The sequence below is a fragment of the Muscardinus avellanarius genome, assembly GCF_963383645.1.
Source record: "Muscardinus avellanarius genome assembly, chromosome: 1".
Taxonomy (NCBI): domain Eukaryota; kingdom Metazoa; phylum Chordata; class Mammalia; order Rodentia; family Gliridae; genus Muscardinus; species Muscardinus avellanarius.
In genome coordinates this window covers 180,409,813-180,553,991 of record NC_137786.1, presented here as the reverse complement: position 1 = coordinate 180,553,991, position 144,179 = coordinate 180,409,813, and the positions used below count along the sequence as shown (strand labels likewise).

The following is a 144,179-nucleotide window of genomic DNA, read 5'->3' as shown; positions in this document are numbered from 1 at the left end:
TTAATTGAAGGACATTGGGTTGAGTTTTAGAAATTATGGATACATTAAATATTGAGGCTATAAGTATATGAGTAAATATGTTTTTATTTTAGTTGGTTAAATATCTGTGAGTAAAATTTCACTGCCATACATAATATTTTGCATTCCTATCATAAATATATTGTGAAAATTGCTCCTATCTCTTCTTGAAGACTTGATTTTTAACATTAGAAGCCAAATAGAGATATACATGTATATCATGATGTTAATTTACATTAAATAATGGTAAATTGATGCCCTGGGTTCAATACCCAGCACTGCAAAAAATATTTTAAAATGAAAAAAAAAGAAAAAAAAGAAAATTTCTGAATTTACTCAACTGTAATCCATAAACATAATTTAAAGAGATGAGAAAGTAAAAATGTAATGCATTTTTCAATATGACTACCTTAAATTAAAAAACAACCACAAAAATAGCAAGGTATTCCTTCTCTTTTGATAATATACATTTGTCTGTGGCACTTTATATACATTAGTGGCTTCAATTTACAATGTCATTTCCACATGGATATCGAAAGCCTCAGCTTGTGAATAATCAATAAAGAGAGCTGTTCTAACAACATTCAGACTTACTTTGCATCAGAGAATAAATTGTTTCAAGGTGCTCCCACCCGAGGTTAACCAGACCGATGAGTAGCCAATAGGAAGCCTTTATTACTGACCGGGACTACACTGGGCATGAAACAGAGTGCGGTCCACAACGGCTGCTTTGGCTGCTTTTATACAAACTATAAGCTCAGTGTAAGAAGTTCACATTTTCTTTTTTTTTTTTTTTTAATTAATTTATTTTTTAAATTGGTGCATTGTAGTCATATATCAATCACATTGGAGTACAAGACTTGAGAGGATATACAAGCACACATCATCCAATTAGCCCTCCTCCAGCCCCCGTCCCATTCCCTCCCCCTCCCTCCATCCCACACTTCTTTGGTGATTTACTTTGATACATTTGTTTATGTACCTCCTGCGTTTTAAAGAGGCTCCGTCCTCCAGTATTACATACCCTCTGATTGGTCACATTAGTTGCTTCACTATAGGGCCCTTTCTATAGCTCAACCTCTTCCTGTTGCCCTTTTCCTCCTAGTTATTGATGATTAAGAGAAGCGTCTGATTTATATTTTCTGCGATATTTCTCTGTGCATGCTGCGTTGCAAGTACCAATCCCACTCTCGATGGTCCCAGTAGTGGCCTGGCTACTCAGTGGACTGATCCAGACCTCGCTGGCTCAAGCAGCGACCTTGCCTCATGGGAGGACCCAGTTCTGGTCTCGCTGGCCCCTGAACCGGTCAAACCCCTAAGCTGGCTTTGGTCCCGACCTTGGAGGCCCCAACACTGGTAATGTCTCACAGCAGGCTCCGATGACGGCCTCACTGGCCCCAGCACCGGCTTAACCCCTTGGCAGGCTCTTATCCTGGCCTCAGAGGCCCCAGTACCGGACTTGCCTCAAGGCAGGCTCCGATCCCGGCCTAGCTGGCCCCAGCACCGGCCTAATCCCTCGGCAGGCTCCGATTCCAGCCTCGGAGACCCCAGCACTGGTCATGCCTCAAGGCAGGCTCCGATGCCGGCCTCGCTGGCCCCAGCACCGGCCTAACCCCTAGGCAGGCTCATATCCTGGCCTCGGAGGCCCCAGTACCAGCCTTGCCTCACGGCAGGCTCCGATGCCGGCCTCGCTGGCCCGAGCACCGGCCTAACCCCTCGGCATGCTCCGATCCCGGCCTCGGAGGCCCCAGCACTGGTCATGCCTCACGGCAGGCTCCGCTGCCGGCCTCGCTGGCCCCAGCACCGGCCTAACCCCTCGGCAGGCTCTTATCCTGGCCTAGAGGCCCCAGTACCGGCCTTGCCTCAAGGCAGGCTCCGATGCCAGCCTCACTGGCCCCAGCACCGGCCTAACCCCTCAGCAGGCTCTTATCCTGGCCTCGGAGGCTCCAGTACCGGCCTTGCCTCACGGCAGGCTCCGATGCAGGCCTCGCTGGCCCCAGCACTGGCCTAACCCCTTGGCAGGCTCCGATCCCGGCCTCGGAGGCCCCAGCACTGGTCATGCCTCAAGGCAGGCTCCGATGCCGGCCTCGCTGGCCCCAGCACCGGCCTAACCCCTCGGCAGGCTCTTATCCTGGCCTAGAGGCCCCAGTACCGGCCTTGCCTCAAGGCAGGCTCCGATGCCGGCCTCACTGGCCCCAGCACTGGCCTAACCCCTCGGCAGGCTCTTATCCTGGCCTCGGAGGCCCCAGTACCGGCCTTGCCTCACGGCAGGCTCCGATGCCGGCCTCGCTGGCCCCAGCACCGGCCTAACCCCTTGACAGGCTCCGATCCCGGCCTCGGAGGCCCCAGCACTGGTCATGCCTCAAGGCAGGCTCCGATGCCGGCCTCGCTGGCCCCAGCACCGGCCTAACCCCTCAGCAGGCTTTTATCCTGGCCTCGGAGGCTCCAGTACCGGCCTTGCCTCACGGCAGGCTCCGATGCCGGCCTCGCTGGCCCCAGCACCTGCCTAACCCCTCGGCAAGCTCTTATCCTGGCCTTGGCGGCGCCAGTACCGGCCTTGCCTCACGGCAGGCTACGATGCCGGCCTCGCTGGCCCCAGCAGCGGCCTAACCCCTCGGGAGGCTCTTATCCTGGCCTCGAGGCCCCAGTACCGGCCTTGCCTCACGGCAGGCTCCGATGCCGGCCTCACTGGCCCCAGCAGCGGCCTAACCCCTCGGCAGGCTCCGATCCCGGCCTCTGAGGCCCCAGTACCGGCCTTGCCTCAAGGCAGGCTCCGATGCCGGCCTCGCTGGGCCCAGCACCGGCCTAACCCCTCGGCAGGCTCCGATCCCGGCCTCAGAGGCCCCAGCACTGGTCATGCCCCAAGGCAGGCTCCGATGCCGGCCTCGCTGGCCCCAGCACCGGCCTAACCCCTCAGCTGGCTCTTATCCTGGCCTCGGAGGCCCCAGTACCGGCCTTGCCTCACGGCAGGCTCCGATGCCGGCCTCGCTGGCCCCAGCACCGGCCTAACCCCTCGGCATGCTCCGATCCCGGCCTCGGAGGCCCCAGCACTGGTCATGCCTCACGGCAGGCTCCGCTGCCGGCCTCGTTGGCCCCAACACTGGCCTAACCCCTCGGCAAGCTCTTATCCTGGCCTTGGAGGCCCCAGTACTGGCCTTGCCTCACGGCAGGCTCCGATGCCGGCCTCGCTGGCCCCAGCACCGGCCTAACCCCTCGGCAGGCTCTTATCCTGGCCTCGAGGCCCCAGTACCGGCCTTGCCTCAAGGCAGGCTCCGATGCCGGCCTCGCTGGCCCCAGGACCGGCCTAACCCCTCGGCAGGCTCCGATCCCGACCTCGGAGTCCCCAGCACTGGTCATGCCTCAAGGCAGGCTCCGATGCCGGCCTCTCTGGCCCCAGCACCGGCCTAACCCCTCGGCAGGCTCTTATCCTGGCCTCGGAGGCCCCAGTACCGGCCTTGCCTCACGGCAGGCTCCGATGCCAGCCTCACTGGCCCCAGCAGCGGCCTAACCCCTCAGCAGGCTCTTATCCTGGCCTCGGAGGCCCCAGTACCAGCCTTGCCTCACGGCAGGCTCCGATGCCGGCCTAGCTGGCCTCAGCACCGGCCTAACCCCTCGTCATGCTCCGATCCCGGCCTCGGAGGCCCCAGCACTGGTCATGCCTCACGGCAGGCTCCGCTGCCGGCCTCGTTGGCCCCAGCACCGGCCTAACCCCTCGGCAAGCTCTTATCCTGGCCTTGGAGGCCCCAGTACCGGCCTTACCTCACGGCAGGCTCCGATGCCGACCTCGCTGGCCCCAGCACCGGCCTAACCCCTCGGCAGGCACTTATCCTGGCCTCGAGGCCCCAGTACCGGCCTTGCCTCAAGGCAGGCTCCGATGCCGGCCTCACTGGCCCCAGCTGCGGCCTAACCCCTCGGCAGGCTCCGATCCCGGCCTCTAAGCCCCAGTACCAGCCTTGCCTCAAGGCAGGCTCCGATGCCGGCCTCGCTGGCCCCAGCACCGGCCTAACCCCTCGGCAGGCTCCGATCCCGGCCTCGGAGGCCCCAGCACTGGTCATGCCTCAAGGCAGGCTCCGATGCCGGCCTCTCTGGCCCCAGCACCGGCCTAACCCCTCGGCAGGCTCTTATCCTGGCCTCGGAGGCCCCAGTACCGGCCTTGCCTCACGGCAGGCTCCGATGCCAGCCTCACTGGCCCCAAGAGCGGCCTAACCCCTCAGCAGGCTCTTATCCTGGCCTCGGAGGCCCCAGTACCAGCCTTGCCTCACGGCAGGCTCCGATGCCGGCCTAGCTGGCCCCAGCACCGGCCTAACCCCTCGGCATGCTCCGATCCCGGCCTCGGAGGCCCCAGCACTGGTCATGCCTCACGGCAGGCTCCGCTGCCGGCCTTGTTGGCCCCAGCACCGGCCTAACCCCTCTGCAAGCTCTTATCCTGGCCTTGGAGGCCCCAGTACCGGCCTTACCTCACGGCAGGCTTCGATGCCGACCTCGCTGGCCCCAGCACCGGCCTAACCCCTCGGTAGGCTCTTATCCTGGCCTAGAGGCCCCAGTACCGGCCTTGCCTCAAGGCAGGCTCCGATGCCGGCCTCACTGGCCCCAGCACTGGCCTAACCCCTCGGCAGGCTCTTATCCTGGCCTCGGAGGCCCCAGTACCGGCCTTGCCTCACGGCAGGCTCCGATGCCGGCCTCGCTGGCCCCAGAACCGGCCTAACCCCTTGACAGGCTCCGATCCCGGCCTAGGAGGCCCCAGCACTGGTCATGCCTCAAGGCAGGCTCCGATGCCGGCCTCGCTGACCCCAGCACCGGCCTAACCCCTCTGCAAGCTATTATCCTGGCCTTGGAGGCCCCAGTACCGGCCTTGCCTCACGGCAGGCTCCGATGCCGGCCTCGCTGGCCCCAGCACCGGCCTAACCCCTCGGCAAGCTCTTATCCTGGCCTTGGCGGCGCCAGTACCGGCCTTGCCTCACGGCAGGCTCCGATGCCGGCCTCGCTGGCCCCAGCACCGGCCTAACCCCTCGGCAGGCTCTTATCCTGGCCTCGAGGCCCCAGTACCGGCCTTGCCTCAAGTCAGGCTCCGATGCCGGCCTCGCTGGCCCCAGCACCGGCCTAACCCCTCGGCAAACTCTTATCCTGGCCTTGGAGGCCCCAGTACCGGCCTTGCCTCACGGCAGGCTCCGATGCCGGCCTCGCTGGCCCCAGCACCGGCCTAACCCCTCGGCAGGCTCTTATCCTGGCCTCGAGGCGCCAGGACCGGCCTTGCCTCAAGGCAGGCTCCGATGCCGGCCTCGCTGGCCCCAGCACCGGCCTAACCCCTCGGCAGGCTCCGATCCCGGCCTCGGAGGCCCCAGCACTGGTCATGCCTCAAGGAAGGCTCCGATGCCGGCCTCGCTGGCCCCTGCACCGGCCTAACCCCTCAGCAGGCTCTTATCCTGGCCTCGGAGGCTCCAGTACCGGCCTTGCCTCACGGCAGGCTCCGATGCCGGCCTCTCTGGCCCCAGCACCGGCCGAACCCCTCGGCAGGCTCTTATCCTGGCCTCGGAGGCCCCAGTACCGGCCTTGCCTCACGGCAGGCTCCGATGCAGGCCTCACTGGCCCCAGCAGCGGCCTAACCCCTCAGCAGGCTCTTATCCTGGACTCGGAGGCCCCAGTACCAGCCTTGCCTCACGGCAGGCTCCGATGCCGGCCTAGCTGGCCCCAGCACTGGCCTAACCCCTCGGCATGCTCCGATCCCGGCCTCGGAGGCCCCAGCACTGGTCATGCCTCACGGCAGGCTCCGCTGCCGGCCTCGTTGGCCCCAGCACCGGCCTAACCCCTCTGCAAGCTCTTATCCTGGCCTTGGAGGCCCCAGTACCGGCCTTACCTCACGGCAGGCTTCGATGCCGACCTCGCTGGCCCCAGCACCGGCCTAACCCCTCGGTAGGCTCTTATCCTGGCCTAGAGGCCCCAGTACCGGCCTTGCCTCAAGGCAGGCTCCGATGCCGGCCTCACTGGCCCCAGCACTGGCCTAACCCCTCGGCAGGCTCTTATCCTGGCCTCGGAGGCCCCAGTACCGGCCTTGCCTCACGGCAGGCTCCGATGCCAGCCTCACTGGCCCCAGCAGCGGCCTAACCCCTCATCAGGCTCTTATCCTGGCCTCGGAGGCCCCAGTACCAGCCTTGCCTCACGGCAGGCTCCGATGCCGGCCTAGCTGGCCTCAGCACCGGCCTAACCCCTCGTCATGCTCCGATCCCGGCCTCGGAGGCCCCAGCACTGGTCATGCCTCACGGCAGGCTCCGCTGCCGGCCTCGTTGGCCCCAGCACCGGCCTAACCCCTCGGCAAGCTCTTATCCTGGCCTTGGAGGCCCCAGTACCGGCCTTACCTCACTGCAGGCTCCGATGCCGACCTCGCTGGCCCCAGCACCGGCCTAACCCCTCGGCAGGCACTTATTCTGGCCTCGAGGCCCCAGTACAGGCCTTGCCTCAAGGCAGGCTCCGATGCCGGCCTCGCTGGCCCCAGCACCGGCCTAACCCCTCGGCAGGCTCCGATCCCGGCCTCGGAGGCCCCAGCACTGGTCATGCCTCAAGGCAGGCTCCGATGCCGGCCTCTCTGGCCCCAGCACCGGCCTAACCCCTCGGCAGGCTCTTATCCTGGCCTCGGAGGCCCCAGTACCGGCCTTGCCTCACGGCAGGCTCCGATGCCAGCCTCACTGGCCCCAGCAGCGGCCTAACCCCTCAGCAGGCTCTTATCCTGGCCTCGGAGGCCCCAGTACCAGCCTTGCCTCACGGCAGGCTCCGATGCCGGCCTAGCTGGCCCCAGCACCGGCCTAACCCCTCGGCATGCTCCGATCCCGGCCTCGGAGGCCCCAGCACTGGTCATGCCTCACGGCAGGCTCCGCTGCCGGCCTCGTTGGCCACAGCACCGGCCTAACCCCTCTGCAAGCTCTTATCCTGGCCTTGGAGGCCCCAGTACCGGCCTTACCTCACGGCAGGCTTCGATGCCGACCTCGCTGGCCCCAGCACCGGCCTAACCCCTCGGTAGGCTCTTATCCTGGCCTAGAGGCCCCAGTACCGGCCTTGCCTCAAGGCAGGCTCCGATGCCGGCCTCACTGGCCCCAGCACTGGCCTAACCCCTCGGCAGGCTCTTATCCTGGCCTCGGAGGCCCCAGTACCGGCCTTGCCTCACGGCAGGCTCCGATGCCGGCCTCGCTGGCCCCAGAACCGGCCTAACCCCTTGACAGGCTCCGATCCCGGCCTCAGAGGCCCCAGCACTGGTCATGCCTCAAGGCAGGCTCCGATGCCGGCCTCGCTGACCCCAGCACCGGCCTAACCCCTCTGCAAGCACTTATCCTGGCCTTGGAGGCCCCAGTACCGGCCTTGCCTCACGGCAGGCTCCGATGCCGGCCTCGCTGGCCCCAGCACCGGCCTAACCCCTCGGCAAGCTCTTATCCTGGCCTTGGCGGCGCCAGTACCGGCCTTGCCTCACGGCAGGCTCCGATGCCGGCCTAGCTGGCCCCAGCACCGGCCTAACCCCTCGGCAGGCTCTTATCCTGGCCTCGAGGCGCCAGTACCGGCCTTGCCTCAAGGCAGGCTCCGATGCCGGCCTCGCTGGCCCCAGCACCGGCCTAACCCCTCGGCAGGCTCCATTCCCGGCCTCGGAGGCCCCAGCACTGGTCATGCCTCAAGGCAGGCTCCGATGCCGGCCTCTCTGGCCCCAGCACCGGCCTAACCCCTCGGCAGGCTCTTATCCTGGCCTCGGAGGCCCCAGTACCGGCCTTGCCTCACGGCAGGCTCCGATGCCAGCCTCACTGGCCCCAGCAGCGGCCTAACCCCTCAGCAGGCTCTTATCCTGGCCTCGGAGGCCCCAGTACCAGCCTTGCCTCACGGCAGGCTCCGATGCCGGCCTAGCTGGCCCCAGCACTGGCCTAACCCCTCGGCATGCTCCGATCCCGGCCTCGGAGGCCCCAGCACTGGTCATGCCTCACGGCAGGCTCCGCTGCCGGCCTCGTTGGCCCCAGCACCGGCCTAACCCCTCTGCAAGCTCTTATCCTGGCCTTGGAGGCCCCAGTACCGGCCTTACCTCACGGCAGGCTCCGATGCCGACCTCGCTGGCCCCAGCACCGGCCTAACCCCTCGGTAGGCTCTTATCCTGGCCTAGAGGCCCCAGTACCGGCCTTGCCTCAAGGCAGTCTCCGATGCCGGCCTCACTGGCCCCAGCACTGGCCTAACCCCTCGGCAGGCTCTTATCCTGGCCTCGGAGGCCCCAGTACCGGCCTTGCCTCACGGCAGGCTCCGATGCTGGCCTCGCTGACCCCAGAACCGGCCTAACCCCTTGACAGGCTCCGATCCCGGCCTCGGAGGCCCCAGCACTGGTCATGCCTCAAGGCAGGCTCCGATGCCGGCCTCGTTGGCTCCAGCACCGGCCTAACCCCTCGGCAGGCTCTTATCCTGGCCTCGGAGGCTCCAGTACCGGCCTTGCCTCACGGCAGGCTCCGATGCCGGCCTCGCTGGCCCCAGCACCGGCCTAACCCCTCGGCAAGCTCTTATCCTGGCCTTGGCGGCGCCAGTACCGGCCTTGCCTCACGGCAGGCTACGATGCCGGCCTCGCTGGCCCCAGGAGCGGCCTAACCCCTCGGCAGGCTCTTATCCTGGCCTCGAGGCCCCAGTACCGGCCTTGCCTCAAGGCAGGCTCCGATGCCGGCCTCGCTGGCCCCAGCACCGGCCTAACCCCTCGGCAGGCTCTTATCCTGGCCTCGGAGGCCCCAGTACCGGCCTTGCCTCACGGCAGGCTCCGATGCCGGCCTCACTGGCCCCAGCAGCGGCCTAACCCCTCGGCAGGCTCCGATCCCGGCCTCTGAGGCCCCAGTACCGGCCTTGCCTCAAGGCAGGCTCCGATGCCGGCCTCGCTGGCCCCAGCACCGGCCTAACCCCTCGGCAGGCTCCGATCCTGGACTCAGAGGCCCCAACACTGGTCATGCCTCAAGGCAGGCTCCGATGCCGGCCTCGCTGGCCCCAGCACCGGCCTAAGCCCTCAGCAGGCTCTTATCCTGGCCTCGGAGGCCCCAGTACCGGCCTTGCCTCACGGCAGGCTCCGATGCCGGCCTCGCTGGCCCCAGCACCGGCCTAACTCCTCGGCATGCTCCGATCCCGGCCTCGGAGGCCCCAGCACTGGTCATGCCGCACGGCAGGCTCCGCTGCCGGCCTCGTTGGCCCCAGCACTGGCCTAACCCCTCGGCAAGCTCTTATCCTGGCCTTGGAGGCCCCAGTACTGGCTTTGCCTCACGGCAGGCTCCGATGCCGGCCTCGCTGGCCCCAGCACCGGCCTAACCCCTCGGCAGGCTCTTATCCTGGCCTCGAGGCCCCAGTACCGGCCTTGCCTCAAGTCAGGCTCCGATGCCGGCCTCGCTGGCCCCAGCACCGGCCTAACCCCTCGGCAAACTCTTATCCTGGCCTTGGAGGCCCCAGTACCGGCCTTGCCTCACGGCAGGCTCCGATGCCGGCCTCGCTGGCCCCAGCACCGGCCTAACCCCTCGGCAGGCTCTTATCCTAGCCTCGAGGCGCCAGTACCGGCCTTGCCTCAAGGCAGGCTCCGATGCCGGCCTCGCTGGCCCCAGCACCGGCCTAACCGCTCGGCAGGCTCCGATCCCGGCCTCGGAGGCCCCAGCACTGGTCATGCCTCAAGGCAGGCTCCGATGCCAGCCTCTCTGGCCCCAGCACCGGCCTAACCCCTCGGCAGGCTCTTATCCTGGCCTCGGAGGCCCCAGTACCGGCCTTGCCTCACGGCAGGCTCCGATGCCGGCCTCACTGGCCCCAGCAGCGGCCTAACCCCTCAGCAGGCTCTTATCCTGGACTCGGAGGCCCCAGTACCAGCCTTGCCTCACGGCAGGCTCCGATGCCAGCCTAGCTGGCCCCAGCACCGGCCTAACCCCTCGGCATGCTCCGATCCCGGCCTCGGAGGCCCCAGCACTGGTCATGCCTCACGGCAGGCTCCGCTGCCGGCCTCGTTGGCCCCAGCACCGGCCTAACCCCTCGGCAAGCTCTTATCCTGGCCTTGGAGGCCCCAGTACCGGCCTTGCCTCACGGCAGGCTCCGATGCCGGCCTCGCTGGCCCCAGCACTGGCCTAACCCCTCGGCAGGCTCTTATCCTGGCCTCGAGGCCCCAGTACCGGCCTTGCCTCAAGGCAGGCTCCGATGCCGGCCTCACTGGCCCCAGCTGCGGCCTAACCCCTCGGCAGGCTCCGATCCCGGCCTCTGAGGCCCCAGTACAGGCCTTGCCTCAAGGCAGGCTCCGATGCCGGCCTCACTGGCCCCAGCACCGGCCTAACCCCTCGGCAGGCTCCGATCCCGGCCTCGGAGGCCCCAGCACTGGTCATGCCTCAAGGCAGGCTCCGATGCCGGCCTCTGTGGCCCCAGCACCGGCCTAACCCCTCGGCAGGCTCTTATCTTGGCCTCGGAGGCCCCAGTACCGGCCTTGCCTCACGGCAGGCTCCGATGCCGGCCTCACTGGCCCCAGCAGCGGCCTAACCCCTCAGCAGGCTCTTATCCTGGCCTCGGAGGCCCCAGTACCAGCCTTGACTCACGGCAGGCTCCGATGCCGGCCTCGCTGGCCCGAGCACCGGCCTAACCCCTCGGCATGCTCCGATCCCGGCCTCGGAGGCCCCAGCACTGGTCATGCCTCACGGCAGGCTCCGCTGCCGGCCTCGTTGGCCCCAGCACCGGCCTAACCCCTCGGCAAGCTCTTATCCTGGCCTTGGAGGCCGCAGTACCGGCCTTGCCTCACGGCAGGCTCCGATGGCGGCCTCGCTGGCCCCAGCACCGGCCTAACCCCTCGGCAGGCTCTTATCCCGGCCTCTGAGGCCCCAGTACCAGCCTTTCCTCAAGGCAGGCTCCGATGCCGGCCTCGCTGGCCCCAGCACTGGCCTAACCCCTCGGCAGGCTCCGATCCCGGCCTCGGAGGCCCCAGCACTGGTAATGCCTCAAGGCAGGCTCCGATGCCGGCCTCACTGGCCCCATCACCGGCCTAACCCCTCAGCAGGCTCTTATCCTGGCCTCGGAGGCCCCAGTACCGGCCTTGCCTCACGGCAGGCTTCGATCCTGGCCTCGAAGGCCCCAGCACTGGTCATGCCTCACGGCAGGCTCCGCTGCCGGCCTCTTTGGCCCCAGCACCGGCCGAACCCCTCGGCAAGCTCTTATCCTGGCCTTGGAGGCCCCAGTACCGGCCTTGCCTCACGGCAGGCTCCGATGCCGGCCTCGCTGGACCCAGCAGCGGCCTAACCCCTCGGCAGGCTCTTATCCTGGCCTCGAGGCCCCAGTACCGGCCTTGCCTCAAGGCAGGCTCCGATGCCGGCCTCGCTGGCCCCAGCACCGGCCTAACCCCTCGGCAGGCTCCGATCCCGGCCTCGGAGGCCCTAGCACTGGTCATGCCTCACGGCAGGCTCCGCTGCCGGCCTCGTTGGCCACAGCACCGGCCTAACCCCTCTGCAAGCTCTTATCCTGGCCTTGGAGGCCCCAGTACCGGCCTTACCTCACGGCAGGCTTCGATGCCGACCTCGCTGGCCCCAGCACCGGCCTAACCCCTCGGTAGGCTCTTATCCTGGCCTAGAGGCCCCAGTACCGGCCTTGCCTCAAGGCAGGCTCCGATGCCGGCCTCACTGGCCCCAGCACTGGCCTAACCCCTCGGCAGGCTCTTATCCTGGCCTCGGAGGCCCCAGTACCGGCCTTGCCTCACGGCAGGCTCCGATGCCGGCCTCGCTGGCCCCAGAACCGGCCTAACCCCTTGACAGGCTCCGATCCCGGCCTCAGAGGCCCCAGCACTGGTCATGCCTCAAGGCAGGCTCCGATGCCGGCCTCGCTGACCCCAGCACCGGCCTAACCCCTCTGCAAGCACTTATCCTGGCCTTGGAGGCCCCAGTACCGGCCTTGCCTCAGGGCAGGCTCCGATGCCGGCCTCGCTGGCCCCAGCACCGGCCTAACCCCTCGGCAAGCTCTTATCCTGGCCTTGGCGGCGCCAGTACCGGCCTTGCCTCACGGCAGGCTCCGATGCCGGCCTAGCTGGCCCCAGCACCGGCCTAACCCCTCGGCAGGCTCTTATCCTGGCCTCGAGGCGCCAGTACCGGCCTTGCCTCAAGGCAGGCTCCGATGCCGGCCTCGCTGGCCCCAGCACCGGCCTAACCCCTCGGCAGGCTCCATTCCCGGCCTCGGAGGCCCCAGCACTGGTCATGCCTCAAGGCAGGCTCCGATGCCGGCCTCTCTGGCCCCAGCACCGGCCTAACCCCTCGGCAGGCTCTTATCCTGGCCTCGGAGGCCCCAGTACCGGCCTTGCCTCACGGCAGGCTCCGATGCCAGCCTCACTGGCCCCAGCAGCGGCCTAACCCCTCAGCAGGCTCTTATCCTGGCCTCGGAGGCCCCAGTACCAGCCTTGCCTCATGGCAGGCTCCGATGCCGGCCTAGCTGGCCCCAGCACTGGCCTAACCCCTCGGCATGCTCCGATCCCGGCCTCGGAGGCCCCAGCACTGGTCATGCCTCACGGCAGGCTCCGCTGCCGGCCTCGTTGGCCCCAGCACCGGCCTAACCCCTCGGCAAGCTCTTATCCTGGCCTTGGAGGCCCCAGTACCGGCCTTACCTCACGGCAGGCTCCGATGCCGACCTCGCTGGCCCCAGCACCGGCCTAACCCCTCGGTAGGCTCTTATCCTGGCCTAGAGGCCCCAGTACCGGCCTTGCCTCAAGGCAGTCTCCGATGCCGGCCTCACTGGCCCCAGCACTGGCCTAACCCCTCGGCAGGCTCTTATCCTGGCCTCGGAGGCCCCAGTACCGGCCTTGCCTCACGGCAGGCTCCGATGCTGGCCTCGCTGACCCCAGAACCGGCCTAACCCCTTGACAGGCTCCGATCCCGGCCTCGGAGGCCCCAGCACTGGTCATGCCTCAAGGCAGGCTCCGATGCCGGCCTCGTTGGCCCCAGCACCGGCCTAACCCCTCGGCAGGCTCTTATCCTGGCCTCGGAGGCTCCAGTACCGGCCTTGCCTCACGGCAGGCTCCGATGCCGGCCTCGCTGGCCCCAGCACCGGCCTAACCCCTCGGCAAGCTCTTATCCTGGCCTTGGCGGCGCCAGTACCGGCCTTGCCTCACGGCAGGCTACGATGCCGGCCTCGCTGGCCCCAGGAGCGGCCTAACCCCTCGGCAGGCTCTTATCCTGGCCTCGAGGCCCCAGTACCGGCCTTGCCTCAAGGCAGGCTCCGATGCCGGCCTCGCTGGCCCCAGCACCGGCCTAACCCCTCGGCAGGCTCTTATCCTGGCCTCGGAGGCCCCAGTACCGGCCTTGCCTCACGGCAGGCTCCGATGCCGGCCTCACTGGCCCCAGCAGCGGCCTAACCCCTCGGCAGGCTCCGATCCCGGCCTCTGAGGCCCCAGTACCGGCCTTGCCTCAAGGCAGGCTCCGATGCCGGCCTCGCTGGCCCCAGCACCGGCCTAACCCCTCGGCAGGCTCCGATCCTGGACTCAGAGGCCCCAACACTGGTCATGCCTCAAGGCAGGCTCCGATGCCGGCCTCGCTGGCCCCAGCACCGGCCTAAGCCCTCAGCAGGCTCTTATCCTGGCCTCGGAGGCCCCAGTACCGGCCTTGCCTCACGGCAGGCTCCGATGCCGGCCTCGCTGGCCCCAGCACCGGCCTAACTCCTCGGCATGCTCCGATCCCGGCCTCGGAGGCCCCAGCACTGGTCATGCCGCACGGCAGGCTCCGCTGCCGGCCTCGTTGGCCCCAGCACTGGCCTAACCCCTCGGCAAGCTCTTATCCTGGCCTTGGAGGCCCCAGTACTGGCTTTGCCTCACGGCAGGCTCCGATGCCGGCCTCGCTGGCCCCAGCACCGGCCTAACCCCTCGGCAGGCTCTTATCCTGGCCTCGAGGCCCCAGTACCGGCCTTGCCTCAAGTCAGGCTCCGATGCCGGCCTCGCTGGCCCCAGCACCGGCCTAACCCCTCGGCAAACTCTTATCCTGGCCTTGGAGGCCCCAGTACCGGCCTTGCCTCACGGCAGGCTCCGATGCCGGCCTCGCTGGCCCCAGCACCGGCCTAACCCCTCGGCAGGCTCTTATCCTAGCCTCGAGGCGCCAGTACCGGCCTTGCCTCAAGGCAGGCTCCGATGCCGGCCTCGCTGGCCCCAGCACCGGCCTAACCGCTCGGCAGGCTCCGATCCCGGCCTCGGAGGCCCCAGCACTGGTCATGCCTCAAGGCAGGCTCCGATGCCAGCCTCTCTGGCCCCAGCACCGGCCTAACCCCTCGGCAGGCTCTTATCCTGGCCTCGGAGGCCCCAGTACCGGCCTTGCCTCACGGCAGGCTCCGATGCCGGCCTCACTGGCCCCAGCAGCGGCCTAACCCCTCAGCAGGCTCTTATCCTGGACTCGGAGGCCCCAGTACCAGCCTTGCCTCACGGCAGGCTCCGATGCCAGCCTAGCTGGCCCCAGCACCGGCCTAACCCCTCGGCATGCTCCGATCCCGGCCTCGGAGGCCCCAGCACTGGTCATGCCTCACGGCAGGCTCCGCTGCCGGCCTCGTTGGCCCCAGCACCGGCCTAACCCCTCGGCAAGCTCTTATCCTGGCCTTGGAGGCCCCAGTACCGGCCTTGCCTCACGGCAGGCTCCGATGCCGGCCTCGCTGGCCCCAGCACTGGCCTAACCCCTCGGCAGGCTCTTATCCTGGCCTCGAGGCCCCAGTACCGGCCTTGCCTCAAGGCAGGCTCCGATGCCGGCCTCACTGGCCCCAGCTGCGGCCTAACCCCTCGGCAGGCTCCGATCCCGGCCTCTGAGGCCCCAGTACAGGCCTTGCCTCAAGGCAGGCTCCGATGCCGGCCTCGCTGGCTCCAGCACCGGCCTAACCCCTCGGCAGGCTCCGATCCCGGCCTCGGAGGCCCCAGCACTGGTCATGCCTCAAGGCAGGCTCCGATGCCGGCCTCTGTGGCCCCAGCACCGGCCTAACCCCTCGGCAGGCTCTTATCTTGGCCTCGGAGGCCCCAGTACCGGCCTTGCCTCACGGCAGGCTCCGATGCCGGCCTCACTGGCCCCAGCAGCGGCCTAACCCCTCAGCAGGCTCTTATCCTGGCCTCGGAGGCCCCAGTACCAGCCTTGACTCACGGCAGGCTCCGATGCCGGCCTCGCTGGCCCGAGCACCGGCCTAACCCCTCGGCATGCTCCGATCCCGGCCTCGGAGGCCCCAGCACTGGTCATGCCTCACGGCAGGCTCCGCTGCCGGCCTCGTTGGCCCCAGCACCGGCCTAACCCCTCGGCAAGCTCTTATCCTGGCCTTGGAGGCCGCAGTACCGGCCTTGCCTCACGGCAGGCTCCGATGGCGGCCTCCTTGGCCCCAGCACCGGCCTAACCCCTCGGCAGGCTCTTATCCCGGCCTCTGAGGCCCCAGTACCAGCCTTTCCTCAAGGCAGGCTCCGATGCCGGCCTCGCTGGCCCCAGCACTGGCCTAACCCCTCGGCAGGCTCCGATCCCGGCCTCGGAGGCCCCAGCACTGGTCATGCCTCAAGGCAGGCTCCGATGCCGGCCTCACTGGCCCCAGCACCGGCCTAACCCCTCAGCAGGCTCTTATCCTGGCCTCGGAGGCCCCAGTACCGGCCTTGCCTCACGGCAGGCTCCGATTCTGGCCTCGAAGGCCCCAGCACTGGTCATGCCTCACGGCAGGCTCCGCTGCCGGCCTCTTTGGCCCCAGCACCGGCCAACCCCTCGGCAGGTTCTTATCCTGGCCTCGAGGCCCCAGTACCGGCCTTGCCTCAAGTCAGGCTCCGATGCCGGCCTCGCTGGCCCCAGCACCGGCCTAACCCCTCGGCAAACTCTTATCCTGGCCTTGGAGGCCCCAGTACCGGCCTTGCCTCACGGCAGGCTCCGATGCCGGCCTCGCTGGCCCCAGCACCAGCCTAACCCCTCGGCAGGCTCTTATCCTGGCCTCGAGGCGCCAGTACCGGCCTTGCCTCAAGGCAGGCTCCGATGCCGGCCTCGCTGGCCCCAGCACCGGCCTAACCCCTCGGCAGGCTCCGATCCCGGCCTCGGAGGCCCCAGCACTGGTCATGCCTCAAGGCAGGCTCCGATGCCGGCCTCTCTGGCCCCAGCACCGGCCTAACCCCTCGGCAGGCTCTTATCCTGGCCTCGAGGCCCCAGTACCGGCCTTGCCTCACGGCAGGCTCCGATGCCGGCCTCACTGGCCCCAGCAGCGGCCTAACCCCTCAGCAGGCTCTTATCCTGGCCTCGGAGGCCCCAGTACCAGCCTTGCCTCACGGCAGGCTCCGATGCCAGCCTAGCTGGCCCCAGCACCGGCCTAACCCCTCGGCATGCTCCGATCCCGGCCTCGGAGGCCCCAGCACTGGTCATGCCTCACGGCAGGCTCCGCTGCCGGCCTCGTTGGCCCCAGCACCGGCCTAACCCCTCGGCAAGCTCTTATCCTGGCCTTGGAGGCCCCAGTACCGGCCTTGCCTCACGGCAGGCTCCGATGCCGGCCTCGCTGGCCCCAGCACCGGCCTAACCCCTCGGCAGGCTCTTATCGTGGCCTCGAGGCCCCAGTACCGGCCTTGCCTCAAGGCAGGCTCCGATGCCGGCCTCACTGGCCCCAGCTGCGGCCTAACCCCTCGGCAGGCTCCGATCCCGGCCTCTGAGGCCCCAGTACAGGCCTTGCCTCAAGGCAGGCTCCGATGCCGGCCTCGCTGGCCCCAGCACCGGCCTAACCCCTCGGCAGGCTCCGATCCCGGCCTCGGAGGCCCCAGCACTGGTCATGCCTCAAGGCAGGCTCCGATGCCGGCCTCTGTGGCCCCAGCACCGGCCTAACCCCTCGGCAGGCTCTTATCTTGGCCTCGGAGGCCCCAGTACCGGCCTTGCCTCACGGCAGGCTCCGATGCCGGCCTCACTGGCCCCAGCAGCGGCCTAACCCCTCAGCAGGCTCTTATCCTGGCCTCGGAGGCCCCAGTACCAGCCTTGACTCACGGCAGGCTCCGATGCCGGCCTCGCTGGCCCCAGCACCGGCCTAACCCCTCGGCATGCTCCGATCCCGGCCTCGGAGGCCCCAGCACTGGTCATGCCTCACGGCAGGCTCCGCTGCCGGCCTCGTTGGCCCCAGCACCGGCCTAACCCCTCGGCAAGCTCTTATCCTGGCCTTGGAGGCCGCAGTACCGGCCTTGCCTCACGGCAGGCTCCGATGGCGGCCTCGCTGGCCCCAGCACCGGCCTAACCCCTCGGCAGGTTCTTATCCCGGCCTCTGAGGCCCCAGTACCAGCCTTTCCTCAAGGCAGGCTCCGATGCCGGCCTCGCTGGCCCCAGCACCGGCCTAACCCCTCGGCAGGCTCCGATCCCGGCCTCGGAGGCCCCAGCACTGGTCATGCCTCAAGGCAGGCTCCGATGCCGGCCTCACTGGCCCCAGCACCGGCCTAACCCCTCAGCGGGCTCTTATCCTGGCCTCGGAGGCCCCAGTACCGGCCTTGCCTCACGGCAGGCTCCGATCCTGGCCTCGAAGGCCCCAGCACTGGTCATGCCTCACGGCAGGCTCCGCTGCCGGCCTCTTTGGCCCCAGCACCGGCCTAACCCCTCGGCAAGCTCTTATCCTGGCCTTGGAGGCCCCAGTACCGGCCTTGCCTCACGGCAGGCTCCGATGCCGGCCTCGCTGGCCCCAGCACCTGCCTAACCCCTCGGCAGGCTCTTATCCTGGCCTCGAGGCCCCAGTACCGGCCTTGCCTCAAGGCAGGCTCCGATGCCGGCCTCGCTGGCCCCAGCACCGGCCTAACCCCTCGGCAGGCTCTTATCCTGGCCTCGGAGGCCCCAGTACCGGCCTTGCCTCACGGCAGGCTCCGATGCCGGCCTCACTGGCCCCAGCAGCGGCCTAACCCCTCGGCAGGCTCCGATCCCGGCCTCTGAGGCCCCAGTACCGGCCTTGCCTCAAGGCAGGCTCCGATGCCGGCCTCGCTGGCCCCAGCACCGGCCTAACCCCTCGGCAGGCTCCGATCCCGGCCTCGGAGGCCTCAGCACTGTTCATGCCTCAAGGCAGGCTCCGATGCCGGCCTCGCTGGCCCCAGCACCGGCCTAACCCCTCAGCAGACTCTTATCCTGGCCTCGGAGGCCCCAGTACCGGCCTTGCCTCACGGCAGGCTCCGATGCCGGCCTCGCTGGCCCCAGCACCGGCCTAACCCCTCGGCATGCTCCGATCCCGGCCTCGGAGGCCCCAGCACTGGTCATGCCTCACGGCAGGCTCCATTGCCGGCCTCGTTGGCCCCAGCACTGGCCTAACCCCTCGGCAAGCTCTTATCCTGGCCTTGGAGGCCCCAGTACTGGCCTTGCCTCACGGCAGGCTCCGATGCCGGCCTCGCTGGCCCCAGCACCGGCCTAACCCCTCGGCAGGCTCTTATCCTGGCCTCGAGGCCCCAGTACCGGCCTTGCCTCAAGTCAGGCTCCGATGCCACCCTCGCTGGCCCCAGCACCGGCCTAACCCCTCGGCAAACTCTTATCCTGGCCTTGGAGGCCCCAGTACCGGCCTTGCCTCACGGCAGGCTCCGATGCCGGCCTCGCTGGCCCCAGCACCGGCCTAACCCCTCGGCAGGCTCTTATCCTGGCCTCGAGGCGCCAGTACCGGCCTTGCCTCAAGGCAGGCTCCGATGCCGGCCTCGCTGGCCCCAGCACCGGCCTAACCCCTCGGCAGGCTTCGATCCCGGCCTCGGAGGCCCCAGCACTGGTCATGCCTCAAGGCAGGCTCCGATGCCGGCCTCTCTGGCCCCAGCACCGGCCTAACCCCTCGGCAGGCTCTTATCCTGGCCTCGGAGGCCCCAGTACCGGCCTTGCCTCACGGCAGGCTCCGATGCCGGCCTCACTGGCCCCAGCAGCGGCCTAACCCCTCAGCAGGCTCTTATCCTGGCCTCGGAGGCCCCAGTACCAGCCTTGCCTCACGGCAGGCTCCGATGCCGGCCTAGCTGCCCCCAGCACCGGCCTAACCCCTCGGCATGCTCTGTTCCCGGCCTCGGAGGCCCCAGCACTGGTCATGCCTCACGGCAGGCTCCGCTGCCGGCCTCGTTGGCCCCAGCACCGGCCTAACCCCTCGGCAAGCTCTTATCCTGGCCTTGGAGGCCGCAGTACCGGCCTTGCCTCACGGCAGGCTCCGATGGCGGCCTCACTGGCCCCAGCAGCGGCCTAACCACTCGGCAGGCTCCGATCCCGGCCTCTGAGGCCCCAGTACCAGCCTTGCCTCAAGGCAGGCTCCGATGCCGGCCTCGCTGGCCCCAGCACCGGCCTAACCCCTCGGCAGGCTCCGATCCCGGCCTCGGAGGCCCCAGCACTGGTCATGCCTCAAGGCATGCTCCGATGCCGGCCTCACTGGCCCCAGCACCGGCCTAACCCCTCAGCAGGCTCTTATCCTGGCCTCCGAGGCCCCAGTACCAGCCTTGCCTCACGGCAGGCTCCGATCCTGGCCTCGAAGGCCCCAGCACTGGTCATGCCTCACGGCAGGCTCCGATGCCGGCCTCGTTGCCCCCAGCTCCGGCCTAACCCCTCGGCAAGCTCTTATCCTGGCCTTGGAGGCCCCAGTACCGGCCTTGCCTCACGGCAGGCTCCGATGCCGGCCTCGCTGGCCCCAGCAGCGGCCTAACCCCTCGGCAGGCTCTTATCCTGGCCTCGAGGCCCCAGTTCCGGCCTTGCCTCACGGCAGGCTCCGATGCCGGCCTCGCTGGCCCCAGCAGCGGCCTAACCCCTCGGCAGGCTCTTATCCTGGCCTCGAGGCCCCAGTACCGGCCTTGCCTCAAGGCAGGCTCCGATGCCGGCCTCACTGGCCCCAGCAGCGGCCTAACCCCTCGGCAGGCTCCGATCCCGGCCTCAGAGGCCCCAGTACGGCCTTGCCTCAAGGCAGGCTCCGATGCCGGCCTCGCTGGCCCCAGCACCGGCCTAACCCCTCAGCAGGCTCCGATCCCGGATTTGGAGGCCCCAGCACTGGCTTTGCATCAAGGCAGGCTCCGATCCCGGCCTCAGAGGCCCCAGTACGGCCTTGCCTCAAGGCAGGCTCCGATGCCGGCCTCGCTGGCCCCAGCACCGGCCTAACCCCTCAGCAGGCTCTTATCCTGGCCTCGGAGGCCCCAGTACCGGCCTTGCCTCACGGCAGACTCCGATGCCCGCCTCGCTGGCCCCAGCACCGGCCTAACCCCTCGGCAGGCTCCGATGCCGGCCTCGCTGGCCCCAGCACCGGCCTAACCCCTTGGCAGGCTCTTATCCCAGCCTCGGAGGTCCCAGTACCGGCCTTGCCTCATGGCAGGCTCCGATGCCGGCCTCGCTAGCCCCAGCAGCGGCCTAACCCCTCAGCAGGCTCTTATCCTGGCCTCGGAGGCCCCAGTACCAGCCTTGACTCACGGCAGGCTCCGATGCCGGCCTCGCTGGCCCCAGCACCGGCCTAACCCCTCGGCATGCTCCGATCCCGGCCTCGGAGGCCCCAGCACTGGTCATGCCTCACGGCAGGCTCCGCTGCCGGCCTCGTTGGCCCCAGCACCGGCCTAACCCCTCGGCAAGCTCTTATCCTGGCCTTGGAGGCCGCAGTACCGGCCTTGCCTCACGGCAGGCTCCGATGGCGGCCTCGCTGGCCCCAGCACCGGCCTAACCCCTCGGCAGGTTCTTATCCCGGCCTCTGAGGCCCCAGTACCAGCCTTTCCTCAAGGCAGGCTCCGATGCCGGCCTCGCTGGCCCCAGCACCGGCCTAACCCCTCGGCAGGCTCCGATCCCGGCCTCGGAGGCCCCAGCACTGGTCATGCCTCAAGGCAGGCTCCGATGCCGGCCTCACTGGCCCCAGCACCGGCCTAACCCCTCAGCGGGCTCTTATCCTGGCCTCGGAGGCCCCAGTACCGGCCTTGCCTCACGGCAGGCTCCGATCCTGGCCTCGAAGGCCCCAGCACTGGTCATGCCTCACGGCAGGCTCCGCTGCCGGCCTCTTTGGCCCCAGCACCGGCCTAACCCCTCGGCAAGCTCTTATCCTGGCCTTGGAGGCCCCAGTACCGGCCTTGCCTCACGGCAGGCTCCGATGCCGGCCTCGCTGGCCCCAGCACCTGCCTAACCCCTCGGCAGGCTCTTATCCTGGCCTCGAGGCCCCAGTACCGGCCTTGCCTCAAGGCAGGCTCCGATGCCGGCCTCGCTGGCCCCAGCACCGGCCTAACCCCTCGGCAGGCTCTTATCCTGGCCTCGGAGGCCCCAGTACCGGCCTTGCCTCACGGCAGGCTCCGATGCCGGCCTCACTGGCCCCAGCAGCGGCCTAACCCCTCGGCAGGCTCCGATCCCGGCCTCTGAGGCCCCAGTACCGGCCTTGCCTCAAGGCAGGCTCCGATGCCGGCCTCGCTGGCCCCAGCACCGGCCTAACCCCTCGGCAGGCTCCGATCCCGGCCTCGGAGGCCTCAGCACTGTTCATGCCTCAAGGCAGGCTCCGATGCCGGCCTCGCTGGCCCCAGCACCGGCCTAACCCCTCAGCAGACTCTTATCCTGGCCTCGGAGGCCCCAGTACCGGCCTTGCCTCACGGCAGGCTCCGATGCCGGCCTCGCTGGCCCCAGCACCGGCCTAACCCCTCGGCATGCTCCGATCCCGGCCTCGGAGGCCCCAGCACTGGTCATGCCTCACGGCAGGCTCCATTGCCGGCCTCGTTGGCCCCAGCACTGGCCTAACCCCTCGGCAAGCTCTTATCCTGGCCTTGGAGGCCCCAGTACTGGCCTTGCCTCACGGCAGGCTCCGATGCCGGCCTCGCTGGCCCCAGCACCGGCCTAACCCCTCGGCAGGCTCTTATCCTGGCCTCGAGGCCCCAGTACCGGCCTTGCCTCAAGTCAGGCTCCGATGCCACCCTCGCTGGCCCCAGCACCGGCCTAACCCCTCGGCAAACTCTTATCCTGGCCTTGGAGGCCCCAGTACCGGCCTTGCCTCACGGCAGGCTCCGATGCCGGCCTCGCTGGCCCCAGCACCGGCCTAACCCCTCGGCAGGCTCTTATCCTGGCCTCGAGGCGCCAGTACCGGCCTTGCCTCAAGGCAGGCTCCGATGCCGGCCTCGCTGGCCCCAGCACCGGCCTAACCCCTCGGCAGGCTTCGATCCCGGCCTCGGAGGCCCCAGCACTGGTCATGCCTCAAGGCAGGCTCCGATGCCGGCCTCTCTGGCCCCAGCACCGGCCTAACCCCTCGGCAGGCTCTTATCCTGGCCTCGGAGGCCCCAGTACCGGCCTTGCCTCACGGCAGGCTCCGATGCCGGCCTCACTGGCCCCAGCAGCGGCCTAACCCCTCAGCAGGCTCTTATCCTGGCCTCGGAGGCCCCAGTACCAGCCTTGCCTCACGGCAGGCTCCGATGCCGGCCTAGCTGCCCCCAGCACCGGCCTAACCCCTCGGCATGCTCTGTTCCCGGCCTCGGAGGCCCCAGCACTGGTCATGCCTCACGGCAGGCTCCGCTGCCGGCCTCGTTGGCCCCAGCACCGGCCTAACCCCTCGGCAAGCTCTTATCCTGGCCTTGGAGGCCGCAGTACCGGCCTTGCCTCACGGCAGGCTCCGATGGCGGCCTCACTGGCCCCAGCAGCGGCCTAACCACTCGGCAGGCTCCGATCCCGGCCTCTGAGGCCCCAGTACCAGCCTTGCCTCAAGGCAGGCTCCGATGCCGGCCTCGCTGGCCCCAGCACCGGCCTAACCCCTCGGCAGGCTCCGATCCCGGCCTCGGAGGCCCCAGCACTGGTCATGCCTCAAGGCATGCTCCGATGCCGGCCTCACTGGCCCCAGCACCGGCCTAACCCCTCAGCAGGCTCTTATCCTGGCCTCCGAGGCCCCAGTACCAGCCTTGCCTCACGGCAGGCTCCGATCCTGGCCTCGAAGGCCCCAGCACTGGTCATGCCTCAAGGCAGGCTCCGATGCCGGCCTCGCTGGCCCCAGCACCGGCCTAACCCCTCGGCAGGCTCCGATCCCGGCCTCGGAGGCCCCAGCACTGGTCATGCCTCAAGGCAGGCTCCGATGCCGGCCTCTGTGGCCCCAGCACCGGCCTAACCCCTCGGCAGGCTCTTATCTTGGCCTCGGAGGCCCCAGTACCGGCCTTGCCTCACGGCAGGCTCCGATGCCGGCCTCACTGGCCCCAGCAGCGGCCTAACCCCTCAGCAGGCTCTTATCCTGGCCTCGGAGGCCCCAGTACCAGCCTTGACTCACGGCAGGCTCCGATGCCGGCCTCGCTGGCCCCAGCACCGGCCTAACCCCTCGGCATGCTCCGATCCCGGCCTCGGAGGCCCCAGCACTGGTCATGCCTCACGGCAGGCTCCGCTGCCGGCCTCGTTGGCCCCAGCACCGGCCTAACCCCTCGGCAAGCTCTTATCCTGGCCTTGGAGGCCGCAGTACCGGCCTTGCCTCACGGCAGGCTCCGATGGCGGCCTCGCTGGCCCCAGCACCGGCCTAACCCCTCGGCAGGTTCTTATCCCGGCCTCTGAGGCCCCAGTACCAGCCTTTCCTCAAGGCAGGCTCCGATGCCGGCCTCGCTGGCCCCAGCACCGGCCTAACCCCTCGGCAGGCTCCGATCCCGGCCTCGGAGGCCCCAGCACTGGTCATGCCTCAAGGCAGGCTCCGATGCCGGCCTCACTGGCCCCAGCACCGGCCTAACCCCTCAGCGGGCTCTTATCCTGGCCTCGGAGGCCCCAGTACCGGCCTTGCCTCACGGCAGGCTCCGATCCTGGCCTCGAAGGCCCCAGCACTGGTCATGCCTCACGGCAGGCTCCGCTGCCGGCCTCTTTGGCCCCAGCACCGGCCTAACCCCTCGGCAAGCTCTTATCCTGGCCTTGGAGGCCCCAGTACCGGCCTTGCCTCACGGCAGGCTCCGATGCCGGCCTCGCTGGCCCCAGCACCTGCCTAACCCCTCGGCAGGCTCTTATCCTGGCCTCGAGGCCCCAGTACCGGCCTTGCCTCAAGGCAGGCTCCGATGCCGGCCTCGCTGGCCCCAGCACCGGCCTAACCCCTCGGCAGGCTCTTATCCTGGCCTCGGAGGCCCCAGTACCGGCCTTGCCTCACGGCAGGCTCCGATGCCGGCCTCACTGGCCCCAGCAGCGGCCTAACCCCTCGGCAGGCTCCGATCCCGGCCTCTGAGGCCCCAGTACCGGCCTTGCCTCAAGGCAGGCTCCGATGCCGGCCTCGCTGGCCCCAGCACCGGCCTAACCCCTCGGCAGGCTCCGATCCCGGCCTCGGAGGCCTCAGCACTGTTCATGCCTCAAGGCAGGCTCCGATGCCGGCCTCGCTGGCCCCAGCACCGGCCTAACCCCTCAGCAGACTCTTATCCTGGCCTCGGAGGCCCCAGTACCGGCCTTGCCTCACGGCAGGCTCCGATGCCGGCCTCGCTGGCCCCAGCACCGGCCTAACCCCTCGGCATGCTCCGATCCCGGCCTCGGAGGCCCCAGCACTGGTCATGCCTCACGGCAGGCTCCATTGCCGGCCTCGTTGGCCCCAGCACTGGCCTAACCCCTCGGCAAGCTCTTATCCTGGCCTTGGAGGCCCCAGTACTGGCCTTGCCTCACGGCAGGCTCCGATGCCGGCCTCGCTGGCCCCAGCACCGGCCTAACCCCTCGGCAGGCTCTTATCCTGGCCTCGAGGCCCCAGTACCGGCCTTGCCTCAAGTCAGGCTCCGATGCCACCCTCGCTGGCCCCAGCACCGGCCTAACCCCTCGGCAAACTCTTATCCTGGCCTTGGAGGCCCCAGTACCGGCCTTGCCTCACGGCAGGCTCCGATGCCGGCCTCGCTGGCCCCAGCACCGGCCTAACCCCTCGGCAGGCTCTTATCCTGGCCTCGAGGCGCCAGTACCGGCCTTGCCTCAAGGCAGGCTCCGATGCCGGCCTCGCTGGCCCCAGCACCGGCCTAACCCCTCGGCAGGCTTCGATCCCGGCCTCGGAGGCCCCAGCACTGGTCATGCCTCAAGGCAGGCTCCGATGCCGGCCTCTCTGGCCCCAGCACCGGCCTAACCCCTCGGCAGGCTCTTATCCTGGCCTCGGAGGCCCCAGTACCGGCCTTGCCTCACGGCAGGCTCCGATGCCGGCCTCACTGGCCCCAGCAGCGGCCTAACCCCTCAGCAGGCTCTTATCCTGGCCTCGGAGGCCCCAGTACCAGCCTTGCCTCACGGCAGGCTCCGATGCCGGCCTAGCTGCCCCCAGCACCGGCCTAACCCCTCGGCATGCTCTGTTCCCGGCCTCGGAGGCCCCAGCACTGGTCATGCCTCACGGCAGGCTCCGCTGCCGGCCTCGTTGGCCCCAGCACCGGCCTAACCCCTCGGCAAGCTCTTATCCTGGCCTTGGAGGCCGCAGTACCGGCCTTGCCTCACGGCAGGCTCCGATGGCGGCCTCACTGGCCCCAGCAGCGGCCTAACCACTCGGCAGGCTCCGATCCCGGCCTCTGAGGCCCCAGTACCAGCCTTGCCTCAAGGCAGGCTCCGATGCCGGCCTCGCTGGCCCCAGCACCGGCCTAACCCCTCGGCAGGCTCCGATCCCGGCCTCGGAGGCCCCAGCACTGGTCATGCCTCAAGGCATGCTCCGATGCCGGCCTCACTGGCCCCAGCACCGGCCTAACCCCTCAGCAGGCTCTTATCCTGGCCTCCGAGGCCCCAGTACCAGCCTTGCCTCACGGCAGGCTCCGATCCTGGCCTCGAAGGCCCCAGCACTGGTCATGCCTCACGGCAGGCTCCGATGCCGGCCTCGTTGCCCCCAGCTCCGGCCTAACCCCTCGGCAAGCTCTTATCCTGGCCTTGGAGGCCCCAGTACCGGCCTTGCCTCACGGCAGGCTCCGATGCCGGCCTCGCTGGCCCCAGCAGCGGCCTAACCCCTCGGCAGGCTCTTATCCTGGCCTCGAGGCCCCAGTTCCGGCCTTGCCTCACGGCAGGCTCCGATGCCGGCCTCGCTGGCCCCAGCAGCGGCCTAACCCCTCGGCAGGCTCTTATCCTGGCCTCGAGGCCCCAGTACCGGCCTTGCCTCAAGGCAGGCTCCGATGCCGGCCTCACTGGCCCCAGCAGCGGCCTAACCCCTCGGCAGGCTCCGATCCCGGCCTCAGAGGCCCCAGTACGGCCTTGCCTCAAGGCAGGCTCCGATGCCGGCCTCGCTGGCCCCAGCACCGGCCTAACCCCTCAGCAGGCTCCGATCCCGGATTTGGAGGCCCCAGCACTGGCTTTGCATCAAGGCAGGCTCCGATCCCGGCCTCAGAGGCCCCAGTACGGCCTTGCCTCAAGGCAGGCTCCGATGCCGGCCTCGCTGGCCCCAGCACCGGCCTAACCCCTCAGCAGGCTCTTATCCTGGCCTCGGAGGCCCCAGTACCGGCCTTGCCTCACGGCAGACTCCGATGCCCGCCTCGCTGGCCCCAGCACCGGCCTAACCCCTCGGCAGGCTCCGATGCCGGCCTCGCTGGCCCCAGCACCGGCCTAACCCCTTGGCAGGCTCTTATCCCAGCCTCGGAGGTCCCAGTACCGGCCTTGCCTCATGGCAGGCTCCGATGCCGGCCTCGCTAGCCCCAGCAGCGGCCTAACCCCTCAGCAGGCTCTTATCCTGGCCTCGGAGGCCCCAGTACCAGCCTTGACTCACGGCAGGCTCCGATGCCGGCCTCGCTGGCCCCAGCACCGGCCTAACCCCTCGGCATGCTCCGATCCCGGCCTCGGAGGCCCCAGCACTGGTCATGCCTCACGGCAGGCTCCGCTGCCGGCCTCGTTGGCCCCAGCACCGGCCTAACCCCTCGGCAAGCTCTTATCCTGGCCTTGGAGGCCGCAGTACCGGCCTTGCCTCACGGCAGGCTCCGATGGCGGCCTCGCTGGCCCCAGCACCGGCCTAACCCCTCGGCAGGTTCTTATCCCGGCCTCTGAGGCCCCAGTACCAGCCTTTCCTCAAGGCAGGCTCCGATGCCGGCCTCGCTGGCCCCAGCACCGGCCTAACCCCTCGGCAGGCTCCGATCCCGGCCTCGGAGGCCCCAGCACTGGTCATGCCTCAAGGCAGGCTCCGATGCCGGCCTCACTGGCCCCAGCACCGGCCTAACCCCTCAGCGGGCTCTTATCCTGGCCTCGGAGGCCCCAGTACCGGCCTTGCCTCACGGCAGGCTCCGATCCTGGCCTCGAAGGCCCCAGCACTGGTCATGCCTCACGGCAGGCTCCGCTGCCGGCCTCTTTGGCCCCAGCACCGGCCTAACCCCTCGGCAAGCTCTTATCCTGGCCTTGGAGGCCCCAGTACCGGCCTTGCCTCACGGCAGGCTCCGATGCCGGCCTCGCTGGCCCCAGCACCTGCCTAACCCCTCGGCAGGCTCTTATCCTGGCCTCGAGGCCCCAGTACCGGCCTTGCCTCAAGGCAGGCTCCGATGCCGGCCTCGCTGGCCCCAGCACCGGCCTAACCCCTCGGCAGGCTCTTATCCTGGCCTCGGAGGCCCCAGTACCGGCCTTGCCTCACGGCAGGCTCCGATGCCGGCCTCACTGGCCCCAGCAGCGGCCTAACCCCTCGGCAGGCTCCGATCCCGGCCTCTGAGGCCCCAGTACCGGCCTTGCCTCAAGGCAGGCTCCGATGCCGGCCTCGCTGGCCCCAGCACCGGCCTAACCCCTCGGCAGGCTCCGATCCCGGCCTCGGAGGCCTCAGCACTGTTCATGCCTCAAGGCAGGCTCCGATGCCGGCCTCGCTGGCCCCAGCACCGGCCTAACCCCTCAGCAGACTCTTATCCTGGCCTCGGAGGCCCCAGTACCGGCCTTGCCTCACGGCAGGCTCCGATGCCGGCCTCACTGGCCCCAGCACCGGCCTAACCCCTCGGCATGCTCCGATCCCGGCCTCGGAGGCCCCAGCACTGGTCATGCCTCACGGCAGGCTCCATTGCCGGCCTCGTTGGCCCCAGCACTGGCCTAACCCCTCGGCAAGCTCTTATCCTGGCCTTGGAGGCCCCAGTACTGGCCTTGCCTCACGGCAGGCTCCGATGCCGGCCTCGCTGGCCCCAGCACCGGCCTAACCCCTCGGCAGGCTCTTATCCTGGCCTCGAGGCCCCAGTACCGGCCTTGCCTCAAGTCAGGCTCCGATGCCACCCTCGCTGGCCCCAGCACCGGCCTAACCCCTCGGCAAACTCTTATCCTGGCCTTGGAGGCCCCAGTACCGGCCTTGCCTCACGGCAGGCTCCGATGCCGGCCTCGCTGGCCCCAGCACCGGCCTAACCCCTCGGCAGGCTCTTATCCTGGCCTCGAGGCGCCAGTACCGGCCTTGCCTCAAGGCAGGCTCCGATGCCGGCCTCGCTGGCCCCAGCACCGGCCTAACCCCTCGGCAGGCTTCGATCCCGGCCTCGGAGGCCCCAGCACTGGTCATGCCTCAAGGCAGGCTCCGATGCCGGCCTCTCTGGCCCCAGCACCGGCCTAACCCCTCGGCAGGCTCTTATCCTGGCCTCGGAGGCCCCAGTACCGGCCTTGCCTCACGGCAGGCTCCGATGCCGGCCTCACTGGCCCCAGCAGCGGCCTAACCCCTCAGCAGGCTCTTATCCTGGCCTCGGAGGCCCCAGTACCAGCCTTGCCTCACGGCAGGCTCCGATGCCGGCCTAGCTGCCCCCAGCACCGGCCTAACCCCTCGGCATGCTCTGTTCCCGGCCTCGGAGGCCCCAGCACTGGTCATGCCTCACGGCAGGCTCCGCTGCCGGCCTCGTTGGCCCCAGCACCGGCCTAACCCCTCGGCAAGCTCTTATCCTGGCCTTGGAGGCCGCAGTACCGGCCTTGCCTCACGGCAGGCTCCGATGGCGGCCTCACTGGCCCCAGCAGCGGCCTAACCACTCGGCAGGCTCCGATCCCGGCCTCTGAGGCCCCAGTACCAGCCTTGCCTCAAGGCAGGCTCCGATGCCGGCCTCGCTGGCCCCAGCACCGGCCTAACCCCTCGGCAGGCTCCGATCCCGGCCTCGGAGGCCCCAGCACTGGTCATGCCTCAAGGCATGCTCCGATGCCGGCCTCTCTGGCCCCAGCTCCGGCCTAACCCCTCGGCAAGCTCTTATCCTGGCCTTGGAGGCCCCAGTACCGGCCTTGCCTCACGGCAGGCTCCGATGCCGGCCTCGCTGGCCCCAGCAGCGGCCTAACCCCTCGGCAGGCTCTTATCCTGGCCTCGAGGCCCCAGTTCCGGCCTTGCCTCACGGCAGGCTCCGATGCCGGCCTCGCTGGCCCCAGCAGCAGCCTAACCCCTCGGCAGGCTCTTATCCTGGCCTCGAGGCCCCAGTACCGGCCTTGCCTCAAGGCAGGCTCCGATGCCGGCCTCACTGGCCCCAGCAGCGGCCTAACCCCTCGGCAGGCTCCGATCCCGGCCTCAGAGGCCCCAGTACGGCCTTGCCTCAAGGCAGGCTCCGATGCCGGCCTCGCTGGCCCCAGCACCGGCCTAACCCCTCAGCAGGCTCCGATCCCGGATTTGGAGGCCCCAGCACTGGCTTTGCATCAAGGCAGGCTCCGATCCCGGCCTCAGAGGCCCCAGTACGGCCTTGCCTCAAGGCAGGCTCCGATGCCGGCCTCGCTGGCCCCAGCACCGGCCTAACCCCTCAGCAGGCTCTTATCCTGGCCTCGGAGGCCCCAGTACCGGCCTTGCCTCACGGCAGACTCCGATGCCCGCCTCGCTGGCCCCAGCACCGGCCTAACCCCTCGGCAGGCTCCGATGCCGGCCTCGCTGGCCCCAGCACCGGCCTAACCCCTTGGCAGGCTCTTATCCCGGCCTCGGAGGTCCCAGTACCGGCCTTGCCTCATGGCAGGCTCCGATGCCGGCCTCGCTAGCCCCAGCACCAGCCTAACCCCTCGGCAGGCTCTTATCCTGGCCTCGGAGGCCCCAGTACCGGCCTTGCCTCAAGGCAGGCTCTGATGCCGGCCTTGGTGTCCCCAGTACCGGCCTAACCCCTCGGCAGGCTCTTATCCTGGCCTCGGAGGCCCAAGTACCGGCCTTGCCTCATGGCAGGCTCCGATGCCAGCCTCGCTGGCCCCAGCACCGGCCTAACCCCTCAGCAGGCTCCGGTCCCGTCCTCGGGGGCCCCAACACTGGCCTTGCCTCACGGCAGGCTCCGATGCCGGCCTCGCTGACCTCAGCACCGGCCTAACCCCTCAGCAAGTTCCGGACCCGACCTTGGAGGCCCTAGCACAAGCCTTGCATCATGGCAGGCTCCAATGCCGGCCTCGCTGGCCCCAGCATCGGTCTAACCCCTCTGCAGGTTCCAATCCCGGCCACGGAGGCCTCAGTAGTGGCCTTGCCTCACAGCAAGCTCTGATGTCGGCCACTGGCCCCGGCGCCCGCCTAACCCCTCAGCAGGTTCCGATCACTGTCTCTGTGGTTATTATTTCAAAGGTTCCAGTTGTAATGTATCAGATCTCTGCCTCCCCCGAATATTGGCCACTGGCATTGCCACTGCCTCCACCGTTTCAAATCCTTCTCAGGCTCTTTTTCCACTCTGAATGTTGTCCAGTGTTCCGAAGCATGCGTGATGGTAGCATTCGACATTTGGTGTAATTTCTCCAAAAAAATAAAGTTGGTAAGATCCGGTTTCTGCTTCTCCTGAATACAAGTCTCCACCACCATAGCGAAGAACTCTTTCAACACCGCATTTCTCCTTGGTCTCCGCTAAACTCTCTCCTTATATGTGATGTCTGAGATTCTTAACAATATAGAGAAATAGCAGTCCTCTTTCATGGCGAATTTTTCCATAAGTTCCAGTGCATTTAGATAAGTTTTTCTGCATCTCCAGTGTCCTAGCATCCATGACGGCTTTCTTACCACCTCTCCGATGTTTTTCTTTATCTTTTTCTGTTCTGGGCCCGGTTTCTCCAGGGGTCTGACGTGCTACTCGCAGTTCGGCCGGGACCCAGAGTCCCGCGATCTGGGCCCCAGCTGGCGTGCCCTGTGCTCGACCCCCCGCCCAGAACCCAGCATTTTACTGGGCCTGGTTTCTCCAGGGGTCTGGCGTGCTACTCGCATTTCTGCCTGGGGCCCAGAGTCCCGGGACCCGGGCCCCATCTGGCGTGCCCAGCCCGTGACCCCCGCCCAGAACCCAGCGTCTTACTGGGCCTGGTTTCTCCAGGGGTCTGGCGTGCTATGCGCAGTTCGGCCGGAGCCCAGAGTCCCGCGACCCGGGCCCCATCTGGCGTGCCCAGCCCGCGACCCCCGCCCAGAACCCAGCGTCTTACTGGGTCTGGTTTCTCCAGGGGTCTGGCGTGCTATGCGCATTTCGGCCTGGGGCCCAGAGTCCCGCGACCCGGGCCCCATCTGGCGTGCCCCGCCCGCGACCCCCGCCCAGGACCCAGCGTCTTACTGGGCCTGGTTTCTCCAGGGATCTGGCGTGCTATGCGCAGTTCGGCCTGGGGCCCAGAGTCCCGCGACCCGGGCCCCCTCACATTTTCATATGTGGCAGACAAAGGCTCAGGGCGAAAGATTTATTTTTCATGGGGAAGTTTTAATACATGTGGCAGAACATATTTTCTACAGGTATGCGAAGCAAAGCAGGGATAACAAAAACTACAATTAATGAGTTAACTTGTAGCATAAGCAAAACAAGAACAAAGGCTAAAATCAGTGGTTAATGTATAGTTCCTGACCTAAGCCATATCCTGGCTTTTATTCGGACTGGTTACCTTAGAGCGTAATTTAACCATAAGGCATAAAACATCGGCTTCCTGAAGCATTGTGAGTCCAACAATATATTTGTGCAATAACAGCCACACCACATAAATTAGAACTTTGATGCCATTTTATAATATATTTTGATAGAGAATATATTACTTTTCTCCAGAACAGACGCATAAGAGGTTCATTGTAGTAAGTGGATCACATGGTTATAAAGGTCAAGTTGTTGTCTGGGATTTGGAAAACCATGGGATTGATTTAGTTCCATTAGGAAAATCTGATACTTGTTGGATCAATTCGTAAGTATATCTGAGTATAAAAGCCTAAGGATGAGGAGCACCCATTAGAGAAAAGGTGATGGTGGCTGCCTCAGCAGAGAGAGCAAATTTATTCCTCTCCCACCCTTTCATTCCATTCTGGCCCTCAGTGGAATGAATGGCGCACCATGTGGAGAAAGCCCTCTCTAATTTACATATTTGACCCATTAAAATGCTAATATTTTCTGGTAATACCCTCAAGACACACTTGGTGCATTTTGGCACCTATCTGAGCATCCTTAGCTCAGAAAAATCAATGAAAAAAATTTAACCACCACAAAGGAGACTAAGCACTGGATCATGAACAATCTTTAAATCCTAAATTACCTATATATAATTGCTTAATCGGGGATCAATAAATTAATCTACCTAAATTTCTGTTTTTTTCATGAATGACAATATATATTAGGCTATTGTGAGAAAATGTGACATCAAATTGTGTATGAAAAGTAACCAATTAAAATTATTCAAAAGTGCTTCTTAAATTCCTAAGCATGATTTCTCATAAAGAAAATTCACCAATAAAATCAATATTGTTAGATGTCAATGGATTTGTGAATTTGACTAGGCTAAAAAGATCATGACCATTATTTTTATTTAAAACCACATAACAGAAAAGGTCTCTGTAAAGTGAGTACTGCATCTCAAGCCTGAAACATACAACGTGAATTGAAAAATAGTAGGCTTGAAAGAGATGTCTATGATACAACAAACTTTTAAAAAGACCCGAAATATATTGTCCATAATATAGACATTTCCAAAATGTAGGTGATCCATTTTTAAAATTTAATACAAAATTTTAAAAGATTGACCATAGAGTGAATTGAGATGACACCAAATTTAGTGAGTGATTTTTAAGTTACTTGATGCCAAGCAGTACCTAGTACTTGGGCCGCTCTTGACGTATTCCCAGAAGTCAATGAACTGTAGACTTCAAAGTCAAGAGAAATGGAGGCTTCCCAGGAGATCACTATCCTCAAGAGAGAGCTGCATGAATAAAGCTCAAGTCAGGTTATAAGCAGTCTTGATTTTGATCATGCAAGACAAAAGGTCATAATTTTGGAATTTAACAAATACTCTTTGAGATGACAGGTGAGAAAAAACATTGTTTATATTTGGAACAGGACTAAGATCAAGGAGGCTTTTAATAATTTCATTAGCTCTTTTATTTTTAAAATTTTATTTTATTTTTATTGGTGCATTATAAGTATGCATGATAGTGGGATTCATCAGAGATTTTTGAATAAATTAGTCAATAGAGAAATTTTAATACATAATTTAAGAAGTCACAGTATTTTAGAAAATAATTTTTTTCATGAAACTATTCTTAATTTGTTTTTCTCGAAGTCCTTAGATATTTGAACAAACGATATTAGGTCCAATAGAGATAATGAAGGTTAATGTACTACTTAACTGAAGAAATGCAGAACTATTCTTCCCTACAGAAACACAAACTATAGGCTTAATTTCATTCCTGAATATAAAATACCATTTGAGATGAAAAGGCATAGATTCTAAAACAGCTTAAAAACCCATAGGTGAGAAATGTAATTAAAAACATACCTAGTACCAGACCTGTAACATTGGAGGGCAGAATAGTTGTAGTAAACAGGATGTGCTCCTATGGAACACACTGCAAATGTCCTCAAATTCTCTGACTTTAGAGCAAAGCTGAAGATTAAAAACAAAATACTAACAAAGCTTCTGAAGCTAATACATATTTTTCTATTTTTAATAATAATTTATGAAATTAAGATTATTCTCTTCTCATTTCTCTTTGAATAAGGTTTGTCTTATCCAAACTGACATAGATCAAAGTTTTGAAAAGTAGAGTAATATGTCAAGTGAAAGTACAAACAAGCAGACGGGATCCATAGGATTCTAAATCAGGGCTATACGAGGGCTTTACAGCAATGTTTTCTCTGGTTGTTGCTGCTGCTGTCTTTCTCTAGGAAATTTCCTCTTACCAAAGATTAGAAAAAGTGGCATTTGAACATGAGTAGCTGGAAAATACTCAATCTACCACCCCTCGGGTCCGTGTGCCCTATGTAAGGAATAGTGTTTTCAATATCTCCACAAAGTCGTATTCACAATATGACTGATGGCTAATGGGTGAGGATAGGTAAACAGTTGGGTTGATTAACATATGCAAATATTTATACAACTTGTTCTTGTGAGGATGACTGCCTACAAATGAAGATTAAGAATGTAATGTGTACTTGGTTCATATGTACAGAATGTGAGGAGAGGGGCCATGTGTGGTGGTGCACACTTGTAATCCCAGAATTTTGGAGGCTGAGACCAGAGGATCGCCGTACACAGACAGCCTCAACTACTTAGTGAGGCCCTCCACACCTTAGTGAGACCCTGTTTCAACATAAAGAACAAAACAATAAGGCAGGGGGTGTAGCTCAGTGGTCAAATGCTCCTGGGTTTCATTCCAAGACCTGCAAAAAAAAAAGAAAAGAATTAGGAGGGGAGAGGAGCTCACCAAAAATATGTTCTTTGCCTTATGTGGGAAGGAGACTTAGAATATATGCAGATGACTTTATCTGGGTAACTAAGTTTGATAAATAGAACACAAAAGTGGTGTTATCTGTCATGTACTAGACATTGCAATTGAATACTGGGCAGGCATCTCACTTTTTCAATAAAAGTGGCTAATGGCACTAGCCTAAATGTTTGCTATATTAATAAACACAATTTAGATCCAGCAAGTAGAGACAATAATTAATGTTTATTGAATGTGAATAAATAAATAAGCATACCTTTATTAGATTTAATCAATAAAATTAATATTGTATTCTCTTTAAGTTACTTATTTTAAATTAAGAATTAATGTACTCACATATATGTATATTTATAGTATTAAATGTAACTTTGAAATGTATCTTAGATTTTACTGACATCAAAATATTTAGTTCTGAAGTAGGATCCATGCACATACTTTTAAATTAAGCTATTTATTCAACATTTAGTACTTTCTAATTATAAAAAATAATTTTACTCTTTGTGTTCAATTTTAAAAGACAGTGAATAAATCATGTGTTATAAACATTTCTATCACAAAATAAGTTTTAAAAATATAATAACGTGTTTTTGTAGAAAATACAAATGAAAAACATACCCAAATATTAAAACTGTATATTGTGCACTAGCATTATATCAAATTCAAAAAGTTTCCATTTCTATACAAGCAGAAAATATTATATATTAAAACATGTGTATACCGGGCGTGGTGGTACATGCTTGTAATCCCAGTACCTGGGAGGCTGAGACAGGAGGATTGCACAGGTTCGAAGCCAGCCTCAGCTACTTACTTAGTGAGGCCCTCTGCAACTTAGTGAGACCCTGTTCCCAAATAATATTAAAAAAAAGGTCTGGTAGTATAGCCCAGAGGTAGAAAATCCCCTAAGTTCCACCCCAGTACCACAAAAAATGTGTATAAATCATAGTTTGAATAGCAATGTTTAATTTGTATCATTATTAAAGGCGGAAAGAAACACCTTGGTCATGGCCTACTACTGTAAATACAAAGACAAAAAATGAATTTTAATGCATTTAAAAAAAACTTTGCAGTACTTCTCCTTTATCTGTGGGGAATACATTTCAGGACTCCCAGAGAGTACTGAATTCTATATATACTATGTTATTTCCTATCCAGAAATGATTCTGGTAAAATCAATGCCTTTTCAGTTTTAACTAATGACTTATCATGCACTATAGACATGACCTTTTCCAATTTTAATTGCTACAACAAAACTAAAAAAAATTCCTTTTCCCTGCTTCACAATTTCATAAATGGATTTGTTTTAATCACAAATCATAGCAACCTTTGTCTAGTTTTTTTTCTTTACTGACAAAGTAGAGAGCTTTCCATTTTCTACTTAGAGCGAGTTCCTACAGCTTTTCATTGACAAATCCATTGGGCTGCAACACTACTCTTGTACTTTGGGGCCATTATTAATTCAAAGGAGGATTCCTTGAACACAGTACTGCCATACCATGACAGATGACCTGATAACTCAGATAAACGCTAAGTGAGTAATGGGCCAGGCAGTTTATGCTGCATGAATATGCTGGACAAAGGGAGGATTAATGTTCAGGTGGGCAGAGGGGGGATGGTGCTGGAAGGCATCCATAATGCTACTCAGAATGAAAAGAATTTTAAAAATTAATGAAATGTTTATTTCTGCAAATTTCAATTTTACTGGTTCCATATTCTGGCAATGTTGAATTGAGCAGCTATGAACATAGCTTCGTAGTCTGGTTTCCATTCTTTTGGATAGATTCCCAGAAGTGGTATTGCTGGATCATGTGGTAAGTTCATTCCCATTCTTCTGAGGACCCACCATACTGTTTTCCAAAGTGGTTGCACTAATTTGCAATCTCACCAGCAATGTATTAGAGTTCCCATTTCTCTAAATCCTCATCAGCATTTGTTGTTATTTGTGATTTGAATAATTGCCATTCAAGTTGGAGTTAGGTAAAATCTCAGGGTAGTTTTGATTTGCATCTCTCTGATTGCTAATGATGTTGAACATTTTTTCATGCATTTATTGGCCATTCAAATTTATTTTTTGTAAAGTGTCTATTTAGTTCACTTGCCCATCAAGATGCCCATCAACAGATGAGTGGATTACAAAACTATGGGATATGTACACAATAGAATTTTACTCAGCCATAAAGAAAAACACAATTATGTCATTTACAGGGAAATGGATGGAACTGGAGGACATTATGCTAAGTAAGATTAGTCAGTCACAAAAAGTACAGTATTAGATGGGGAATAATATGTGAAAGCTAGGGAGGAAATGGGCCATAGGAGGAACTCTAGATGAAGAAGGAGATACTATAGATGAGCAAATAAGGTGACCTAATTGAGGAGATGGAGGGGGGAAGAGAGAAATTCTCTAATTCACATGATGTGCTTTAACACACATATCAATGTTAAGCACTAAGCCAAACATGAGAAGGAGGGAGGAGGAGGGAATGGGGTGGAATTGGGTAAGGGCGAATTGGGTGATGTGTGCATGTATGTCTCCACCATCTTGTACCCCATTGAGATGTATGACTATAATGCACCAATAAAATATTTTTAAAATTTTTCACTTAACAATTTTTGTACCACAGTTGGCCATAAATTACTAAATATGGGAGAAGCAAAACTATGGAGACTACAGTATTTAAAAAGCATTTATTTATTTTAGATATTTCATTTTTAAATGCTGTATCAATTAAGATTTGAGTAACTTAAATATTAAGGTCTCAAGTTTTCTTCCAACAAGCCACAAAATCTGAGGAAATTAATCAAGAGAATCTTGTTGCACAGTCTATAAATTTAGATAATATACAATGAAAAAACAGCATCTAAACCTAGACACCTAGCATTGTCAGCTTACAATGAGAAGCGAGATAAATAGTCAAATGAATGCTCAAATAAAGTTTTAATATCTGTTTCTGAGACAACACATTTTGTTATAGAAAAGATATGCAATCCTGCCCTGGTGCTTTCCTTTAACAGCACCAGCTCCATCTTCTCCACATTCCTGGTCACAGGCATCCCTGGGCTGGAGGCTGTGTACATCTGGATCTCCATACCGTTCTGTGCCATGTTCCTCATAACCTTGGTGGGCAACGTGACCATCATGACAGTTATTTGGAGGGAGCAGACCCTCCATGTGCCTATGTACCTCTTCCTGGCCATGCTCGCTGCTTCTGATCTGGGCCTGTCTCTGTTCACTTTCCCCACGATGCTGCGGATCTTCTGGCTGGGTGCTCGAGAGCTGACCTTCTCAGCTTGCTTCACCCAAATGTTCTTTATTCACACCTTCCAGGTCTCTGAGTCAGCCATCATTCTGGCAATGGCCTTTGACCGGTATGTAGCCATTTCTCGTCCACTGCACTATTCCTCTATCCTCACCAATACTGTGATTGGCAGTATCGGTTTGGCTGCCATTGTGCGAAACTTGACAGTACTAATGCCTCTCCCCATCCTCTTGAGGAAGCTGTGCTTCTGCCGCTCCAATGTACTTTCTCATTCCTACTGCCTGCATCCTGACATCATAAAGCTCTCCTGCTCCAACACTAGGATCAACAGCATCCTTGGGCTGTTTGTGGTACTTTCCACCATGGGACTTGACTTTCTTCTCATTCTCCTTTCTTATGTGTTGATTCTGAAAACTGTGCTGAGCATTGACTCTCATGGTGGCCGTCTCAAGGCTCTCAACACCTGCATCTCGCACCTGTGTGCTGTGACCCTCTTCTTCACACCCATGATCTGCCTGTCTATGATGCACCGTTTTGGCCCAAGGCTCCCGTCACACATTTATGTGATCCTGGCCAACATGCACTTCCTCATTCCCCCTGTTATGAATCCCATTGTGTATGTGGTAAAAACTAAGCAGATACGAGATAAAATTCTGAAACTCTTCATCAAAAAAGCACCAGAAAAACCTCAAGTCACGTTTATAACATAAATCTTGATATATAAATATAACACTAGATGGACAGTAGTCCAAATTCTGTCTGAAATGTTGCTTCATATTTTTCTTTATGTAGATATGCAGACAAAGAAATTTGTTTTTTTGAGACTTTCTTCTTAGGAGAAAATATCCAATATGCTTTTGTTCTAATAAAATAAAAAAGACTTGAATTTTAATGAAGGTAAATGTAGATCACAGATGAAAGAAAACCTTAGGCGAATCTCTTAGCACAGTTTAAATTTTCCCATCTAATTATCGTGGTTATCATCAACTTTACTATCTTTATGACTATCATCATCATTATTCACCGTTCTGGACAATATCACTACTATCAACAAGAGAACTAAAAGGGCCCATTATTCCTAATAGCATCACACCTAAATTATATATTTTCAAAGTTAAATGCTGTACAGACTATATGAAACAGTTGTCAAGACCATAATGAATAGTTAAGTTGTTCGAGATTTTCACAGAATTGGATTCATAATGAGAGATGTCCAAACAGAAGGAATGCAGAGATGGTATGCTTTGTAAAGCAAAGTATTGATTGGTCCTCAAGGTGCTCAAAAAAGCTTTGTTTGACCACAGATTATTTTGAAGTATATGGCATATTAGATTACATAAATGTTAAAACTATTTCTATTCTATGCTTTGAATAAACATATGTGGAACAATAAAATTCACCTGTAAATTAAAATTTTGAAATAATAAATATTTTTCATTGTTCTAAGGATTTATGTATTTTGGTCAGAAAAGTTTGGAGTCTTAATAGTTCATCTTAAAAAGGGTACTAAAAGTATTTTTGTATTCTATGTATATGTTTGATACAGTGATAGTTATTTAGTCATTATTTATTTTACATTCGTTTTTTTTAAGAATTTGTTGATATGTTATGAATTTAAAAGGTTCTTGTTTTCAGAGTAGTTCTGTTTTCATGATGTTGCTACTGAAGTAGGAGCAGCAAGTAAGAAACCAATAAATAAGCGAATGTTTAAAATATGACATTTAGAACTATAAAACTCTGAAGTTTACAGGATCAACAAACTTCATCTAAATGTGTTGTATCGACATCCCTATTGCCAGAACTATGTTATCATCATTCATAAATAGTATAATCTTCAAATCCAGCATGTTAGTCAGCACCATAAGTTTCTGTCTTTCAAAATTTTTCATTCTTTGATGTCATAGGACCTGGACTCTGACACTGAGACCTCTGGTCTCAGTCCTTCAAATCTGTTGTAAGTCTATAGCAACCATCATTAATTCTCTGTCTTCCATATGTATTATGGAGCATGCATACTCAACAGGAAAAAACCTGAACACCTACGCTTCCATATTTTTATAACTTTCAACTATAAAATTGTCCTTGGAATCAATTTAAATATATTTTCTACTTCTTATTCTTTTATGTTCTAATAAAAATAAACACTAGATTTTTAATATTGGGATGGGTAAAAATTATTGATATCTAATTCATTTTGGTATATAATGCCAACAATATTACTAAATATTGATAATACTCTTAATAACTCTATCTGCAATCCACAGCTGCAGTTTCAAACACTTGAAACTGTCCATGAGATGCTGGTACTTTACACCACTCCCCATCTCCAATCCCATATACAGAATGCTATTTATTCTGTAATTAAGTTTTTCTTTTCAATATTAAAAGGATAATTGTATCTCTTTTTTTTCAAGGAGGATCAAATTCTCTTCATCTTTGCATTCATCCATTTAAGCTCATATAAGACTTTTTCATTCTTGTCCCCAACCTCTGATCTATTTTTCTTTCATCTATATAATATTGCTGTTATCATTATAATGTGTCTCAAACACACATAACATGTAGAAAATAATAAATAGACATGATTTTTTTTACTTTTTCTGTTTGTATAATATTTTTCCACATTGGAATCAACATTTTAACAGTAAAACAGGTGTTAATAAGCTGGGCATGGTAGCACACACCTATAACTCTAGTACTTGGGAGGCTGAGACCGTAGAATCTCAGGTTCGAGGTCACACACAGCAATTTAGCATGACTCTGTTTACAAATAAAAAAATGAAATAGGGCGTAGGTGTAATTTGGAGTAGACTGACTTGGGTTCAATCACTAGTACTAATTAATTAATTAATTTTAAAAATTAAAACAGGTTATAATAAATACAAAGTTTTTATCTAACTTTATCATAGACCTCAAACTGAATTACCAAATATAATCACAAAATCTGAGTTTGTTATTCATTTTTCCCTTGCTTGTTTTATTCTATTTAAAGTATGTTTCTGTTAGTGTATATACTAAGTTTATTTTATGTCATCTGTATCAGAGTTTGTTTTTTGTTATGTTTTGTTGGTGGTGGTTTTGCGGTACTGGGGATGAAACCCAGGGGCATTCTACTTCCAAGCTACAATTCTAGTTCTATTTTTTATTCTTTATTCTGAAACAAGGTCTCATTGAGTTACAGAGGGCCTCACTAAATAGTTGAGGCTGTCTGCAAACCATCATCCTCTTGTTTCAGCCTCCCAAATGCTGAGATTACAAGTGTACGCCACCACACCCGGCTGTGTTAGTTTTAAGCCACAATGAAAGCTAGTGATTTTTCACACGTGCTGAATGAAACTATTACTAACACACATCCAGCTGGGTCATGGCATGTTCCTGAAAATGGCAGGAGAAGTCCATGGGAAAAAAAGCCTGTGCAACAGATCTGCTTTACTCGGTTCTTGTTTTTATTTGTAGCAATGTCAATATCCTTTGACTACACTTTGAGAACTAAGTCTTTGGAATATTAAAATAGCTAAGTGATGATGTTGTTATTTAAACCAAAGCAACATATGATCAGGATTAACCAGACTAGTAGCTTGCATAAACTGAACACAAAATTTATTTTGTGCACCTGTTGCCTAGTGTGGGGTCTGAATGTGCTAATGACCTAAAGGAAATGCCCCTATGTAATCTGAACTCCAGACTCAAAGCCCAGCAGGATGGAGAACACCTATAAAACAAGGACTTGGGAAGCCAAGACAGGATAATTATAGATCCAAGGATAGCCTGAGTAAAGTAGCTAGACTCTGAGTAATCTAGTGAGATGCTGCTTCAAAATAACAAAATTAAAAGGGTCGTAGCTTGAAAGTAGAATGCCACTGGGCTCAATCCCCAGTGCGATAAAAAGAATTCTGGGCTCCAAAAACAAAGCAGGCTTCCCCAGCCAGAGCTATCTATCTCTCATCTCCAAGGTTGGCAGCTCAGAGGACCCACATAGAGAAGACAAAATGGATGGAAGCTTGTACCTAGCTAAACTTTTCCTGTGTACACAGTTTTCTTTCTGACACTGCATAGAACCCTTTTCAGTATCAAATGTTATCCTTAAGTATGCTTTTACTCTGCATCTCATAGAGACTAGAGGACCACCAAACCAGTGTGTGTTCATGGCTGACTTGAGACGGCTCCTGCACCTCATTCCTAACTTTGTCTCACCCTCAGCTTGAGGACATTGCTTTCTAGCTCTGCAACAACTGCAATTAAAATAGACGCCTTATATCGCTCTCTCCTCAGCTTCAGAACAAAATCCATGCTGATCCCATGTGCTCCAAGTGAATCCTTTTTAATATCCCTTACCTCTTAACATCATTCCATGGAAAACGGAAAGAGCCCATTTTGAGGGTGATAGAGGAAAGAAAAGGAAAAATATCAGACAAAAGTATGCGGCATGTTACTGTAACAAAGACAAATACATGAGAAATACATTTAGTTTGGAGATTATTTATTAAAGTTATCAGTCACAGAAATAGTACTACCAATATTCCACATATTTACAAATTAAGAAAAAACACTACTACATTAGAAAAAAGGGAGTGCTTTGTTTGGAAGATCTAATCTGGAGTTCTAATCTACATCTGGAGTTCTAAGTGTGATACAAGATATTTCCTGGGCCATCATAGCAAAGGGGTGTGGAGTGACTTCTTTCTCTAAGGAGCTATGATGATCTTAACCCAGGAACAGAAGAAATGAAACTTGAAGCAAACTAGTTTGATATTCTGAGTTTATATTCTGTAGTATTTTAGAAAGCTAGCAAAGACTCACAGTGTTATCAATAACCAGCTCTATCTGGTACACATACACATTTGATGTTGTTCTAATAACCTGGTCCACAGGGATTTGGATGTTGGCCTCCAGGGAAATTCAGACCAGAGATTTATACCCTTGCTCACCTGGCATCACATTCAGTACAGGGAGCCTCAGGAGGCCCCACATGCACCCCATCCACAGAGCTTGTATCCCTGCCCTGGTTTCTGGTGAGTGATGGTGATACTTCAGCTAAGCTAGTTCAAATCATGTCATAGGTATAGCCGAAAGGAAAGTCAAAGGAAGCAATGATTGATCCCATTTCTGTTTTCAAACTTGGTATGAGGATATATGAGTTAGAAAGAATAAGTGTTGGAAGTATACATCACCTCTCTTCTTCTACAAGATAAAGTTTAGTTTTGAGAAAAGATCTCTGACCCTTCTCTTCTCTCACCCAACAATCACTCAAATACTGCCCTTGGAGTTTAAGATCAAATGCAAATCATATTACATGTATGCTAGCTATATATTGGAATTTGCTAAATAATCAATGTAAGAAGGAAAAGAAAAAGAAGTTAAAAAGAAAGAAGAAATGGAGGAGAGAATAAAGAAGGTAGTAGGGAAAACTAAACAGAAGATTCCTAATTCTCATGCATTTTAAAAGAAACACCACCAAAGAGCCACCAACAACTCTTCCTAGATGATGAGTGAGCTAGAGATCTTAACTCACAGGCAATAATTTAAGAGGCTGACATTTTCCTTGGGTTTTAAGATTCATTATGGAAAGCACTATAGGTCTGCATTTACTCTGATAACTACTTGTCTTTATATATACCCTAACCACTCTCTGGTGCCTATTAATGTATCTTAATGGAACAGGCATTTAATGATGTTGCAGAAACTAGTTTTCATTCATTAAACACAGTGGCTTCTCTTTTGTCTTTTCCTTCTCAGATAATTGTCTGCATCTCTAATACCTCTGTTTTTGCCCACTGATACTCATGTTTGAAGTACTCTCTTCCCACTGGGAAGATGAAAGCTTGCATCATTATAATTAAATTATTATGCCAGACGTGGTTGTTCACACTTGTAATCCCTGCGCTTAGGAGGCTGAAACAGGAGGATCGCACAGATTCAAAGCCAGCATCAGCTACTTAGTGAGGTTTTCAGCAACTTAGTGAGACCCTGTTTCCAAATAAAATATAAAACAGGTTTGGGAGTACAGCCCAGAGGTACAAAGACTCTGGATTCCACCCCCAGTACCATAAAAAAATATATTATTTGGTACTAGGGATTGAGCTCAGGGACATTTTGTCTCTGAGCTACACTCCTTGGTCCCATTTATTTCTTATTTTGAAACAGTATTTTGCTAAGTTGTTGAGAATCTCACAAAGTTTGAACCTGTGATCCTCCTGTCTCAGACTCCCGAGTATCGAGATTATAGAAATACACCACAATGCCAATCTCAAAGCTTGCATTTTATGATGTGACTAGGTCTTTATACAGCTCAAGACCTGTCCCTGTACAGACTCACATGTGTGAGGAGAACCTAAACACTGTGTCTAAGCTTGTGTATATGAGCACAGAACATCCTTTTTTTTTTTTAAATATCCTTTAGAAAGTGAAGTCAAATCAGAAACTTAAAAGTTGACTCCTGGGCTTTCCCGTTCATGACTTACACACCAGCTTGTCACATATCTTTAGTCATGCTTTTGGGACTTTGTCTTCTAATGAATTGTCTTCTTTACTCTTATCAGCTTCAGGAAAGGATTTGCTATGTAAGTAGTTTTTTTTTTTAATTCTCCCAGAACTACTAAATCTAAAAAGCTTAAGTTTGAAAAAATATAAATGCAATACTAAGTTTTCTATGGTTTTGGAATTTTCTGTTTATTGGCAAACCAAGGGAAAGGGAAGTTCTTTTCTATGCTTTGGAAAACACACTGTGACCACCAGCCTACTGGTAAACCTTGTCAAAAGCAAGTTTTGAATTAAAATTTCGTGCATTGCCTATCTCTTCTTTTGTAACTACTATTTAAGAGTTCTCCTCGGAGCAGCATAGCAAACTCCAAATAGCCAACTCCCTCTCACTCTCTCAGTAGTCACTAAAACTGAACCCACTTATTTCTATAACTGATCCTTTCTCAAATATGATGGACCTGCCTCGGCTTTTTGTCTTCTTTATGGGTGATTATGTTTCTTCTTAATATACTATTTCTCATATTACTATTATTACCAATATCTGTTTATTATTAAATTTTCATACTTGTTTTAATCTTGATAGCTTCCCTAACCTTCACATTATTCCTACTTGGGGTTTTCCTTAGATCAACAGCTAAAGTATAAAATGCAAAATATCAGGAAGCAATAGAATTGATTGGTGGAAAATAATTAGAACTTAATGAAGATTTTTCTACTGGTCATAGATCCTATGTAATAAATTTTCAAAGAAGATGTTAAAGTCTACATTATTAAAGACATTTTCCTAAGAAGTCGAGGAATCACTAGTACAGAATTTTGATATGTGACCAAGGTTTCCTTTGAACTTTGTATAATCAAATTTCACATTATTTCTTTCTTTAATATGTATCTTTCACAGCACTCAGGTAATGTTCAAAAAAGGTGGATTTTGGAGTGCAGCATGTATATTTGTGGTTGAAACCTTTTCACTGCCTTACAGCTGATGCCCTCTTGAACTAGTTTAAGTATATGTTTGATGTTCACTGGTGGATTTTCAGACCTTTAAAGACATCTTTGTTACTAGCATTTAGTACACAGAAGAAGTTTAGTAAATGTGTGGTGCCATTAATATCTTTTGTGTCCAATCACAAACCTTGTTTAGTCTTTGCCTTCTACCCTTCATAAAACTATACTCGGTATCCCAACATTTTTAGAGAGTATCAAACAGAAAAATTGAGAAAAATGTACTCAAGTAATCAAACACATCAGACTCAAAATGTTCAAAACTCAGATCTTCCCACCACAGGTTTGTACTTTTGATTTTCTGGGACTCTTTCAGAACAAAATATATATTTGGTAAAGTCAAAGTTTCACAGTCAGTATTAATACCTTTTCTCTAATTCCCAAGCAGCCATAAAATGCAATTCTCCTTATTTTTGTTTCTTTTGAAACCTACCTATATTCTGGTACTAAAAATAATCATGCATGTATCCTATTTTCTCAATATGCATTTTTTCTTCTTAATTTTCAAACTTTGAAATATTTTTAGATGTGGAAGAAATTCTATTATTGCTGCTTATTTCTTATTTTAAACTTGTGTTATTTATTATTATATTTATTAGTTATTGTAAATGGTGAAAACTAGGCAAAGCTCTAAGAAGAGAGTCATCATTGTTTCATAGTAAACACCCTTAAGGAAATGAAATTGAATACTGTGGGAAGACAAAGGGTAGGGGTCCTCTGTAGACGAGAGCAATAGGTGCTCCATGGAATAAAATGATGGAGAAACGCTGAGAACAAATAGCTGTTTGCTTTCTTTACAATTTTCCAGTGCAATTCCTTCCCAGAATTATGACAGTTCCTGCAAGTAGTAATGACAGCAGTGCCTTCTTCATACTGATGGATCTGCCTGGACTGGAAAATGCCCACTGCTGGACAGCTCTTCCTGTCTGTTCTATCTACATTCTTTCTGTGCTGGGCAACATCACTATAATGTACATTGTCAAGTCTGTGCCCAGCCTACACACACCCATGTACCTCTTCCTCTCCATGCTGTCCATGGCTGACCTGGGCCTCTCAGCATCTACATTGCCTTCCATGGCATCTGTCTTTCTCCTGGGTCAGAGGAGAATAGAAGCTGCAGCATGCTTTCTGCAACTCTTCTTCATCCACACTTTTTCAGTCATTGAATCCGCTGTTCTATTAGCCATGGCTTTTGACCGCTGCGTGGCCATCAGAGAGCCTCTGCGCTATGCCACGATTCTCACCACCAAGCGCATAGGGGCCATCGGGCTGGCTGTCGTGACCCGCAGTGCTGCCCTCCACCTGCCATTGCCTTTGCTCCTGGGGAGACTGAAGTTCCAGCCAGCGAGTGCTTTGTCTCATTCCTACTGCGTGCACCCTGATGTTCTCAGGCTGTCCCGTTCCAGCACCCGCATCAATAGTGGCTTTGGGCTCTTTGTCATGCTCTCCACCCTAGGGATGGATGCTGTGCTCATTCTCCTCTCCTATGTGCTGATCCTGAAGACAGTACTGAGCATCGCTTCCAATGCAGAGCGGCTCAAAGCTTTCAACACCTGCATTTCCCACATCTGTGCTGTTCTGCTATTTTATAGCCCACTTGTTAGCCTGTCCATGATCCATCGCTTTGGAAAAAGAAAGCTGCCAGCTCAGGTTTACATGCTTCTCTCTTACCTGCACTTTCTTATGCCTCCAGTGCTCAACCCAATTGTGTACAGTGTCAAAACCAAAGAGATTCGGGTCCGCATTCTAAAACTGCTACACCCCAGAAAGAACTGAGTCACAGATTATATATACATACATGCATACATGGATGTTTGTGTATCTGTGTATGTGTGTGTGTGTGTGTGCGTGTGCGTGCGCTCGTGCATCTGTGTGTACAAAGGAGTGAATCCAGGGGAATTCTTCCTCCTAGGAAAAAAAAATCCCTTTTTATTTATATATTTTTATTTTGAAATAAGGTCTCATTAGGTTGCTGACTTCAATTGCAAATCCTCTTGTCTCAATCTCAATCCAGTGGAATACATTTTTTAAATTATTCAATCTTAGATGAGGGTTTACTAAATATAAGCATTCCAAGGAAGAACAGATAGAACTTCTATTTAATCCATTAATTAATTAATTATTCAAAACTTAATTATCCAATTAATTTTTGAGTTAATTATTCAAAATTAATTATTAAAAACACTGACTTAAGTAAAATGTGGTATTTTCCTAACCAGCAGGACCATACTGTTCAACAGAAAGAAAACTGTTTTCTCATTCTGAAAATGGCAATCTCATCCTGAAAGACACAGTTTTAAAAATTTGTCATTTGTAGGATTTAATTAAATCTCAGAACTTTTCCAAACCTCTAAAATCCTACAAAATAAAGCTCAAGAGGGCTTCATTTGTACTTTCAGAAAATTTGGTTCCTCCATATAATCAAATTGACTTTTCTTCCTGTTGGCATAGTAACTATACATGTAGATTACACTGGGAAATACAAACTGAATAAAATATTTCAAGATCATAAATTCATTTAAAGAAATAAAGATGTAAGTTACTGCAATCAGGTATGGTGGCATATATCTGTAATTCTGTAATCTTATACTAGTGAGGCTGAAATGGGGAGGTTGCAGAGTCAAGGTCAGCAGCAGTAACTTAGCAAGACCCTATCTAAAAATAAAAAGTGCTGAGGTGTAGATCAGCGGTAGGACTTCTTCCATAGCCTCTTCCTATCCATTAAATGTTCGATCTTAGTCTAGCTGATAAAAGATATACTTTCAGTATGCAACAGCTTCCCTGTCTCAGCTTGTAAAGGATTGTGAGACAGAAAGACTAGATACATTTTGAATTGACCCATTACAAGGAAAACTACGCACTATTTTTCAACATATGATATACTGCATATATGTTTCCCCATGTTAGAGTTGTTAAGATATGTTCAGTATTTATGAATTATTTATGATACATATCCTTGAGGTAGAAAACTTTTGAGCCCTATTTTCTTGCATTCATAGTTAAGGGGCTGCTCATAAGTTAAACTGAGCCTTTTCATTTTGTTTTATATTTATACTGTGAGCTAGAGAATTTTACAAAACATTTTTTGTGGGGAGGAGTATGGGTTATATGCCTTTGTATCCAGTGCTGTGTCTGTTTTTCATTTGTATTTAACTAGAGATATATATCCTCAAAAATTAAAAAATGCTTCATTTTATCAAACTCTTACTATTTATATCATCACAATACAAAGTTTCTGTTACATTTGCATGGAATTAAGGACAATAATTTATTAAATATTTATTGTGTGCCTTTTTAGTAACTATAATGATTTGCATCTAAAGCTGTAATATATATTCAAATTATTATTATGAGATATTAAAATGATAGCTGTTGACTACTGGAAAACATTGTTATGCCATTTTGACATGAAAATTATATATATATATATATATATATATATATTTTTTTTTTTTTTTTTTTTTTTTTTTGCGGGTCTGAGGATGGAACCCAGGGGCATTTGACCTCCAAGCTACACCCCTGCCCTATTTTTTTTTTAAATAGGGTCTTACTGAGTTGCAGAGGGCCTAAGTAGCTGAGGCTGTCTACGAACCATGATCCTCCAGGTCTCAGCCTCCTGAATGCTGGGATAAAAGCACAAAAATTGTACACATGAATGGGGTACCGTGTTATGTTTCTATACAGGTATGTGTTGCATAAGTAGCAGGTTAAGCATAATTATCTTATCAAAAACTTATTTTAATATGGTGAAATTTTTCAAAATCCTTTCCTCCAGCTTTTTGAAATATACAGTAGATAATTTTTCTCTAGTTACACTAATGTGAAAAGCATGCCAGAACTTGTTCTCCTAACTAACTCAGAATCCATCAACCACCGTTTTTGCAACCCTCACTCCCTACTATTCTCCTGAGCCACTAGTACCACTATTCTATTCTCCACTTCTATGAGATCAAGGTTTTTGGATGACACATATGGGTGAGATCATATGGTACTTGTATCTCTGTGCCTGGTCTAGTTCACTTAACATCTCCATTTTTATCTATGTGGTTGCAAATGATAAGGATTCATTCTTTTTATGACTGAATAGTACCCCATTGCGTATGCATCCTCAAAACAAATGCATTCCTTTCTTTTCTTCCTTTCTTTTTTTTTTTTTTACTTTTCTAGTTTTAAAGATGAAGAAACAGAATCATTCAGAGGCTAAAAAACATTCCTAAATACTCAAGAGATTACATGGCAATATCTGAATTACAAGATTTGATATCCAGACCCATGCAATTTACCCTCGGGGCTATTGTTAACAATATGCCCATTATGTCCCAGTAGTTGCACTATATTTTACAGACATAAGGAAAGAGGATCAAATAGGTTGTGCAGTTTACATAATTACATGTGCTGCAGACTGTTTTCATCTCCTATTTTTCAGGATGTTAAAGCTTGTACTCTAAAACAGACCAATTATTATTTAACTCCACTATTTCAGGAATCCATAATTGACTGAAAAGAGACTTGAACAGGTGAAACAATTTTCATCACAGAGTCTCTTTTGTCATTGTACAGTGTGTTCAGCAGTGACATGGTTAAAGTTAGTTGCTGCCACAGAGCCCATGGTGCCTGTGTGCTCATCAGGGAATGGTGTCTGGGCATTGGCTAATTTGCTGTAAAATTATACTTCATTGAGGACTCCCTGCCATTGGATTCCTGAGCAGGAGAAGAAATGTTCTCAACTCTCATCTTCTTGTGTGTGAGTAAATACTAGGGGCATAGAGAAGAAGAGAGTAAAGCCATCTCTCAAAGTTGTTGTTAGTGATCATTTAGGTATGATGTTAAGTATTTTGAGTTATAACCATGAAAAAGACAGCACTGAAACTTCAGAGGAAGAAAAGAGGTTTTACATCTTCAAGAACCATCTAGGAACTGTTATATAAGTTTTCTGAAAAATCCACCAAATGGTCTGTGATAAGAAATTAAACTAATTAAATATGCACTTAAGAGATAAGTTAGTGATTCACCAGCAAAATTTCCTTTGTCTTAAGTCAATTTTGATCTGTGTGAACCTGAATCTCTAGCAATAGTGATTCTAACTCTCCAAAGGAAAAAAAGTAAAATTAGGAGAAGACTGAGAAATAGAATTGCATTGTAAATTGCCTTTTTTATTAGTTTCACTTATTTTTCTTCCCATAAGATGGAACGTGAAAAAAAGATTATCTGAGTCAGCAACTGCATCTCTTCCTAAATTAGTAATCATCTTTGAAAAATCTCCTTGCATTTTGCCTGGTAAGTAGATTTGGAAAAAAAACTAAAAGGCAAATATGAACAGTTATTAATTAATTTCCAAATATTTTATGGGCTCCTAGAAACTCTTCCACCATTTCGTTTAATCATCAAATAAACCTATACAAGTTATATGCTTTGTAATTAGTATAATTTACCAATTTCCCTTTCTTAGAGGTGGAGAAACTTATAAATCAGTATGATACTATATATGTCAGTGTGTAGAAGAGAATTAATTGTGAACATAAATTCATATACTTATTATTCCCTATTACCATCATGGCAGAATATTGGCCCTTAATCATGTTATTCTGAATTTTGTTGTGTTTGTAAGAAAAATAAGTATTACTGCTGAAGAGCTAGGACAGCTTCCTGCTTTGTCTGCTCTATAATGCCACAAACCTATGGGTGGAAATCTACTAGCTGGTCAAAAAATTAAGCAATAGCTCACAGAGACTTCTCTTGCAATATTTTTGGGAAAATAGTTCATGTTTAAGTCTAATTTTTGTCCAAGATCATTTTTTCGGTGTTTTTATGCCAAAGTCAGTACTAAGAATAAATGTTCTGCGTATAATTTTTTCTGGTGTTTATTACTGAATCCCTTCACTTGGGGCTAGAAGAAGCTCACTTATAGAAACCTTGCCTAGCATTTGTGAGTTCCTGAGTTCTATTCCCAGCCTCACATACAAAAATAGTGTTTAAATCCCTATCCTTTTCAACAAGTCTGGTCTAAGCAATCATATGAATTTGATATATCCACAAAGTAATATGTTCTATATATATGAGCGTCTCACTCTCTTTTTCAAAAAGGCTAGATAAAGTTAGAAATTCTGACTCTGCTTACACTAATGGCATGCATTGTGACATTCATTACAGATCTATGACTAAAGTGAGGAGTCTTATAACTTATTTTAAAAATATGCATGGTTTTCTCTGATTTTAAAGGAACAGGGCAGGGAGAATATAAGATGGAGAATTCAAGACAGATAATTTAAAAACACTTAATTCGAATGCACAAATATTTTCAGATGATGCCTTATTCTATTTTATACATTTTTTATTCTATTTCACATTTGATACCTCTTAGTAACTGATGTGAATTTTAGAAATCTATATGTAGAAAGGTAAAACAACTTACCAGATTTCTGACAGCAGAAAAAATTAGCTGCTGTATACATTGCTTTATTAACCACTAAGTACTTTTCATGGAAAATCATCAGTAAAACCATATTGTATTTTTTATTACTGTTACACATTTTTGATTTTTAATAATCTGCAATAAAAATCATTTCAAAGACTTCAGTCAAATATTATATGTTTGTGTCTGAACATGCTTGCTGGAACCACTCAGAACTTTACACTGAGGATCTAAGTTTCTTTCAAAGGGAGTCTTCCTTCTCTTGATTCATAACTTCACTTACCCCCACTCCTTGTTTAAATTAGACTTAACAGCATTGTAGTCATTAGTTTACAAAACAACACTGTACCTAACAATGAATATAAGCAGTTATCAGATTTTGCTGAGTATTAAAATCACTTCAAGGGCTTGTCAAAACAGTAAATGTGAGAGTTCAACCCAAGAAATCCTGATTCTTTGGGGATTTAGGGCAGTTATTCAAAGTTCTTGTGGGTTTATTATAAGTTCCTCTTTAGCATAGGAGGGTACTGGCCCCCATCCTATAATGTGAAACACAGTTTTCATGAGTGATTGAGTTAAAACTGGTGGACTGTGTTCTCTTACCCAAATGTCCCGTTCTCAGAGAGCTATTCCCTAAACTTTTAGCCTAACATAACACCTCCTTCTTTCCATATTATTTTTTATTTAAGTATTTTTGTGCTTTTATTGGTGTATATAGTTTCACATCATAAAGTAAATCATGTTGACAATGACATGCATGCACACATTCTTGGTTTTTCCTTCCCCATATCCCTCCCTCCCAATACAGAGTACCCAGATTGACATTGGTATATATATTCACATGTATACACATAGTCTACGGTAATATTTCTATTAATAAACCTAATTCTTCATCCACCCCTACCCTTATACCTCCTCCCTGGCTCCCCTGAGGTTTCTCCTCATCATCTCGAGTCTCTTGTATCCCAATTACTCCCTATCCTGCTCATATCAAAGAAAACATATGGCCCTTCATTCTCTGTGATTGGCTACTCTAGCTTAACAATGTTCTTCAGGTCTTTCCATTTTCTTGCAAATGATGTTATTATATTTTACTTTATTGCTGAGTAGAATTCCATTGTGTGTATTTCCCATAATTTTTTAATTCATTCATCTGTTGGTGGACACCTAGATTGGTTCCATATTTTGGCTATTGTGAATTGTGCTGCTATGAGCCTGAGTATGCATATATTAGTGTAGTTCTCTGGTTTCAACCCCTTTGGAAAGATACCCCGTAGTAGTATGGACGGATCATATGGTGGATCCATTTGCAGTTTTCTAAGGACTCTCCACACTGATCTTCATAGTGGCTGGACTAGTCTGCAATCTCACCAACAATATAGAAGAGCACTTACTTCTCCACAGCCTCAGCAACATTTACTGTTATTTGACTTCTTTATGGTTGCCATTCTGATTGGGGTTAGATGGAATCTAGATTTGCATCTCCCTGATTGCTAATGATGCTTAATATTTTTTCATGTATCTAGTGACCATTTGTATCCCCTCTTTTGTGAAATGTCTATTCAATTCAGTTGCCCATTTCTTGAGTTATTTGTTTTTCTTTTCCACATAATTTCATTTTCTTCACATATTTGAAAACATAATTGTCCTGATGCCCCTTTTATTTTTGGCACCTTTCATTGTTCTAACTCTTGCACCTAAAACAGTTTGTAGGATGTCAAATTTGAAAGTAGTTAGGTAGAATTACAAGAGGAAACTCAGAAGTAGTCATCATATAGAAAATAAAAACAGAAAGTATTCATGGAATTTTTAATTTTTTAATTTTTTTGGTGGTACTGGGGTTCCTGGAAACCCTTCTACCTCCGGGCTACACTCCAAGACCTATTTTATATATTTTTTTATTTGGAAACAGGGTCTCTTAAGCCAGCGAGGCTGGCGTCGAACCAGCGCAATCTTCCTGTCTCTGCCTCCCAAGCGCGGGGATTACAAGCGTGCGCCACCACGCCCGGCTTCATAGAATTTTTTATTTATTTTATTTGCAAAAAAAAAAAAAGATGTGAATATCTGGAGTCCATATTTTAAAAGCTGTTTTATTTTTCCAGCTACAGGCCACATTATTCAGAATGCAGAACATAAAGTTAGCCAGATTTATTTTCACTCTGAAGTTCTCCCTGTAAAAATCAAAGTGCCACACTTAAAGACTTGAATTCTAGATAATTACATTTCTTAGCTTGGAACACTGATCTGTCAGAAACTGAGGTTTGAAATGCTTTAAAAATGACTCATGTGAAAATCCCCAGTTGAAATAAATTACACTTGTACATTTTTATCTGCAAAGAGTAGCACAATTAATTATATGGTCTTACTTTTCAAAGGGAAAGGAATATCAGATTTCATATCCTAAGACAAATGATAAGAAAAGTTATACAATGAAAAGATAACCTGAGAAAAATACACACATATACTATACACAGTACACACTACCACCACCCTAAACTCTAAATATATGATTAAACATCCTTAAATTTAAGTTATGCATTTGGTTGTTGTTCTGTACTGTCTTGCATTCCTGAAAAACCCAGAAATCTCCATACTTTGTTTATGCTTGGGAGAAAAGGAGGAGTGTGTTCAGAGTTCTCTTTTGCTGAGTTCTCAAATATGAAACTCATGGTGGTTTTAACACAGGGAGGTAGCTGAGATGGCAAAAGATGAAACAAGCTTAAGTTCAAGGAAGAAAAACCAGAGAAGATAAAAGTTGCATGCTCAGATATTTTATATCTCTAGAATTAGTTTATAAGTGAATCTAGGCCCTTGCTCCTTGGCAAGTCAATGTTATTTTCCATTTTTATTTTATTTTGTTTTATTTTTTAAATATACTTTCATTGGTACATTGTGGTCACAGCATAATGCGGCTCAAAGCAATAGAGACACACAGGCACACAGCACGTGGTGAGCTTCACCCCTCTCTTTTCCCTCCCTCTCTCCTCACTCTCTCTCCTTCTCTCTGCATAATACTGAGATTTGTATTGATAATTATATATGTACTCATTTATCTTATAATTACTTTTTGAGTTTCTTCTAATCAGGATCTATATAAGCTTTATTCATTGAGATTTTTAAAAATATTCTTATCGGTATAATGTTGAATACCTACATATCATCTTTAAGGCATTCGTTCAATATACTATGACTTAACAAGTATTATATTTAACTGGTTCATATGGACATAGCCATTTAGAGAATGAATGATACTTGGATAAAAGTCTAAAATGTTTGGCATGTATTGGAATTTTTTATTGGTGCATTATAGTTATACATCTTACTGGAGTATAAGATGGTAGAGGCATACAAGCACACGTCACTCATTTAGCCCTTACTCACATAGGCATTTAGAACCTGCAAATGTGATTGGGTTGAATTTGTGTGCTCACATAGGTGGGCTGACATGGTAAGTGGAACTCTTTTTTTTTTTTTTTTGCATTGTTTAATTATGAAATGAGCTATCTGCACTGAGTTATAGAACAAGGAAACTTGGAGGACACTGCAAAGCAGTGTGAAGAACTTCATAGGAAGGACAAAGACCTAGATTCTGGGCCCACATATACCATAATAACTATTCTGGAACCTAGAGTCCATTTTTTAATCTTTTTATATGGAAAAGGTAGAGTTAGAACCATCACTGACTGCTTCTCACTTTAGGTTTATATTTCAAACCTTGATTTTAGGGTAAATTATTTCATGTGTCTCTTGAACCAGACTTACTTGATAAGTAATATTTCTTCTAAGACAAGTATGGTGGCACATGTCTATACTCCCAGTACTTCTGAGGCTCTGACAGGAAGATCATAGATCCTAGTTCAGCCTCAGTAACTTAGTAAGTAAGAACCCCTCGACAACTTAGTGAGACTCTTTCTTTCTCCTTTTTTTTTTTTTTTCGGATCTGGGATGGAACCCAGGGGGCATTTGACCTCCAAGCTACACCCCCTGCCCTATTATTTATTTTTTATTTTGAAACTGTGTCTCACTGAGTTGCAGAGGGTCTCACTAAGTAGCTGAGACTATCCGTCCACAAACTGCAATCCTCTGGTCTCAGCTTTTCCAATGCTGGGATTACAAGTGTGCACCCCACACCCGGCTAAGACTACTTCAAAATAAAATAAATAAATAAATAAATAAAAAGGGACTGGAGGTAAATCTCACAGGTAAAATGTCCATGGGTTCAATCCCCAGTAACCTCCCCTCAAAAATCCTTATTTATGAACTAGAGGAAATATTTAGATAAAGGTTAGAGTCCTTGCTGATCATGGTTTATAGAAGATGTTCTCATTTAGCAACCCATTTGATCCTAGGGCCTTTGGATACACTCCTGGCTGGAGTTTATCTTTCAAGGTTATCATGTCATACCTCAACCACACCAGGACCTCATTCCTCCTGACAGGCCTCCCTGGCCTGCAGGCTGTGCACATCTGGCTCTCCATCCCTTTTTGTGTCATGTATGTGGCCTCTCTGGCAGGGAACAGCCTGATCCTGTGGGTGGTGAGGTCAGAGCCTGCCTTGCACCAGCCCATGTACTTCTTTCTGTCCATGCTGGCAGTGACTGACCTGGGCCTGTCTGCATCCACGCTGCCCACCATGTTCACCATCTACCTGCTGGGTCTCAGGGAGGTGGCAGTGGACATGTGCCTGGCCCAGCTCTTCTTCATCCACACCTTTTCCATCATGGAGTCCTCTGTGCTGCTGACCATGGCCTTTGACCGTGTCGTGGCCATCAGCAACCCCCTGCGTTATGGCACCATCCTCACAAACCCCCGCATTGCCAGCCTGGGCCTGGCCATCGTAGCACGCAGTGTGGGTCTCCACATCCCAGCCCCCATCATGCTGAAGAAGCTGCCTTACTGCCAGAACCGTCTCCTCTCCCACTCCTATTGCCTACACCCCGATGTCATGAAGCTGGCCTGCACTGACACCCACATCAACAGTGCCTATGGCCTCTTCGTGGTTCTCTCCACCCTGGGCGTGGACTCGGTGCTCATCGTTCTGTCCTATGGGCTGATCCTGAAAACAGTGCTGTCTATCGCCTCAAAGGCTGAGCGCCTCAAAGCCCTCAACACCTGTGTCTCCCACATCCTTTCCGTTCTGCTTTTCTATACACCTATGATTGGCCTGTCTATGATTCATCGATTTGGGAAGCGGGCTTCTCCCTGCAGCCGTGTACTACTTTCCTATCTCCATTTTCTTACACCCCCGGTGCTTAATCCAATTGTGTACACCATTAAGACCAAGCAGATCAGACTGAGGATGTTTCGTGTCTTCTGGTCATGTAGAGCTGGCATTGGAGATGCCCGAGGTCGTTAAATTGTTGGTGGAGAAAGAAAGGAAGGTGAGACTTCAGCCATGGTATTGTTTAATGAGCTGCTGAACACATAGTCCCATGGTGACAAGAAAAATATAAGGAAGAGGAATCATCTGTCTTTATGTTTCTTCCACAAGAAAACTCATCAAGAAAGGATCTATATTCTTAGTTTTTCACTTAACAAAGTCAATTTATGCATGTACAAAATTTAATACAATATTTTAATTATCTTTGTTTTGTGTATGTGATATTCTGGACATTGAACCCAGGGCCTTGTACATGCTAGGCAAGCATTCTACCACCAAGTTATCTCCCCAACTCTAATATAATATCTAGTAATAAAAATATACACTAAGACAGTTTCTGTTTTGAAAGAATAGTAATTTAACTTAAGTTCATGAAAGGAATTTCTATTCCAGGTGGAAAATATATTAAAGTCAATTTAGAAACTTTACAAATGTATAAATATGTGCATGATGCTTTGTCTTGGGAGTTAGGAGAATGAGTGTTTGATAAGTAGGGTAAATGCTTACGCTTAGAATTAAAAACACTTTCGAGGCTGAGACAGGAGGGTGGCAGGTTCTCACTCCAGCCTCAGCTACTTAGTGAGGCCCTCCACAACTTAATGAGACCCCATTTCAAAGTAAAGAATAAATAAGCCAGGCATGGTGCACATGCTTGTAATCCCAGCATTTGGGAGGCTGAGACCGGAGGATCACAGTTCGCGGCCAGGCCCACCACAACTTACTGAGACCCTGTTTTAAAATAAATAATAAAAAATAGGGGAGGGAGTGTAACTCGGAGGTCAAATGCCCCACAAAAAAATAAATAAATAAAAGAAGAATAAATAATAGAACTGGGAGTATAGCTTGGAGGTAGACTGCCACTGTGTTCACACACACACACACACACACACACACACACACACACTACTTAGCTCTACATCATTACAATAGTAAACAATGCAAGTAGAAGCAATTTGGTCAATACCACATAGCTAGTGTCACAGGCAGGAATAGAATATGTGTTACCTTATACCTAGTTTTAATGTATTCTTGCTCTTAATGTAAGTAGAGGGGAAATATACAAAAGTCACAGTCAGTAGTTTATTTTATGTGACCCTGCCATTATATTGGCAGAGGACATTTCTATTGTAATCAGGACTATGAGACTGCTTCTCTCTGCTAGCATGGGGATACTAAAAATACTATATAGATGACATTCTTATTTCCCTATTTTTGTCACCCAATTTTCTTCATTTGAGAAAGACAACACGTATTTAGTATAAGAGAATGATTCATGTTTGATTAAGATCATCTCAGATGGATGCATTAAATATTTGATATGAGTTCCATAAAAAGATTCTTATAAAAAGTTTACTGGGGTCTTTGTGTTTCTCTTTGACAGTGGACTAGGGGAAGGGGTAAGGAGATGGGGGAGTACTTTAGGAATCAAACAAGTTAAAATGAAAGCCAGATAACATGTATATTTGGGAAAAATATTTATTATGAATAGCTTTGTATGGAAGTTATGTTCATTAATAAATTTAGATAGAAATATAAAACACAGTTACATCATTTACAGGGAAGTAGATGGAAATGGAGGACATTATGCTGAGTGAGATTAGTCAATCACAAAAATTAAGAAATCAGATGCTTTCCCTAATATGTGAAAGCTAGGGAGAAATGGGTAAAAGGAGGAAATCTAGAAGAAGGCGATTCTATAGATGAGTAAACAAGGCATCCTCACTGAGGGGATGGGAGGGGGGAAGAGGGAAACTCTACAAAGCACATGATGTACTTTAACAAACATATCAAAGTCAACCAATAAGTGAAGCCTGAGAAAGAGGGAGGGGGAATGAATGGGGCAGGAATTGGGTAAGGACTAACTGGGTGATGTGTGCATGTATGTCTTCATCATCTTTTATCCCATTAAGATGTATGACTACAATGCATCAATAAATTTTTTTAAATATCAATACATTTTCTCCAATATGATTATGCCATTCTTATTTCTTTCATCCATAGTTATCTATGAATACATCCATAAATATCAAATTGCTAAGTCCAAGTAGAATATGAAGAAAATGAGTCTAAGTATTGAAGTATAGACAATCCCTGACATGAAATGTACCACACTGCTAAAAGAACATAATCATAAAATACGGGACAGGATGGAATTTTAGTTGACTGACTCCCTGGTAGTTTGGCACCTAGTGACTCCTTCATTTGTAGAACTCAATTTTCTTAAATTTTTCTTAATTTTTTCTATAGACCCAAGCCTGATTGATAAAATAAAATGTATTAGTTCTTTAAAGAGCTTCATTTGAAAAATAAGTGTTCTGCAAATAGCTCATTACACTTTTCCCTCAGCAAAATTTCCAAAGATCATACTAAAATTCATGAGATAGTTCATTACACTACATTAAAATAGCCTCAAGAGACTGGCTTGATATAAAAGATACCCATGTTACATTAGGTTTTTTCCTTATTTTTTAAGTATTACATAAAGACTAAATACTGAGCTAAAAAAATGTGCTGATATGTTTATCTCTCTGGGATAAAAATGGAAGACATAATTTAGTGTGCTAGTCAAAATGCTAAATAAGGGGTCTCAGGTGTGACATTAGTCATTAAGTAAAATACTCAGAAGACTTCTTTCCTAAGGAATTATCCCTGGGGTGGTTGTTTTAAACTTCAGTGTATAATACGGGTGAACATATATACATATCTCCTCTGAGGTCTTACAAGCTGGATTTTCTGTTTTGCCTTCTTCCCACAACTATCACTGTGGGAGGTTCTAAGAGTAAATTCAACATACATATTTTAATGTTCCTAATGATTTAGAAAAGCTATGTACTTAAAAGGTAAATTAGAAGGTAGCTGAAACTGTGAGTTCTGTGCTTAGCATATCTAGACTTGAAAATAGGAAAATAGGATTTACATACTGTGATATGATTCAGAGACAGTTAATCCTCCAGTGTCTAAGTTTGTACCTGTGTAATGTCAGGACAATGATGCTAAATTATTTAATTAGGCAGCTGTGACTCTTAGTACTTGATTCTTAGAACAGTTTTGAGGGACAGTTTTGAGGAACAGAAAGTTCTTAGAAAAGTTTTCAGGAAAATGTTTGCTATATTATAAGCGTTGTCAATTTTTGGTGTGTATGGTACTGAGAATTGAACACAGGGACATTCTACCTCTGAACTTCACCCTGAGTCCTGTTTAAAATTGTGTTTGTTTTGTTTTGAAATTTGGTTTCACTAGGTTGCTGAGGGTTTCACTATGTTTCTGAGGCTATCCTTGAAACTTTGATCCTCTAGTCTCAGCCTCCCAAGTACTGAATTATAGGTATGTACCACCACACCTGACCAAATAATTTGAGTTAATATTGTATATTAAAATTATATTGAAAATTCTTGCACTGATATGTGAATTATGTTCTATTTATATGTGCTCAGTTTTAAATATCTGATATTTTCTATGTGATTGTTTAAGAACAAAGCCACACACTGCTGGGGACAACCAGACAATTGAAGCTAATTCTTGGTCTTAAATGGCAAAAGCTTAGTTGCACTTCTGTATTTATCTATTTGAATAAACCTTTCTTTAGGCATTTTGGTTTAAAGCCACTTCATCTATGCCACGTACCTGTCCTAAGAGAAAACATTTCATATTTAGTTTTCACCTCTACACAAAAAGAAAGGAAGACACACACATGGGGAGAGAGAGAGAGAGAGAGAGAGAGAGAGAGAGAGAGAGAGAGAGAGAGAGGGAGAGAGAGAGAGAATATTGTATGAGAGAAAATGATATAAATGTAGAATATGCATTGATGGTATGTTTATGTTCCCTACTTCCTTGTTAAAGGACCTATTATGTGGAAAGGAGGATTTCAATTAATGTGGGTGTGATTGATTGCATTTAAATGCAGAACTTTTTCATCAAAATGTTTGCTACATTATAAGCATTGTCAATTTTTTATATGTATGGTACTGAGCATTGAACTCAGGGACATTCTACCTCTGAACTTCACCCCGAGTCTTTTTTAAAATTGTTTTTGTTTTGTTCTGAAATTTGGTTTCACTAGGTTGCTTATAGCCTCACTCATGCTGAGGCTGAATTCGAACTTGCAACCCTTCCTTCACCTTACAAGTACTGGATTACATGAGCACATCATTGTGTCCAGCGGACTTTCTTGTTCTTCATGAGAATACACTTAGTTTTTATTAGTCTCTTGACTTCATGTCACGATCCTTGTGAATTAGTGCTTTATAGGGTATGGATAGTATTATAACTTTAAATTTTATATTAATTCAATTATTATCTTCAAGAATTTGCATGAGAGACATATAAATTAAATTTTTGTTTTTGTGCTAGAACAAAGACCAACAGAACATACTTCACAACCTTAGGGTGGGAAACAGGAATTGAAATCTCCATGCTGTTTCCAATTGTGTAAGAGATTATCAACCAAAACTTCCCTAACTCAATTGTCCAAAGAAAATTGAAATATTTTCGCCAACATTCTACTAAGTATTATGGAGAGAAATGAAAGAACAACTATGCTTTTGTGGATAAATATTTCTTACCAAGTTATAAAAGGCAAATACATACATTGAAAAGAGTATAAGTTCATAAGACCTGTATCAATTATTTGGTTAGAACTATTGGCATTACATAAAAGAAAAGATTTTGATTCTTTATTTTTATGATTCTGAGGTTTTCTTTTTTTCAAAGACAACATTGGTTTATTCAAAGGGAGAAATTTATCACAAGTCATTTACTTATTTAATAACTTATCTAACACCACATTATTAATGGTCCTCCCTACTTCCACTTTATTATGCCAAAGTAATGGTTAGGATTTCACTTGTTTCAAGAAATTCTGCTATCATTTACCTATTTTCTCTGTTTATTATTTAATAGACTTTGGTCATCTTTCTGTAACAACACTCAACTATACATCTACTCAGTTTACTTCTTTTCTGCTGACCGGTGTCCCAGGATTAGAAGATGTCCAAATTTGGATCTCTATCCCTTTCAGCTTCATGTACCTCTTGGCTGTGATAGGCAATGGCCTCGTGATGGCAGTGGTGGCCTATGACAGGAGCCTCCATGAACCCATGTATCTCTTCCTAGCCATGCTGGCACTCAACGATGTTATCCTTTGCACGGTCACGGTGCCCAAAATGCTTCTTATCTTCTGGCAGGGCCCCTCCTGGTCCTCCTTCCCTGCCTGCATCACTCAGGTGTTTTTCGTTCATGCTCTGTTTATCTCAGAATCTGCTGTTTTACTGGCCATGGCTTTTGATCGCTATGTTGCTATCTGTTCACCACTGCACTACACAACCCTGCTTACAGGCTCACTTATAGGCAAGGTAGGCCTGGCTGTGGTGGCTCGAAGTGTGTTTGTTGTCATCCCAGGTATCTTCCTCATCCTCCGGCTGCGCTTTTGCAGGAACATCATCCGTCACACCTACTGTGAGAACATGAGCATTGCCAAGTTGTCCTGCAACAGCATTACACTTAATAGCATTTATGGGCTCACCGCCGCTCTCCTCACCACAGGACTGGATTGTGTCTTCATCTCCCTCTCCTACTGGCTGATCCTGAGAACTGTCTTCCAACTGCCCTCCAGGGAGGCCCGCAAGAAGGCCTTTGCAACTTGCGGGCCTCACATTTGTGTCATCCTGGTATTCTATACTCTGGCCTTTTTTTCCTTCTTCACCCATCGCTTTGGACACCATGTGCCCAGGCATGCCCTTATCCTCCTGGCAAACCTCTACCTCCTGGTGCCTCCAACCATGAACCCCATAGTTTACGGAGTAAAGACCAAAGAGATAAGGATGCGAGTACTCTCACTGGGGCGCCAAGCTAGATGATCCTAGAGAAAGGAAACAACAACGATCAGATGAATCCCAGATGGATCATTAGGCCTAATATCAAGGCTGTTGGGCATGGTGGAGCAAGCTTGTAAGCTTGTAATCCTAGCATTCAGGAGGCAGAAAATGGAGGATCACTGTTCAAGGACAGTCTCAGCTACTTAGTGAGGCCCTTCCCAACTCAGTGAGACCCTGTTTCAAAAATAAAAAGACTAAAAAGTAGGGCTGGTAGTGTAGCTTGGAAGTGCAATGCCCCTGGGTTTCTTCTGTAGTACCTCAAAAAAAAAAAAATTGGGGCTGAATTATCTGGGCAGGCCTATCTATCCTCAGAACATTCATCCATGGAGCTTAATATATTTGTGTTTACAGTTTCTATCTTCTCAAATATAGTACAAAGCATATAAGGAATTTTGGGCACATCACGGAGTATATTTCTATATTAAGTTGGAATGTCAGTGTAACAGAGTAAGAGGTTTAAATATCCTTTTGCTATACACATGGCTATTTTTCATTTTTTCTTGTTTTTGGTACTAGGGATTGAGCACAGGGGTATTCTACACCTTAGCTCCAAACCTAGCCCTTTTCTTTAAAATATTTATTTATTTATTTTTATTTATTTTATTCTATTCTATTTGTGGTACTAATGTGGAATCCAGGGACCTTCTACCCCTGTGCTACACTCCCACACCTATTTTATATTTTATTTAGAAAGAGTCTCACTGAGTGTTGAGAGCCTAAGTAGCTGAGGCTGGCTTTGAACCTGTGTGATCATCCTGTCTCAGCCTCCCATATACAGGGATTACAAACGTGCACCACCACTCCCAGCTTATTTATTTTTATTTTGAAAGAGAATCTTGCTGGGTTGCTGAGAGTCTCACTAGGTAGATGAGGTTGGTCCTGAACCTGTTATCCTCCTGTCTCAGCCTTCCAAGTATTGGGATTACAGGCTTGTGCCATTATGTTCAGTTTACTCCTGCCTCTTCTCTGTCAGTTTTCCATGAAATAAGATTAAAAAAATTTTATGAGGTGAGGGATTGTTTCTGATCCCACACTCACTCTTACATCAACAAGATCCAGAATATAAAAGCAATTTAATAAGTAATTGCTGGATAACCATCTTAGTTAATTAGATGACAAATACTTATTTTATTTAACAAACTTTCTGATATACCATTGGAGTTGCACGTAAAATTCTTTTTTTTTTAATTTTTTCTTGGTTTTCAGAAAATAACCATTTCTTATTTCCTTTAATATATTAGTGTAATAAAGATGATTTTGGTTATACATGCTAGAAATTCACTTTGGTTAGAATAAGTAAATAAAACACAGGATATTTCATAAAAACCTTCTTAGCTAAATCATGACATCTAGGGAATGAGAAATAACTAATACCGAGGAAGTTCAAAAACCAGTTTGTTTTAGGACCTGAGCATCAAGAGAATATTACTGGACTTGGTGACCTCTATCTGTCTCAGCTGCAGGAATTCTGGTTCAGTGTTTATAATTAACTGGGATTTTGTCAGAGTGCTCTCCTAGATCAATATGTAATATCTCTTGGAACTCTGATTTAATAGGAATAAAATCATATTAGGACCATACTGAATAAATAGGAAGAAATTATGAGGCATGATCAGGATTATATTCAGGAGATTCTTTTGGCTGCTTTATATAAGTATGGGTAATTTTCAAACTTTAGCTCTTCTCATACTCAATAATCTTTCATAAGTATCTAGGGAATACTTTATGCTATAAAGCTATCTATTATAATTCCTTGTCAAGTAATTCCTTTCTCCACTAGAACATATTCACCTCTAGCGAAATATAATAACTAAAAACGTTCCCTTCTAAACAGAAGTTAAGAAAGTATATCATGAACATAATATAAACATACATATGATCTGGTAGTTCAATTAATTATTTAGAAGTGGAAAAACGTATATGGCATCATTTTTTCTACAAATACAACTATTTCTATATTCTGTATGTAATCAGGTAGTATCTACTTTGATTTTTAAATACTTTTTATTTTTCAGTTATTAGATTGAATGACTGAATGGCTGTGGGATAATGAAGTGTTTTGCAGCAATGATTTGCAAAGAAGAAAATGCCAAACACAAATGATAAAGGGTTATTCCTTTTATTGTTTGTTTATTTATAATTCCTTACCACAAAGAACCTTCCGCAGCATAGATGATAAATTAATAATACAAAGGAGAACATTTGACGTTACAAAAAGAATTAGAGTTGGGTGCACTGGTGCACACTTGTAATGCCAGTACTTGGGAGGCTGAGACAAGAGAATCACAGGCTCATAGCCAGCCTCAGGTACTTAGTGAGGCCCTGTGTCAAAATAAAACATAAAAAATTAGTCTGGGGGTAGGATTCAAAGGTAGACTACCCCTGGGTTCAATTTCTAGTTTCTCCAAAAAAAAAAAAAAAATTACGTTGCTTTTTTCCTTGATGATAGAGAGTTGACATAAAAAAATTGGGGACTATTATTTGGAGTCCTGTGTGGTTATTTCTTTTTTGTGGTATTGAGGGGTGGAAGCCAGAGGCTTTCTTACTCCAGGCTATACCATCAGCCCTATTTTATAATTTATTTGGAAACAGAGTATCACTAAGTTGCTGAGAGCCTCACTAAGTAGCTGAGGCTGGCTTCTAACCTGTGCAATCCTCCTGTCTCAGCCTCCCAAGCGCTGGGATTATAAGCATGCGCCACCACACCCAGCCCTGGATCCTGTTTGTTTTACAAAACATGCAGGAAGGCAGGAAATACTTTTAGGAGGCAAATACATATTCATGCCATAATCTAACAATGTAATATAAGTAAGAATGTCACCTACTTTATAACGCCACATCTGAAGGAGACAGATGCCTCAATCACACTATTTGAATTTTAAAATGAACAGGAGCACTTCTTGTGTTAAAAGTACCAGGGAAGTGGACTTTAGCCTTCATTAAGTTTCCAGTAGTAAGATAAATCTTCTCCGTTCATAATACTACATGACTTATATATTATATAACACTTATATATTCAATTACTCTTCTCTTCACCAAATGTATCTTATAGGAATGAATTAAGTTACTTTTGGCATATGTGATTTCTAAGTAATTTCCTTCAGATATATTTGTGAATATAATACATTTCTAACACCAAATTATTATTATTATTATTATTATTATTATTTATTATTATTATTTACTCTGAGCTACATCCCTAGCCCTAAGTTTTATTCTTTACTTTGAAACGGAGTCTCACTGAGTTTCAAAGGGCCTCACTAAGTGGCTGAGGCTGTCAGCGAACCATGATCCTCCTGTCTCTGCCTCCCAAATGCTGGGATTACAAGTGTGCACCAACACCTCTGGATAACACTGAAATATAAGAACTATCCTAGTAGACACGTCTTAAAACTAAAAAGTTTTGTAATCAAAGAACATACCCAATTCAAAATAGTTGAATGACATGCAAATTTGGAAATATCCTCCTTTCTCAGCCTCCCAAATTCTGGGATTACAAGCGTGTGCCAATACACCCAGTTATCTAGAATTTTATGTTTCTCACTAACACAAAATGCAAGTTGTTACACCTAAGTAAGCTATCATTTTTACATTTAAATGTATAATGTTCCCTAAATTGTAATTAAAATGCACTGCACAATGGCTTATAATTAGAAGCTTCACATAATATTACTAAGTCTCAGGTTTCAATAAATTATTACCTCAAAACGAAGTAAAATAAATTTATTTGAGGGTGCTCATTTTCTATTCCTGAAGAAACCAAACCTCTCCAAATAAGAAAGAACTTGTTTATCAGTGTTTAAAAGGTGATTCTGATGCATCTTGACACTTGATAATTTCTACTTTGAGCCAAATATATTTATGTATCAAGGTAAGATGTTAGGATCTGTAAGAAAGGTGTGATAAGTGTATTTACAAACAAAATAATAGTATAACAAAAAAGACAGTACAAACATATCAAAGTCAACACTAAGTCAAATATGAAAAGGATGGAGGAGGGAAAGAATGAGGTGGGAATCGGTGAAGGGGCAAATGAGTGATGTGTGCATGTATTCGTCTACCATCTTGTACTCCACTAAGCTGTATGACTACAATGCACCAATAAAAAAAAGAAAGTAAAAGATTTTATGGCAGACATTATAGAATAACAAAGGCAATGAAAGGCAATGTATTTAAGGAAAGTTATGGATAAGTACCTTATATAAAGGCTAAAATTAAACATGAGAAGGAATAGAAGAAAATGATCTCCAATTGATTCCTCTGCAGCAGATACAGATTTAATGAAGATATATGAAGCAAATGCTCACTCAGTCGCATAGTCCCTGTGGACATCAACTCTCTATAGCTGCTTCATGATGCTTTGATGTACTTCTGCTTTTTCCATAGTCTACTCTTGGCAGCAATGGTTGAAATGTGCCTAGAGCAGACAATTCACTATGAGTGTATATCAGTAGTGCTGATGCTATCATTGTCTTAAGGTTGTGCTACATCTGAGTAGAGCTGATCTTATGAGGCAAAATAGATGAAGGATTCCTTGGTGGATCTGCTCATCTTCAGCTGTAGGTGAGGATACTGAGCACTAGTAAAAGCATTAGATACATAAGAGCCATGGCGTTGTTTGATGAGGGGAGAGAGATATTTGGCAAAACAACAGACAACTGAAAATCCTATTATAGGCACATAAAGGATGAGTACAACACAATGGAGGAGGCACATGTGTCAAGTGACTTAAGTCTCCCCTCACAGGATGCAATTCTTAACACTGAGTGAGGCTAAAAACATAAGATACTAAGACACCCAGAGAGTTCATGCCTCACCCATATATGCCATTGAGCTCGGTGTCAGCTTGCTCCTGGCTATCCCAGCAGTTGTGGGAGCTGTGGTGTCAGCACTATCTGGTCTGATTGACTAGGACTTAGTCATGGCCCCTGGCCTGGGGGGAAGGAATTAGAGTCATGGGCCCTGATTACCACTGAGTTTCACTGTGAACATAGCACTGAGTGTTGAGACTAATATCTGGAGTTTATTTCCTCTCTACTTGGATTTGGAAGAAAGCCCCAACTGACCACTCTCCTCACTTTCTTCCTCTATGTGTTTTACTTATGTTTATATGACAACACAACACTGTTATATCCTCTGACTTCCATAGCTCTTGTGAAGGTGGATTGGTGAATGGAGAGCTGTCTAAATTATCGTCTCTCAGGGGACATAATCCCTGGAGTATTATAGCCCTCACCTTGCTTCAACTTCCAATTTTAAACACATCTTATGGAAGACATTTTACACCAAGGTATATACTCCCAAATGAACCACAGCCCAATAAAAGAAGCAAAACAAAGTGTGTGAGTGAATGTTGAGAGCAACTTGATTTGTCACAGCTCAACTTGGAAAAAATCCAAATAGCCTAGGACAAACTAATAAACATATTCTAGTATAGCTATACAGTGGAATACTACTTAGAAGGCAAAAGGAACTATTGATGGTTGAATCTAAAAGCAATTAGGATTAGGTTATTTGTCTTCTTAGTGCTGAGTTTCTTGAGTTCTTTGTGTATTTTAGATATTAGTCCTCTCTCAGAGGAATACTTGGCTAAAAATTTCTCCCATTCCATTCTATCGGCTCTCTGTTGAGGTTCTTGATGGTCTTTTGTTTTTTGTTTTATGATTTTTGTTTTTCTTGTTTTACAGAAGCTATTCAGTTTAATGCAATATCATATATTGATCTGCCTTTTAGTTTCTTCTGTCTTTGGGGTCTTTTTGAGGAAGTTTTTATGTGTGCCTGTGTGTTGTACTGTTGGGTCTACGCCCTCTTTAAGGAGCTTCTAGGTCTCTGGTCTAATTTCCAAGTCCTTAATCCATCTTGAATTGACTCTTCTGCAGGGTGAGGAAGTGGAGTTTATTTACATTTTTCTGCATATGGTCAACAAGTTTTGCCAACACTATTTGTTGAACAGGCTATCTTTTGTTCAGTATATTTTTTGGACAGTTTGTCAAAATCAATTGGCTGTAAATGTGTGGATTTGGCTTATGTATCTGTTTTTGTGAAGGACCATGCTGTGTTTATTACTATGGCTTTGTAGTATAGTTTAAATTCAGGTGTCATTATTCCTACTATTTTTTTTTTATTGGTGCACTGTATTCATACATCATAGTGGGATACAAACTTTTGTAGACATACATGCACACATCGCCCAGTCAGCCCCCACCCAATTCCCACTCCATTCTCTCCCCATCTCTCTCTCCCATGCTTGGCTTAGTGGTTGACATCTAGTATTATAGCAATTTATCCAAAATTAAAAATGATAATCTCACATAACAGTTTCATTTGTCTGATACCAAGCTTTTGATGACTTAAAGATAACATTTCAATATTTCTTTTTGCTTTCTTTCTTACCAGAAAATATTTTTTTCTATTTTTTTAGGTGAAACTATCATATATTTATAAATTTATTTTTAAGAAAAAAAATCTATCCTAATATGGAAAATGGACTCTAGATACCCAAAACGATCTTGAAAAAGAACAAAGCTAGAAGATATATATTTTCTGATTTCAAACCATATAAAGCTACAATAATTGAAACAGTACAATAATTGAAACAGTGTAGTACTATTCTAAAGGCAGATATATAAACCATTGGAGTTAAATACAAGCCTAGAGCTAAATGCTTCCCTATATTGTCAAGTTATTTTTGACAAGGTTTCCACGAACATTTGGTGGTGGAAATAATAATCTTTTAACTAAATATTGTTGAAAAATAATAATTACATGGAAAAGAATAAAGTTGGACCCTTACCTAATCCCATATACAAATATTAACTCAAAATAGATAAAAGACCTAAATATTAATCTTAAGACTATAAACTTTTAGGAGAAAATCTGGGTCATAAAACCTCACAACATTGAAATTGGCAGTGATTTCTTAGATTCCAACTAGAAACCCTAAAAATTAACAACAATAAAGGCAAACAATACCCTTTAGAGATAGGTAAAAGACTAACATAAATAATGAATCTCCACAGTTAACTAATCTTAGTTGTCTGTTGGGTGGAAAATCTTGTTTCTCTAGTTCTGGTGTGTGTTACCTATTTCTTCTTTGTAGTTAATCTCTTTGAGTATTTTCTCTAGTGCTGGTTTTGAAGACATAAATTCCTTCAGTTTCTGTTTGTCATGGAAGCTTCTTATTTCTCCATCTAATTTGATAGAAAGTTTTGCTGGGTAGGAAATTTTTGGCTGGAAGTTGTTTTCTTTCAGAGTTTGGAATATGTTACTCCAAGCCCTTCTGGCTCTCATGACTTGCTTTGGGAAGTCTGGAGTGATTCTAATTGGTTTGCCTCTGAATGTCACTTGGCCCTTTGTTCTTGTTGCCTTTAAGATTCTCTGCTTGGCTTCCACATTGGTCATTTTGACAATTATGTGGCGTGGGGATCCTCTTCTCTGATCCTGTCTAAAGGGAGTTCTATAAGTTTCCTGGACCTGTGTATCAACCTTTTGCTCTATGTTTGGATAATTTTCTGCTATTACTTCCTTGAAGAGATTGTTGATCCCTTTGGTTTCACTTTCTTTTCCCTCCTCTATTCCAATGATTCTTAGGTTAGCTCTCTTAAAATGGGCCCATATTTCTTCAATATCAGATTTCTGCTGTCGGATATTTTTTCCTAGATTAGAAACTATGCGTTCATTTTTTGAATTATCATCTTCTAAGAGTGAGATTCTGTTCTCCATGTGGTCTAATCGGTTGTTTGTGCTTTGAATTGAGGCCTTTACTTCATTAATTGCATCCTTTATCTCTTTTTGGCTCTCTCTGAGTTCTTTTCCAAGCACCTCTATTATTTCTACAGTTATTTTCCTGATTTGATCTTCTAGAAATCTCTGATTTTCTGTTTTATTGGGTTCTGATGTTGTGGGGTTGTGGTTATTCATTGCTCCAGTGTTATTCCTCTTTCCCATGATTTAGGAAGTTTGTGCCTTCTCTGGGTTCTTCCCTTGGGTCACTATGACTTCACTTAAGGTGTTCTAGATCTTGAGTCTGTAGTATCTCAGACCCCACTACTCCTTTACTGGGTTGTATCACAGAGTCTCCAACCCAGAGAGTCAATAGAGGCTGCTTTAGACTGTGGGGGGTGCCAGGTTGCACGTTCTCCTATGGTGTGATATCTCTGCCACCGCCCCTCCCCCACTGGGTCAAGTCCCAGGGAGTACAGTACTGGGATTTCTCCTCTGTGGCCCGCAATTTGACTCACTGTTCTTGAGTATGCAGATGTAGCTGTACTGGCCTCGCTAAATTTGGTGCTGCTGCCGCCGGTGGCAATATGGCGCTGCTGCTACACCCTCGGCCGTGAGGCTGGCGTATTTTTTCTTGGTTTTGATTTCCACTCTGAATCCCTGAAGCATGTGCTGAGCTCAGCCACTGGGAGCTTTAGATTTTACCTGCAGCGAGAAATCCCGCCTGGCTGTTCCGCAGCGGCTCACCTCGGCTTGCTGTAGCCGTCTGGTGAAGTTGCCGCTGCCGCCGGCAGTATGGCGCTGCTGCCGCGTCCTCAGGCGTGAGGTCGGTGTATCTCCTCTGTGGCTCTGAGCTCTGTTCTCAGTCCGCTTTCTCTCTGGAGCCTGGTGATTTTTTGGTTTCTCTGGTGATGGTGTTTTCTGACTATGAAAGGCGCTGATTTTGTGGTAATGGATATTAGTTGTTAGCAGGGCTCTTAAGCCCCACTTTTCTCGGTCGCCATCTTCCCGGAAGTCCTACTATGTGTTTTTGTTAATGAGAACTACATTGGCTAATCTGGTTTTTTGTTGTTCCAAATGAATTTAAGGGCTGATTTTTCTATATATGTGTGAAATGACCATGGTAATTTAATGGGTATTGCATTGAATCTATAGATTCTTTTTGGAAGAACACTCATTTTACTGATATTTATTCTGCTTATTTAAGAACATGGGAGATCTTTCCATCTTCTAAGGTCTTCTTTGATTTCTTTTTTTAATGTTTTGTAATTTTCTTTGTAGAGGTCTTTTACCTCCTTGGTTAAGTTCATTCTTAAGTATTTTAGACACTTCACAAAAGAAGAAATTCAAATCACCGATAGATGTATAAAAAATGTTCAATATTATTAGCAATCAGAGAAATGCAAATCAAAACTATCCTGAGATTTCACCTAACTCTAACTAGAATGGCACTCATTAAAAACACAAACAAAAATGCTGGTGAGGATGAGGACAAATGGGAACTCTAATATACTGGTGGGATTGCAAATTAGTGCACCTTAGAAACCAGGATGAAGGATCCTCAGAAGAATGGGAATGAACCTATCATATGATCTAGCAATACCACTCTGGGTATCTACCAAAAGAATGAAAACCAAACTATCAAACTAATGCATGCATGTCTATGTTCATAACCACAAAATTCATAATTGCCAAACTTTGGAACCAGCAAAGATGTCTATCAACATATAAATAGTATAATGTGATATGTGCACAATGGAGTTTTACTCAGCAATAAAGAAAAACACAATTATAAAATTTACAGGAAAATGAATGGAATCGGAGAACATTATGCTTACTGAGATTAGTCAGTCACAAAAAGTAAGAAATTGGATGCTCTTTCTAATATACAGAAGCTAGGGAGAGAAGGAATTATAGGAGGAAATCTAGACAAAGAAGGAGGAACATAGATGAACAAATAAGGTGATCTAACTGAGAGGAATGGGGGTGATTCCCTTATATACATGATGGACATTCACAAACATGTCAAAGTCAATTACTAAGCCAAACATGAGAGGGAAGGGGAAAGGAATGGGGTAGGAATTGAGTAGGGCTAATTGAGTGTTTGTGTGTATGTGTGCCTCTACCATCTTGTACTCCATTAAAATGTATGATTGTAATACACCAAAAAAATAATAACAATTATGATGAATAAAATAAACTATATCAAAAGTAAAATTAAAGATTGTATCTTAACATTTACATGAAAATGTAGACAATGTATAATCCTGATTATGCCTCATAATTTCTTCCTATTTATTTATTTATTTATTTAGTGGTACTGGGGGTGGAAACCAGGGGCTTTTCTACCTCTGGGCTAAAATCCCAGACCTATTTTATACTTATTTTGACACATGGTCTCACTAAGTTGCTGAAAGCCTAAGTAGCTGAGGCTGGCTTTGGACCTTTGCAATCCTGCTGCCTCAGCCTCCCAAGTGTGGGGATTACAAGTGTGTGCCATTACGCCCAGCAGTCTTCCTATTTATTGAGTATGGTCCTAATATGATTTCATTCCTATTAAATCAGAGTTCCAAGAGATATTACATATTGATCTAGGAGAGCAATCTGACAAAATCCCAGTTAATTATAAACACTGACCCAGAATTCCTGCAGCTGAAACAGCTAGAGGTCACCAAGTCCAGTAATATTCTCTTGATGCTCAGGTCCTAAAACTGGTTTTTGAACTTCCTCAGTATTAGTTATTTCTCATTCCCTAGATGTCATGATTTAGCTAAGAAGGTTTTTATGAAATATCCTGTGTTTTATTTACTTATTCTAACCAAAGTGAATTTCTAGCATGTATAACCAAAATCATCTTTATTACACTAATATATTAAAGGAAATAAGAAATGGTTATTTTCTGAAAACCAAGAAAAAATTTAAAAAAAAAGAAAAGAATTTTACGTGCAACTCCAATGGTATATCAGAAAGTTTGTTAAATAAAATAAGTAGTTGTCATCTAATTAACTAAGATGGTTATCCAGCAATTACTTATTTAATTGATTTTATATTCTGGATCTTGTTGATGTAAGAGTGAGTGTGGGATCAGAAACAATCCCTCACCTCATAAAATTTTTTTAATCTTATTTCATGGAAAACTGACAGAGAATAGGCAGGTGTAAACTGAGCATGATGGCACAAGCCAGAAATCCCAGTACTTGGGAGGCTGAGTCAAGAGGATAACAGGTTCAGGACCAGCCTCAGCTACCTAGTGAGACTTTCAGCTACCCAGCAAGATCCTCTTTCAAAATAAAAATAAATAATCTGGAAGTGGTGGCGCATGCTTGTAATTCCAATATATGAGGATCACACAGGTTCAAAACCAGCCTCAGCTACTTAGTGAGGCTCTTAACTACTCAGTGAGACTCTGTTTCTAAATAAAAATATAAATTAGGTCTAGGAGTGTAGCCCAGAGGTAGAAGGTCCCTGGTTTCCATTCCCAGTACCACAAATAAAATAAAATAAAATAAATTTTTAAAGAAAGGGCTAGGGTTGGAACTAAGAGGTAGAACACACCTGTGCTCAATCCCCAGTACCAAAAACAACAACAACAACAACAACAAAAGAAAATTTCCATGTATATTGCCAAAGGATATTTAAACCTTTTACTCTGTTACACTTGCATTCTACCTTAATATAGGGATGTACTCCTTGATGGTGCCCCAAATTCCCTATCAGCTTTGTACTGTATTTTGAGAAGATAGAATTTGTAAACACAAATAGTGTTTTAAGATCTATCCAGTGGTAAAATGTTTTGAGGGTAGGTAGGCCTAACCAGATTGATTCAGCCTTGATTTTTTTTATTGTGGTACCAGGGAAGGAACCAAGAGGCATTGTACTTCCAAGCTACACCCCAGCCCTATTTTATATTCTTTTCATTTTTGTAACAGGGTCTCACTGAGTTCGAAGGGCCTCGCTAAGAATCTGAGACTGTCTGTGAACAGTGATCCTCTGGGCTCTGCATCAGAATGCTGGGATTACAGGCTTATGAGCTTGCCTCACCATGCCCAGAAGCCTTGATATTTAAGCCTAATGCTCCATCTGGGATTCACCTAATCCTTGTTGTTTCCTTACTCTTGGATCATCTTGGTTGGCGTCCCAGTGAAAGTACTCGCATCCTTATCTCTTTGGTCTTCACTCCATAAACTATGGGGTTCATGGTCGGAGGCACCAGGAGGTAGAGGTTTGCCAGGAGGATAAGGGCATGCCTGGGCACATGGTGTCCAAAGCGATGGGTGAAGAAGGAAAAAAAGGCCAGAGTATAGAATACCAGGATGACACAAATGTGAGGCCCGCAAGTTGCAAAGGCCTTCTTGCGGGCCTCCCTGGAGGGCAGTTGGAAGACAGTTCTCAGGATCAGCCAGTAGGAGAGGGAGATGAAGACACAATCCAGTCCTGTGGTGAGGAGAGCGGCAGTGAGCCCATAAATGCTATTAAGTGTAATGCTGTTGCAGGCCAACTTGGCGATGCCCATATTCTCGCAGTAGGTGTGACGGATGACATTATTCCTGCAGAAGTGCAGCCGGAGGATGAGGAGGACACCTGGGGTGACAACAGCTATACTTCGAGCCACCAGAGCCAGGCCTACCTTGCCTATGAGCGAGCCTGTAAGCAGGGTTGTGTAGTGCAGTGGTGAACAGATAGCAACATAGCGATCGAAAGCCATGGCCAGTAAAACAGCAGATTCTGAGAGGAACAGAGCATGAACGAAAAACATCTGAGTGAGACAGGCAGGGAAGGAGGACCAGGAGGGGCCCTGCCAGAAGATAAGAAGCATTTTGGGCACCGTGACCGTGCAAAGGATAACATCGTTGAGTGCCAACATGGCTAGGAAGAGATACATGGGTTCATGGAGGCTCCTGTCATAGGCCACCACTGCCATCACGAGGCCATTGCCTATCACAGCCAAGAGGTACATGAAGCTGAAAGGGATAGAGATCCAAATTTGGACATCTTCTAATCCTGGGACACCGGTCAGTAGAAAAGAAGTAAACTGAGTAGATGTATAGTTGAGTGTTGTTACAGAAAGATGACCAAAGTCTATTAAATAATAAACAGAGAAAATAGGTAAATGATAGCAGAATTCCTTGAAACAAGTGAAATCCTAACCATTACTTTGGCATGATGAAGTGGAAGTAGTGAGGGCCATTAATAATGTGGTGTTAACTAAATGACTTTGATAAATTTCTCCCTTTGAATAAACCAATGTTTCTTTGAAAAAAAGAAAAGCTGGGAATCATAAAAATAAAGAATCTCTTCTTTTATGTAATGCCAATTGTTCTAACCAAATAACTGATACACGTCGTATGAACTTACACTCTTTTATATATATATATATATATATATATATATATATATAGTCTTTGATAACTTGGTAAGAAATATTTATCCACAAAAGCATAGTTGTTCTTTCTTTTCTCTCCATCATACTTAGTAGAATGTTGGTAAAAATATTTCAATTTTCTTTGGACAACTGAGTTAGGGAAGTGTTGGTTGATAATCTCTTACACAATTGGAAACAGCATAGAGATTTCAATTCCTGTTTCCTACCCTAAGGTTGTGAAGTATGTTCTGTTGGTCTTTGTTCTAGCACAAAAACAAAAATTTAATTTATATGTCTCTCTTGCAAATTCTTGAAGATAATAATTGAATTAATATAACATTTAAAGTTATAATAATGTCAATACCCGATAAAGCACTAATTCACAAGGATCGTGACATGAAATCAAGAAGACTAATAAAAACTCAGTATAAGAACAAGAAAGTCCGCTGGACACAATGATGTGCTCATGGAATCCAGCACTTGTAAGGCTGAGGAAGGATCTCAAGTTCGAGATCAGCCTCAGCACAAGTGAGGCTATAAGCAACCTCAGGAGAGTCTGTTTCAAGATTAAAAAATAAATAAATAAAAGAATAGGGGAGAACACAGAGATAAAATGCACCTGGCTTCAGAGCCCAGTACCCTTTCTCCACCACAGATTCTGCAAGAAAATGAGATCAAACTTTTTTATGCCGGTGAGCCTTATTTAAGACTATCAAATAATTTTTTAAGTGTATTTCAAATAAAAATGTCTCAAACAGAAAATTATTTACTTTCTAGTCCTGAAAACACAAAATTTTTGGATGATAATCAAATCAGCAGTTAGAGCAGAGACAAAGTATATGTTTATCAACACTTTTTTATTACTCTTAGGAAGTCTCAATCACATATGATAAATGAACTACCAAAATCTGAAGCTCCCCTTTCCACGTGGGACTATCTGATCACCGAGTAGATAAAAACGTTCTGCATTAAATGCAAACAATCAACACCACATTAATTGAAATTGTCCTTTCCAAATAATAAGGTACTTTAACAAGGAAGCAGGGCACATAATCATACCATCAATGCATATTCTATATTATCCTATTGTCTCTCATACATTCCCCCCCCCTCTCTTTCTCATTTCTCTCTCTCGGGGTGTGTGTGTGTGTGTGTGTGTGTGTGTGTGTGTGTGTGTCTGCCTTTCTTTCTTGTGTAGATGTAATATCTAAATAAAAAATGTTTTATCTTAGGACAGGTACATGGCATAGATGAAGTGGCTTTTAACCAAAATGCCTAAAGAAAGGTTTATTCAAATAGATAAATACAGAAGTGCAACTAAGCTTTACCCATTTAAGACCAAGAATTAGCTTCAATTGTCTGGTTGTCCCCAGCAGTGTGTGGCTTTGTTGTTAAACAATCACATAGAAAATATCAGATATTTGAAACTGAGCACATATAAATAGAAGATAATTCACATATCAGTGTAAGAATTTTCAATATAATTTTAATATATAATATAATTTTGATATATAATATTAACTCAAATTATTTGGTCAGGTGTACATACCCGTAATCCAGTACTTGGGAGGCTGAGACTAGAGGAAGGAAGGTTCAAGGACAGCCTCAGCAACATAGTGAAACCTTCAGCAACCAGGTGAAACCAAATTTCAAAACAAAACAAACACAATTTTTTTTTTTTTTTTGCGGGTCTGGGGGTGGAACCCAGGGGCATTTGACCTCCGAGCTACACCCCCTGGCCTGTTTTTTTATTCCTTGTTTTGAAACCAGGTCTCACTAAGTTGCAAAGGGCCTCAATAAGTAGCTGATGCTGTTATCGAACCGCGATCCTTTGGTCTCAGCCTCCCGAATGCTGGGATTACAAGCGTGCACCACCACGCCAGGCTCAAACACAATTTTAAAAAGGACTCGGGGTGAAGTTCAGAGGTAGAATGTCCCTGTGTTCAATTCTCAGTACCATACACACCAAATGACAACACTTACACTATAACAAACATTTTCCTCAGAACTCTTCTAAGAACTTTCTGTTTTCAAAACTGTCCCTCAAAACTGTTCCAAGAATTAAGTACTAAGAGTCACAGCTGCCGAATTAAGTAATTTAGCATCATTGTCCTGACATTACACAGGTAAAAACTTAGACACTGGAGGATTAACTGTCTCTAATCATATCACAGTATGTAAATCCTATATTCCTATTTTCAAGTCTAGATATGCTAAGCACAGAACTCACAGTTTGAACTACCTTCTAATTTACCTTTTAAGTACATGGCTTTTCTAAATCATTAGGAACATTAAAAGATGTATGTTGCATTTACTCTTAGAATCTCCCACAGTGATAGTTGTGGGAAGAAGGCAAAACAGAAAATCCAGCTTGTAAGACCTCAGAGGAGATATGTATATATGTTCACCTGTATTATTCATTGAAGTTTAAAACAACCACCCCAGGGATTATTCCTTAGGAAACAAGTCTTCTGAGTATTTTACTTAATGACTAATGTCACACCTGAGACCATTTTGACTAGCACACTAAATTATGTCTTCCATTTTTATCCCAGAGAGATAAACATATCAGCACATTTTTGCCAGCTCAGTATTTAGTCTTTATGTAATACTGAAAAAATAAGGAAAAATCTAATGCATGCCCCTTATGTAACATGGGTATCTTTTATATCAAGCCAAATCTTGAGGCTATTTTAATGTAGTGTAATGAACTATCTCGTGAATCTTATTATGGTCTTTGGAAATTTTACTGAGGGAAAAGTGTGATGAGCTATTTGCAGAACACTTATTTTTCAAATGAAGATCTTAAAAGAACTAATACATTTTATTTTATCATCAGGCTTGGGTTTATAGAAAAAATTAAGAAAAATTTAAGAAAATTGAGTTCTACAAATGAAGGAGTCACTAGGTGCAAAACCACTAGAGAGTCCGTCAACTAAAATTCCATCCTGTCCTGTATTTTATGATCATGCTCTTTTAGCAATGTGGTACATTTCATGTCATGAATTATCTATACTTCATTGCTCAGACTATTTTTCTTCATATTTACTTGGACTTACCAATTTGATATTTATGGATATATTTATAGATAACTATGGATGAAAGAAATAAGAATGGCATAATTACATTGAGGGAAATATATTGATATTTAAAAAATGTATTGGTGTGTTGTAGTCATACATCTTAATGGGATAAAAGATGGTGGAGACATACATGCACACATCACTCAATTAGTCCTTACCCAATTCCTGCCCCATTCCTTCCCCCTCCCTCATTTCAGGCTTCACTTAGTGGTTGACTTTGATATGTTTGTTAAAGTTCCTCATGTGCTTTGGAGAGTTTCCCTCTTCCCCCCTCACATCCCCTCAGTTTGTTCCCCTTATTATTCATCTATAGAATCTCCCTCTTCTTCTAGAGTTCCTCCTGTTACCCATTTCTCCCTAGCTTTCACATATTAGGGAAAGCATCTGATTTCATATTTTTTGTGATTGACTAATCTCACTCAGCATAATGTCCTCCATCTCCATCTACTTCCCTGTAAATGATGTAATTGTGTTTTATATTTCTATCCAAATTTATTAATGAATACAACTTGGAGACAAAGCTATTTGTAATAAATATCTTTCCCAAATATACATGCTATCTGGCTTTCATCTTCTCATGAATTAATTTCACATTTGGTATAATAAACTGACTATAATATAGTCTATTGGTTTTTTTTTTTTTCTTTACAGAAGCTATTCAGTTTAACACAATCCCATGTATAGACCTGCCTTTTAGTTTCTTCTGTCTTTGGGGTCTCGTTGAGGAAGTTTTTATCTGTGCCTGTGTGTTGTACTGTTGGATCTATGTCCTCTTAAAGGAGCTTCAAGGTCTCTGGTCTAATTTCCAAGTCTTTTATCCATCTTGAATTGACTCTTCTGCAGGGTGAGGAAGTGGAGTTTATTTACATTTTTCTGCATATGGTTAACCAGTTTTGCCAACACTATTTGTTGAACAGGCTATCTTTTCTCAAGTATATTTTGGACACTTTGTCTAAAATCATTTGGCTGTAAGTGTGTAGATTTGGTTTATGTATCTGTTTTTATGCCAGGAGCATGCTGTTTTTATTACTACAACTTTGTAGTATAGTCTAAAGTCAGGTATCATGATTCTTCCTACATGTTTTTGTTGCTGACTACTACATTGGCTATTCTGAATAATTTGTTGTTCCAAATGAATTTAAGGACTGATTTTTCTATATCTATGTGAAATGACCATGGTAATTTAATGGGTATTTCATTGAATCTATAGACCCCTTTTGGAAGAATATACATATTCCTGATATTTATTCTGCTTATTTAAGAACATGGAAGATCTTTCCATTTTCTAAGGTCTTCTTTAATTTCATTTTTTCAATGTTGTGTAGTTTTCTTTGTAGAGGTCTTTTACCTCCTTGGTTAAGTTCATTCTTAAGTATTTTAGACACTTCACAAAAGAAGAAATTCAAATCACCGATAGATGTCTAAAATATGTTCAACATCATTAGCAATCAGAGAGATGCAAATCAAAACTACCCTGAGATTTCACCTAATTCTAACTAGAATGGCACTCATTAAAAACACAAACAAAAATGCTGGTGAGGATGAGGACAAGTGGGAACTCTAATATACTGGTGGGATTGCAAATTAGTGCACCTTGGAAACCAGGATGAAGGATCCTCAGAAGAATGGGAATGAACCTGTCATATGATCCAGCAATACCACTCTGGGTATCTACCAAAAGAATAAAAACCAAACTATCAAACTAATGCATGCATGTCTATGTTCATAGCCACACAATTCACAATTGCCAAACTATGGAACCATCTGAGATGTCCATCAACAGGTGAATGGTTTAATGTGATATGTACACAATGGAGTTTTACTCAGCAATAGAGAAATACACAATCAGCACATTTACAGGAAAATATGGAGAACATTATGCTAAGTGGGATTAGTTAGTCATAAAAAGTAAGAAACTGGATGCTCTCCCTAATATGCAGAAGCTAGGGAGAGAAGGAATCATAGGAGGAACTCTAGACAATGAAAGAAACTACAGATGAGAAAAATAATGTGACCTAACTGAGGGGGGTTGGGGGAAGGAAGTTCCCTAATGTACATGACGTACATTCACAAACATATCAAAGTCAATTACTAAACAAAAGTCAAAAACATAAGAAGGAAGGAAGGGGGAAAGAATGGGGTGGGAATTGCATAAGGGCTAATTGAGTGTGTGTGTGTGTGTGTGTGTGTGTGTGTGTGTGTGCCTTTACCATCTTGTACTCCATTAAGATATATGATTACAATGCCCCAATAAAAATTAATAAAAATAATAACAATTATAATGAATAAAATAAACTATTTCAAAAGTAAAATTAAAGATTGTATCTTTACATTTACATGAAAATCTAGAGAATGCAAACTCATCTTTAGTAAAAGCAAACAGGTAAATAGTCAAGAGATGGTAGTAGATGGAGAGATAAATTATAAATGAACTTGAAACTCTGGTGATTGGTAGATTGATTTTTAATGATTTTACAGATGTGTATCTGTCAAAACTCATCATATTGAATATTTTAAGTGTACGTATTTAATCATATTCTACTTTTTTACAATGAAGTTGTAAACATATTCAATATGTGCCTCTATAACTAAAAAGCTATTTTGAATTTATTTATATGTTACTATCAGATATTAACAGTATACAGAATAAATATGATCATAAACACACAATGGGAAGGCATTTAAACTATGGCACGGAAATTATTAACCTTCAATATTTGCATTTTAGTTTTTTGTCACCATGACCAAAATACCTGACAAAAGTAACTTTTAGGAGAAAGGTTGATTTGGGTTCTCAATTTTAGAGTTTCAGTTCACACTTTGATTTTTTGTGCATATTAAAACATCATGGTGGTACTGCACAGCAAAGGTAAGCTTATTTACTACTGGCAGCCAAAAAGCATAGAGTGCCAGAAAAGGCAACCAGGGCCATATGTAGACCCCAAGGTCATGCTCCCTGTAACTCAGCTCCTCCAGGCATGCCCCTTCCTTAGCTGGGAACCATGTTTTCAACAAAGGAGCTCTTGGGGATGATTCCCTCCCAAACTATAACTGTGCAATAATATTGGTTACATTTTAATAAAGATATATGTTTTTTAAAAATGCATCAAGAATACATCTCAAATGGGCTGATTATTTTCAATACATATAACATAAAAAAGGGTTGCCCATAACATAAAGAACTCCTCAATGTTAGTAAAAATTAAGACAGGAAATGTAGTAGAAAATGGACAAGGGTTTTAAACTTATAGACAAGATTATTCAAACATGTGTGTGTGTGTGTGTGTGTGTGTATATATATATATATATATATATATATATAGAGAGAGAGAGAGAGAGAGAGAGTGACTAGTAAAATCAAATCAAATATATACTTAAATGTGATCCAATCTCATTAGTTAACAGGAAAATGCCAACTAAAATTACAGTTACTATTATATTTTCACCACATGGTTAAAATCATAAGGCTCAGTTTCTAGCATTAATGAAGATATAAAACGATTCAAAATTCTTATGTTCTGTTGGTTTTTTCAGTCAAAAGAAACATTTCAGAAATGTTTAAATGTTTATATACTTTGAATTGGTTGTTTGATTCTTAGATACAGGAATCAGCATTCTAAGTGCAGGAAGATACTTATATATTTTATTACTAATTTACTTTTCTCAATACACCAACATAGAATAGGCAAATAAATTATAGTACATTTTTCCATGGTTTATTATTCAGGAAGAAAAATCATGAGAACAGAGATACAAACAATAAGTCACATTAAGCCAAACATGGGAAGGAAAGAGAGGGAAATAAATAAGGTGGAAATTGGGAAAGAGCTAAATGAGTGATGTGTGCATGTATGCCTCTACCATTTTATTTCCCATTAAGATGTATGACTACAATGCACCAATAATAAGAAAGAGTAAGTCAGATAAAATTCACAAGATACATAAAATACATATTGCATGAGTCCATTTATATAAAATTCAATACCATCAAAACCAAAACATAAGATGTAGAAATGCATATTTATTTATTTATTTATTTATTTGGTGGTACTGGGGTTCCTGAAAGCCCTTCTACCTCCGGGCTACACTCCCAGACATATTTTATACTTTTTTTTGGAAACGGTCTCTTAAGCCAGCGCGCGCGGCTGGCTTCGAACCTGCGCGATCCTCCTGTCTCTGCCTCCCAAATACAGTGATTACAAGCGTGCGCCACCACGCCTGGCAGAAATGCATATTTAAATTGTAAAGTACATTAAAAACAAAATTAAGCAAATATTTACATTAGAAATTACAATAAAATTTACATTTAGGGGGAAGTGAGAGATTACAATAATAAAGATACCATTAACAAAGCTTGTTGTAGTAAGTAATTATTTTTCCTCTGGATGCTAATTCATGGTTGTTTCCATTATAGTGATATTTTCACTTTTGTCTTTGTGAATTATTTATTAAAAATCATCTACACCAATGGCTGCTTTTATTTCTTTCTTTCTTTCCTTTTTGATTTTTTGGGGGGCACTATGTGCTGAACACAGAAATATCCTACCTCTGGGCTGGACCCTTGGCCCTGTGTTGTCATTTATTTATTTAATTTTGAAACAGAGTCTCTCTAAATTGTTTAGGCTGCCCCCAACCTGCATTCCTCCTTTCTTAGCTTTCCAAATACTAAGATTATTGGTGTTTGCTGGCTACTTATTTTTTTCTAATCATTTATATAAAAGATTAAATTGTAACTGTTTACTTATAGATAAGATATAAATGTTAAATCACTTGTATTTTTTCTCAATTATTCTTACTAATTTACCTCTTTTATGTATGGAAAACAGTTGCTAAATTATTACATCCTATAATTATTCTCCTTACTGAATCATATATTTAAATAGCTTGAATACCAAACTTCAGTTTTCTGATGTCATAAGTTCTTCAATTTAAGTATTTTTCTATTTCATAATGAGCATTTTAAGTTTTAATTATTTGTCTTTCCTTATACTCTATGGTATAAATAAAACCATAAATTCTTAAGGATATATAATGCTTTTTATTTTTACTGATACAACTAGGTTCCATTTTTACCTTATTTTTTGCAAGAAAGGTGTTTTTTAAATATAATTTATTTAGTTGTGTTATTAAACCTGGTACTTTGAACTGTGTTTTTTAAATTAAGTTGTGACTATCAAGTGGTTATCACCCTAATTTGTTTCTGATTTTTATATGAAAATATATGCACATCATCTCTATCCTTTATTTTATGTATAATAATCTTTCAGAAGATTTTGTATAATTTACACACTGGATTTCTATGAAGATAGAAATTCCTCATCAATTATTCATCCTACATCTTTCATATCACAAATTCTAAAATATCTAATATTCCAATGCAGAATTAAAATTAAAAATTAGCTTTTCAATTATTAACCTTAACTATCCCGTTCAATATATTTGTAAAATTGTGTGCCTACACACTAACTTGTTTTATTCTTTGTCATTATGCATGCTTTTTATTTCTTAATATAGTTTATATTTACTAAGTTCATATTTGCTACTGTATTTAATATAGTTCATATGTACTAAGTTTGGTTTTTAATATACTAAAAAATCAAACACATCAATACTCAATTTTTTTCGGCAGTATCAGCAAATTTTCTTTTATCCAAAGACACAGTTATTCTGTATGCTGGTCTCTTGAATGATGAAGTCTCTTCTGTGGCATGTGTGTGTGCATGTGTGTGTGTGTGTATGTGTGTGTGTAATCAAACTTTTGTATTATTTTCTTTGACTATGAATTTGTCCAAAATTAAGAATCCAGATATTTGTTCAACCTGTTTGATTTATCATATTTTTTGTTTTCAGTCATCTTATTTATTTTTATTCTTAAGAATTGGTTGATGAAAATTTAAACATACTCTCTATTGATGTAGCATCCTGAGAAAGGTTGAAGGTGTGGGATTAGAGTAGGGAAAAAGCATGAAAAAAATCCAAAGGCCCTGCTCACATGCCAGTTGTGTGTTTGGTTCATGTTTTATTTCAGGATTTCAGAATGATTCCTTCAAGTCTGCATCTACCCTTTACCTCAATAGCACTGAAATAAACCTCATACTGTATAGATATCTTCTATGGCTGGTTCACATATTGCCTTGGAGTCTCCAGATTTATTGTTTTTGAGTACTATTGATTAATAGCAGGAGAAAACTTAATTTTTTAATCATTCAACGCCATTGATTTGCACATTGCTGATAAAAGAGTAAACAGCATGCAGTTTCTGCAATCAAGATGCTTGCAGTAGGAAATTTATAAATGCAGTAGAATTAATTAAGACTTCAACTTTCAAATTTTAGTAAAACCCAAGTTAGCAAAAGTCACTAAAATGTATGGCTCCATAAGGTTGTTTTCTGCATATTTATGCATCTCTTTGTTTTCCAAAGAAAGTATATTTGTGAATATGTCTATTTTTCTCAGTCATTTTTTGCATTCTTTCCTATATAAATCACTCAGTGTTTATAATTGTGAGGTTTCATTATATTTTTTGTTTCATTATTGATTTTGTATTTTATTTAGGTTGGTAATTATCTTGGAGAAATATATCAAACAATTAATTGATTCAAGTTTGTAAAAATATAGTTCAAAAGAAAATATTTAGAAAATGGAACACAACCAGAATTATATATATGGAGTGTATTAACAGTTTACTGATATTGACGTGTAGAGTGGTCCTATGAAATTACCTGGAGTCAAGTACCACTGGAGTACTGAAATCTAATAGCTCTAAATGGTGCTACAGAGTAATGTGGAGTTTAAATGGACCGGAAAAAGCAGTAGAATAACTTAGAAAATTTGGAATTTCAAAATAAGAGAGATGCATTTTTTATTTATTTACCAATCAAGGTTTTTTAAAGAATTCCTGAATATATCTTTAATTTATAAGCATCTGAGGTTTAAATTTTTTCAGATGTACATATTTGAGGAAGACAGAAGGCATCCAGTAATGATCAAGATTTTGGGGGGGAGAAAAACAATTTCCAGATATTGTCACGGATTTGTTTGGTCTTAACTCCATAGACAATAGGGTTGAGAAAAGGTGGGACTAAGAGATAAAGGTTGGACAAGAGGATATGAACATACGGTGGGATGTGAAAGCCAAACCTGTGTGTGAAGAAGGAGAAGAAGGCCAGGAGGTAAAACTGCAGGAAGACACAGATATGAGCGATGCAGGTATTGAAGGCCTTGAGCCGTGCCTCCTTTTGGGGCAACTGGAAAACAGTGATAAAGATTCGAACATAGGATAAGGTGATGAAGACGATGTCAAACCCCAGAATGGAGAAGGCAACAAACAGTCCATATATCTTGTTGATTCGGATATCTTCAGATGCCATTTTCACAATGGCCATGTGCTCGCAGTAGGAGTGGGAAATAATCGTAGTTCGGTAGAGTTTAAGACGGCATTTGATAAGCAAGAGAGAAGGTATTATGAGAATGACAGCCCTGAGCATCACCCCAACTCCAAGGTTGATCAAGAGTTGTCGGGAGAAGATGGTGACATGTCTCAAGGGGTTACAGATGGCCACATAGCGATCCAGAGCCATCGCCAGCAGGACACCTGATTCATTGGCCTGGAATGAGTGAATCAGCCCCATTTGCAGCAGGCAGGCATCAAAAGATATATCTTGCCAGTGAAACCAGAAGATGCATAACATTTTGGGGAGAATACAGGTGCTAAGTGCAATGTCTGTGGCTGCCAACATGGCCAAAAATATGTACATGGGTATGTGGAGGCCTTTTTCATTTTTTATAATAACTAAGATTAGGGAATTCCCAATCACAGCAATGATGTACATGATGCAGAATGGAATTCCAATCCAACACTGCACTGACTCCAGGCCAGGTATCCCAATCAGTGTTAAAACAGAGGGCATGAAGACTGAGCCATTAATTGTGAGCATGGTGATTTGGTCTGTAGAAACATGTGGTGATATTGCTATTTCATCTTCTCTTTTATGTCAAGATTTTATGAATTAAAAATAAGACTTTAATTTATTTAAGAAAACTATACTTTAGCTCAACAAGGAGTATTACTTTCTTATCTCTTTTACCCCAACAGCATTTCTATATTTTCCACCTCCCTTTTCAAAGTCACTGAAAGCCAGGCATCAAGTTCCATGATTTTCTATGCCTTAATCATTTTTGTGAGCTAAATTGAATTTAGTAGACTGTTTCTTTGTGTTCCATGACCAGTGGACCAAACATATTCCCTTTATCTTGCATTTGCTACTTCTCGTGTATCCTGCCAAATGGAATTAGGACAAAAATCACTTAATATAAACATATTTCAAACAACTGTGCTCCACCTACACTGGACAGAAACATCTATAATGGTGATAGACCAGTCAGTTTGTTCCAGTTCAGAAGACAAGCATGCCAGGAATGTTTTCCAGTTCAACTCACTAGCTAGTTATCTCGATTCTGTCTCTTCATAGTCTGATCCATTTCTCATAAATACTCTGAGGATGCATTCACAGTAATTTTTCAGAAGTTTAGTGCTCAGTATCCTTGTATTTATTTTTGTTTTGGTTTTTACCACCTTGATAAACTTAGATTATTTCTGAGAAATGAAAGGACACCTAAACCTAAACGAAAACTCACCTAAACATATGTCAAGTCAACTGCAAAAACGTTTGCTCCTTCATTTTCATTCAATTTACCTAAGTCTGATCAAAGCTTTCCTTTCTAAATCTTGCTTGCGGACACTTCCACAAATAGACATTATGTTTTGCTAGGTCTTCCTTGCCTCAGAAGGCAACATTACTACATGCAAATTAGAAGTTTATTTTCGAGTAACTTTATTCAGATACACTTATTAAGCATCCTTTATATTATAAGGGTTGTTTGAAGCGTTTAAAAAACAAAGGTAAATATTCTTATTGTAAACTTATGATGAATCTACATTGTGGCACAGGCTTGGAATTTAAAAAGAAGGATCTATTATTTATTAGATATGTATTCCATATAATTTACTATAAGATCTTTGTACATTTAAGATTATGGTACTTTCTTTAGCTCATGATAATGGCATCATAATTCTATGGTATTAGTGTAAAGCTAAAAATTGGTACATTTTCTTGAATTGGATTTAATGATGTATTCAATCAGAAAGATCAAAATAAGAAACTTACATACTTTTGTAATTTATAAAGTTAAAAGAATTGAGAATTATATATTGAGACATAAAAGGGTGACTATGAATATTAAATAATTAATATAAAATATTTAGAAAGAATGATAAAATATATTTCTCTCTAAGTAAATGCCAGCTAGTAACCAAAAAAAAATTTACCCTCTACTTCTCCTGAAACAACTTCAGATATTTGATGATACAGTAAAAAATTTCTTGAACTCTTCTCTAGTCTTTCCTCAGATTTTTTTCTCTTCTCCTGACATTTTAGCAAACCAGCTTTCCATTCATACATTAACCCTACTCTCTAGGTATGTCAATTTTTTTAGACTCATTTTAAACTTTCCTACCCTTTATTTCATTAACTATTTAGGATGCATTGTGTGTGTGTGTGTGTGTGTGTGTGTGTGTGTGTGTGTGTGTGTGGTACTGGGGTTCCTGGAAGCCCTTTTACCTCCGGGCTACACTCCCAGACCCATTTTTTATATTTGGAAACAGGGTCTCCTAAGCCAGTGCGCACGGCTGGCTTCGAACCTGCGCGATCCTCCTGTCTCTGCCTCCCAAGCGCGTGGCTTACAAGCGTGTGCCACCACGCCCGGCTAGGAGGCATTTTTAAAAGCGTTCACATGACATATTTCTAGAGCTAAAACACTCAACTATAGAATACTGTTGCTTTTTCAGCATCCCACCATCACAGGAGATCACAGGGGATGTGTTATTTTTTAGAAAAATCCTCCATACACTCATTCACAGTGTAAATCTCAAGCTCATAAATTTACCAGAGGGGATCCATGAAAATTCAAGCAGAATCCACAGAGTAAAGTCTTGTTGATGTTTCAAGCAGTGGAGGATAGTGTTTTATACCATAGGGTGCCCTTGTGAGATTAGCTTTCTCTAATCCCTCGTGAACATTAAGCTCTCTCTATGGCAGGTGTGAAAAAAAATTAACAGAACATGGTCCTGAACTTGGGAGATTCATTTTCTCATAGGAGCTCTGCATCAATTATTTTTTTACAGACTCTGATATCACGATGAAACTGTTCTCTAAAATTTTAATCTAGAAGACAGTGTTCTATAATGATACAAAATTAACCAAGGGCACTTATTTACCAAAATAATAAACTATAGAGACAAATAAAAAGATATTCAGACTAGTCACTATTGTTACGTGCTGACGCAGAAACAAATGGAATATTTTACAATCTAATTTCAATGTGATAAGCAGTGATTTCTTATAACCATGGAAGGAGCTGGCTTTAGAAAGTACACCACAGAGCTTCAAACTCCCTCTAGTCTCTGAAATTCTTCTGCTTCAACATTAGTGACATTTATCCTCCCTGTATCAAGACAAGCTCTCACCATATTTTTCTTGTCATGTTCACAATTTTGACCTGATGATGTGCATCTTCAATAATGTTGTTATCAATCATAATATCTACAAGGCCAGAATTAATATTGAGGCCTCAATATACTTGCTTGAAAGAGGTGTTTGAATCTTGGAAAATTTATTTTAGAAGTTGAACTCATAAAATCAAAGAGTAGTGATACTTACCCAAGTCAGGGTAGGTAAAGAGACTGTGAGATATAGGTCAAAAGACACAAAATTTCAGTTAAGTGCAAAAAGTTCAAGAAACTCACGGTATATCATGGTGACTATGGCTAGACACTGCATTGCACATTTAAAAAGAGCTGAGACACTGGACTTAAGTGTCATCACTATAAAACATGAAAGGCATTGCATCCTGATGTAACCATTCCACACTGTATCATGCACTTCACACCATAATTTATAATTTTTGACACATCAATAAGAAAAATTAAATGAATTTAAAGTTTAATTTCAAGAAGAGGGAGGAGGGAAATCCCCATGCTCTGCATATTACAGGAAATAAGCCACCAGGACTGGATTACATGCACCTGTTTCAGACACGGGATGATGATATGAAAGTCATACTGGTTTTGTCTTGCATCATTGCCTCTGAACTTATTCAGCAGACTCTGTTTTTGCATTTAAATTCTGTTTTTGCACTTAAGTAGCGCTGCTACTCTTGGTCACCATCTTCCACCAACTCTTATTATTTAGCTCTTACCTTAAAAGTTTTCTGAATCTTCATATGAACATTATTCCAAATACTGTATTAGTTTCAGTTCTTTTATTCTTTCAATATTGGAAATTGAACCCAAAGCCTTGTGCAAATTAGGCAAGTACATTACCACTGAAATATATACCCAGCCTATTTTTATTTTTATTTGTATTTTGGTGCAGTGTCTCAATAGATTGTCAGGGCTGATCTCAAACATGAAATTCTCCTGTTTCAGCCTGCTGAGTACCTGGGATCACAGGTATGTGCCACCTTCTGTATTCATTTTGTTCTTAAGGAAATTGTGTTATTTTTTTAAAAAGTACCTTTCCTGCTAATTCCACATAATGATCTCTAACAAATATTAGTAGTTTCAAAGATGTCCCAAAGATAGCTTCTACACTGACAATGTAATCACCTGCAGGAATCATAAATATCTGAAAAAGCCCAGTTTATAAAACCAGCCATAGTATTCACTAGCTGTATGACATACAGTCCAATGTTTCTTATATATGCATTTCTTTCTTTTTTTGGGGGGGGTGGTACTGGGGGTGGAACCCAGAAGCTTTCTACCTCCGGGCTATACTCCCAGACCTGTTTTATATTTTATTTGGAAACACGGTCTCACTAAGTGCTGAAAGCCTCACTAAGTAGCTGAGGCTGGCTTCGAACCTGTGCGATCCTCCTGTCTCAGCCTCCCAAGCACGGGGATTACAAGCATGAGCCACCATGCCCGACTTATATGCATTTATTTCAATATGATAAATCAGTGTGGGTAGCAATATCAATGTGAATGTGCCACACCCTCTTCCTAGTCTGAAATTGAGCAAGGCTCATTTTAGCAGGAATGCTGCATGGCAGACATCCGCAGGAATGGGCGCACGGCATCTCCTTTTGGGGAACAGTATTAGGCATGGGTATTTTGGGATTTCTTGAAATTGGTCTTGTTACCAAAAAGGTACTTGAGACTTATGTTATTAATGGCCCCAGATTATTTAAAATAATTCAAGATTTACTCCCTGAAGCTTTAACATTTATGTACAGGTTGCACTTGAATTTCCAGATGACTGACCTAACAAAAAAATCTATAAAGACTCAGACAATCACAATCAAAACAAATCTTAAAGACAACTGATCCAGGCTTTTCCCAAGCAAATATTAACAATAAACCTAAAACAGAGGCAAGACAAGTTGTTCCCACTGTTATGAGTTCTGGGCGGCCAGCATATGTTATCAGAGATAAGCTATGGTAGAGTGCCTACTGACCCCCCAGTAACTCTATCCACTTGGTCGTAACTGGATATGTGGACAGCAGCAGAATAGATGTGTATCCAGGCACAGCCTTGGGACATGGGAAAGTATAAAATTTTCCTCTCCTTAGTAGTGCCTATTAATTAAAAAACAATGATGTACACCAATCAGACAATTTAATGCTTATTATAGGATATTATTATGTTATTGCATTAGCAGTTAATAATAAATTTCTGATCTTTCCCTTGGTTGCTTGTAAGAGGAAATGTTCTCTTAAGAAAAGAAACTGGCCGTCTGCCATCTTGCCTTGATGTATTAGTTCTTTGAATATTACTGCTGTGTTAATTCTGAGAAAAAAAATTGTAAGAATAAATATAGCAAAAAAAGAAAGTATAAAATGTTTGCCAAAACCGAAAGTAAATCGAGCAGCTTCATCCTTCTTTGCGTCTGTGTGCTGTTTTTCCGCTGTACTTCACCAACTCTTCACCCTACCACACGAGGAACCCCAACTCCTGCTAGGGCTGGACCCCGGCATGAATGTTTTTCATACTTTTTTCAATAATCTATGACCTTAGGGTTTTTTTTAGGAACAATCAACTACCTCTAAGTTTTCATGTTATTAGTCTTAGACAAAACACTCTCTTCTCCTCATTAATGAAAAGGTGCCACAAATTTAAAAGCAACATTTAGAGAAACCGGGCCCAGTAAGACGCTGGGTTCTGGGCAGGGGTCGCGCGCGGCGCACAAAAGCCTGGGCCGGGTCGCGGGACCCTGGGCCCTGGCCGAACTGCACGTAGCACGCCAGACCCCTGGAGAAACCGGGCCCAGTAAGACGCTGGGTTCTGGGCGGGGGTCGCAGGCGGGGCACGACAGCTGGGGCCCGGGTCGCGGGACTCTGGGTCCCCGCCGAACTGCGCATAGCACGCCAGACCCCTGGAGAAACCAGGCCCAGTAAGACTCTGGGTTCTGGGTGGGGGTCGCGGGCGGGGCACGCCAGATGGGGCCCGGGTCGCGGGACTCTGGGCCCCCAAGCCGAACTGCGAGTAGCGCGCCAGACCCCTGGAGAAACCAGGCCCAGTAAGACGCTGGGTTCTGGGCGGGGGTCGAGCGCAGGGCACCCCAGCTGGGGCCCGGGTCGCGGTCCCGGCCGAACTGCGAGTAGCACGCCAGGCCCCTGGAGAAACCAGGCCCAGTAAGACGCTGGGTTCTGGGTGGGGGTCGCGGGCGGGGCACGCCAGATGGGGCCCGGGTCGCGGGACTCTGGGCCCCAGACCAAACTGTGAGTAGCACGCCAGACCCCTGGAGAAACCAGGCCCAGTAAGACGCTGGGTTCTGGGCGGGGGTAGAGCGCAGGGCACGCAAGCTGGGGCCCGGGTCGGCCGAACTGCGCATAGCATGCCAGACCCCTGGAGAAACCAGGCCCAGTAAGATGCTGGGTTCTGGGCGGGGGTCGCACGCGGGGCACGCCAGCTGGGGCCCGGGTCGCGGGACTCTGGGCCCCAGGCCGAACTGCGAGTAGCACGCCAGACTCCTGGAGAAACTGGGCCCAGAACAGAAAAAGATAAAGAAAAATATCGGAGAGGAGGTAAGAAAGCCGTTATGGATGCCAGGACACTGGAGATGCAGACAAAACTTATCTAAATGCACTGGAACTTATGGAAAAATTCGCCGTGAAAGAGGACTGCTATTTCTCTATATTGTTAAGAATCTCAGACATCACATATAAGGAGAGAGTTTAGTGGAGACCAAGGAGAAATGCGGTGTTGAAAGAGTTCTCCGCGATGGTGGTGGAGACTTGTATTCAGGAGAAGCAGAAACCGGATCTTACCAACTTTATTTTTTTGGAGAAATTACACCAAATGTCGAATGCTACCATCACGCATGCTTAGGAACACTGGACAACATTCAGAGTGGAAAAAGAGCCTGGGAAGGATTTGAAACGGTGGAGGCAGTGGCAATGCCAGTGGCCAATATTAGGAGGAGGCAGAGATCTGATACATTACAACTGGAACCTTTGAAATAATAACCACAGAGACAGTGATCGGAACCTGCTGAGGGGTTAGGCGGGCGCCGGGGCCAGTGGCGGACATCGGAGCTTGCTGTGAGGCAAGGCCACTACTGAGGCCTCCGTGGCCGGGATTGGAACCTGCAGAGGGGTTAGACCGATGCTGGGGCCAGCGAGGCCGGCATTGGAGCCTGCCATGAGGCAAGGCTTGTGCTAGGGCCACCGAGGTCGGGTCCGGAACTTGCTGAGGGGTTAGGCCGGTGCTGGGGTCAGCGAGGCTGGCATCGGAGCCTGCCGTGAGGCAAGGCCGGTACTGGGGCCTCGAGGCCAAGATGAGAGCCTGCCGAGGGGTTAGGCCGGTGCTGGGGTCAGCGAGGCCGGCATCGGAGCCTGCCTTGAGGCATGACCAGTGCTGGGGCCTCTGAGGCCGGGATCGGAGCCTGCCGAGTGGTTAGGCCGGTGCTGGGGCCAGTGAGGCCGGCATCGGAGCCTGCCGTGAGGCAAGGCCGGTACTGGGGCCTCGAGGCCAGGATAAGAGCCTGCCGAGGGGTTAGGCCGGTGCTGGGGCCAGCGAGGCGGGCATCGGAGCCTGCCTTGAGGCATGACCAGTGCTGTGGCCTCCAAGGCCGTGATCGGAGCCTGCCGAGGGGTTAGGCCGGTGCTGGGGCCAGCGAGGCCGGCATCGGAGCCTGCCTTGAGGCATGACCCATGCTGGGGCCTCCGAGGCCGGGATCAGAGCCTGCCGAGGGGTTAGGCCGGTGCTGGGGTCAGCGAGGCCGGCATCGGAGCCTGCCTTGAGGCATGACCAGTGCTGGGGCCTCCAAGGCCGTGATCGGAGCCTGCCGAGGGGTTAGGCCGATGCTGGGGCCAGCGAGGCGGGCATCGGAGCCTGCCTTGAGGCAAGGCCGGTACTGGGGCCTCTGAGGCCAGGATAAGAGCCTGCCGAGGGGTTAGGCCAGTGCTGGGGCCAGCGAGGCCGGCATCGGAGCCTGCCGTGAGGCAAGGCCGGTACTGGGTCTTCCGAGGCCAGGATAAGAGCCTGCCGAGGGGTTAGGCCGGTGCTGGGGTCAGCGAGGCCGGCATCGGAGCCTGCCTTGAGGCATGACCAGTGCTGGGGCCTCCAAGGCCGTGATCGGAGCCTGCCGAGGGGTTAGGCCGCTGCTGGGGCCAGCGAGGCGGGCATCGGAGCCTGCCTTGAGGCAAGGCCGGTACTGGGGCCTCTGAGGCCAGGATAAGAGCCTGCCGAGGGGTTAGGCCGGTGCTGGGGCCAGCGAGGCCGGCATCGGAGCCTGCCTTGAGGCATGACCAGTGCTAGGGTCTCCGAGGCCGGGATCGGAGCCTGCCGTGAGGCTAGGCCTGTGCTGGGGCCTCCGAGGCTGGGATTGGAATCCTGCCAAGGGATTAGACCGGTGCAGGGGCCAATGGCCAGCATCGGAGCCTGGCGTGAGGCAAGTTCACTCCTGCTGCCTCCAAGGCCGGGACCAAGCCAGCTTAGGGGTTAGACCGGTGCAGGGGCCAGTGAGACCAGAATGGGGCCTCCCATGAGGCAAGGCCGCTGCTTGAGCCAGCGAGGTCTGGATCAGTCCACTAAGTAGCCAGGCCACTACTGGGACCATCAAGAGTGGGATTGGTACTTGCAACGCAGCATGCACAGATAAATATCGCAGAAAATATAAATCAGACGCTTCTCTTAATCAGCAATAACTATGAGGAAAAGGGCAACAGGAAGAGGTTGAGCTATAGAAAGGGCCCTATAGTGAAGCAACTAATGTGACCAATCAGAGGGTATGTAATACTGGAGGACGGAGCCTCTTTAAAACGCAGGAGGTACATAAACAAATGTATCAAAGTAAATCACCAAAGAAGTGTGGGATGGAGGGAGGGGGAGGGAATGGGATGGGGGCTGGAGGAGGGCTAATTGGATGATGTGTGCTTGTATATCCTCTCAAGTCTTGTACTCCAATGTGATTGATATATGACTACAATGCACCAATTTAAAAAAATTAATTAATTAAAAAAAATCAGTGATGTGTACCTGTATGTACACACAAGTTTTTTACCCCCATATGATGTATGAATATAATGCACCAATAAATAATTAAAAAAATAAAAAATAAAAGCAACATTTAAGATCCACTGAGATGGTATGCTGTCACAGGCCCAATAGGTACATACACATATGAAGGTTTTTTTTTGTAGAGATAAGACCTTGCACTGATACACTGATCTGAAGACAAACAATTTTATATTATAAAAGTGGATACTGTTTTTATTTATTTTTCTCCTGTCTCTTTATATTGTAACTTGCAATCAAACTATATTGAAAATCGGTGTGCTTACCTCAACGACATTCTTTGAGATCTCCTCTGTTATCGACATGGCCTGGAGTGTCTGTACTCCCTTGGCCAACATTCACCATTCATCATTCCTTGAAAGCCAAGATATCTCTCTCTCTCTCTCTCTCTCTCTCTCTCTCTCTCTCTCTCTCTCTTTCTCTCTCTCTCTCTCTTCCTCTGTTTCTCTCTCTCTGTCTCTTCTTTCCTACCTCCTTCTTTTACTCATTTTTTACCTCTCTTCTTTTTTCTCTTCCAGAAATATTATTCTGTTACAAATTCATGAAACTTAAGCTATTTGTCAAATTTGCTACTACATTTAATTCTCTAGCATAATATTTATAATATTGCCTAACAATTATATAGTTAAATGTACTTTACAATTATTAACTTTACTTGATAACATGCAGGAGCTTTCTTGAGGCAATGAAGATCGGGTATGAGCAGGACTGACAAGTGCTGCTTCCTCAGCCACCATCCTCGGTGTTCAAGATTTCTGTAAGTTTAAAATTATGACCATGAAACCAGCCAGGATGTCCATCAACAGATGAATGGATTACAAAACTATAGGCTATGTACACAAAGGAATTTTACTCAGCCATAAAAAAGAACAAAATTACGACGTTTACAGGAAAATTGATGGAACTGGAGAACAATATGCTCAGTGAGACTAGTCAGTTACAAAAAATAAGAAATCATATGCTCTCCCTAGTATGTGGAAGCTAGGGAGAAAATGGGTCATAGGAGGAACTCTAGATGAGGAAAGAGAAAGTACAGATGGGCAAATAAGGCAACCTAACTGAGGAGGATGGAAGGGGGAATAGGGAAATTCCCTAATGTACATTCACAAACATATCAAAGTCAATCACTAAGTAAAACATGAGAAGAAGAGAGGAAGAAGGGAATGGGATGGGAATTGGGTAAGGACTAATTGGGTGATGTATGCATGTATGCCTCTACCATCTTGTACTTCATTAAGATGTATGACTACAATACACCAATAAAAATTTTTAAAATAGCTGGGCATGGTGGTGCATGCTTATAATTCCCGTGCTTGGGAGGCAGAGACAGTAGGATAGCACTGGTTTGAAGCCAGTCTCATTGGTTTAAGAGACCCTGTTTCCAAATAAAATTATAAAATAGTTATGAGAGTGTAGCCCGGAGGTAGAAGTGTTTCCAGAAACCCCAGTACCACAAAAATAATAATAAATTAATTAAAAAAACAAAAATAAAATTATCACTAAAAATAAGACAATCTATTGGCCAGGTGTGGTGGCACATGCTTGTATTCTCAGTATTTGGGAGGCTGAGACAGGAGGATCACGGTTAGCAGGCAGCCTCAGCTACTAAGTGAGGCCCTCTGCAACTCAGTGGGACTCTGTTTCAAAATAAAGAATTAAAAAAAATAGGCCTGGGGGTGCGTCTCAGAGGTAGAATGTCCCTGGGTTCCATTCCCAGTAACAGAAAAAGAAATAAGGCAACATAAAATAATATCACAGTGTTCCTTTCCCAACCTGAAGAAATCAGATATCTCCAGTTAAGAAAGAACATGTGTATTAAAATCTAAATGGTGATTCAAATGCATCATGACAATTGCTTTGAGTCAAAGTATATATTTATATAAATATAATACCATCTAGCCGGGCGTGGTGGCGCATGCTTGTAATCTCCGTGCTTGGGAGGCAGAGACAGGAGGATTGCGCAGGTTCGAAGCCAGCCGCGTGCTGGCTTAAGAGACCCTGTTTCCAAATAAAAATGTAAAAATAGGTCTGGGAGTGTAGCCCGGAGGTAGAAGGGCTTTCAGGAACCCCAGTACCACCAATATATATTACCATCTATAAGAAACCTCAATATAGCAGATCTACAAACAAAATAATATTATAAAATGACAGTAGAAGATTTCATGGGAAATATAGAATAACAAAAAGCAAAAACATATTTATGGCTTCTTGTAATTAAGGAGGATTTCATGGGTAAATACCTTGACTAAAGATTAAGATTTAACATGCAAAAAATAAAAGATAATAATTCCATTATATCTCCCTGTAACATATACATACTTAAAGAAGATTTATGAAGCATATGTACAATCAAGCAGGCTAGTCCCAGCGGACAACAACTTTCTGTTTTATAGCTGTTTCGGGATATCTTGTTTGCTCTGTTTCTGCTTCTTCCATAGTCTATCGTTGGCAGTGCTGGTTCCAACATACTTAGAGCAGATAATTCACAATGGGTTTGTATCATTAGTATTGATGCTATTATTGACGTGAGGACTTGCCTACATCACAGTAGAACTGACTTTGTGGGGGCAAATCAGGTAGAGGACACCTTGGCGGATCTGCTTGGTCTTCACACTGTAGATGATGGGGTTCAGCACTGGTGGAATCATTAAGTAGATATGGGCCATGAAGATATGGACGAAAGGAGAAGAATGTTTGGCAAAACGATGGACAATTGACAAGCCTATCATAGGCACATACAGGATGAGTACAGCACAGATGTGGGAGGCACATGTGTTAAGTGCCTTAAGCCTCCCCTCACGGGATGCAATTCTTAACACTGAGTGAAGGATAAAAATATAAGATACTAAGATACCCAGAGAGTCCATGCCCCACAGCATAGTAATCACAACCAGCCCATAGATGACATTGAACCTGGTGTCCGCACAGGCAAGGCGGATCATGTCCTGGTGCAGACAGTAGGAATGAGAGAGGACATGGGAGCCACAGAAGGGGAAGAAGGCCAGGCGGGCCAGGAGTGGAATTAGTGGAATAGCACTCCTGAGCAGGGCTGCAACTCCAATCTTGATGATGAGTTTTGGGGTGAGAATGGTAGCATATCGTAGAGGGTGGCAGATGGCCACATAGCGGTCAAGGGCCATGGCCAAGAGCACAGATGACTCAGTGAAGGAGAAAGTGTGAATCAAAAACATTTGCACCACACAGACATTGAACTGGATCTCCCTGGAAATGGACCACAACACCCTGAACAGTGATACCATTGGGGTCATAGACATGGCCATGTCAGTGAGGGAAAGCATGGCCAGGAAGTAGTACATGGGCTCGTGGAGCCTGGGGTCTGTGCGGACGATGTGTAAGATGGAGCAGTTGCCTGTTATGCCCACTAGGTAGAGGAGGCAGAAAGGGATGGAAATCCAGTGGTGAAATTCCTCATAGCCAGGGATGCCTGTGAGATAGAATGTGGAGGACAGCATGTTGCTACAGTTTGAGGCAGCCATATGGCTGCCTGTTAAACCACAATCTGGTTCTGCAGTCACACACCAGTGGGGATGGCATTGATGAGACCAGAAACTGCATTAAGAAAAAAAGAAAAGAAAGAAAGTATGAATGCTTACCTCTAATCATCTTTAATCAAGCCCCACATGTCTGTTCTGTCTTTTTTCATTTCATTGTTAGATATTCTCAGTTAAGTAAAATCTTAACACTGGGATCTTCACATCCGACTCCCAAATACGTTCAATCTTCCTTCTAAACAGGATGTTCTCCTTCCAGAGATTCTACCCCGACAGAGCAGGTTATACATAACTCCAAGGCCACATTTTTAATTTTGTAAATTTCTTAGAAATTTGGTTGGCAAATAAAATTCTTTATTTGTGTGTGTGGTACTGGGGTTCCTGGAAACCCTTCTACCTCTGGGCTACATTCCCAGACCTATTTTATATTTTTATTTGGAAACAGGGTCTCTCAAGCCAGGGAGGCTGGCTTCAAACCTGCGTGATCCTCCTGTCTCCACCTCCCAAGCACAGGGATTACAAGCCTGCGCCACCATGCCTGGCTTGGCAAATAAAATTATAAAAAAATACAAACAAGTTTTTTTTTTCTAGCCATGGGTGCTGATATTACATTAACTGTTTTTAAAAATGATTTCTGCATTGATTCAAATGAAATTCTTTTAATAGTCTAAGCTTGATATTTCATTTCAAAATGCTTTGCTAGCATGCAAACTACCCTACAGAATTCAAGCAAGTATTGCCCAACTATATAATTGATGTCAAAGACCAGGTCTTTTCAGAAAATCGACTGTAATATCAATTTGGTTTTTCCTGTGCTCCCCAAAAGATAACTATAGGTTAAAATAGACCTAAATAAAATAATAGTGTGTTTTTATAGAAAATATCGTGATACAATATAAAATATGTAATTTAAAAAAGTAAAATTATCTCTGGTTATAACATTTAAACTTCATAATCTTTTTCCTACCCTGGTATCATGGTGCATTCCTGTAATCCTAATACCTGGAAGACTAAGACAGAAAAATCTCAATTTGAAGCTCAATGAGATCTGCTTAAAAATAAAACATAAGTGGGCTGGGGTCTAGCCCAAGGTAGAATGCTTACCTAGTATGTGGGAAGTCCTAGATTAAAGTCCCAGCACCACAGGGAAAAAAAGAAAGAATGAAAGAAAGAGTGCTAACGCAGCCCACAGTTCAATGTCTAGTACTGCATGCAATTTTTTTCTTCTTATGCAATCTTCTTCTTATGTTTTAGAGTTGACTTGAATAACTAGTTTACAGACTGATATTTTTGATAAAAAATAGAGATAGTATCTGTGAAAAATAGAGTAAAAATGCATTCTTTAAAACAAAAAGCAAGAAAACATAACATACAAAAGTATATTAGAAGCCCGGCATGGTGGCACATGCTTGTAATCCCAGCATTTGGGGTGTTGAGACTGGAGGATCACGGTTCACAGACAGCCTCAGCTACTTAACGAAGCCCTTTGCAACTCAGTGAGACCCTGTTTCAAAATAAAGAATAAAAATAGGACTGGGAGTGTTGCTCAAAGGTAGAATTCCCCTGGGTTCCATCCCTAGTACTGCAAAAAATAAATTAAAAAATATATAATAAAATAATATATATACTATATATAATAAAATTACATATATATATATATATATATATATGCATGCCCAGAGAAGCCAATGGGCATCTGGCCTTTACACTGAATGCTTTGTACAGAGACTAAATGAAAAAAAAATATATTGTCCCCACTTCTTCTGTTGTCAAGAAAAAGTTCTTGCAGTAAGAGATGAACTGCCTCATCAGGCTTCTCACATGCCTTGCTTGCCAGGCATCCGCATTCACCCAAATGTTGATATGAGAATTTAAATCCATGGGACAGATTACTTCCCATCGCAAGTAAATAAATTGGCATCTTTCTTCCATTAAAGTCTACTTTGGCCTTTTGAAATTCTCAGTTTCATTTCATTTTCTTCAAGTCCCATGTAAATAAGGTTAAATGTAGAAACTATTTTTTTCTTACACATTTAACAATGATAATTTTCTAAGAAATAAAAATCAACTAATCAAACAGGTAATTTCCAGAAATAAAATCAATCTTTCTGAGTTTTTCTCACTAAACTTAAGCCACACATCGCCTAATGGACACACTATTGCTATTTTCCTCACTCTTTCTGCCCCAAATACCATTTCTCTGACTTTGAAAAGTGACCACAAAATATTTCTGGTAATATGGACTGGTAATAACGTCACAGCGGCACCAGCAATCTTCTGGTATAGCATGGGAGGGTGGAAGAAATGAATGGACACTTTAGTGTCCTCTCATAGAGAAAAACCGACTTAATGCACATTTCATAGAAGTGCACTAGGGAACTGAGTGTTGAGAATCCTGTCATCTCAGTTTTATCCTGTGAAGACCCAAAATAGTCAGAGATATGAATAGCTTCTTAAATTTTTCCCTATCCCAAAATTCCTTCAATAATCATCACGGACCTCTCTGTATACTTTTTTTTTTTATTCAGTGCTGATTTTGTGGAGGAGGGGGGAGTATCTATGGTAGAATGGGAAATTCCACCTAAACAAAGAATGAGTCATTGAGTCTTTAGTGAGCTATGAATCTGAGCACCTACATTAGTAGTCTGAAGTTCTCATGACTTATATCTTATATATTCACCATATAACATATATATGTTCACTAATGATTGGTCTTCCTGGATATTTACAATCCTTTATACTGTCAAACTGTTTGATTTTTGACTATGAAGTGTCTACTGTTCCTAATGCTATAATTTCAAACTCATGCACACATGACCATGTGAGAGGTATTTTTCACCATTCTTCAGAAAAGGAGGACAGTGTTTGAGGTTAATTTATAAACTCGAAAGTTTAAAGTATATGTAAATTGTAGTTGAGACTTCTGAGCTGTAATTAAAGTCATGTTAAAAATAACACTTATGCCTGGGACTTGAAGGGACCTTGAAGGTTAGCTGGTGAAGTTTGAATTTCATTTTGAAATCGCATCTCTGTTATGTCTGAAAAGAGTTCTTCATCCTTCACCCATATCAGCAACACATTCATGGACAGAGATCACCTGCCATGAAAGTAGCATCTTGAGTAGTCCCAGTCAATCTGAAAAGTCAATGTCTGACTTGGATATTACAAACAAGAGCATGAACAATAAACATATTTTGGTAAGATTCATGGCCTTCTCTGAGCTGAAAACTGCTGAGCTAGTCTCTGGGTCCTTCTTCTCACATGTGACGTGTCTGCCTTCCTCTCCCTCACTTCTCATGTTCCCCTCTGTGCTTTTCTATTTCCTCATGTCTCACTTACTTTTTAAGGATAGTTCTTCTTGCCACAAGTGATCTTCCTAATTATCAGAGTAAGCAGGCAGAGTTTATAAGGTCTCCTGTAGTCCCTGGATACATGAGGGCCCAGGGTAAACACAAGGCAGTGACTGTAACCTCGTCAGTGCCAACATTTCAGTTTGTGTCTCCCCAGATTCTCTCTCCATCCTTCTAGACTGCAGCAGGGTGTCCTAACTTAGGAGTATATGGAAAGTAACACATTGAAGATCCTCAAATATTTATTGCCTCAACATCCAGAACAAAGAGTCTAATGAAACATAAGATACTGATTTGCATGTAGAAAGTGAGCAGACAGTAAAAAAAAAATGAATAGGGTACAGCTAATAAATGGGACTTATTAAGAACTTAAATTGCAGAGGGACATGAAGCTCATAAACTAGAAGCTGGAAGTAACTCAAGTTTATTTTTATACATTAATTCTGGGTAAAACAAGACTCAGTTATTTGACTTCTCTTCCTGAAAATTATACAAAAAGCAATAGAGTCAACCCAATCTTCTGATTTTCTAGTGTTATGTTTTCCTCACTATGACATCGAATTTTTTTCATCTAAACAAATTAGATAGATCTGACTATAAAGAGAATCCTTTTCTCAGTGAATAAAATTTCCTATATGTTTGTCAACATGTTGGTTTCTAAATACTTGTTGGCTGATTGGACCACAAAATAGGATTGTCACGTAAACTACTAAGTGATAAAAGCAATTCTCACAAGGGGAAGGATTTCGAGTAGTCCATCCCGATTAGTAGAGGTTTTAAAATAAAAGTAGAATTAGGAGCTGAGTGTGGTGGCGCATGCTTGTAATTCCCGCACTTGGGAGGCTGAGACAGGAGGATCACACAGGTTCGAAGCCAGCCTCAGCTACTTAGTGAGGCTCTCAGCAACTTAGTGAGACCCTGTTTCCAAATAAAGTATAAAAATAGGTCTGGGAATATAGCCCGGAAGTAGAAAGCCTCTGGTTTCCACCTCCAGTACCAGAAAAAAAAAAATAGAATTAAAGCCTATAGTCTTCAGGTATCATTGTATTTAATGTGACTTAAACAGCATTGTATTTTAAAGTCAGTTAGTAACTGGCTTTTCCAGGAATTGATGACCTTAGAACAAGGAGCAATTTTCATAAAACATTCGCTAATTGACAAAGAAATTCAGCACCCACTAATAATATGTGACAATGAGTTTTTTTAATCTCATCATTATTATGGCTGTAGTGTTTCCTTTCCTGGCACCCTGCCCCAGTACTTTGGCTCCTTCTAGTGGGTTCATCTTTCCATGGAAAAGGAATCTTAGGTCAGGTTACCTCTCCAATTTTTAACCTTGCTGAGCTCTGGTAAACTCTATTTCCCTGTCACTTTCAGGACTATGTATGGCAAGCAAGTTCCTACCTAGGACATTTTGCATACCTTCCTGAATTCTGCTCACATTACAGTAACCCCTTCATCAAATCCTTCAATTTATCTAAGTTGAGTATGAACAAGGAACCTCTTATACATGTACATATCTCCCTGTTACCATCTACTTTCCATTTCTGTTTGCCATTGCCATTATCTGTAAGTTTATTACATTTTTAAATATTAAACTATTTTCTTCACTGTCTTAAAAGAAGCCTGATGACTTTTCTTTTTTTCTTCTTTTTTGTTTTATAATCATGTCTTTTTGTTCCAAAGTCAGATGGGATACCTAAGAAAAAACAATCCAGGACTCTACCGTAAGACAGACAAATCCTGATAAATCTTTGAATATTTATATCTTCATATATAAAAAAATCTGGATGAGGAGAAAACAGAGTAATTCAGCCTAGAGAAAGGAAGAATGAGGCCCCTCTCAAAGCAGAAGATTAAATACTTCTTAACTTTCACTGGGTATAGAGCAGAGCTATAATTTGCCATGAACTTTGGACTCTTGTTGTTTAAAATAAGATCACTTGATCAAAATATAAAAATCAATGTCATGAGCCTGGCATGGCACACTTGTAACCCCAGCATTTGGGAGGCTGAGACCAGAGGATCGCGGTTCACAGACAGCCTCAGCTACTTACTGAGGCCCTCTGCAACTTGGTGAGACCCTGTTTCAAAAAAAAAAAAAAGAATAAAAAATAGGAATGGAAGTGTAGCTCAAAAGTACAATGCCCTGAGTTCCATTCTTAGTACCGCAAAAAAAAAAAAAAAACAAAAAAACAATGTCGTGTATAAACTCTAATTGCATGAGGGAATAAAAGAAGGAGTGATCCTTGGCCAAAGCTAGATCTCACAGTACAGTTCTTTTCCCCATCAGAACTGTACACTTTCTATCTCAAGGAAAATCAGTGATGGACTCCAAAATGTGTCATTGGATTCTACAGCAGAAGACAAGTTTGTTAGGAGAGAGTATCCCTGAAAGTGAAGGAAGCAGGAGCGTTAGCCTTGTAGTCCTAAGTTAGATAAGACTAAAAGGCTTTTCAGAATTATTTCAAGAGTTGAGGAATCAGCTCCAAAAATACTGCAGAATGTATAAAGATCAAAATATTTTTCCAGGAAGGAAAAAAAATCAAGATTATCTTTGTGAGTTGAAATTTTAGTTTTGACTTACTTATATTTAAGCTTGTATTATAAACATATAAACATATATACATGTAGGGAGAATATATTAATGGATTCCCATGTGGCTATCACTCTGTTCAACAATCACCAACTGTTGCAGTTTTTTTGTCTTGAGTTTGGTTTATATTCTCGCATTTTCATTCTTCTTAAATTGTCTGGACACATATCACATACATTATATAATTTAATATATAAATACATCAGTATGGTAAATACATAATGTTCAGTGTTGGTAACAGTAGAAGAAAGAAAATGTGAAAATATGAGCAAGAAGAAAGACAACAGAGAATTTGAATGACACTAAGACTCCTATATGGAGAAGTTATAGTAAGTTTGCTGGGATACTTCAGGGAGCCACGTATGGCAACATATTGTAAAAGGCCATGACTAAGACTGATTCCATCAGAAAAAATATATATGAATTTAATATATCTAACTATATAAAGGTCCACTTCAATCTCCCTAGCAATATTTTCAGTGGTGGGGTGAAGAAATATATATATATATATATATATATATATATATATATATATATATATCTTCATATATATCCATGTTAGTATTCCTCATCTAATTTGAATTATTCATATTTAATTATCTATTGTACATGTTCCATAAAAATATCTCTATGTAATCAGTAGAAAGATAAACCAGTAAAATAACCCATGGTTGTGTAAGTGGTTTGCCCATGGCAAACCACATGACAACATGGCTCCAATAATAGTTTTGATAAATTTCAATTTCAGAGCTCTTCTCTTGGAATGGAGATTCCCCAGAATCATGATAATTTTACTGATGTGGTTGTTACAGCCCCACCTTGGTCAGTGACCACAAGATGGCCATCATATACAATTTCTATTGTAAAAACAATATTAAAACAAATAAAATCAGTTCGTTCAGGTTCTTCACAACTTCTTTATCTTTCTTATATTTTAATTTATTGATAAACTTTCTTCTTGTCCCATAGCCACATAGTTGGCTCGTTACTAAAGACCCTGCCATTTCATAGGCTATGCTTTATCCCATATGATTCAATAATTCTATCATAGTGTTACTTAACTTTTTATAGCAGTCTACTTGGCTATAAATGGCAGCTAAAAATAACTCAGTATCAGATCTCTTAAATCTATTCATGATTCATGAACATAAGCTAATATCAAAATGAACTTTCAGACTTCTGAAAATGACATGCATATTTATTCTTGTATTTGAACATAAAATATATGAGATCAACAGAGACAATATTACAAATAAGTAGTCTAAAGTGTTGAAATATAACTTAAGAAAAGTTATTATTTAAATGAATAAGTTCCTTCTCTTCCTTTTACTTCTTCTTCTTCTTTTTTTTTTCTGGGGATTGATTGAGTCCAGAGAAATTCTACTCTGAGCTACACCTTCATTCCACTCTTTTTTTTAACCATTGAAATAGGGTCTTGTTAGATTACTGAAATTGGTCTTGCTAAACTGCTGAGGCTGGCCTCAAACCTGTGATCCTTCTGTCTCAGCCTTCCATTTGCTGGGATTATAGATGTGCACTACCATGCTTAGCTAAAAACCTCTCTTTCTAACACTTCTACAGGATCTGATGAGAGGAAAATAATAAACAAAAATGGCTTTAAATAATCCAGGAGAGAGACCAGTAATAGTGAAAGAAAGTACAGAAATGGAGGTGGGGATGAGAAAAGGAGTAACTGATGAAAGATATAGTTTAAATTATATCATGCCCATCTGGGAAAGTATCACTACCAATATCACTATTATGTATAGGAAGGGGTAGAAGAGTAGGACCTGATCGAAGACAAACCAGGACCTGAGTACATGTGTGTTTATATGACTTTGAGCCTAACTATGATGGATAATTACAATGCATCAATTAAATTATTTTAAAATTTTACTTTAGTCAACCTGTTTGTAAATATTTTTGTAGTAAGACAGATTCTATTGGAAAAAAGTTTCCTATTCTCTTATTTTTCAAATGTTTAACTTTTAAGAAAGTAGGGAGTGAATTCTGAGGATTTGGTACAGTCTCCCACTCAAATGTTTCTATTCTAGCCAATGTTGAGCTTCACAGGGAGTCTGTGCTCACCTGGGCCATCTTGCTGTCCCCTGGGAGACTGTTGCTTTCAAACTATTAATATAGTTGATGCATTCAGGGAAAAAAAGGCAGCGGATTATAACCAAGATGGAGCTGTTTTTTCTGGTGATGCAAGACCGGTAGGGTCAAATATGACACAGTTTTCTCAGCTTCTCCATTCGCCAGGAAAGCAGAGTAGGAGGTCCTGGAAACATCAAGGACTTGGAAAATAGCAGGGAATTAGTGTTCTATGGTAGAGGAGAGAGGGAAGAACAGTATGAGGTATGATTAGTGTTTTCGATAAAGAAAGTTTTTTATTAAACTAAAAGATGTCATATAGTCTTTAAAAATTACATTTTTGTATATCTATGAATTTAATGTCTATATTGTATTGATTGTCATATTTCTTGAAACACCAGTTCTTTTGGATTTTTCTTTCCCCCATTATCTTTAGTTTTTCCATCTGATCTTGCCCCTAATTAAGGCATGACATCCAGATGAGATTATCTAAGGATAAGTAATCTTAGTGAAAACAGAGACCTAGAAATATTTCCCTTTATATATATATATATTTTAATCAATTTCTAGGTCAAGGGAAACACATTGGCATTCAGTAATCACAAAAAACTCAAGGATATGCAAGGTTAAGTGAATTCTAGTTTGTGAAATCGCTAGGAATGGAGAGAAAAAGTGTGATCTTAGACATCTCTAATTCTACTTGACCAGTAATGCTACTGGTCCCTGTCATCTAGGCTTCAGGGTGCTGATCCGTTCAATCTGTTTCACACTACTACAAAAAGACTAATTCCATCTAAACTTCCAGTTCAGATCTTAGATGCTAAATCTTCAGAATAAAGAGACAAAGCAAAAAAGGGTGAGCCTAAAGGGTGATAATGTGGAAAGAAAACTTGAACACAGATGGAGTTTATAAGCCTAATAATTCTCTAATGCAGAATTTCATAAGCATGTAAGTTGTTTGCTGTTGCATATTTAATTTTTCTTCATGTATCTTTATACTTTTTCTTAAATTTGGTAAAATTGTGTCTGATTTATTTCTCTTTTAAATGAATATTCTTTTAAAATTATTTTATTTGTTCATTTCAACTATATATCTAATGAGGTCAGTGTGATAAAAAAAAACATACATGGACACAGCTCTTGGTGTATTTTTATTCATACCCTGCCTCTGTTTTCCTCTCCCTCTCCTCTCTGCCGAAACATGTTTGTTAAATTGGTAGCTTTTATTTTTGTTATAGATCCCGTTTATTCTCTCTCTCTCTCTCTCTCTCTCTCTCTCTCTCTCTCTCTCTCTCTCTCTCTCTCTCTCTCTCTCTCTCCCGCCCTCCCTCCCTCCCTTCCTCATCTCTTTCATATATATTTGCAACAAAACTCAGGAATGGAATTATATAACATGTAGATATAGACAAATACTCCTATTGTATAACTTGATAAGAATAATTTCTTTCAACATAGTTACATGATTTACTCTTTCATTGGTGATCTGTTCTGAAGACCAAATTTAATTATACAGTGATAGATATATTTTACTTTTTCTTTACCTACTGCCATCTAACTCTTAAATTTTTATTTTATTGTGCTGAAATAAAACCATTATTTAAAATAAATCTTGAATCATAGATATTGAGCCAAATACCAATTTTTTTTTACTGAAACATTTTAGGTAGTTTTTTAAATCTCTCATTTTGTTCATTTGAAATAAGAAAAAAATCTGTCCATGGTCAGTGGCTAGCAGCTCCAAAATTGAGCGCTTTGTTTATTTTTCCTCCCCTGCCATGCTTATAACTCTAGGACCGTGAGCTATTCAAACTCACTGATCCATCCCCAAGCTAGGTGCTGAAGAATACAGATCTGAGAAATCATACAACTTCTCTACACATCCTGATGAAGGTGTGCTTTTCTGCTCGATCACTTCTTTGGTCATAGTAGAATAACAGCAATAGAATTTGTAGTTCTTATTTTTGTAGTCTTTCTACTTCCTATGTCTACAGCTATTTAGTTTTTATTTTTTCTTTCTAAGGTATAGTGCACTTATTATTATTTTTGTGTGTCTAGTTAACAGACTATCTTTAGAGTTATTGGGGGAACTTCTGATCATGGTAGAATTTAGTTTTATTTTGCTAAATTTTGAAGTGTTTGCTTCACATTGACGTCTATAACTTTTGTTGGAAAATATGTAGAATTTTAAAATTTTATTGATGCATTATAACTGTACAAGATACTTATCTGAATAGTGATAAACTCATATTGCACATAACATGACTTGGTCTGTTTCCTTCTCAGTACTCTCTTTCCCCTCCTTTCCTCCTTCCCTCCTTTGCTTCCACTATTCTACTCATCTCCTAGTTTCCACAAGGTCCCTAAATGAGGACCTCTTTAGAGAATAAATAGAATATTCACTGACAGGATGACTGTAACTAGGTTGAAGAATAATTGCCTACTATAAGAGTATGGCTTCTGACTTCCTAGTGTGAGGAGACAAATGTAGAGTGTACCCTGATGCAGGATATTTGCTCTTACTTTATAGCTCTCATTCCTTTAGAAAAAAGAGTCTAGATCATGTGCGATTGCAATTGTTTATTAATAGATTCAAATTATGGCAAGTAAAATTTAGGAAAAACATCTCCCATTTCCTTCATCTATGATATTATTGTCATTTTAATATATTTTAAAAACAAATGGATAAATGAATTTTTTTGCAATACTGGGGATTAAACTCAAGGACATTCTACCTCCAAGATATACTCCCAGCCCTATTTTTATTCTTTATTTTGAAACAGAATTTTGTTAGGTTGATGAGAGTTTCACTACTTTCTGAGGCTGTTCTTGAACCTGCAATTCTCCTGTCTCAGCCTCCCAAGTACTGAGATTACAACCATGTGCCACCACACTGGATGAATACAGGACTTAAAATCTGGATGACTCATTAAAGGTTAGTGTTCTGCTATGTTATTTTCAAACTACAAATCTTTTTAAAAACCTCCAAATATTTGAAAATTTTAAGAATTCTTAGAATTTGGAAAAGTAATATAACACATTTCTAAATAGCCAAGCATGAGAAAGAGGGAGGGGAGAGGGAATTGGGTGGGAATTTGGGAAGAGCTAAATGAGTGACGTGTGCATGTATGCCTCTACTATTTTACACTCCATTAAAATGTATGACAGCAATGCACCAATTAAAAAAATAAATAAAGATAGCCTTTAGATAAAATAAATAAGAAAGAGCTTTAGGAAATAGTTTGAAGTGAATGAAAAGTTAAAAATACTCAAAAATTCATGAGATTTTGTGGCATACCACTAGAGCATTACCTTTTTAATGGGGAAAATAATGCTTTTTTTTACAAATTTTTTCCAAAAACATTTCTGTGAATCAAGACTTTTATTTTGATATTCTTTGATGTGTCTCTGCTAACATCTTGATTTATAATCTTTCTACTTTTTTTAGTTTTCAAAGGTGTGGGAAAAACCATCAGGATACATTCTTCTTTTTCTCTTCTGTTTTTTTTTTTTTTTTTTTTTTGCAGAACTGGGGATGGAACATAGGGGCATTCTACCTCTGAGTTACACCCTCAACTCTATTTTTTATTTTTTATTTTGAAACAAGGTCTCACTAAGTTGCAGAGGGCCTCACTCACTAAGTAGCTGAGGCTGTCCTCAAACCACCGCCCCTGTCTCAGCCTCACAAATACCAGAATTACAAGCATGTACTACCATGCCTGGCTAGGATGCATTTTTTTATGAATGAACAATGCATCCTGATAGTTTTCCATATGCATTATATAACAAATTGAGTCATGTGTCTTTTAATTGTGAAATTTTAAATATATATATTTGTCTTTATTTTAAAGGTCCAGAATGCTTCACAACAAAGATCAAGCATCTTATCCATGAACCTTTTGACACATATAAATGGAATAAATATTATCATCTAATGTGTCATATAAAATATTTTCTTATATAACTTTTACTGTAATAATCACAAGACCATAATCATCCGTTTGCACCATTTTTCACCTATTACAATGTGGAAGTCTGAAATTAGAGACTTGGACTTATTTACTATTTATTCTTGGGGTATAAGACATTGTGATTGATGCATTCTATATATATGAATAAATAAGGAAATCAATATATGAATAGACAGATGAATATGAAAGACTCTACACCATTTTACAGCTGACCACACCCAGTAGTTTTCATTATGCCACTGTCAAATAATACCAATCTCCATCCCACTATCTTTCTTCTCCTTGGCATTCCAGGCATGGAATCTGTCCAACTCTGGTTATCGATGCCATTCTTCCTAGTTTATCTGAGTGCGCTCCTTGGAAATTTCTCTATTCTCTTTATTATCAGAAAGGATTCCAGCCTGCATGAGCCCATGTACTTCTTCCTCTGTATGCTCTCTGGGGCTGATCTGATTATCTCCACTACTGCTATGCCTAAAATCCTCAGCCTTTTTTGGTTCCATGACAGAAAGATATATTTTGAAGCCTGTCTTATACAAGTATTTCTCATCCATTCCCTGTGTAGCATGGCTTCAGGGTTTATCTTGGTCATGGCCTTTGACCGCTATGTGGCAATCTGCAAACCCCTGAGACATAACACCATCCTGACACACAAAGTCATCCGGAACTTGGGGCTAGCTATTGCTGTCCGTGGGGTATTGCTCTTCAGTCCTCAGCCATTCATGCTCCGCTGGCTTCCCTACTGCAGAACTAACATCATCCCTCACACTTACTGTGAATTCATGGCTCTCATCAAGCTTGCTTGTGCAGAGACCAGGATCTGCAGAATATACAGCTTGACTGCTGCTTTCCTAACTGGGGGCTTAGATTTCCTGCTAATCATATGCTCCTATGTTGTCATCCTTTACACTGTCTTCCGTCTTCCATCCAAGGCTGCTCGACTCAAGACCCTGGGCACTTGTGGATCCCATGTGTGTGTCATCTTAACAGCATATACGCCAGCATTTTTCTCCTTCCTTACTCATAGGTTTGGGCGCAATGTGTCTCCCCATATTCACATCCTTGTAGCTAACATCCTCCTGCTTGTTCCACCCATGGTCAACCCGATGATTTATGGCATAAGAACCAAGAGAATCAGAGAACGTTTCCTCCAAGTTATAACGTTTCACAAAATATAAAACAACCCGTTTTTTCTTTCATATTTTACTTGTAGTATTTAAAATATTTATTTGCATACATTAGATTTTGGTCTCAATAAACTTGCTTAGGATAAAGTTAACTTAGATAATTTTCTCATTATATTTTAGATTCATAATATTTCTACTACTATATGATCTTTTTAGCCAGTATGTTTGTTTGCACAAGACTATGCTATTGTTCAGTTTCACTGCCTTCATCAAAGATTTGTCATTGACTTGTTATCTCTAAAATGCAGCAAAATGTCTTACATTTATAGGTGTCAGTGAACAGATTGTCTATATATCCTGTATAATAATAATGATGACTTTTAAAACCTTGGGATTTGGGATGGTGATAGGAGAATAAACATTTTCTGAGCAACCAGATTGAAAAAATAACTTCAGGATAGAAATTTTAATGTTTGTCTGGATTTTTCATAACAGTTTTTTATTTATCTTACTCTCTAAACACTTCCCCCAAAGACTTAAGAATATCAAATTGTTCTATAATTTTTCTCTCTTTATTTCTTCAGTATGTTACAATATTTTAATTCTTTAAAAATATGTATAGCCTCCGTTCTCATTATATGATAATCTTGGCATGATTTAATCCTATCCACTTTTAATTTATATTAGAATCGAGAGAAACATTATGTTTTTAATATTTCCTTATAATGTTTTTACTATGAGATTACTTCTTATTTTCCTTTTTGTGAAATCCAAAAACTGTTTATTCTATGAAAAATCCTATAGGACAGTCCTTTTGGCTTTTTGTTTGTTTGTTGATGATACTAGAGATTGAAAACAGGAATATTCTACCTTTTTAGAAGTAGAGCTGTACCCTGGCCCAATTTATTTATTTATTTATTTATTTATTTATTTATTTATTTATTTATTTATTTATGATACTGGGGATGGAACTCAGGGGCATTGCACATTCAAGCTACATCCCCAGACCTATTTTTTAGTTAGTTTATTTATTTACTTATGTAGCATTCTACCATTCTATCTCTGAGATACGGGGTACCCCTAGCCCTATTTTTTGTTGTTTTTACTTTTGAAACAGGGTTTCACTTACTTGCAAAGGGCCTCACTAAGTAGCTGAGGCTGTCCAAGAACCGTGATCTCTGGTCTTTGCTTCCCAAATGCTGGAATTACAAGTGTGCACCACCAAGCCTGGCCTCAATGATTTTATTTTTGAAACAATGTCTCATTAAATTTCTAAGGGCCCTGTCAAGTTACTGAGGTTAGCAGTAATGGTATTTCAGGCATATGAAACTGAGGCTGGCTTCTATTCCAGTCTTTATGAGTAGATATCATAAAGATTACACTTTCTTTAACATCTATATTTTCTTTAGCATCATCATTCTTGATGATGGCCAATACAGCTTTTGAACAAGATCATACTAGCATATTTTACCAATTTTTTCTGCAACTGAAGTATTTTTCTCCATGTGTAGTTACAGAGTCTCATGCCACTTCTGTCCTTGGGTTTATTTCTTCTTTCTGAGGAAGACCTATGGATGTTTGCAGTGTGAGGTACTATGTGATTAACTAGCTGTCATTTGATTCCATATTCTTTTCCTTAAAAGAAAAGTTATTATTGAATGCTGATCCTTCTGATGGTATCAACTTGTTTATCAAACTCTGTTTGACATTGCCTTGGTTAGGATGGAATACAATTGTATATCTAAAATTCTAACAGTGGCATAAGAAGTAGAATCCCAGACTATCGCCCCTCAGGACCTACTATTCAGTCTTGAATCCTAAAACAACCACTTAATATCTCTGTTGATCTTTCTCATACTCTTCTGTGACTCAGTTTCTCTGAGTGGTAAGTGGAGATAAGTTTGACACTTAAAATCTTTCTAATTTTTACTTTTTTCAACAATAACATTGTATTATAAAAAAGCCAAAAAGCTACTGTATTTTTAGACTATTACCTGTCATATGCCAATCTATATAACTAAAGGCAATAAAATTTTATAAAAATTCTACATGTAGCTTCAATCCATTGGAGCTAATTTGTTATTATCTTTTTATAGTCTGAAATTTAAAAAGAATTACTCAGCAGAAATGTTTAAATAATAATCCAGAGAAAGAAAATGGAAATAATGGGATCAACTAGGAGGACTATTTTAATTAATTCTGATGACAAATGATGAAGATTTCCAGTGAACATGCATAAAACAAAGATTTTAAAAACCAAAAATAATTCACTTAGAAAAGCTGGACTGATGGTACCTCAGAATCACCTTTATATTTGTGTTTATACAGAGTCTACCCAGGTATACTTAGGAAAGTGATGTCTTTAGCTCATGTTCCCACATTCATGATAAAATTTTCTGCATGTGAATTTTAGTTGGAAATGAAAGAGTAACTTCACTTACGTAAATCAATAATAAAAGATATTCTGGGGTAGTCAGAAAATAGCCTGCCAATCTCATAATAGTTTGCACAGCTTCTTACCTGAAAAAGACTCATTTAGTGAATGTATACTTTGACCTAGTCATGACAAGGATGATAAAAAGCATATGAAATACACAGTTCATGTATATTGATAGAGAGAGGTTGTCTGGGAAATTTTACAAAATAAGTTAACATACATATTGAGTAAGATGAGATAGGAGGACCACAGGTTTGCATCATCAGCAACTTAGCAAAGCCCTCCACAAGCCAGTGAGAATCTGTTTCAAAATAAAAAATAAAATAAAATAGTTCTGGGGTTGTAGGTCAAAGGTAGAATGCTCCTGTATTCAGTACTCAATACCACACAAAAATATTATACATTGTAATCAAATTAGGAGGTAAAAGACCTTTACAAAGAAAATTATAAAACTTTGCAAAAAGAAATTGAAGATCTTAGAAGATGGAAAGATCTCCCATGTTCATGGATAAGAATAAATATCATTAAAATAGCCATACTTCCAAAAGACATCTAAAGATTCAATGCAATGTCCATTAAACTACCAAGATCATTTCTCACATAGAAAAATCAGCCCTTAAATTCATTTGGAACAACAAAAAACCCAGAATAGCCAAAGTACTTCTCAGCAATAAAAACCATGCAGGGGGAACCACAATACCTGACTTTAAACTATACTACAAAGCCATTGTAATAAAAACAGAATGCTACTGGCACAAAAACAGATACATAGACCAGTGGAGCTGAATAAAAGACCCAGAAACAAATCCACACACTTACAGCCAATTGATTTTTGACAAAAGGGCCTAAAACATACACTGGAAAAAATATAGCCTGTTCAACAAATGGTGTTGGCAAAACTGGTTAACCATATTCAGAAAATTAGAAATTATTCCCATTTTCTCACCCTGCACAAGAATCAATTCAAGATGGATCAAACACTTGGAAATTAGACCAGAGACCTTGAGGCTCCTTGAAGAGGGCATAGGTCCAACACTGCCATACATAGGTACAGTTAAAACTTTCTCAACAAGTCCCCAAAGGCCCTAGAAACTAAAAGGTGAATAAATACATGGAATTGCATGAAACTGAAGAGATTTTGTTCAGCAAAGGAAACTGTCAAGACCTCAATCAAGATCCAACAGAATGGGAGAAGATTTTTGCCACTTACACCTCCGATAGAGGACTAATATCTAGAATATACAAAGAACTCAAGAAACTCAAAACTAAAAAAAGAAATCATCCAATCAAAAAATGGGCAAGCAAACTAAACACTTCACAAAAGAAGAAATTCAAATGGCCAATAAATGCATGAAAAAATGTTCAACATCATTAGCAATCAGAGAGATGCAAATCAAACCTATTTTAGGAGATTTCACCTAACTCCAACTAGAATGGCAATCATTCAAAATAGAAACAACAACAAATGCTGGCAAGGATGTGGAGAAGTGGGAACTTTAAAACATTGGTGGGATAGCATAATCGAATAATAATCTTGTGAGTTGTAAATTTGTGCTCTCATAGAAACCACATATTTAAGTATAGATGACAGAAAATAATGAAGGTTCTTATGACAAATACACATATCAAAAATTTAGAAAAATATATAAATTTATAGTTATAGGAAAGTAAATCATAATAAAAATGGATAAACTGAGATGAGAAGTAAACACATGTATACAGGTGCTTGATATTGTCCAAATATTGGCAAACTTACACAGTCTTTGCCTTCAGGTACTTATAGTATAAGTTATGCCAAAATATTGTTCCTCATCATCTAGGGTCAAACATGACCACAAAGCATTTGAAGAAAGTATTAAAGGCATGAAATTGGGGAGGATGAATATAAACTACTATTTGAAGTATTTTCCTGTAGAATGTATATGAGGGCAAGAACTATCAGGTATATGGCTCATAAGAGCTTTGTAAATGTATTTGATTCTATCTTTGTTTTAAGATTGGTTTAATAATAACCTGTCCATATGCTGACAAGAATGAGAAAGGCAATAAGAACTACAGATGTGACAAAAGAGAGAAATGCCAGAGCAAAACATATGAGTTGTGCCAGGTGTGGTGTCTCATGCCTGTAATCCCAGAACTTGAGGCTGACACAGGAGGGGCTCAGCAATTTATCAAGAACCTCAGCAACTTAGTGAGACCCTGTTTCAAATTTAAAAAATAAAAATAAAATAGGGTTGGGAGTGTGACTCAAAGATAGAATACCCCCTGGGTTCAACCCCTAGTATTACATATACACACATAAATTGAGTTGTGCAGAAAGGATGCATTACCAACTGGAGATGTTGGTTCATTTTCTGAGAAGACCATTCTTTCATAATGGTACTGGAGTACTGGCTCAAGGCCTTGCTTTATAGATTCCAAAAGATCAGGCTCAGCTACTCACCCCAGTAGACCAAATAATGAGTTGTGGTAAAGATGGTAATAATTTTTTTCACTACAACCATAACAAGAAGATAAACCTAGCAACCTAAGATCTGTCATGGCTGATATCAGTAACTCTAAATAATATAGGGGAACAATAAGAACAGGGGCCAGAAGTGTTTCTACTCAAACAGTCTTCATCAAACTGGTCTGCTTGATCTTGTCTCAGGTATAGCGTTGGGGGTCCTTGTTGGTGTTGTCTAGAAAGACTACCTGTTCCTGAAACTGAGGATGAAAAGTGATTCATAGAACAGGCAAGAGAAAACATAGAGCTAGTTTGGGCAATAACGGGGTCCTCCTTGGAAGAACTCCAATGATCTGAAACACAACATAATAAAAGCTGATGGACAATGGTCGGTTCTTTGTGATATTTCTCTAAATCTTGAACATATCCCATTATCCCTACCTTAGTATCTTCAGCCTTAAAAAGAAAGAAAATATTAGAGAATTAAACAAAAAAACTTCTTTGATTATTACAAGTACAGGCTTGAGAAGAAATCTTTGCCAAATATTAAAATAACAAAAGGGAAAAGATCCAGTATTATAAAGGTGAAGATACCAAGCTTTTATCCTGTTTTTAGTTACCATCAGATATCTGAAGATATATTTTTAGCAAAAAGAGCTGTTAAATCCTTGCTAAATCCCTATTACAACAGTAGAAAGAATATCAGTAAAGATGCATGATCCCAGAGAGGTAGATGAGTAGACATTCTAAGGGGACCTCCTCCTCCTCTTCCACCTCCTCCTCCTCCATCTTCTCATTTTCCTCCTCTTCCTTTTCCTTCTCCTCCATTCTCCTTATTCTCTTCCTTTTACTCTCCTTGATCCTCCTCCTCCTCGTTCTCTTCTTCTTCTTCTTCTTCTTCTTCTTCTTCTTCTTCTTCTTCTTCTTCTTCTTCTTCTTCTTCTTCTTCTCCTCCTCCTCCTCCTCCTCCTCCTCCTCCCCTCCTCCTCCTCCTCCTCCTCCTCCTCCTCCTCCTCCTCCTCTTCTTCTTCTTCTTCTTCTTCTTCTTCTTCTTCTTCTTCTTCTTCTTCTTCTTCTTCTTCTTCTTCTTCTCCTCCTCCTCCTCCTCCTCCTCCTCCTCCTCCTCCTCCTCCTCCTTCTCCTCCTCATTCTTTATCTCATAGTGGAAAACTAGATAAGTTTTGGAATGATAAAGGTTTGGATTCAGAGAACAAATAAAATATCTGGAGGAGACTGAGATAATAAAGTCAGAAATATATATATTTCTGACTTTATTATATATACATATATATGCCACATTAGAAGACAACTTGGTAAAGTAATTATGATTTTTTCTTAATTGTAGGAGATATTTCTTCCCAGCCACATTCAGTAACACTGATCTAGCTGTGAAATGTCTGTTATATAAATATATCAATGACCTCTCTATATTGGCCCCTAGGATATTATTTCATCACAACAAGCTGAGAAGCATTCACTTAAAAAGGTCTCTGTGTCAATTTTATTTTTTTACAAATAAACTATTTTTAAAAATAGCTCAGCTGTCTTGGAATAGTGGTGTGCACTTTTAATCTAAGTATTTGGGAAGCTGAGACAGGAAGATCGAATGTAGATTCGTGGCCAGCCTCAGATACTTAGTGAGGCTCTCAACAACTTAGTGAGTCCTTGTTTCAAATTAAAGAATAAAAAATAGGAGTCAAGCATGGTGGTGCACGCTTATAATCTCAACATTCAGGAGGCTGAGACAGGAGGATTATGGTTCGCAGACAGCCTCAGCTACTTAGTGAAGTCCTTTGCAGTGAGACCCTACTTCAAAATAAAGGATAAAAACTAGGGCTGGGGGGTGTAGCTTGGAGGTAGAATGCCCCTGGGTTCCATTCCTAGTACAGTGAAAAAAAGAAAAAGGGGTGGGGGTAGCTCAAAAATAGAAGGCCCCTAAATTCAATCCCCAGTACTGGGGGGGAAAAAAAACAGCTCAGCAGTGTGCAGTGATGCATACTTGTAATCCCAGTACTTGGGCTGCTGAGATAGGAGGATCACAGGTTCAGATTTGCAGCCAGCCTCAGATACTAAAGTAGGCCCTTTGCAACTTAGTGAGACCCTATTTCAAAATAAGGAATAAAAAAAATAGGGCTGGGGGGGTGTACCTCAAAGGGAAAATGGCTCTGGGTTCCACCCCCAGTACTGCAAAAAGAATTAGCTCAAATAAGCATATTTTGAGCCATTTATAACTTACTTGGAATTTATAATTTACTTAAATTTACCTTTATTTACTTAAATTTATAATTTACTTAGTCCAATAAAACTATGTCAACCTTTGCAGCCAGAAATAAAATAAATCCAGAGCTATAGTAATCCAAAGCTGTATATTCAAAAACATATCAATCAGTAAGCCAAACATGAGAAGTGGAGAGGAATGGGTGGGAAATGAAAAAGGGCTAAATGAGTGATGTGTGCATGTATGCCTCTACCCTCTTGTACCCCATTAAGACATATGATTACAATGCACTGATAAAAGAAAAGAAAAGAAAACTTCTAGGGAGGAGAAAAAAAAAGATCCAATGCTTCTGAGGTTCTTAGGAACTTTCTAACTCACACAGTCCCCAAAATGCATCTGCTCAGCATCATCTGGCCATGCAATCCTCCCTTCTCTTTAGATTTCCCTTGTTTCCCTCTACTATGAACTTTATTTGGGTGATGCTCCTAGATGGTCCCATGCTGGAGGAATTTTTCTTATTTGCCCACTTCAAACCTGTCAATGCATTATCCAGACAAAGATACTGTATGCCACTGCCAACTCATAGTCAATTAATTTTAATTGATCAGTCTTCAGATCTTTCAAGACCTCTGCAAAGTCACAAATCATGAGAAACAAGTCTTTAGTTATTTGCCTATTACATTCTTCTAATATGAAAATTGAGTATAACTTAACTCTTTTATCATCATAAATGCCAAATAGTTATAGACAAGAGTAGGTCACTACATTAAGTTTCCAAAGTGGAAAGATAAGAGCTTCAGTTGTCTTATATATCTACATTCCTAAGAAGAATATTATCTAAGAACTTGGAGCCATTCTAAGTTTTAAAATTGAAAACCAGTATGCTCCAAGGCTCCTAGAGATACTTATTTTCATATCAAATGGCTGAAGTGAGAATGAATCCCTCTGGGTTTGTGAGGGTAGTAAGATGATGGCCTCTTTTCCCTTTGTAAACAGGAAAATAATTTTCCTCACATTTCCTGTCTATGGACTGTCAGGATGTTTGTGGAGCATAGTGCAATTGACCAGACTTGTCCATCATTTAGGCTACAGACTAGGTTAAAAGCAAACACTTAGGTTCACTGTGAGCAATTTAATGGAAAATCTATCCTTAAACTGTCTTTGTTCCAAGATGCCTGGTATACCCAGAGTGAAATTAATAAAAATGACCATACCCAAGAGGTTATAATCCCGATAGAGGAAAGAAAGCTTAGGCCACCAGTAAGAGCTGGTATTGCACTTTTTTTCTGGCTAAAGCAGAGTGATGATTTAAAGATAAGGAATAGCGATGGATCCTAGAAGATGCAGTACTGAAGGTTAGAACGAGCTAGAAGGATATGAAATAGTCAGTAGAGAATGTATATTACAAACATGAGGTTATGAAAATGTCCAAATTAGTGATTATCTTTGGGAAATGGAAAGGAATATCAGAATCAAAGAGGGAAAATGATCTTCAGAGAAGAGATAAATTATTTTAAAATCAACTTATTGTCAACATTAAGAAGTAAGATAAGAAAAATTTCAGAGAATGTAAGATGGATCAGCAATTGACATCCACAAGGAAGGTCCAATGTCTTATAATTCATATCTCAGAGATAGAATATTAGGTATAAAATTATTAAAATAACACCTTCTTCAGAATGCTTCCTTGAGGCAATAACATTCCATCTGTGTTCTTAAAGTGAGTACAAATACATGGTTAAGGAAGACGGGAAAAGCATTAGAGGCAGAAGCAAAAACATGAAATCATCTTCAACAAGGAGACAATAAAGAGAGTGCAGAATGGCTGAGACTCAAGGAAACTCAAGGTGAGCTGGGCAGCAGAAAGTGATGTCAGCAGGTGTGATGGCACACGCATTCAGGAGTTGCAGACTGAAGGATCACGTTCGTGGACAGCCTCAGCTACTCAGTGAGGCCTTTCTCAACTCAGTGATACCCTGTTTCAGAAAATAAAAAGACTAAAAAAATAGGACCAGGGATGTAGCTTGGAAATAGAATGACTCTGGGTTCCATCCCCAGTACCGAAAAAAAAAAAAAAAGTAATTTCAGAGGGGTAGTAAGATTCAGATTGTGAAGATAGTTGCTTATGATTTTTATATTGTCAATTAGAACACATAGAATTAAGAATTGTGTACTAGAAAGAGTATGGACTTTAATTTATGCATATATATTTTTATCTTAGTGATGCAATAGTTAATCAAACCAAATATAGAGCCAGAAATATCTGAATTCAAATCCTGATTTACCTTTATTAATTATAAAAGTTCGAACAAATTTTTAACTGTATTCGTCCTTGTTTCCTTGACTGTTTAGTTGTAAATTTTATTTCAAAAAGAAAAAAGAAATTTTAAGCACTGATTTTTGGGTTTAACAAATTATTTCTAAGGTCTTATATTTTTATGATGTATTTAGCAAATATATTTCATAGCAGATTTTTGAGAAACAATATCTGTATAAAATAAGTTAAAGGATGGTTCATGCTTATTTTTCTACCTAAAAGTAATTTAGGTCTTGTAGTCCAGGACAGGTCCCTTTATTCAGGAAGGACACTGATTTACTGACCACATACAGTCTTTATCCATTGGAATCTGGACTCCTCTGTAATTCCAGCTCATGTTAGCTGAGCAATCTCTGTATCTGCTCCTTATAAGGGTGGCTTTCTGGAGGACATCCACTTTCAATTTGGGTGAGTGAAGGCAGAGATTCAGGACAGGAAAAGTGAGAAGAAAGCTATGCTCAAAAAACTGCATTTACATAGAATCTCAGGATAGTTTTGATCTGCATCTCTCTGATTGCTAATGATGTTAAGCATTTTTTCATCTATTTATTGGCCATTTGAATTCCTTCTCTTATGAAATCTCTATTTAGTAGAATTATCCTCAGAAAGGTAATATCTAACTCTTTGAACACACATAGTAAAAGTTAAGGATGAAGATCACAAATATATACTAAGTATAAACTCCTAAACTGATATAAAATTTATGAATGATTAGCTTATGTATGAACCATAAATACTTAAAGTTAAAAGAGCATTTGAGCTGTCTGATCAGGACAGCCCTTGAGGTCGGAAATAGCTGTGAACAAAGCATGTCCAGTTTCCCCCAGTCAGCATTAGAAGCTGATCATCATGAAGAGTTCATAGGCAGACTATTTTAAAAGAAGCTATCTTATCTACTGAGGTGATCAGTTGGACAGGAATAAGCTACAGCTGATATTTTCTCTATCCTTTCTACTTTTCACAACAAGCAGACCACTATATTCTTTTAGTTACAGTAACTATTAGTTTAAAAAGCCAGGAAAAGGATTTGGGATGTTTTCACCATTTAGATATAGTAAACATTAGAGGAGATAAATGTTTCCCCTGATTTAAATATTATATTTTGTGTACTGTCACCAAGATATCACAAGGTACTATATCAACATGTACAAATATTTTATACATTAGTTTAAAATTGAATTTAAAATTTTATGAACATTATTATTTGTGTAGTTAATCTTAAAACTAGTTAATCTGGCCTGGTGGTGGCAGGGCGTGGTGGTGCATGCTTGTAATCCCCACTCTTGGAAGGCAGAGACAGGAACAGGAGGATCACTCCTTGCTGGTTTAAGAGACCCTGATTACAAATAAAAAATATATAAAATGGGTCTGAGAGTGCAGCCTGGAACTAGAAGGGTTCCATCCCCAGTATGACCAAAAAAAAAAAAAAAAAAAAAAAATTTGGGATGAAAAAATTTCCCCAAATAGATGCCTTAAAACATGAGTGTTCACATATTTCTGCTACCCATTTTCCACACCAATCTAAATTTCTGTTCTGAGATCTAGAAAGACTAATATTTCAGAGGCAAAAATCAAGGTATATATTCACAAATGTCTCAGAACTTTTGCTTTTGTTTTTAATATGATTTTATTTAAATGTATATATGCATACTGAGTAAACTTATTTGAGAATTCATGTAATATGCTTAAAAAGCTTTACAAAGTATTAGGAAAATTAAAAATTCCTTATGTGCTTAGATCTTTTCATACCAAAAAAATTATAATTTATGATTTTATGAGAAAAAATATGAGATGTTCATAAATCTGGTTGACAGCCTCTCTAGGCATGTTGGAGGACAGATGAATAGGTCTTCTCTGAATTGATGTGTTAATCTGCTTAAAAATTGTTTTGGGAGCCACCATAAATTATCAATAGCTTCATGTTTCTCTGGAAGTGAACCTGGGTAGGCAAGATTTTCAAGACCACAGTGAGAGCTGTAATTGACTTGGAATTCACCTTCCATCACTGTCTGTCTGTTCCTGGAGTCCTCTCTTATATACATGGTAGAACAATGGAAGGATAAAAGACAGAAGCCTTTTTCTTTCACTAAAGGAAAAGGTGGCACAGATGGTTCTCTTTTCTTAACTCTGCTACCTACCTGGTATTAATCTAAATAAATATTAGAAATAGCATTTTCTTTTTAAAGTGCTTGGAAGTAGCATGAAGTCACAATTAAGAACAAGGCTTTGGAGTCAAGAATAATGTTCAACTGCCTTATTCCTACCATCAAGAATGTACATGATGCACCTCATAAGCATATCAAAGCCAATCACTAAGCCAAACCTGAGGGGGGAGGGTGAAGGGAATGGGGTGGGAATTGGGGAAGGGCTAAATAAGTGATGGGTACATGTATGGCTCTACCATCTTGTACCCCATTAAGGTATATGACTACAGTGCACACAAGAAAGAATTATCCAGTGTTAGTTTCTAACAAAGAAAATTTTAAGTTATGAAGGAGTCACATATGGTAGGAGTAATATTAAATATTATGTTGAATCAGTTAATAAGTCTATTAAAATGTAAATAAAAGGCTAATTATACAATAACAGCACAAAAATTAAGTTTTGCTTGAAGTAACCCCTTAAAGATTTATTGAAGAGATTTAGAAATTTGAAATAGAAGCCACATTTGAAATAGAAGCCAAGAGGTGAACAGTAATTTTAAAAGACAATGAAACTTTTAGGGAAATCTATAACAAAATGGCTTGTAAATAGCTCCAAATTTTGAAAGCGTAGTGTCTTGGAAAGATACTACCTAACCTGAGAGTCAGATGCCAACTAGACAATTATCTTTTGGGATTACATTAAAGATAAAATTGGAATAGAAGATTTCTAAGACATTTTCCACTGGTACAGTCTGATGGTTCTATCAAAAACAAATATGGCTTATGATTGTAATGGTCTATAAATCTAGAAAGTTTTATTGGATTTGTTATTGTTCATACATGCTTAAAAAGGTTTTTTGTGTTTTAACAAATTCAGCAGACTCACTACTTGAATCACAATTAGTACATTATGTCTTGTTGTATAGCTTTTGCCAAGTGTACCTAAGATTTATTCTCTCCAAATTTCAACCTCGAAAGTTTTCTAAGGTGATATTGACTTGGGAATCCTGCAGATTGATTTTCAGGTTCTGTTGCAATGAGCTTGGCAGATCCCCTTTGCCCTGACCAGGAGCACTCTGTCAACAGAAGACAGCCAGCAGCGCCAGCATGACAGCAGGCAATAGGTCCCAGTTCTCTCCAGACACCTTCCAGCTGATGGGCATCCCGGGCCTGGAGCGCCTGCACGTCTGGATCGGGATTCCCTTCTGCTCCATGTACGTGGTGGCCGTGGTGGGCAACGTGACCATCCTGGCTGTGGTGAGGGCCGAGCGCAGCCTCCACGAGCCCATGTTCCTCTTCCTGTGCATGCTGTCGGTCACCGACCTGGTGCTGTCCACGTCCACGCTGCCGCGCATGCTCTGCCTCTTCTGGCTGGGCGCCCGGGACATCGCCTTCGACGCCTGCCTGGCTCAGATGTTCTTCATCCACAGCTTCACGGCCATGGAATCCGGCTTCTTCCTGGCCATGGCCATTGACTGCTACGTGGCCATCTGCGAACCCCTGCGCCATGCCACGATTCTCACCCACGGCCGCATTGCCAAGATGGGAGCTCTGGTGGTCCTGCGGGGGGTGGCCTTCTTTTGCCCACACCCCATCCTGCTCAGGCAGCTGCCCTACTGCAGGACGCGGGTGATTGCGCACACCTACTGCGAGTTCATGGCGGTGGTGAAGCTGGCCTTTGTGGACACGGGAGCCACTAAGCAGTACAGTCTTAGCGTGGCCTCTGTCATTGGCTCCTGCGATGGGTTTTTCATCGCCTTCTCTTACGTGCTGATCCTGCGCGCTGTCTTCCGTCTGCCGTCGCGAGAAGCAAGTCTTAAAGCGCTGGGCACCTGTGGCTCCCACGTCTGCGTCATCCTAGTGTTCTACTCCACCGCTGTTTTCACCTTCCTGACCCACCGCTTTGGCCACAGCGTGGCCCCCCAAGTTCATATCGTCATTGCAAATATGTACCTTTTGATACCACCCTTTCTTAACCCCATTGTTTATGGTATTAGAACCAAGAAAATTAGAGAGCATGTTCTTAGTTCTCTAAAGATAAATTGTTCCTGATTATGCTGAAATCATTTATAAAAATAACAATGGATTAAGAAGGAAAAACTGTAAATAATTCATCCCTTTCCCATACATGGCATTTTTTCTTTCAACCTCGTTGAAAGAAATCAGACTTTGTTTTGGACTTTATTGGGAAAGAATGACCACAACTAATAGAAAATTTTCTATTTCAATTGAACCAGTGCATTTAATACTGTTGTTGTACAACTGAGTTTTAGGAAATTTACTTAGAACTTGATGATTAGTGAGTTTCCTTCTGATCCTTGTTGTTACCAGCTTGTGGCATAACTGGGGATGGTACCTAACATTCAAAAAGTGACTCAAAAAAATGTGAAACCCTGGGAAATTTTCCAAAATTTTCTATAAGCAATCTACAATTGAAAAGCTTACTGTCACTCTTCTCTATAAATGGCAACGTAATTGATTTTGAGTAGATTCTGAATACACTCAACAATTTTACATATATTTGTAAGAACTGACACACACAGGACAGGTTTTCAGACAGAAAATGCAGAATGAGTCAACATTATAATATTCCAGTTAACAAATGTTTAACCCTCTATTGCTTAAAGAGTATTTTCTCTCTAGCAATATTAATCTGTGCCTGGTAGTGGATTTTTATGTGAACTAACATTTGGCTTCTTTAAACCTTCATTACAGAGTCTACTGAAAAGAGAGTAATTTTATACCTGAAACTACATATTGTGAATATGCTTAGAACTTATTCAGGCCACAGAGCTTGATTCGTATGTGCTCTTGTTCAGGTTTTCCATGCTATTGCCTTTTGATAAAGAAAATATTCTATTGTTGTAAATAAGTCATTTTAAATTTGACGGTAATTTTGCTATAGAAAATATTTAAAATGAAGTTATTAAAAGAAATTTAAGTGTTTTATTGAAATAATCTCAATATTCACTCCTTACTCTTGTAGTTCCTTCCTCAGGTTGTACAAAATGAAAAATATTCCAGAGGTATTCAATAAATACAGGCAGAGTTTCATTTAATTGATTTTGTCTTTACAGAAATTTACAATTTATAAAGTATTATTTACACCTTCTTTATTTTGTTCTTTGCTTTCTATTCAACCTAGAAGCTTCATCCAGGTAAATATCTTCTCTTCCACCTCCTTCTGCCCTAGGCTCTATTAAGTACCATTGTTTAAGTTTGTATTTTCTGCTCGAGCCTTTAACAGTTTCCACTGTTGTTTTCAAGGCATTAGCTTTTAATTGCTATGTCTAGTTCATCCTCTACATTGAGCTCATAGTTATCTTCTTAAAAATTAAAAAATATATATGTATATGTAGGACAGGTAACCTTAGTTCTGGCCCCCTCATGGTATATCAAGGATGACAAAACAAAAACTTTATGAATTCCCTTCTTCCTGTTCCTCTTACTCTTCTTCCATATCCTTTGCACTCTTCATCCTATCCATTAAGTCACACCTGCTTTCAATCAATGATCTCCTTCCTTCACATCTTCATGTCTTTGCTAGAATTCTCCCGTCCATCCCATCCTTTCTTACCTGGGAAAAATTGGTTATTCTCAAACACACACTTTCTACTTAATCTGTTCTACATTTCCAGAAAGATTAAATTATTTCCTCAACTCCTAGGGTCAAAACTGATTTCTACTACTATTTAGTGCAAATTTCTTGATATATTGTATTTAACTCTGTGTGTGTGTGTGTGTGTGTGTGTGTGTGTGTGTGTGTGTGTGTGTTACTGGGGATTGAACCCAGAAACATTCTATGTCCGAGCTATACCTGCCAACCAGATTGTATTTTTTATTTGGAAACAGGATCTCCCTAGGTTGCTGAGAGCCACACTAAATTGCAGAGCTGGCTTCCAATCTTCTGTCCTATCTCAGGCTCCCAAGTACTGGTATTACAACCATTCTTCAATACAACTGGCTGTTTTTAACTCTTGATATGCCCTTTTTATTCATTAAAGTCTAATATAATTAAATATTAAATGAACTGGCCCAAAAGACAGAGTTTCTGGGATCATTATTCACCTGTCACTATCTGCATAGGCTCAGGTAAAATGTTGGAATGTTCTAGCACATGGTGCCACAATCAACAAAATGAGGATCATAAAGTTTTTTTTTGTCCCCATGGACATTTAAGCATTAAACAAGTGAAAGCATATAGGATATGAGAATAGTGACACACAGCAAGTCTTTGATAAACATTAGTTAAGATTGCATTATGATAACAAGCATAATTTCATATACTTATTCCACACCAGAACTTGTAATGCATACATAAGATATAGTATATATGTGTGAAAATGTATAATTTGCTATATATGATATATATGTGTTTAAACTTATATAATTAATACTGATTAACACTGTAGTTATCAAAGCAGAAATTATTTAGAAGTCACAAATGAAGAACTAGTACTCACAGAGATTATTTTCTCAAGGTCACATCTTAAGAAAGTGGTAGAATCTGAGTTTGAGTAAAGACAAGAATACTTAACTCCATGTATAAGAACTATCTTTATTTACTTTTTTACCTAACTCCTTTTGTTTTTAAATACAAATATATATTTAGTGATTGCTTTGTGTTTTAAAACTCCTATTCAGATGATACGTTTTATCTGAATTAATACCATAAAATATATTTTCGTTATATTTGTTAAGATAGTGGAAAGAAATAATCATAAAGCACAGATAGATCTTTTCCACATTAAAGAAAAGAGAATTCCCTAGGGAAAAGCAGAACTTTGGGACTATTGTAATTATGTTGGCCATTTTCTGATGATGATTTGCCAATTCTAGACTCTCAGGGTTCTGAAATACCATTAATGATGAGTTAACTATATTTTCTGACAAATATCCAGATTGTTTAGATATTGGGCTTAGAAACATAAGCTACAGAGTTAGCACTTACAGATTATATACCAGTGACTATGAAATTGGAGATCGCAAAAACAACAAAACTAAACCTTGCTTGCATATAGTAACCACTTTACTATGAACATCAAAACATGTTGGAGAGATTAAAAATGGCAACTGCGGGACACAGCACATCTCAGTAGCTGAAACAAATAAAGTTCAACTATGGAGAAGGCAGCATCTAGACAAGCAAAACAAATACAGCTCACAAACCAAAACAGAAACAGGAACCACAGCAGAAGGAATCCAATAACTGAACTACTGGATCCACTGCAAAATGTCTGAGCACATGACTGACCTGCTGCGGACTGGCCACCTGTGCCATTGTGGGCCTTGGGCCAGGGGCCCAAACTTCGAGCACTGGTGCAGCAGCCTCAAGAAATCCAGTTAAATAATCAAAGCACTTGAAACAAAAGTGTTTTAGGATAAGCAGAACCTCAAATGTTCATGAATTCAAAGCCAACACTAGAGAAAATACTTAAAGAAATAAACCATAAAGAAGAAAAAGAAGCAGACTTCAGAACTAGAGAAGAGATGAAGTTGATCAGCAATCTAAGTAAAGAAGAAATAACAGGATACCAAACAAAAGACAGAACATAAAATGACAGAAAAAATCACATTTAAATAATATTTCTGACCATCAAAGTACTTAACTCACCAATCAAAAGACAAATACTGGCAGTGTGGATTAAAAAATATAATCCAAATATATGCTGTTTGCAAGAAATTCATGTTACAGCCAAAGACATTCACAGACTGAAAGTGAAAAAATATAAACAGATATACCATGTTAATGGAGACCAAAAACTGGCTGGAGTAGCAAAGCTGATATCCAACAAAACAGACTTTAAGCTAAAATACATCAAAAGATACAAAGCGGGACACTTCCTTTTGTTAAAAAGGAACAATCCACAAAAAGATATAATGGTAGTAAATGTTTATGTCCCAAATGTGGGGGCAGCCACATTTGTAAAACAAACTCTTCTGGACATCAGATCTCAAATAGACCCAAATTACAATAATATTAGGGGACTTTAGCATACCTCTTACACCACTAGATCAATCTCCAAGGTAAAAGATGAGTAAAAACTCTTCAAAATTAAAGAAAACTATAACCCAAATGGACCTAATAGACATATACAGAATATTTCAACCAGGAACAACAGAATGCACAGTATTCTTAGCAGCCCATGGAACCTTCTTCAAAATAGATCACATCCTGGGCCACAAAGCAATCACCAGCAAATTCAAAAGATGTAATATAATTCCAGCATCTTTCAGACCATAATGGAATGAAAGTAGAAATCAACCACAGTAATTATAGTTGAAACTATTTAAATGCATGGATATTGAATTACACACTATTGAACAATGAGTGAATAAGATCAGAAGTTAGGGGAGAAATAAAGAAATTTCTGGAATTAAGTAAAAATAAAGAAGCAACTTACCAAAATTTATGGAACACTTTGAAGGCAGTTTTAAGAGGAAAGTTTATAGCATTGATTGCCCACATAAGAACAGAGAATTGCCAAGTAAACAACCTAATGATACATTTCAAGAACATAGAAAGATTACAACAGTGTAATCCCAAAGCCAGCAGAAGGCAAGGAAATTATTAAAAATCAGAGCAGAAACAAATGAAATAAAGAACAAAAAACAATTCAAAGAATCAACAAAACAAAAAGCTGATTCTATAAAAAGTTTAGTAAGATTGACACACTCCTGGCCATCCTAACCAAAAGAAAGAGAAATAACTCAAATTATTAAACTCAGAAATGGAAAAGGAGACATCACTACAGACAGTGAGGAAATTCAAAGGATTATCAGAAATTATTTTGAAAATTTATATTCCAATAAAATGGAAAACATGGAAGAAATCAACACATATAACCTACCTAAACTGAAACAAGAGGGCACGGCAAACCTAAACCAACCAATAGAAATCAAAGAAATAGAGACAGCAATAAAACTTCTACCATCAAACAAAATCCCAGGCTCTGATGGGTCTCCAGCCTTTCTATAAAACCTTCAGTGTTCTTCTTTATGGCTGAGTAGAATTCCATTGTGTGTATTTCCCACAGTTTTGCAATCCATTCATCTGTTGATGGGGACCTGGGTTGGTTCCACATTTTGGCTATTACGAATTGTGCTGCTATGAACATAGGTATGCATATGTTGCTATAGTTTGCTGAATTCAACCCTTTTGGAAAAATAACCAGGAGTGGTATAGCTGGATCATATGGTGTATCTATTCCCACCTTTCTAGGAATCTCCACACAGATCTCCATAGTGGCTGAATTAGTTTGCACTCCCACCAACAGTGTAAAAGAGTTCCTTTTCCCCCACATCCTCACCAGCATTTGTTGTTATTTGATTTCTTTATGCTTGCCACTCTGACTGGGGTTAGATGGAATCTCAGTGTAGTTTTGATTTGCATCTCCCTGATGGCCAGTGATGAAGAACATCTTTTCATGTATCTATTAGCCCTTTGTATCTCTTCTTTTGTGAAGTGTCTCTTTAGTTCATTTGCCCATTTCTTGATTGGGTTGTTTGTTTTGCTAGAGTCTTTTAAGCTCTTTGTATATTCTGGATATTAGTCCCCTATCAGAGTGGTGGCTGGTAAAGATCTTTTCCCACTCTGTAGGCTTCCTCTTTAAGTTATTGATGGTTTCCTTTGATAAGAAGAAACTTTTAAGTTTGATGCTATCCCACTTGTTAATTCTTGCTTTAATTTCCTGAGCTTTGGAGGTTTTGTTGAGAAAGTTACTGCCTGTGCCAATATTTTGTAGTGTTGAACCTATTCTTTCCTCTACTAACTTCACAGTCTCAGGTCTAATTTCTAAGTCTTTGATCCATCTTGAGTTGATTCCTGTGCATGGTGAGATATAGGTGTTTAGATTCATCTTTTTACAAATGGTTAGCCAGTTCTCCCAGCACCATTTGTTGAAAAGGCTGTCTTTTCTCCAGCGTATGAGTTTGGCCTCTTTGTCAAAGATTAATTGAAGAACAAAATCATACCATTTGCAAGAAGATGGAAAGTCCTGGAGAGCATTATGTTAAGTGAGACCAGCCAAGCACAGAAGGAGAAGGAACATATGTTTCCTATAATATGCCCAAACTAGGGAAAACAGAGGATACCAGTGGTACTCCAGATAATGGAGGGGAAATACCAGCAAAGCTAGAATGGAAAGATAGAGGAGGAGGAAGGCTGAACTTGATTAACAAGGGTCCACATCTGAATATGTGTAAAATTATGAATATGGCATGGTTACCCTGGACAATCATTGGTGGGAGGGGGGAAGGGAAAACAGGGGCGGGAGGGGGGAGTGGGCATCAAGTATAGTTTAAATATATACCATTTATGCTCAATAAAAATTAAAAAATAAATAAAAAATAAAAACTTCAGTGAAGAACTAATCCCAGTACTTCACAAATTGTCCTCGGAAATTGAAAGAGATGAAGTCTCCCAAATTCCTTCTATGAGGCCAGTATCACATTAATCCCCAAACCAAATGAAGATACCTCAAAAAAGGAAAATTACAGACCAATATCCTTGATGAACATAGATGCAAAAATTCTAAACAAAATATTAGCTATATGCATTCAAAATCATATTAAGAGAATTTTACACCATGACCAAGTTGGTTTCATCCCAGAAAAGCAAGGCTGATTCAATATACACAAATCAATACATGTTCTTCACCACATAAATAGAACTGAGAACAAAACCCACATGATCATATCAATAGATTCTGCCAAATTATTTGACATATTCCAACACCCAATTATGTTGAAAACACTGTAGAAAACTGGAATAGAAGGGATGCATTTCAACATTATTAAGGCAATATACAATAAACCCAAAGTAAACATCATATTGAATGGGGGGAAACTGCAAGAATTCTCTCTAAAATCAGGAACAAGACAAGGACCCTCACTATCATCAGTCCTTTTCAAAATAGTCCTTGAGACTCTTGCCACAGCAATAAGAGAAGGAAATAAAAAAAATTGAATAGGAAGGGAAGAATTAAAACTATCCTTATTTGCATATGACATGATCCTTTATCTAGAAGACCCAACAAACTCAACCAAAAGACTACTGGAGCTGATTAACCAATTCAGCAAAGTAGCAGGAAACAAAATCAATCTAGATAAATCAGTTGCTTTTCTTTATGCCAACAATAAATCCACAATGAAAGAAATAAAACAATCAATTCCATTCATTATAACCTCAAAACCAATAAAATACCTAGGAATAAACCTAACCAAAGATGTAAAAGACCTCTACAATGAAAACTATAAAACATTAAAGAAAGAAATTGAAGAAGGCCTTTGAAGATGTAAAGATCTCCCTTGCTCATGGATAGGCAGAATAAATATCAAAATGGCCATTCTGCCAAAAGTGATCTATAGATTCAATGCAATTCCTATTAAAACACCAACAACATTCTTTATAGACCTAGAAAAAATCAGTCATTAATTTTATATGGAGAAAGAAAAGACCCAGAATAGCCAAAGAAATCCTCAGCAATAAAAACCAGGCAGGAAGCATCACAATCACAGACTTTAAATTATACTATAGAGCAATAGTAGTAAAAACGGCATGGTTTTGCACAACAGGAAGACTAACCTGTGGAACAGAATAAAAGATACAGAAACAAATCTACACACCTATAGTCAATTGATCTTTGACAAAGGGGCCAAACTTGTATGCTGGATAAAAAAACAAACAAACAAAAAAAAAAAAAAACAAAAGACCAGCCTTTTCAACAAATGGTGCCGGGGGAACTGGCTATTCATTTGTATAAAGATGGAACTAAATCCTTACCTCTCACTATGCACAGGAATCAACTTGAGATGGATCAAAGACTTTGAAATTAGACAGAGACTGTAAAGTTATTAGAGGAAGGCATAGGCTCAACACTCCAACATATAGGCACAGGCAGTAACTTTCTCAACAAGACCTCCAAAACGCAGAAAGTTAAAGCAATAATTAACAAGTGGTATAGCATCAAAATTAAAAGTTTCTTCACATCAAAGGAAACCATCAAGAACCTAAAGAGAAAGCCTACAGAATGGGAAAAGATCTTTACTAGCCACCACTCAGAAGGCCAATATTCAGAATATACAAAGAACTCAAAAGACTCTACACTAGCAAAACAAATAACCCAATCAAGAAATGGGCAACTAAACTGAATAGACACTTCACAAAAGAAGATACACAAATGGCCAATAGATACATGAAAAGATGTTCAACATCATTCATTAGCCATCAGGGACATGCAAATCAAGACTACACTGAGATTCCATCTAACCCCAATTAGAATGCCAAGCACAAAGAACTCAAATAACAACAAATGCTGGAGAGGATGTGGGTAAAGAGCAACTCTTTAACACTATTGGTGGGAGTGCAACTAGTTCAGCCACTATGGAGATCAGTGTGGAGATTCCTTAGAAAACTGGGAATGAATCCACCATATGATCTGGCTTTACCCCTTCTGGGTATCTTTCCAAAGAGGTTGAAATCAGATAACTACAGTAATATATGTATAACCATGTTCATAGCAGCACAATTCATAAAAGCCAAAATATGAAACCAATCTAGGTCTCTATCAACAGATGAATGGATTGTAAAATTATGGGAAATACACACAATGGAATTCTACTCAGCTATAAAAAAAAAGAACAAAATCATGTCATTTTCAAGAACATGAAAAGACCTGGAGAACATTATGTTAAGTGAGATCAGCCAAGCACAGAAAGAGAAGGGACTTATGTTTTCTCTAATATGCTCAAACTAGGGAGTATTAGGGATATCAGAGGGACTCTAGACAATGGTGAAGAAACATCATCAAAGCTAGAATGGAAATACAGGAGAGGAAGAAGACTGAGGTTGATTGAGCTACATTTGAATTTGTGTAAAAATATAAATATAGCATGACTAAGCTGGACACTCATTGTTGGGAGGGGGAAGGGGAAGGGGGAAGTTACCAAGTATAGTCTGAATGTATGCCATTTTCAATATGTTACACATAAAAATAAAAAATAAAAAAAATCATGGTGTATACCTTAACTATATAAAATAAAAATATGTGGTATATTCAAGAAAGAAAGAACATTATGGTTCCTGAAGGTAAACAGTGATGAGGAAAAGAATGGAAGGAAGTAAAGCAGAAGACCCTTTAGGAGTCCTTTTTTCTATGACAATATAATAAACTCATGTAGGAGTAAGCATAACATAATTTAGATTACTTTGAGTATCCTGAATATACTTTAGGCTGTGGGGCAAAGCTTAATGAAGACTGTGATAAATTCAAAGGTTACACAAACATCACTTATCCTTTCATTCTTGGGAATACTATTCTTTATGTAGAGGTCAGAGTGACTGATTGATTTTAAAAAAGCATTGTACATGTGTGTGTGCATGTGCATGCATATGCAGGAACATTTATTCTTAAGAAATTTTCTGAATTTGGGTGGTCTTCTAAATATAGAATCATGTCATCTGCAAATAGAGATAATTTTAATTTTTCTTTTTGTATTTAAATTCCTTGATGTTCTTCTCCTGTCTTATAGCTCTAGAAAGAGTACTGAGGACTATACTGAAAAGGAGTTGTGATAGTGGGCATCATTGTCTTATTGCTAAATTTTCATGGAAATTCCCACAGTTTTTTCCCATTCAGTATGGTATTGAGTTTGGGTTTATTTTATATTGCCTTAATGATGTTGAGGTACATTCCTTCTATTCCAATTTTCAGCAGTGTTTTTTTTTTAACATAAATGGGTATTGGATTTTTTTCAAATGTTTTTTCAGCATTTATTGAGATGATCGTGTGAATTTTGTCTTTAGTTCTATTTATGTGGTGAATAATATCTATTGGTTTGGGTGTGTTGAACCAGCCTTTCATTCTTATGATGAAACCAACTTGGTTATGTTGTACAATTTTTTTTCCTTGAAAATTTTTTTATTGGTGCATTATATTCAAACATCATATTGGGATAAAAAACTTGTGTGTACAAACATGTACATGGTGTACAATTTTTTATTGATGTGGTTTTGTATGTGCATGACTGGCATTTTGTTTGGGGAGGCACTGTGGAGTGGGGCCAAGTGCTGTGTGCATGTATGTCACTGTCAACATAATTTACATTATGATGTGAAATTATAATGCGCCAACAAAAGCATATAAAAGAGATAAAAAAATAAATTTTATGAAAGGCCTAAAATTTTCCAGGTGGTTGGGGCAGAAGAATGAACAAAGAGACCCCTGACTATTATCTGCAGGCTGTTAGATTGCACTATTTTCTCTAACAAAATAGTTCTTAAAATTTTTGTCTCCCCCCTTTGGTTCTATTCAAAGGTTTAGCTTCCTACTCATGCCAGTTTTTCCAAAACTCAGTCTCTCCTAATCATACCTTGTATGATGGTTATTGTCTAGAGATCCTCTCTCGCTCTTATTTCCCTCCTCTTTATGTTTCTTTTCCTATATCTTATTTAGCTCAACTGATCTAAATTTAATCAGTTTATATTTACATAGGGCATAATCTTTGTAGCTCTTTGTGGATTTTAATCCCATCTAAGAAATCAAGACTCTTGATTCCACGTGACGTGTTACTTATGTAGGCTTGAGGCTATTAGAAATTTTTTAGAAAGCTTAAAATTGACTTTGAAACAAACTAGAGAATTTTGTACATAATCACGGCTGTAAGCAGCACTGGGTTGACTGTAATCATCGCACTACTTCTACTCTCTCTCATCCCTATTATAAATGGTTCCCTTGCTGAACCATACATACATCCTGCTTCTCCAAACATGCCGGTTGTTAGTTTGCTCTCATGACATGTGCTATACTTAATGATTCATTCTAGGCTTTGTTCCCCAGAATAGCCAAGCTAAGAACAGCATCCTGCCTAACAGAAGAAACCACTTGGGACCCAGGAGGACAAAAACAAAGCAGCTTAAATCTGCCTCAGGCTGAGACCTTCCATCTTATTCTGGAGATTTTCTGGTATTCCTCAGATCTCAAGTGGACTTTTTAGTCTCAACCTCATCGTGACCAGACACATAACTCTTCGCAGGTACTATTGTAGGAAACTGAAAAAGAAAGGAGGGGAAAATAAAACTAGAAAAGCCTTGGATGCAAAATGTCATGTATGAAAAAGATTCTCAAGTCTTTTCAAGCTAATATCACAATCACTAATATTCATAAGACTATGGTTGGCCTTGCCATATAGTGTGTGTGTGTGTGTGTGTGTGTGTGTGTGTGTGTGTGTGTACGTACCAGGGATTTAATTCAGGGCTTTCTACCTCTGAGAGATGTTTACTTTTTTTTTATTTTGAAACAGTCTTTCTAAGTTTCTGAGGGCCTATTCATGTTGCTGAGACTGGCCTCATATCTACTATCCTCCTGTCTCAGCCTCTCAAATAATGGGATTTCTGGCATGGACCACTATGCCTGGCTTCTGAAAATTTTAATGATGAGTAACATTCTTTAGGAAACAATAAGCATTTTTTTAATGTTTATATTTAAATTAATGGTGTCTCTAATTATAGTTAATACTGATATAGTTGATGGCACATCCTTCTGATAGCTCAGAAAATAATCTTGGTATATTGCTTAAAATTCCAATAATATCCCAATGCAACTAGCACACAGATATTTATCTGTAATATTATTGATAGATGACTATTCAATTTGTACTTTGAAATCCTAATATAATGAGCTTCTGGTTTTACAGGGATTATTTCTGTTTAGAAGCAGCTCTTTATATAGGATCCTCTCATCTATTCAACTGAAATGCACATTTTAAATTTTTAACACATCTCATTTCCCTAGAATCTAGCTGTAATGACAGAATATTTTTCCCTCAAACATGTCATAAATCTAAAAATATTGTATTTCAAAGGTAAGCAAGAAAATTTGCTTTTCTATAGTACTAGATCTTTAAAGAATGATTCCAGAAACATGTATACATTATATATTATTGGGATTTAATGTTGGGTAAAATGCTTACTCTTCAATATATGATTCATCTAATGTTTTGACATGAGGAAATGAGGCTCAAAGCTTTAAGAAACTCGAATAAGTCACACAGAATAGTAGCAAGGCAGAGATTGTGTTTTACACGTGTCACTCCAAAGGGTTCCAGTTTTACTACTCCAAGTTACCTTCCAAGAGAACTGCCTACTTCTAAGCTATGGTGCATCTTTTACCAAATGTAACTGAATTATGAAATCCTTATAAGCAAATAATTCAATTTATTGTGTATAAATAAATGTATAATAGTATTTTAGCAGATAAACCACACTATTTTGAGCTCTTGTATATTTAGTTGATTAATTAGCAAAAATTCAATTCATAGTTTACATTGTCTATGTTTTTAATTTTTATATATTTAGAGTGAATTAATTAGCAAAAAACTCAATTCATGGTTTATATTGTATAAGCTTAACTTTGTTATAAATTTTTTAATTTTAATTTTAAATGCTTGGCTTATACTTAAAATAAGAACATGCTTATTTTAAAAAATGTAAAAGCAATGCACTGACATTAAAATAAATTGGAAACACTAAATTAAGATGAAATTAAATATATACAGATAAAAGTAAAAAGACTAATAGTTTATGTTAATAAACAACTAGAGTAATAATAAAGTTATGTTTTATTTTTAAGGTAATTTTGTAGTAATATTTAATATATTTTAATCTTTTATTAAAATTTATCTTTGGGTGTGATAGTTCTTCATAAAACTATGCAAAACTATGAATTTGAAATGTTTTTAAACAAATCTGAGGTTTCAGTCTTAATGGAAAAATTAATTATATCATAGTTTTTAAAAAGTTTGCCCTTCATGGCAGCCAATCCTATAATCCCAGTACTTAGGAGGTTTAGTCACGAAGATTGTAGGTTTGATACCAGCAATTTAGTGAGGCTCTTAATAACCCTGCTTCCAATTAAATAATAAAATAATAAAATAGAATGCCTTTGGGTTCAATCCCAACACCACACACTTCTTTAGTCTTATTGTCATTTTATTACATATTTGTATGATTTCCTCTTCTTTTTTCTTTTCTTTTTTTTGTATTGGGGATTGATCTCAGAGACATTCTACTCCAAGCTATATACTTTCAGCATCCTTCCCCTGTTTTTTTGAAACATGGTCCATTAACTTGCTGAGAGTCTTGCTAAGTGGCTGAGGCTAGCCTAAAATCTGTGATTCTCCTGTCTCAGCCTCTCAAGTACTGGGATTACAGGCAGGCATCAGCATCACCGTGCCTAGCATGGCATCTTTTTAATGTGATTAATTATATCCTTTAATCTATATCCTGCATTTAATGATTTGTAAATGTGTAAATATATTACATGAACTACAATATATAAAAATATAGTAAAGCCTTATCTTTGTTGAAATATTTGTTACCTGTAATCTCAAAACTGTTTCTCATATAAAACCACTAATAAATATACACACAAATCATTAAGGATTATACTAAATTTTCATCTATTTGGAAATTTTTAGATTCCACATCTGTCATCCAAAACATAAATTCTACTTATTTTTCTTAAGTGAAATATCTGCTCTTAGCCAGGCGTGGTGGCGCACGCTTGTAATCCCAGCATTCGAGAGGCTGAGACCAGAGGTTAGCGGTTCGCGGACAGACTCAGCTACTTAGTGAGGCCACTGCAACTCACTGAGACCTGGTTTCAAAATAAAGAATAATAAATAGGCAGGGCTGTAGCTCCGAGGTTGAATGCCCTTGGGTTCCATCACCAGACCTGCAAAAAAAAAAAAAAAAAAAAAGAAAGAAATATCTGCTCTTTTGGCTTGTTCAGACCTCGACTCCTTGTCTGTTATGTTACAGCATTGTCCTGCTATCTAGAAAACAATCCTAGAGGCTTATAAATGTTAAATATTAAATGGAATCAGAGCTTCAGGAGAATCTAAACTGTGAACTTGTATGTTTTTATTGAGAATTTATCACTGAAAATGCTTCTTCCTTCTTACAGAGCTAATTGCTCAGTATTATCCCCATTTTCATTCCCAAGTTGCTGAAGTATTAATTTGATTGTTAATCATATAATATTGTTATTGTCATAAACATTTGCAATGATTAGCATTTTGTAGGCTTGTCAGTGATGCAGTGATTTCAAAATATTCTTGCTCTTTTCTTCCTAGGAATCAGACTTAAGAAGCTCAGGTTAGGGATGTCCTCTTGCAACAACTCCATCCCTCGTCCCATGATATTTATTCTGGCTGGAATCCCTGGCCTGGAATTTTCCCATGTCTGGTTCTCTGTGCCTTTTTTCCTGATATTTGCTATTGCAATCTTGGGCAATGTCGCCATCTTATGTGTCATTCAGGTGGAGAAGAGTCTTCATGAGCCCATGTTTCTGCTCCTGGCCATGCTGTCAGTCGTTGACCTGTGCCTGATCAGTGCCACGGTGCCCCGCATGCTGGGTATCTTCTGGTTGAATGCCAAGGAAATCAGCTTCGATGCCTGCCTCACACAGATGTTTTTCATTCCGTCTTTTTATGTTATAGAGTCTGGGATCCTTCTGGCCATGGCTTTTGACAGATTTGTGGCTATCTGGTACCCTCTGAGATACACAACCATCCTTAGTAACAACATGATTGTGAAGATCGCCCTAGCTCTCCTGGCAAGGGCTGTGGCAGTGCTGACCCCAGCACCCATCCTGGGGAAAAGGCTGGAAAGCTTCCATACCCGTGTCATCCCTTACTCCTACTGTGCCTTCATGGCTGTGGTGATGATAGCCTGTGGAGACATCTCTGACCACATTGTATACGGCCTCATGGTTATTGTGGCATCTGTGGGGTTTGATTTGTTTTTTATCATTCTGTCATATGGACTTATTCTTCATGCTGTCTTTCGAATACCATCTTGGGAAGCGCGGGGTAAAGCTCTCAGCACATGTGGCTCACATCTTTGTGTCATTGGTCTCTTTTATTCTCCTGTTGTCTTTTCAGTGCTGGCCCAGATTTTAGGCTACCGTATGGCTCCCCATCTACAGATCATCATTGACAACCTCTACTTCCTGGTGCCTCCCATGGTCAACCCCTTGATTTATGGGGCACGGACTAAACAAATACGGGAGTGGGTATTGCGAATCCTTCACTGTCAAAGAAACTAACGTTGGTGCTTGTGGCGGACAGTAGACTTAGGGCTGTGGATTTGGAAGTTGTGTTTGATTAAAAATAGAAATAATTTCTTCCAGGCTTGGGGTTTCATGTGGTAAGGAATAACCGACATAAGAGAAGAACTCAGCCCATAACTAGAAAACGTAATCAAGATACAGTTCTTATGAAATTTTCTAACCAGCATTCTCCCAAATATTTATATGTGTAATACAACAGTAGAACATGTTATTATTAACTTCACTGTTTACCTAATCATGTCATGTCACATGAATTAGAAACACAATTTAGGCGTATACTATAAGAGATATGGGTAAATATAATTATGCAAAAATTGTGTTGATATTTTTCTTACATACTTATAGTATAGCTACTTAAGTAAATAAAAATGATATATGATGAGAAATTATCATAATATAAATAAATATACGTAATATTCATTAGTTTATAAGTAAGTAACAAGCTCTATTTCTCCATGTAAAAGTCTTTAAAAGGAAATGAAATCATGGTGAGTAATATTTAATGGATTGGAACTGAGAGGTAGACATTGTACTAATAAAAATATTCAAAGCTATTTTTCTTATAGATTCACTTTTCCTTTTCATCTATGTGATTTCATATATCTTAAAAAATTAAATACCCAAATTTATGTCTTTTTTTTTTGTGGGTGTGGGGATGGAAACCAGGGCATTCGGCCTTCGAGCTACACCCCCTGCCCTATTTTTTATTCTTTATTTTGAAACCGGGTCTCACTGAGTTGCAGAGGGCCTCACTAAGTAGCTGAGGCTGTCTGCGAACTGCAATCCTCCGATCTCGGCCCCCCAAATGCTGGGATTACAAGGGTGCTCCACCATGCCCAGCTTCCAAATGTATCTCTTAAACCATGAGTTAAGTCTGGACTCCAGAAAGGAAATTACAATAGCTTAAAAACTGTTTTTCTAAAGGACTTCAAACTTAATGCCCTCCAAATTAAATTATTTTGTATTTTTATCTTTTGTGGTAAACACTTAGAGATCAGCCCCCTTAACAGATACATATGTTGAATAATATTGTGCCTGTGATAAACAATGTTGTACTGAAAAAAATCTAAATCTTAATCTTCTTGCCAATTATATGAACCTTCTATGTTCCACTTTTTTACATTTTACTTGAGTGAAATTCAATTAACAACTTTAAGATTAATAGCTGTATTGATCTTTATCAAAATACCTCTATGTGACTGTTCCCTGAATGGTAAATTAAGATATTAATATTTTAGAAAATAAATTTGACACTTAAATATTTTTCTTTTTTCTTTTTTCTTTTGTGGTACTGGGAATGGAACCCAGGGGCATTCTACCTTTGAGCTACACCCCTAGCTGTGTTTTTTATTCTTTATTTTGAAACAGGGTCTTACTGAGTTGCAAAGGGTCTCACTAAGTGACTGAGGTTGTCCGTGAACCACAATCCTCCTGACTCAGCCTCTCAAATCTGGAATTGCAAGCATATGCCACCACCCCTGGCTAATATTTATCTTACTAATGTTTGCTGTTTCAAGTTTTAAAACTATGTTATAGAAAGAGCACAAAAAAGTTAGTATATCCACAGAATGTTGTTTGTCATAGCCAACCTACATAATTAAAGGCAATACGTTTTTAATTTTACATACAATTTGGTTCCATTAGTTAATTTATCATGATCCTAAAAAAGTCTAAAATTTAAAAAGAAATTTTGCAGCATCCATGTTTAAACTGGATTGTAAAAAGATAAAGTGAAAATAATTTGATCAGTTAGGAGTCTATTTTCATTAATCCTGATGACAAATAATAAAGATTTGTCAGTGAGCATACAAAAGGTGAAGACTCAACAATGAGGAAATACACAATTGGAAGAGCAGGCATGATGGGGTTCTCAGAGTCCAGTTCACAGCTGTATTTGCATGGACACTGCACAGGTGAAAGTAAGAGAACTAGGATGTCGTTGGCCCGCGTTCTCACAGTGATAATGCATTTTTGTGTGTGTGAATTTTAGTTAGTAGTTAAGAAGCACCTTCACTTATTTCTAATTTGATGGCTACACATATTCAGAAGTAGTCAGAACCAGGTTAGCAATCACATAATAATTCACACAGCTTCTTACCTGAAAATGTCTCATTTAGGGAATGTGTACTGAACTCCTAGAGTGACCCATCAAAGCATATGACACCCATGCTTTGTACCCCGTATATCTGGTGGGGATAGACTATCTGGGAAGCTGCATAAAATAAACTAACATAGATATGGAGCCAATCCTTTCCCATTCTGGAATGTGCTATAAGCTGTCAGAGATGATGTAGTCTGAGAACGCAGGAAACGGAGACTACATTGGTAGAGTATTCGTATTATTTTTCAGTATAGATCTGAAATGTATTGGGAACAGTTTTAAGTTATGAAAAAATTATCCAAAGAAAATAATAAGTACAATTAGGTATGGATGTAAATGCAAGTTTATGTTGTTTAAGGTCGGAAACCACTGTCTCCGGAGAAAAAAGTATAATATAAAGAGTGGTGTATTTGGAAAATACTGTACAAATGAACACAAATCACAATTATTTAGACCATAAAATTATATGGCCATTCTTAGGACTTTTAATATATTTGAGAAAGAGAATGAAATAAAGCTATTATTAACCACTATTTAAAGGTAAAGCTGGGAAGCCACAGAGCCTTCTTTGATGAATATAATTAACTTTCATCTACCATGTATGGTGATAAGAAAAAACTCAGGAGCGGTGAGGCTCAAAAGATAGTGACGTTCTTCAAGCTTGTAAGTCTCCCATGTCAAGTTCAGGTCACATTTGAGAAAGAATAGATGTTGAGACTTAAGAGTGGTGATCTGGTTTGCTACCTCTGAAAAGATTTTAAATTCAGGTTAAAAACAAAATGACACTAATAATGGGGGAAATTAATTAAAAGCTAAACAGAGTATTGATATCAGATCAATCCTCTACAACATAAGACTTAATATCTTTGTGATAACCTTGGGATATGGAACTCATGAGGTATTTAGGTTTTGGAAGCCTAGAAAATATGATCACCCACAATGAGTGAAATATATGATGTTCAAAGAACTGGACCTGGTAGACCTGCATGCCAACAAAACATTAGCAAACTATGGCCCATGAAGGAACTAGAAGATATTTTTTTTTATGGGGGTTAATGTTTATTGAGTGAAGAGTTTCAATTTGAGATGCTGAAAAAATACTAGTGATAGTGCTGATACTTACTCAACAGTGTAAATATACCATTTAATTGCACACTTAAAAACAGTTAAAATGATACTTCTCTTATATATATTTTACCACAATACAAAAGTGAATTTC

At 43.5% G+C, this 144,179-nt stretch overlaps 8 protein-coding genes across 8 annotated transcripts; 6 read left to right on the top strand and 2 right to left on the bottom strand.

Annotated features, from left to right (window-relative positions):
- Positions 1–35,864: 35,864 nt before the first annotated feature.
- LOC308259017 (uncharacterized protein) lies at positions 35,865–46,886 on the top strand (the record flags this gene model as incomplete). Its single annotated transcript, XM_080689733.1, has 5 exons — positions 35,865–35,899; positions 37,384–38,325; positions 42,500–42,640; positions 44,168–44,188; positions 45,935–46,886. The coding sequence occupies 5 exons, from the start codon at positions 35,865–35,867 to the stop codon at positions 46,884–46,886; spliced, it is 2,091 nt and encodes a 696-aa protein (XP_080545859.1).
- A 9,031-nt stretch (positions 46,887–55,917) lies between these two features.
- Positions 55,918–56,877, top strand: LOC308259016 (olfactory receptor 51G2-like; the record flags this gene model as incomplete). Its single annotated transcript, XM_080689732.1, has 1 exon — positions 55,918–56,877. One exon carries the CDS (start codon positions 55,918–55,920, stop codon positions 56,875–56,877), a length of 960 nt encoding a protein of 319 aa, XP_080545858.1.
- Positions 56,878–59,728: 2,851 nt separating this feature from the next.
- On the top strand, positions 59,729–62,756 carry LOC308259014 (olfactory receptor 52Z1P-like; the record flags this gene model as incomplete). Its single annotated transcript, XM_080689681.1, has 2 exons — positions 59,729–59,741; positions 61,801–62,756. 2 exons carry the CDS (start codon positions 59,729–59,731, stop codon positions 62,754–62,756), a joined length of 969 nt encoding a protein of 322 aa, XP_080545807.1.
- Positions 62,757–74,616: 11,860 nt separating this feature from the next.
- Positions 74,617–86,878, bottom strand: LOC308259004 (uncharacterized protein; the record flags this gene model as incomplete). The annotated part of the gene is made up of 2 exons (XM_080689671.1): positions 74,617–75,575; positions 85,972–86,878. 2 exons carry the CDS (start codon positions 86,876–86,878, stop codon positions 74,617–74,619), a joined length of 1,866 nt encoding a protein of 621 aa, XP_080545797.1.
- Positions 86,879–98,055: 11,177 nt separating this feature from the next.
- Positions 98,056–99,015, bottom strand: LOC308267395 (olfactory receptor 51G2-like; the record flags this gene model as incomplete). Its single annotated transcript, XM_080702074.1, has 1 exon — positions 98,056–99,015. One exon carries the CDS (start codon positions 99,013–99,015, stop codon positions 98,056–98,058), a length of 960 nt encoding a protein of 319 aa, XP_080558200.1.
- A 12,256-nt stretch (positions 99,016–111,271) lies between these two features.
- LOC308267617 (olfactory receptor 52E8-like) lies at positions 111,272–112,216 on the top strand (the record flags this gene model as incomplete). The annotated part of the gene is made up of 1 exon (XM_080702454.1): positions 111,272–112,216. The coding sequence occupies one exon, from the start codon at positions 111,272–111,274 to the stop codon at positions 112,214–112,216; it is 945 nt and encodes a 314-aa protein (XP_080558580.1).
- A 12,618-nt stretch (positions 112,217–124,834) lies between these two features.
- On the top strand, positions 124,835–125,779 carry LOC308258996 (olfactory receptor 52M1-like; the record flags this gene model as incomplete). Its single annotated transcript, XM_080689661.1, has 1 exon — positions 124,835–125,779. One exon carries the CDS (start codon positions 124,835–124,837, stop codon positions 125,777–125,779), a length of 945 nt encoding a protein of 314 aa, XP_080545787.1.
- Positions 125,780–139,890: 14,111 nt separating this feature from the next.
- LOC308267627 (olfactory receptor 52B2-like) lies at positions 139,891–140,835 on the top strand (the record flags this gene model as incomplete). The annotated part of the gene is made up of 1 exon (XM_080702465.1): positions 139,891–140,835. The coding sequence occupies one exon, from the start codon at positions 139,891–139,893 to the stop codon at positions 140,833–140,835; it is 945 nt and encodes a 314-aa protein (XP_080558591.1).
- Positions 140,836–144,179: the final 3,344 nt, after the last annotated feature.